General features: G+C 42.6%; 2 protein-coding genes across 12 annotated transcripts; one reads left to right on the top strand and one right to left on the bottom strand.

Moving 5' to 3' along the window:
* Positions 1–28,448: 28,448 nt before the first annotated feature.
* On the bottom strand, positions 28,449–97,062 carry C18H2orf76 (chromosome 18 C2orf76 homolog). Of its 11 annotated transcripts, none has more exons than XM_060178004.1 (8): positions 95,298–95,390; positions 59,448–59,513; positions 57,298–57,423; positions 57,058–57,202; positions 53,330–53,380; positions 44,863–44,900; positions 39,046–39,127; positions 28,449–28,626 (listed from the first exon to the last, which is right to left on the bottom strand). In XM_060178004.1, exons 4-8 carry the CDS (start codon positions 57,188–57,190, stop codon positions 28,550–28,552), a joined length of 381 nt encoding a protein of 126 aa, XP_060033987.1. In that variant the 5' UTR covers positions 57,191–57,202; positions 57,298–57,423; positions 59,448–59,513; positions 95,298–95,390; the 3' UTR covers positions 28,449–28,549. The 11 variants fall into 11 exon arrangements, with proteins under 11 accessions (XP_060033987.1, XP_060033989.1, XP_060033988.1 ...); XM_060178006.1 differs by lacking the exon at positions 95,298–95,390 and adding an exon at positions 91,397–91,412; XM_060178005.1 differs by lacking the exon at positions 95,298–95,390 and adding an exon at positions 88,833–88,935.
* An 80-nt stretch (positions 97,063–97,142) lies between these two features.
* DBI (diazepam binding inhibitor, acyl-CoA binding protein) lies at positions 97,143–104,327 on the top strand. The gene is made up of 4 exons (XM_007524759.3): positions 97,143–97,301; positions 99,013–99,130; positions 102,769–102,831; positions 104,038–104,327. The coding sequence occupies exons 1-4, from the start codon at positions 97,293–97,295 to the stop codon at positions 104,109–104,111; spliced, it is 264 nt and encodes an 87-aa protein (XP_007524821.1). The 5' UTR covers positions 97,143–97,292; the 3' UTR covers positions 104,112–104,327.
* Positions 104,328–130,131: the final 25,804 nt, after the last annotated feature.

Genomic DNA, 130,131 nt, shown 5'->3' with positions numbered 1-130,131 from the left:
ACTCACTTAAATGGCTTTCTATAAACCCACAATCCCTCGTGGGTTTGCATAAGTTCATAGAATGCTGGTCAGGCTGATGTCAGCCATATGCTAATTACGCTCATGTCCCAACACTTAATCTGTGTAAGATTCCCCCAAGGTGCCCCACACATAACCCTGTGCCCATCAGGAAAACAGAAAGTATCTCCAGAGACCACCCACCTAGTGGGCGTCACACGTGCCCATGTGCAGAAGGAGCTGCATAGCTAAAGCTCATCTTGGGAGTGAACCATAAGCAAGAGGAGGCTTTGCCATTTGGAGCCCTGCTATAGTGAGGGTTTTCCAAAGCAAGAACCATGGTCAGAAAACAAATTTGCTACAAGTAATTTTTCAATAGGGAAAAAAGAAATCTTGTGCTTTAAGGTTTTGTTTCCCTACACAAAACACTGGGAAAGTCAAGCTTAGAAAGAAGTGACACAAAGTAGAGGGAAATTATCCATTATTCAGATCCTTCCCAGAAGAACTAAGGAGTAATTAGAGGGTCAACCCTCTATTTGACAAGCTGAATCTTTTCCCAAAGCAAAGAAGGGGGGTCTTGGATGTGCAAGTCTTTTATTCTGAATCACTTTCCTGGTCTCTTTACAAAGAAGCTAACACTAGGGGTCGGGCAGTGGCTCACCCAGTTAAGCACACATTATCATGCATAAGGAGCCAGGTTCAAGGCCCGGTCCCCACATGCAAGGGGGAAGCTTCATAAGCTGTGAAAGAGTGCTGCAGGCATCCCTCTTTCTCTTCCCCTCCTTATTTCTCCCATTCTCTGTCTCTATCCAACAAACAAAATATGCTAATTTAAAAAAGAATTTGGCACTGCTAGAACAGAAACTATCAATTCTACAAGTTCAGCACCAACTTTTTCTAGCAGATATTTAGAAAATCTTTTTACTAATCTAAAATGTAATTAAGAGGTAGTATCACCTACCCATGTATATCGTGGTTTTGATGGATTTATGGTTTTAAATAAAACAAAAAGTAGAACTCAAATAATTCACACTAAAATATAATTATAATAAACAGTATTATAATTAGCCTATCTAAGTAATTCATTATACAATAAGTAATTATATAATAATCATACATTAAACAAGTTGGTTTTAAGAGAAGCAGAGTGATGTTTAACTAAATATTGTTGACCACTTTATATAACTGACATTTTAAAGATAATGATGGGGACCTAGTAGGGGCGAACCTGGTTGAGCACACGGTACAATGCACAAAGGCCAGGGTTCAAGACCCTGGTCCCTACCTGTGGAGGGAAACTTCACAAGTAGTGGAGCAGGGCTATAGGTGTCTCCCTGTCTTTCTCCCTCTCTATCTCTCCCTCTCAGTTTCTCCATATCTCTATCCAATAAATACATATTTTAAAAACAATATAAGGAGTAAAGTTGTATGTGCATGTTTGTGTGTGCACTGTGTTTGGAAAGTGTTGAATGTCGGGGCCAGGTGGTGGTGCACTTGGTTGAGGGCACATGCCACAATGCACAAGGACCCAGGTTCAAGCCCCTGTAGGAGGAAAGTATCACAAGTGGTGAAGCGGTGATGCAGGTATCTTTCCGTCTCTCTCACTCTCCCTCTCCTCTTTCAATTTCTCTCTGTCTCTACTGAAATAAATAAAATATTAAAAGAAAAGCATTGAAAGCCATGAGGAAGTCAAGTAGGGTGGAGAACAGTAAATAGTCATTGAATTTAGAAATATGGAACATCATGGTGAGAATTTCAGTGATCAAGACTTGAAATGAATGAGAAAAAAGTAAAGAAATGGTGACTAGTTCTGGACAACTCCTTTGAGATTTGATTGTGAAGAAGGGGGAAAGAGAAGATTGGTAACTGGGGGTCTTGTGGGATATAAAAAGAGAGGGCTAGTGATCCCCCCCCACACACACGGTTTTGACGTGTCTTTAAACATTTGTGGAAAAGAACAAGATAAATGGGAACAGAAATTCTTGAACAGGTTGAAATGAAAGAGAAGAAGAAAGAAAATCAAAGTCCCAGAGCACAGAGCACAGAGCACAGATGACTCTGGGGACACAATTTTCTTTTAAAAAAAAAAATTATTTACTTCCCCCTTGCCCTTGTTGTTTTATTGTTGTAGTTATTATTGATGTTGTTGTTGTTGGATAGGACAGAGAGAAATGGAGAGAGGAGGGGAAGACGGGGGGGGGGGGAGAAAGATAGACACCTGCAGACCTGCTTCACCACCTGTGAAGTGACTCCCCTGCAGGTGGGGAGCCAGGGGCTCGAACCAGGATCCTTACGTTGGTCCTTGTGCTTTGTGCCACCTGCGCTTAACCCACTCACTGTGCTACCTCCCGACTCCCCACAATTTGCTTTTTAACATAAGAAGACTAAGTGCCAGTGGATGGAGGTCTAGCTTTGGTGATGTGAGGTGTACAAGTCTGCTGATGTTGTCTGTAACTTTGTGAAAAATGTAGCCAGTGCCATCTTCTGAGAGTGGCAGGGAAGGAAGTTTGACTCTAGGAGTCGAAGAGGGAGAAAAAGATTAAGAAGTAATTGTTGGAAAAAGTAAAAGGGGAGATAACTAGAGAAATGAGGTAAGGTTAGCAAAAAACAAAAACAGGTATACATAATATTTTTTGCCTAAGAAGAAACATACAAAATAAATTTCCTGGAACATGCACAAAGGGGATTTGTTGTTTCTGTTGGTGTTCCTCTGAGACTCTAGTTCACTGTACCGATTTCATAAATATTCCAGATAGTTTATCTCAGTTCAGTGTGGTCTCTAATAGTTACTCAAAAATGCTTTGGCTTCATTTTTGCTTTATTCTGCTCAGAAGTAAACAATTACAAATGGAACCTTTGATGCACTTAGCAACCAAATGTCTCCACTGCCAATCCTCCCATAAAGCAAACAATCACCCTTGTTTGATGAGCATTATTGCATTTATTGAACCAGAAACCTAGTTTATTTCTAGCATATGTAGAGCCTACTCTTGAGCATTCAATTTTAACTAACAGCTAAAAAATTTTGCCCCAACAAAAGAACTGAGGTTTTTCACTTCCTGAAGAATCCTCCTAGTACAAAACAATTCATTGCTGAACAAAACACATACTTTTTTCTTTTTACATATATATGACTGAAGTTCAGCTTTAAAATGACCTGTTGTTTCAGAGTAACCACTCATCTCAAGATTGAATCACAACTCCCATAGAATTTGTGGCAATTAGTGGACTGGGTGCTGGCATATCTGATAGAGCGCACACATGTTATCAGGTATACGGGCTGGAATTAAACACCCAGTCCCCACTTGGAGAAGGGAGGTTTCATGAGCAATGGAACAATACTGCAGATATACCCCCCTCCTTATTTCTGTCTCTATTAGAAAGAAAGGGGGAAAATGGCCACTAGGCAAGGCAGAATCATCATAAGACACAATAAATAAATAAATAAATAAATAAATAAATAAATAAATAAATAAATTTGTACGAGCCAGGTGGTGGTACATATGGCTAAGTGTGTGTGTTACCATGCATAAGGACCTGGGTGGGATGCATTGGATCGACCTCCTCGTGGTGCATCCCGTGAGTACCCATTCACTGGGGAAACTGACAATCCTTCCTAGCCGACTGAATCCACATGGATCCCAGTCACTTTCAAAGCCAGCAACAAGCAGCTCCTGACAGCTTTCAACCTGACGCTGTTGACTGGCTACGGAAGAAGGGCAAACGCTAGAAGAAGAAGAAGGACCTGGGTTAAACCTCTGGCCTCCACCTGCAGCAGGAGAAACTCCATGAGTGGTGAGGTAGGGCTATCTGTCTCCCTCTCTACTCCCCCCCCCTCTTAATTTCTCTTTCTTCTATCAAATAATGAATAAATAAAATAAAGAACCGTGGGAACGGAGACAAAATGGTTCCTGGCAGATAATTCTATGTGGACTCAGTTGAGGTCTAGTTCAACAGGATCTGCTACTTCATATAAGGAAATCCTGGAGTAAGATTGACTGGGAAGGATTCTCCTGGCATCAGAATAAGTATCAGACGTTGACCAGGAGCAATTCCTTCAGAGCAGTCATGCTCTGACTAAACTTATTTATATAACAATTTATACTCCAGGGCATTATTAGAAACAATAGAGTAATTTATTAGCCCCTAGTGACATTTAAAGTAGGGCACAGCCATGGAAAAGAGAGAGAGGGACAAAGGGAAAGAGAGAGGGGTGGGAGAGGGAAAGGGAGAGGGCCCTGCCAACACCACTGTCATCGCAGGTTGACTGGGCATCATCAAAGCGGGCCTCCCTGAGGAAAAGAATTCCTGAGTTAATACTACACAGGAGATAGAGGGGGTGTGTATAACTGAAATAAACCAGTTATAAATAAATAAGTCATCACTCACTATGTAATGAGCAAATAAAAATAACAAATTCAAGGGTAGGGAGACTTGAGCAAAATTTGCTATAATACAGTATCTAAAATGTCCAGTTTCCAACAAAAATAATGAAGCATGTACAAAGAACAGAAAATATAATCCATACACCATGATAAAAAATAAAAAAAAAGCAACAGAAACTGCCTGTGGAAACAACTAAATTAAGGGGGCTAGGTGGTGGCGCACCTGGTTGAGTGCACACGTTATAATGTGCAAGGACCTGGGTTTGAGACCCCAGTCCCCACCTGCAGGGATAAGCTTTGCAAGTGGTGAAGTCATGCTGTAGGTGTCTCTCTCCCTCTCTATCACCCCCTTCCCTCCCAATTTCTGGCTGTCTCTATCCAATAAATAAATAAAGATAATACAAAAAAATGTTTTAAAAGAAATAACCAGTTTAACATTTTTGCTTGTTTGTTTATTTATTGGACAGAAACACAGATAAACTGAGATGGAAGGGGGAGGTAAGGAGGGAGAGAGAGAGAGAGAGAGAGAGAGAGAGAGAGATACCTGCAGCACTGTTCACTGCTTGCGACACTCCCCCTGCTGGTAAGATGGAGGCTTGAATCCAGGTCCTTGCACATGGCAGGTGTACGCTCAAGCAATATGCCACCACCCAGCCCCCAGATGAACATGTATTACAAAAAAAAAGTTCTTAAAAATAATTACAATAAATAAGTTTTAAAGTAATGATATTCATAGATAATATATTCGGAGCAGACCTGACCTTCAATATATACTAAAAGAGATACTCAAGATGAATTCTAAGGACATTAAACAGTAAGTCAAATCCCAGGAAGAAGTGATACCAGTAAAAGGATTTTACAGATGTAAATATATAATAGCATTTATATTTGTAACTCTATTGATTTACAAGGTGACACATAAAGCAATAATTGTCTGTGCTAACGGGCACACAATGTACAATGTATGGAAGGACCAAAGTTTTGGATAAAGCTAAAATCCATCAATGAATCACACCATATTGAGAAGTCAAGGGCAGAAAACTTTACAATCATCTCACTAGATGTGAGGGAAAAAATGAACAAACCCAACACCATTTCATGATAAAAGTCAATTAGGAATAAAAGAAAACGTTTTCAACCCAATAAAGGACATCTATAAAACCAATAGCTACCATCGCTGTTGGCAAAGATATGAAGAAATTAGAATCTTCATACACTGCTTGAGATTAAAATGGTCCAGCCACTTTGGAGACTAGTGAGACCTCAAAAAATAAAACACAGAGCTACTCTCAGGCATAGTCAGACATTGCTTAATGACATTTTAGTCAATAAGAAGCCACAAATATGGGTGCAGGGTAGATAGCAATGATGGTTATGCAAAGAGACTCTAATGCCTGAGGCTCCAAAGTCCCAGGTTCGATCTCCCCCACCACCATAAGCCAAAGCTGAGCATTGCAGTCCCACAGACTATACCCTCTAACCTGGGTGTCTGGTATACCACCTACGTTTGTGTAATTACATGCTATAGCATTGGCATACAGATCATATCACCTAATGACACATTTCTCAGAATATATCCTGTCATCAAGGAAACGTGGCGTTCTATACTCAACAGAATCAAAAGCTCAACATCTGTACATGAAAGTTCATAGCATTCTTTATGATAGCAAAAAAAAAAAGTGTAAGTTACCTAAAATGTCTAGTAACTGACAGTTGAATAAACAAAATGTAGCTTACCTATACAATGGGATAATATTATTCATAAAGGTATGAAATACCGACATATTTTACAGCAGAGACAAACATTAAAAACATGCTGAGTGAAAGAATTCAGGCAAAAAAAAAAGGATCACATATTGCATGACTCTGTTTATAAAAAAAAATCCACTAGGTGAAGAAACAGGCAATTCCACAGGCAGAAAGGAGATTAGTGGTCTTCATGGCCTATGGAGAAGGAGAAGAGGAGTGACTAGCAATACATCTGACTTTCCTTCCAAGGTGATGAGGATATTTTATAATTGGATAATAGTGGTGTTCACACAGCACTGTCATGTGCCACTAGATTTTACCCTTTAAGGGATAATTATTAAATCATATCAGAAAAGAATAAGATGACTCAGAAGTAAGTGTGAGCTTTCCTCAAGAGATTAAAAAGAAACCTACCATACGATCCCACCAACTCTTTTCTAAGCAGCTATCCCCAGAAAAACATTTCAAAGAGATTTATGCACATCTGTGTTCACAGTGGCACTACTGGTAAAATCCAAAATGTGGTTAACAACCCCAGTGTCCAGAACAGATAGATGAGTAATTAGGGAACTTGTGGTATACATATACAATGGAATACAACTCAGTTATAAGTAATGATGGGTCCTCTCTTACTACAACATGAATGCTAAGCAAAAGAAACCAGAAGGGGTGTGGGGTGGACATGCAGAGGGCTAAGTGCAGGTGGCACAAAGCGCAAGAACCAGCGTAAGGATCCCAGTTCGAGCCTCCAGCTCCTCACCTGCAGGGGAGTCACTTCACAGGTGGTGAAGCAGATCTGCAGGTATCTATCTTTCTCTCCTATGTCTTCCTCTCCTCTCTACCTTTCTCTCTGTCCTATCCAACAACAACATGAGTAACAACAATAATAACTACAACAACAAAACAACAAGGGCAACAAAAGGGAATAAATAAATAAATAAAATAAAATACACATTTAAAAAAAAAAAAAGAAAGAAACCAGAGGAATGATCTAAGAAACGAAGTAAGAAAATATACAGTGAAATTGTAAAGGACTGTGGTCTATCATAACAGATTCGGGGAGTATTGTGGGGATGGGGGTGGGTTGAAAGGTGAGTTTGTGGGGGCCAGGCAATAGAGCACCAGGTTAAGCGCACATAGTACTAAGCACAAGGACCAGCACAAGTATCCTGGTTTGAGCCCCCAGCTCCCTACCTGTAGGGGGATCACTTCTCAAGTGGTGAAGCAGGTCTGCAGGTGTCTGTCTTTCTCTCCCCCTCTCTGACTTCCCCTCCTTTCTTGATTTCTCTCTGTCCTATCCAAAAACAACAACAATGGAAAAAAAGATGGCCTCCAGGAACAGTGGCTTCATAGTGCAGGCTTCAAGCTCCAGTGATAACCCTGGAGGCAAAAAAAAAAAAAAAAAAAAAAACCAAAAACAGGCAAGTTTGGGATCCAGTGCCTTTTGTTGACACAGGAGGAGGGTTAGTGGAGAGCAAGGTGAGCTGACAGCTGGCTTGGGGCTGTGTGGGCCTGGACCCCTGTGAGTATGCCCCAGTGAACTAACATGTCCTCAGTGAGGTGATCTTAAAATGAAACCGTGAGCTACAAGCACATGTGATTTATCTTGTGGAGATTCACAAGAGTGATATCGAATGAAATGCTTTTCAAATATAAAATAAGCATGTTACATGACTAGAAAGCACTGCATCAGCCTTTAACTGAAAGTAATTTTTCTACTTTTGACTACACCAAAATGATGTTGTATCTTACACCGGTGACATCTTGGAGTAAACGTCATGCGGTGTGCTAAGAGTGATGTTGCAGGTTTCTGAGGGGAAGGAGGTAACCTTCAATAAATGGCACCTGGAATATAATATGTATATACATATAGTGCAAAAATAAGTAATATCTTCAAAACACTCATAAATGGAATTATTTTACAACAAGCAATACCATTCTTGGGAATTTATCCAAAAGAGATGCAAACTCTTTTTTTTTTTTTTTTTTTTTTTTTTATTAATTAACAAAACCATAGGGTAGGAGGGGTACAACTCCACACAATTCCCACCGCCCAATCTCCATATCCCACCCCCTCCCCCGATAGCTTTCCCATTCTCTATCCCTCTGGGAGCATGGACCCAGGGTCATTGAGAAGAGATGCAAACTCTTAACAAGGACATATGTACCTGGACAGTCACAGCTGCATTTTAACAGTGGACAAAGATTGGGAGCAGCCTGAAGCCCATCAGGAGATGACTGGCTAAAGAAGTTATAGGATATATACTCCATGGAATACTACTCTACAATTATGTCTTTGGGGACAAAATGGGTGCAACTGGAGGTGATTATGCTTAACAAGGTAAGTAAAGAGATAAAAGATAACAGGAAAAAATAAAAGTAAGCTAGCTGGTTCTAAGACTTTTGAGAACTCTGGAGGTTCTCTTTGGGAGGCAGGAGGGTGGGGATACAGAACTTTGGTGGTGGGTGTGGTGGGGGACTATACCCAGTAGTCCTATAATCTTGTAACCCAATGCAACCACAAATAAAAAATAGAAAAAGGAAAGGGGGCCGGGCAGTAGTGCAGCAGATTAAATGCACATGGAGCAAAGTGCAAGCATCAGTGTAAGGATCCCAGTTCGAGCCCCTGGCTCCCCACCTGCAGGGGGGGTCGCTGCACAGGCAGTAAAGCAGGTCTGAAGGTATCTGTCTTTCTCTCCCCCTCTCTGTCTTCCCCTCCTCTCTCCATTTCTCTCTGTCCTATCCAGCAACAATGACAGCAATGACAACAACAACAACAATAAACAAAAAGGGAAAAAAAAGAGTTTTTGAAAAAGGAAAAGGAAAAAAAAAACTCAGGTGGTCAGAGAGGTAGTTCAGTGGGTGAGGTGCAAGATATAACTGTGAGAACCAAGTTAGACATCAGTACCTCATGCACATGACAAGGTGATGCTCTGATCTCTCCCCCCCATAAATAAATAAATAAATAAAATATTCTTTTAAAAAAAACTAATAAATTACCAGCTTAGGCTCCCATCCAGGACAAAATCCCTTGACAAGTAACTGTCAGGACAAAATTTCAAATGGTTCAACTAAAAAGCAGAAAAGAAAAGAAGGGAAGGGAAGGGGAGGGGAGGGGAGGGGAGGGGAGGGGAGGGGAGGGGAGGGAAGGGAAGGGAAGAGAAGAGAAGAGAAGAGAAGAGAAGAGAAGAGAAGAGAAGAGAAGAGAAGAGAAGAGAAAAGGAATGGGGAAGGGAGGGAGAGGGACCCAGATTAAAAAAAAAAAAAAACAGAGTCTGAAGATTTCAGGAACTGAAGTCAGTAAAACAAAACAAAAACAGCACGCAAGGTGTTAAAGTTGTGAAATTAGAACCACTTTGAAATTATACCTGCTTCTAAAGGCTCAAGAAATCTAGTTTTATGAAAATATAAACAACAGAAAATAATTGAAGTAAAAGCCTATACTTTTATTCAGAAAAAAATAAGAAGCAACATAACACTTGCACACTATAAACCATGCTAGACAGCCAGAGATGTATGTCAGCGGGCAGGGGGAGTGCCAGGTCCCAGCCCCAACTACACATGGGAGTGTACTCCAATGCCGTGGTCTTCCGTCTCCATCTCTGTCCCTATCTCTCTATCTGAATGAAAAAATCAAGCCTTGGGCAATCAAATCACATATGCACAAGGTCTGGTGCACCAAAAAGAAATAATATAAATAATATAAAAGCATGCCAGATGGTGGAAGTAGTGTTATATCCCTATTATTTCACAGTCTTGTAAATCGCTAACAAAAATAAATTAAAACAAATAAAGACAAAAAAATTTTTAAAGCATGCCAGAGAAACACAGATGAAGCTATACCTCATGTTTCGAAATGTCAGTGGGAGAGTGGGAAGATCAAGTGGGAGGCTACAGATTAAGAGACATTTAAAAAAAAAAGAAAGGAAAAGAAAAGATGAAGGTGCTGGGTGGTAGCCCACTCTGGAAAGGGTATATACTGTGGCAGGAGAGGATCTGGATTCAAGCCTCTGGTCCCCACCTGCAGGCAGGAAGTTTCTCAAGTGGTAGAGCAGGGCTGCAGTTGTCTCTCTTTCTCTTTGTCTCTCCCTCTGTATTTCTCTGTCTCTTACCCTTTGTTTAAAAACAATGGCAGCTAGGAATGGTGGAGTCATACAGGCACTGATCTCCAGCAATAGCAGTGGTGGCAAAGATGAGAGAGAGAGAGAGAGAGAGAGAGGAAGGAAGGAGGAAAAAGAAAAAAGAGGAAACAGACCAACTAAATTAAAGTGCTTAGGAATGTTGACTTTTCAGTAGGGAACAATCAAGAGGTGGCTGGCACGGAAAGCAGGCTGGAGGAGGGAGATTGTGCTTGGGAAAGCCTGTGTGGCAGGCCACTGGGGCCAGAGCCAACCTCCTTTCAATCTAGTGCTTGAAGGTGTTTGCCTTTTAATCCATTAATTTTTCATGTTGTTTCATACTGCAGAAACATATGCAGATGTGTGTAGAGTGTTCTTTTCACAATTGCAGCTTTTAAAGAAAAGAATGTGTTTTCTTAGCAGCATTTTTATTCAGATTTGTCCCAAACTGGAAACAACCCAACTTCCATTAATGAGAATACATGAATAAATTGTCCTCAGATGGTGTCCTGTTATTATACAACAAAAATAAATCAACCATCTATTGCTCCAGTGAAACTTAGAAACGTAATACAGAGTAGGGAAAACCTGAAACAAAAACCTGTAAGCAGCGTAACATTACTTTTTTATGAACTTTAGGAGAAAAGAAAAATGACACAACACATAGGTAAGCATATGTACATTCATGGTTCTATTATCACAAATACTTGCATTCCTACAGAATGTCTTACTAGGGGGGCAGGCGGTGGCGCACCTGGTTAAGCATTCACATTACAGTGCACAAGGACCCAGGTTCAAGTCCTTAGTCCTCACCTGCAGGGGGAAAGCTTCATAAGTGGTGAAGCAGGGCTACAGGTATCTCTGTCTCTTTCCCTATCTCCCCCTCCCTCCCTTCTTGATTTCTCTCTGACCATCCAATCATAGATAAATGAAATAAAGAGATTAAGAAAAAGAAATTTACAAACAAATGTCTTACTACATAATCAACCTGCAATGATTTGATCTGAAGCCCCAGGGCTCCTTGGCAGGGGATGTGCTGTGTCCAAGGTCAAGTGCTTAATCACTGGCCTCTGTCCTGTAGGTAGGGTGGCCATCGTTTCAGTCACCATCACAATTTCTGCCTCTTCCGAATAGCATGTGAACATCATTTTCTTTATATCAATGTTTTCTTCAGCTCATCTCATGTTTCCCCTATTCTAAAACATCTCCCCACCAGAGCACTACTCAGCTTTGCCTTGCGAGGATGCCAGGGACTAAGCAGGGGACTAAGCCTGGGGCCTTGGAGCCGCAGGCATGAAAGTCTTTTGCATCACCTTTTAAACATCACCTTTTAAAGTGCTCCTTATGGAGAGACAGAATAGACCAGAGGTTAAGAACAGAGTCCAGATTCCAGCCTCTGGAGTGGTCATGCTGCCTCTGCTGCCTGCTAACTTCATAACCCCCTGGCTCGTTGGTCTCCTCATCTATAAGATGATTTCAAGTCTCTCCACACAGGTTTATAATCAGGTTATGAGAATCATACATGTCTCTTTCAGTGCTTAAAATATGTTGTCCAGAGTATGTGCTTGCTGATAAGTTCTTCTAATGAAAATGGAAATCCTGTTATATTTACCATAAAATTAGGGAAAACCTTAAAAGTAAATAAAAACATGGTGAAATGTAACTCTGTAACAACAATCCTGTACGTCAGCATTTCATCAATTTAAAAAAATTTTTATTAAAGTCTAACTATATCTTTACCTGCTAAAATGCTTTGGGAAGTGGTCCTGGTCTCTCTTTAAAAACAAACACATATCCATGATGACAGAGGAGGACCTAGTGGGGGTTGTATTGTTACGTGGAAATACTATGCATGTACAAGCTATTTTATTTTACTGTCAATTGTAAACCATTAATCCCTCAATAAAGAAATTTTAAAAAAACATAAACACATGTCCAATGACAGTTTAGTAGTTGAGAAAGTTGCAGTTCAATACACAATGGAATACTACTCAGCTATAACAAATGGTAAGATCATCACCTTTCCTTTTTCTTTTATGGAACTTGAAGGAACAAGAGGTAAGCCAGGAGGTTGAGTATCAGATGAGCTCACTTATAGGTGGAACTTAATCAAAGAAAAAAAGGAAAGAACAGGATGAGACTTAGACTAGTGATGGTCCCTATCAGCAGGATCCAGGGTTCTGAAGGGGAGGTGAGGGGGTGTTGTGAGGGTGTTGGGGACCCAGTGCAAGAGGGTGGAGGAAGACTTCAGTTGGTGGCAGGAATGGTATGCAGACCTATCATTGAGAGAGAAGAAAATGGGGGCCAGACAGTGATGTACCTGGTTAAGCGCACACATCACAGTGTGCAAGGGCCCAGGTTCAAGCCCCTGGTGCCTGCCACCAGCAGGGGGTAAGATTCACAAGTGGTGAAACAGGTTGTCTCTTTGTCTCTTTCCCTATCTTCCCTCCCCTCTCAATTTCTCTGTCTCTATCCAGTAATAAATAATTTCTTTTAAAAAAAGAGATAAGAAAATATATGAATGTGACAACATCTCTTTTGTAAATCACTATGCCCTTGGTAGAGTGATCCGGAAAGATTTATGTGCAGAGAGGAGGGAATGAAGGTGGGGCTCAGCCTCCACTCAGCCAGCAGACAGGCAGGCAGAGGAGCAAAGAAAGTAACTGTCTCCCTGTGCTCCCACCTGAAGTCACTCCGTATGCACTGACAGGACCTGTCCTTTAAAGTTCTGGAAACACCAAGCAGATAAAGGGAAAGGAGAAGTATCCAGAGTGACACACATGTGAGACTGAAACTGGACATTCTCACGTCAGTCGACTCAGTGCAAACACCTCAGAGCTAAGAGTGAAATCTCTCCCGCTCAGCTCATCGGTGGGGCTAAGGCCAGAGGTGCTGTCTCCACCTTGAATAGAAGCTTCCTTATATGAGGTGCTGAGGGTGGGACTGTCACTCCTGGAGCCTCTTCTCTGTCCTCTACCTCTGAATGACAAAGCATTTCCTAGCAAATGATGCCAAGTGACAACCTATTGCCAACTTGCCTTCTCTTCTCATTTGCAGGCAGAGCTGGCTTGATTTTCATGTATTTATTCTTTTAACCACCGGTGTCAGCTGAGACGGATGGCTCAAGAGGTGGGCAACAGCTGCCGATTCTGGCACCTCCATGCATCCTGTCCTGTGAGGCCCAGGTTACAAGCCCTGTTAAGTGTCAGTACCGGCAGGGCCTGACAGACAGGGTGCTCACCTTGGAGCAGTCTCCCTCCGTAAGAGGATTAAGCCGGATGTTTAGAAAGCAGAGCTCTGTCCCTGGAGGGAAGCTGCCACAGAAACATCAATGTGCACTTCTGCATAATCAGTTCAACACCAGAACAGAAAAAAAAAAAATGGGAAAGGAAGATTAAAAAAAATCCAAATTTCATAGCAAGGAGGGTGTGATAACGTGGGGACTAGAGTGCCAGCATTAAGCCCAGGATGACAAATCACTCGCTCTGGTCCTTTTGGTCCTCTTGCCCTGAGGAGAATGCTGAAGTCCTTTTTGAAAGAGTGTCCACTTCTGAGATTCTCTTTGTGGTTGAGCACAGAAGCTGTGACACTGACCACCCAAAATGAGTCACTCACAAGCAAGCCGACACCCTGCTGGGGATCTTTCTCCAATTCCCTGGTGGGGAGGGGGCACAAGGTCCTTGACAGATGCTGAGAAGCCTGTCCCTGAGCGGTCCAGGCTGGGAGCAAGTGGACTGGCTGGGAGCTGTACTGAGTGGCAGCACCAGCAAGCGGAGGCAGGGGTGGCAAGGAGTGAACACTTCCCACGGCCCTCCCTCCTCTGGTTTGCGTAATGTGCTTGGCCAGGGGTGCTTCCAGCCTCACCCCAAAGCTGCAGCCTGGGCTCCTGTCAGCATTGGGCAGTTAGCCCAGAGTTTGCCTGGGTTCTTTCTCCTCCCTCTGTCCTTCTGTCACTCCTCCCTCCTACTCCTATTTCTCCCCCTTTCTCTTCTCCATGACTCATTTCTATTTCACAATATTTAAAGGCAGAACTTGGAGGGGGTTTTCCACTTCTAATTTTTGTTTGTTTGTTTGTTTGTTTCATTTAAAAACATTTTTTAAATTTATTTTGGAAATAGAAAGAAATTGAAAGAGAAGGGGAGAGAGACACCTTCAGCCCTGTTTCACCGCTCATGAAGCTCCCCCCGCCACCACAGGTAGCTTGAACCCAGGTCCTTGAGCACTGTAAAATGTGCTCCTCTAGGTACATCACCATATTTGGGGCAGAGGGGCAAAGAGAAAAGGAAAGAGATTATAGCACCAAAGTTCCCTTCAACTCGGTGGGAGGGAGCCAAGCGCAAACCTAGGTCATGCGCATGCGCAATCCAAGTGATCTATTTCTCCGGCCAAGGCCTTTCCACTCCTGAGCACCAATAGTCAAATCCAAACATCAGCACTTGCACATTGACAGTGGGGCTGGTTCTTAGCAACTGAGACTCCTCATAAAGTCTGGAAAGCTGGCAACTCCCATGTCCAGCAGGGAAGCAATTACAGAAGCCAGACCTTCACCTTCAGCACCCCATAATGACCCTGGGTGCATACTCCCAGAGGGATTATTAATAGGGAAGCTTCCAATAGAGGGAATGGGACACTGAACTCTGGTGGTGGGAACTGTAGCCCTCTTATCCCACAATCTTGTCAATCATTATTAAATAACTAATAAAAAATAATCATAGGGGCCAGGTGGCACACCTGGTTAAGTGCACACATTATAGTACACAAGGACCTGGGTTCAAACTGCTGGTCCCCACCTTCAGGGGGAAAGCTTCACAAGTGGTGAAGCAGGGCTGCAGGTGTCTCTCTGTCTCTTCCCTCTCAATTTCTCTGTCTCTATCCAACAGTAAATAAATAAAATTGATATAAAAATAATCATAATTAAATAATAAAATAAAGTTAATTGTGATTACAAAAAAGGAAAAAAGAAAATCTGGAAAGAAAACTTTATTTGACTGCATGATGAAGTGACCATGTTCAGAGCATTATTAAGACACTCAACGCGACTTCTTGGCAGAACCAGGCTTCTCACCCCACTGCCCCATGACAGGGAACAGGTGGTAGACATTAGGCTCACTGCTCCTCCAAACACTGTGGTTCCCAGAAGCCGGCCATGATGACCAGAGCCCAGAACCCATCACCTAACTTGAGTCTCTCCACATCTTCTCACCCTTTCTAACCAGGAATGCACATAGTCAACAGGTATAAGAGTAGTCACCCCTTTCCTGGGCCTAACAGTGAACAAGCTTTGTGACAAGCCCTTTCTAGACATCCCTGTTTTAATCCTGATTACCAACTGCCCCCACCCATGTAGCAGATATGATGGCCCTGATTTTCCAGACCAGGAAATGGGGTTCCAAGTAAATTGCCCATAGTCCCATCAACTCCAGAGCCTCTTGTCCTTGACCAACATTTCACTGTGCCCACAGAATCCCCAGAAGAGCTCAATGCGTCACAGGGTTTCTATAACCAATGTTGGTTTAGGTATATATCATCTAATTACCGTGACCCTGAAAATAGGTTGCAGGTTATCTCATGCTGTCGCTTTAAGGAAATACAAGGGGCTGGGTGGTGGTGCACCTGGTTGAGTGCACTTTGGCACAGAGCACAAAGACCCAGGTTCAAGCCCCCTGTCCTTACCTGCAGGAGGAAAGCTTTGCAAGTGGTGAAGCAGTGTTGCACTGCCTCTCTCTCTCTCTCACTCTCTTATCACCCCTTCCCTCTATATTTTTGGCTGTCTCTATCCAATAAATAAATAAAGATAACATATACATTTTTATTTTAAAAAAGGAACTACAGATATATACTAGCTTGTAATCATTTTGTATACTATATATCAGATTATTTTTTTTCCAATCTCAACAGCAAACATGTTTCGATGTTTAAAATGCACATAGGGCTGGGCAGTGGTACAGCTGATTGAGCAAACTCACTACTAAGTGCAAGGATCCAGGTTCAAGCACCCAGTTCCCACCTGCAAGGGTAAGCTTCACGAACAGTGAAACAGGGCTGCAGGTGTCTCTCTTTCTCTCTCCCTCTCTATCACCCTCTTCCCCTCTCAATTCCTCTCTGTCTTAGCAACTAAAAAATAAAAATAAAGCAGATAAATAAAATGCTTTTTAAAATGTAAATATGCTACAAGTAAAATACCACAGGTATTTGCCAGCAGAATTTTATGGTTTAGAATTTCCTAAAGATATTGAGCCAGGTACTTTAATGATGACTCTTTAGTCACTATCAGGCCGCCCCATAAGCTGGGGTCCTATTTGGGGAGTCCTGAGATTCCCAAACAGACATGATGGGCCTAGACCTCAGATCAATCCCTCTCTCCATTGTTACCAGTCATCTCTATCAGGAACAACAAAACAGGCCCCTTTGTGGGCCCCCATAGGACCTTGCCCTCAACTTGGATCAACAACAGTAGAGAATGTTCCATCGTCCAAAGGGAGGCTGGACAACACACTCTATGCTGAACCTGAGGAAGATGGGTCCTGATATTGGGGCAGCTTGGAATGTTCCTACTCATGACCACAGAATGTGAGCTCAGATCTACAAGGACGCAGAGGTCACATAGGCTCCTAAGCTGAATATGGGCCCCAGACCAAATCAAATTGATGGGGTTTATAGTCAACAATATCTATACACCTTTCCCATATTAGTGAGCTACTCTCTCCCCTGATCCAGCTTTCTATTCCATTTCCATCCATGACATCATCTCCGCATACAATAACTTGGATCCACCTGCATATCAGATGTCAGGCTCAGGGAAAACAAAACAAACAACAACAGAAAAGCTCGTATAGCCACAGGTCCTTTGGCTATACTAGTATATATAACTAAAATATGCCTATTAGCTATCTACAAAGTGGAGGACTCTTCAGCTGCACTATTCCAGCCATTGGGTTAATGATTGTTCAACCATTTGTTTGGTTTTGTATGTTAACGCTCTTTTCAGCCACCAGGCTCCAGATGCTAGCATGATGCCAACCAGAGTTCCCTGGGCAGACAACTCCACCAATGTGTCCCAAAGCTCCAATTCCCTAGATCCCCACCCTACTAGGGAAACAGAGAGGCAGGCTGGGAGTACGGATCAACCTGTGAACGCCCATGTTCAGCGGAAAGCAGTTACAGGATCCAGACCTTCCACCTTTTACATCCCACAATAACCTTGGGTCCAGACTCCCAGAAAGTTAAAGAATAGGAAAGCTGGGAGTCGGGTGGTAGCACAGTGGGTTAAGCGCACATGGTGCAAAGCACAAGGGCCAGAGTAAGAATCCTGGTTCAAGCCCCTGGCTCCCCACCTGCAGGGGGTCGCTTCACAGGCAGGGAAGCAGGTCTGCAGGTGTCTGTCTTTCTTTCCCCTGTCTGTCTTCCCCTCCTCTCTCCATTTCTCTGTCCTATCCAACAATGACAACATAAATAACAACAAAAATAATAACTATGACAGTAATAGAAAACAAGGGCAACAAAAGGGAAAATAAAATAAATAAATAAATAAATATTAAAAAAATAGGAAAGCTACCAAAGGAGGGGATGGGATACGGAGAACTGGTGGTAGGAACTGTGTGGAGTTGTACCCCTCTTATCCTATGGTTTTGTCAATATTTCCTTTTTATAAATAAAAAAAAGAACTTGAGCCAGGATTTCACATGATTTTAGATTTGAATATGTATAGGTAGCACAATTAAAAAAAAATCAGACTTTTTTTTTTTTTGCCTCTAGGGTTATCACTGGGGCTCAAGCATGACTGCACTACGAATCCACTGCTCCTAGTGGCCATTTTTTTCCATTTTGTTGCCGTTGTTTTTATTGTTGTTGTTGTTGGATAGGACAGAGAGAAATTGAGGGAGGAGGGGAAAAACAGAGGGAGAGAGAAAGATAAACACCTGCAGACTTGCTTTACCACCAGTGAAGCCAACCCCCCTGCAGATAGGGAGCCGGTGGCTCAAACCAGGATCCTTACAATGGTCCTTGAGCTTGCTAAGTATTGAAAAATCAATAACTGAGTTAAGTCCAATTCCTCCACATATTCATATATGTAATAAAATTATCTACTGAGCATGAAATCATCTGAAAAGCATGACACAGTCACTGCTATGTGACATTTCATTCCACATGATAGAATGCCACCGTCTCTGTATAAAGTGACCTTGACTGCTTTGAAATCCCATCCTTATTGTTACTGCAACAAATGATGAAGAAAGACTTTCATCAGGGTCGAGCAACTCAGAAGGGCTTCTCTGGAGAATTGTGTAAGCATCTCTGGGGAAAGTCTCAGTAATTGGTTTTATGGGAATTTCCCCACCACGGGGTCTGCCCTGCGTCCCCTTTTTATTTGTCTGATCCTCAGTGGCACAAACCACATTCTCTCTGTCCTTGGCAGGCCACGCCCCAACACTGAGCAAGCTCAAATCAGCAGATACATTTTATACCACGAGTGCGTATCTAAACTAACTGTGTCAGGGCATGGAGACATTGTGTGGCCCTGGTGGTGAGACACAGACAATCTCATCAAGCAACTCTGACCGAGGTTGAGTTATCTGGATATTATTATATTATTGCTGGTATCTGAATTTCTTCCTTCCTTTTCTTTTCTTTCTTTCTTTCTTCCTTCCTTCCTTTATTTCCTTCTTTCTTTTTTAATAGAACAGAGAGAAATGGAGAGAGGAGGGGAAGACAGAGACGGGGAGAGAAAGATAGACACCTGTAGACCTGCTTTACCGCCTGTGAAACGACTCTCCTGCAGGTGGGGAGCCAGGGGCTCGAAGGTATCTGAATTTCTTAATCTAAGCTCCAGAAATCCTGGTAACTGTCAGAGATATACATGATTCAATAGGGAGAGCAAATCCATTCAGTCATACATACATAGATACATGCAATTTTCAAGTACTGAGATGTACAGGGCAGTAGAGTTCCAAGAGTGAATAAAACCCAGTCCCCAAACTATTTCACCAGCCCACACAGACCTATTCTTCATACCACCACTCCCACTGCCAACTCAGCCCTCTACCCAAAAGGTTTTCTTCTAAGGACTAGATGTGAGTTAAACCATAACAAGGATCCACAGAGGCAATTCTGTGCATGGCTAAAGGTTTCTTGTTCTAATAATTTACAGTGATATCTTAGTTTAAAAAATAATTTAGAAACAAACACAGAATTTTCTGTAAAGAATTCTAAGAGCAAAGTCAACAAGACTGTTTACTTGAACAGTGCACCTAAGCAGAGCTCAGGGTCAAGCCCAGTCCCCACTGCACTGGGGCGGTAGTGGTGGAGGTGGGGCTCAGTGCTGTGGTGTTTCTCCTTGTGTCTCTGTCTTTCAACCTGAAAATGTCAGCTTGGAGCAGTAAAGCCCCAGAAGAGAGTAATAATTCAAAGAGTTCATGACAGGGGGCCACGCACTAGTGCACCCAGTTAAGCACTCACAATACTAAGCATTCAGGTTCAAGCCCCCGACTCCCTACCTGCAGGGGGGACACTTCATAAGTGGTGAAGCAGGTCTGCAGGTGTCTCTCTCTCTCTCTCTATCTTCTTTTCCTCTCTCAATTTCTCTGTCCTATCCAATAAAATGAAAAAAAGAAAGCTGCCAGGAGCAGCGGATTTGTAGTGCAGGTACTAAGTCCCAGCAATAACCCTGGAGGCAAAAAAAAAAAAAAAAGAGCTCATGATGTGGCCTAACCCCATGTGAGAACACCCATCTTCAGAAGATAAGGGAGACATCACATCCCCTCCTGTGTCTCTGAGATCAGACTCACTCTTTGCTCCCAAAATGTGACCACACTTTTTCATAGACAAAAGGATAGTTCCAAGCCCTTCCACTGAGCTGAAGCTTTCTTTTTCTTTCTTTCTTTTTTTAAATGTCATTGGTATAAGAAAGGAATTTGTTTAAGCGTCTCAATTCAGCGAAACAAAGGAAAACAGTATGTCGTACAATGTACTTGGAAGCTTTTAACAGATGATCTATTAACACCTGCTCGCCACCTTTCAGTCCTTAACACAGAAAAAAAATAATAATCCTTTGCAAATAAGCAGGGGCATTTTCCTAAGTGCTAATGTGTTATTGACATTTGTATTGGAGACCAGCGACCTGACCGAAGTTAGGCTTTAAAATAATTAAGCACTGACTTGTGAAATCAATCAAAATGTTTGAACACGAGCATAACATCCCATTCCATTTACAGGCTGAAGGGTCTGACTTCCAGCTAGAGGGCTCCACGGCTGGTTTGACAGGTGGACCAGCCTACCTTCTAAGCACAGTCTTTGACAAACAGCTTGATCCTTTCCATTCTGGAGTCTCCGAGGCCCAGGAAGACTCTGCTGACACCTGGTGGCAGCCAGGGCTAAGTTCAGAGCAGATATTCCTCTATCTGACATGCTGCCTGGACTGTCTATGTGAGGACTGACTAGAGCAGTAGGAAAGGTATTGCTGTGTTGGAGTTTAATAGCCAGGCATTGATCACACCAATAAGGCCACCTGGGTACGTATCAAAAACACTCAGCCTATAAAAACTGCCTTTGCAGGGAGCTGGGCAGTAGTGCAGCAGGTTAAGCACACATGGCGCAAAGCGCAAGGACCAGCTAAGGACCCTGCTTCCAGCTCCTCCCCACTTGCAGCGATGAAGCAGGTCTGCAGGTGTCTATCTTTCTCTGCTCCTCTGTTTTCTCCTCCTCTCTCGATTTCTCTCTGTCCTATCCAACAACAACAACAACAACAGCTATAACAACAATAACAACCACAACAAAATGGGAAAAACAGCCTCCAGGAGTAGTGGATTTGTAGTGCTGGAACAGAGCCCCAGTGATAACCCTGGAGGAATAAAAGAAAAGAAAAAAAAAACTGCCTTTGTAAGGCCTTTCTCCCCAAAGATCACCTTTGTTTCAACAATCTCTGCAGCCCTTCACGTGAATATCCTTCACATGTCTCACTTTCCCCACTCCCCTTTTTTTGACAGTCCCATCTCTCTAACAGAGGCTCATTTTACAGAAACTAAGCCCAAGGGACAAAGGAGATAGCATAATGGTTTTTCAAAGACTTTCATGTCAGAGTTTCTCAAGTCCGAGGTTCACTCCCCAGCACCACTATAAGCCAAAGCAGAGCAGTGCTCTGATTAAAAGAAAAAAATAACTTCCAGTTAAGAAAACTATGCCCAAAGAATAGAAAAAATAAACAGATGCTAGTTTCATGTTTACAGTTTTGGGGATTATTTTGCTGTTGTCAATGAACTCAGTCCTAACTAGCAAAATTCCAACCAGAAGAGGACACACGTATGAAACCTCTGACAGGTAATGTGCCAAGGGGCAGCTGCATCCAAGGGCAAGGTACCTCAGGGAAGGGGAGGCTTTTTGAAAAATGAAAAAAAAAAATCAGTCCTTCCCAGGGTCACTAGAATGCTGCTAGGTTATGTTATCAGAGCTGACAGTTTGAGGAGAGAAAATTGGTAAGCAGGTGGAGATACAGGACTCATCTGGAAAAGGTCTGACTTGTGGGGTAGCCTTTCTTCCTGTGTCTAAGTTTTCTCTCTATATAACAGAATGAATAGTCTTTTTTTTTTTCCACGCAGTAGCATCATGAGAGTTCTCCAAAGAGAGAATGTGTGTGTATGTGTGTATGTGTGTATGTGTATATGTGTGTGTGTGTGTCTGTGTGTATGTGTGTGTGTGTTAAGCACCAAGTTATCATCTTTCTGAAGCCAGAGAACAACTTCCCTGAAGTCAGTGTTATTACCCCCATTTAATGGAAAGGAGAAACTGAGACGCAGAGAGGCAGAGTGGTTTCCCAAGGTCACACCCCCAAACAAGTGACAGCGCATGTCTTTTCCAAGCCAGGGCTGTCTGCTTTCAAAATCAGTGTTCTCTTCTCCTCATCACGCTTGCCTAAAGCAAACACAGAAAGATAAATAATTCCAGTAAATGCAAAAGTGCACCATTTGCCTTTTCCAATTTGTATAATTTAAATGTCACCACAAGTTCACTTCTAGGTCACTTTTATAACAAGCAACTTTGCTTTAAGGCAAATGGGGGGGGGGGAATCCTGCTGCAAATTGTACAGCTGTAGAATCCACTGTTCAGTTCTCTACTTAGCTTTCCAGGGACAATTCAAACAGAAACAGACGACAGCCTAGGACACTTACATGCCTATCGTGAATACAGTCGCAGTGTTTTCCCCAGTGCCTCTCAGAGGGAGCACAAGCTTGCCTGCAGGCACTGACAGGAGCTGCACTGCACTGCAGGCAAGGGCTGCTGGTCACACACATATGCAGGGGTGTCAGCAAAGTATGTGGGCTGGATTCAGACCAGCACAAGCTGCGACAAGACTTTTCCCCTATCCCACTTGAAACCCACTAACATTCAGGGCTGCAAATACTACATCACTTTGTCTATTAAGTTTCTAGAGCCAATCCTACTTACAAGGAGCTTCCTTGAGATGAGCAGGAAGAATTTGTAAAGTTTTGCTTTGAAGGTCAAATACAGGGGCCGGCATCCCCAGGACAATAAACGTTATGACATGTGAGGAGCAGGGTTCAAATCTCAGGTCCCCACTAGCAATCTGGGGAGCTTTGTGAATGGTGGATCAGTGCTGCAGGTGTTTTCTCTTTCCTGTCTCCCAATCTCTGCCAAAAAGTGGCTACCAGGAACGGTGAAGCCATGCAGGCACTGAACCTCAGCAATAAACCTGGTGGCAAAAAAATCAGGAAAGAAGGAAGGAAGGAAGAATAGAAGGAAGAGAGAAAGAAAGAAAGGGGAAGGGGGGGCCGGGTGGTAGCGTAGAGGGTTAAGTGCACATGGCATGAAGTGCAAGGACCGGCATAAGGATTCGAGCCCCCGGCTCCCCACCTACAGGGCGGGGGTCACCTCACAGGTGGTGAAGCAGGTCTGCAGGTGTCTATCTTTCTTTCCCCATCTTCCCCATCTCTCTCGATTTCTCTCTGTCCTACCCAACAACAACGACAGCAGTAACAACAATGATAAACAACAAGGGTAACAAAAAGGAAAAAAATGGCCTCCAAGAGCAGTGGATTTGGAGTGCAGGCACTAAGCCTCCACAATAACCCTGGAGGCAAAAAAAAAAAAAAGAAAGAAAGAAAGAAAGAGAGAAAGAAAGAAAAAAAAAAGGAGAGAAGGAAGGAAGGAAAGAAAGAAGGGGAGAGAGAGAGACAGAGAGAAAGGGAAGGGAAAAAGGAAGAGAAAGGAAAGGAGGGAGGGAAGGGAAGGGTAAGGTAGGGCTAAAAGCAGGGGTGGCAAGTAGTTCACCTGGACAGTGCGCTCACTTTGTCACTTGTGTGACCCAAGTTCAAGCCTGACTGCCAGAGCCCTGGAAGAAGCTCCATTTTGAGTGACTTTCTCCCTCTCTTTGACTATCTGAGGAAAAAAACAAAAAAAGTCAGCTTGGAATGGTGAAGCCCCAGCCCTGACCAAAAGAATGCCAAATACATGTTTAAAATTATTCATTCCCACTATATTTATGCTGGGCTACTAAGTGCCAGGCATAGTCATATATGAGATTAAAAAAAAAAGTCTTGCAGAATCGTAGAGGCCTGAGAGTAGGAGCTGGGAGCCCGTTTAGAAGACAGTTACGGGGCTGGACAGGTCACTGGGCAGTAGGGCTTCTGCCTTGCCATGCGCATGACCCACGTTCAAGCTCTGCGCACCACACGGAATGGCTGCAGCACCACGCACAACACTCTGGTATGCTCAGATCTCCCCCCCGCCCATTGTTTCTATAAATGAAAAAGCTGACTGGAGTGGTGAGTAGGCCACACATGTGTGTGGTCCTGGCACAGATACACACACAGAATCACACACATGGAGCCAGGATCATCTGGTATAGCACAGGGAGCCAGATTCAGATTCCAGTCCCCACCTGCAGGAAGCAGTGCTGCAAGCCTCTCTCCTCTTTAATTCTCTCTCTCCTTACCTCTTTTTGTTTCTCACCTCTATCAGAGAAGAAGGAGGGAAGGACAGAAGGAAGGAAGGAAGGGAGGAAAAACAGGAAAAAAGAATAGAAGAAAAAAAAAGGAAATGAAAGGGAAGAATGAGAGAGCATGAGCTTCCTGCACCCCTAAAGCTCTTTGAGCCACACTCCCAGGGAGATAAAGAATAGGGGGCCTCCCAGTGGGGAGGATGGGATACAGAACCCTGGCGGTGGCAACTGTCTGGAATTGTACCCCCACAATCTTGTCAATCGTTATTAAATTACTAATAAAAAAGAACTAAAGAATACTGTTACCTGGGGCAGCATTTTCCTTATGTATCAGGCTTACTGGGAATGAGGCTAAGACCAAAATCCCCACACAATCTGCCTCCACTTATTCCAAGAGGAATATGACATTCCCCAGGGACCCGAAACAGGTCTTCTCCCTCTTAATTCTTGCTCCCAGTGAGTGTCAGCCTTTGCTGAGTGCCCCTGTGAGGCACCAGCAGCACAGGGCAGATAAGCTCACTGCTCTCTGAATAGCCCACACTGCAGTACTGCATGATACCCCTCCCAGAGATTTCTTTTAAATCATTACACATTGTATGATTCTTTCACTGACTAATGGTTTAAAAATGAGTCTCCGAAGGCCATTATCCAGAGTCGAAGTAGTATTACAACCCAAAATGAACACTTTGGAGATAGGGGAACCAGTCTTGGTTCTGACTCATTGGATAAATATATCTTCTTTGATGGGCAAAATGCCAAAAGCTGAGCTCTCTTCCACCAAGTCCTCACCTGTTTGAAAGTCAGTGGTCTCAGCCACCTGCAAAGGTCATATATGTACGGTTCCACCGGCCATTCACAAGCCACTTGACAAGGGGCTGAGAATCTGACGGTGGATCCAGCAGCTAATACCTTCTAGGCTTGTGTAGTTATGCTCTGTGACATTCATACAATGACAGAATCACCTAACAATATGTTTCTCAGAATGTACCCCTGTTGTTAAGTGGTGCATGACTGCATATGACATTCTAGGAAAAGGCAAACCTATGGAGACTGTGAAAAACATCAGTCGTTGCCAGGGGCTAGGGAGAAAGGAGGAAGCGGTAGGTGGAGCACAGAGGATTGTTAGGACAGTGAAACTACTATGTTGGATGCATGTCACTATCCATTTGTCAAACTCACAGAATGTATAACACAGAGGGTAAAGCTTAGCATGAACTATGGGCTTTGGGTGACAATGATGTGTCTATATACGTTCACTGATTTTAATGAATGTGCCACTCTGGGCTATGCATGTGCGTTGGTGGGGGTGGGGGTTTGCTGAGTTTGGGCAAGGCAGTGTGTGTGTGGGGGGGGGTGGAGATATGGAAACTCTCTGTACCTCCCACTCAATTTTTCTGTGAATTTAAAAATGCTCTAAAAAAATTAAGTGTAAGTAGTAAATATAAAAATGCATACAGTAAGTTAAAAAAAAAGTTCAAATAAAATACTTTTTCTTTTCTTTCTTTTTTCTTTTCTTATAACCAGAGCACCGTTCAGCTCTGGCTTAAGGTAGTGTAGGGGATTAAACCTGGGACTTTGGAGCCTCAGGCTGAGAGTCTCTTTGCTATCTATCCCCGTCCAGTAAAAGACTTTTTTTACTCAGGTTTGTGAGCATAATCAATTTTCTAATAGATGCACCATCTTAAAGTTATTATTATTTTTTCTTTTTTTTCTTTTTTTTTTCCTCCTCCAGGGTTATTGCTGGGCTCGGTGCCTGCACCATGAATCCACCGCTCCTGGAGGCCATTTTTTTCCCCCTTTTGTTGCCCTTGTTGTAGCTTCATTGTGGTTATTATTATTGCCCTTGTTGACGCAATTCGTTGTTGGATAGGACAGAGAGAAATGGAGAGAGGAGGGGAAGACAGAGAAGGGGAGAGAAAGATAGACACCTGCAGACCTGCTTCACCGCCTGTGAAGTGACTCCCCTGCAGGTGGGGAGCCGGGGACTCGAACCGGGATCCTTACGCCGGTCCCTGCGCTTTGCGCCACATGCGCTTAACCCACTGCGCCACCGCCCGACCCCCTTAAAGTTATTTTTTAATGATTCATTAATTAAGAGAGGAAGAAGAGATAACCAGGGCTTCATTTTGGCATATGCAATACTAGGGATTGAACTTGGGACCTCATGTTTAAGATTCCAAAACTTTATCTACTCTAGCTTTTTTTTAATTATTTATTTATTCCCTTTTGTTGCCCTTGCTTTATTGTTGCAGTTACTATTGTTGTTATTGATGTCGTTGTGTTGGACAGGACAGAGAGAAATGGAGAGAGAAGGGGAAGACAGAGAGGGGATAGAAAGACAGACACCTTCAGACCTGCTTCACCACCTGTGAAGAGACCCCCCTGCAGGTGGGGAGCCAGGGGCTCGAACCGGGATCCTAACTCCAGTCCTTGCACTTTGTGCCACCTGAGCTTAACCCACTGTGCTACCACCCAACTTCCCCGATTCTAGCTTTTGGTGGTGATTGAACTTGGACCACAAACCCTCAAGTATAAAAGTCTTTTGCACAAACACTATGCTGTCTCCCCAGTATCACTTTATTTTTGTTATTGAATCTTTCTGAAATTTTATTGAATGGCAACCAGGGTACATAGTCTTTTTAAAAATTACTATTTTTTTAATTTTTTATTTGTTTATTATTGGATAGAGAGAGAAATTGAGAGGAGAGGGAGAGATAGAGAGGGAAAAAGACAGAGAGACACCTGCAGCCCTGCTTCAATACTCTACAGGTGGGGATGCCAAGGGCTTGAACCTGGGTCCTTGCACACTGTAATGTGCATGCTTAGTCAGGTGCACCACCACCTGACCCTGCTAAGTAGAATCTTAAGCTGGACTTTTCAAATATTATAGCCTTTCTAAAGGTAGACTCTCCCACTGAAACCAATTTTCCCCAGTGGCAATTTTAAGAGTCCATAGAGTGGGGCCAGGTGGTGGTGCACCCGGTTGAGCGCATATGTTATAATGCTCAAGGACCCAGGTTCGAGACCCTGGTCCCCACCTGCAGGGGGGAAGCTTCACAAGTGGTGAAGCAGGGCTGTAGGTGTTTCTCTGTCTCTCTTCCTCTCTGTCTCTCCCACCCCTCTCAGTTTCTGGCTCTTTGTTCAATACATAAAGATTTTAAAAAGTTCAGAGTACCTCTAGAGCTTGCTTACTAATCTCTCTAGAGGTATTTATTTATTTTTGAAAAGGATAGGAAGAGAGAGAAAGAGAACCAGACATCACTCTGGTACATGTGTGCTGGGGACTGAACTCAGGACCTCATGCTTGAGAGTCCAAGGCTTGATCCACTGCACCACCTCCCAGGTTGCTCTCTTTAAAAGCTTTTAATTAGATATATGCTGGCTAAGAGACACCACTGAAATTACTACTCTTCAGGTGTTAGAAGTTTACATTGCTGGAGACCCAAAATATTGTTTCAAAAGGAGGGGGAGGAGTCTTCTATGATTTAGACTTGTTCTCAATGAAAATATTTCTTCCAGAAATGTAAAGTTCATCTGCTTTCTCTCTCCGCATAAGTGAGTTTGGGTCTACCATAGACTGCTCCTGAAGCAAACACAACTTAGAAGAGATTTTAAAATTTCAGCTATGTGACTTCTGTAGGTTGAAATATTCAAAGAAGAAACCTTCTTAAATCAGAAAGCCTCTCTAACACACATGTCAGTTTCAAGCATGGTGCTCTATGCCAGCCTGAGGTGTTTTTTTTTTTTTTTTTTAAAAAAAGCAGTGGCATTGATGGCCAGGAGAGATTCATAATTTCTGTCAGTCTAAGATAGTGACTGCTTCCAATTAAAAACTATGAAAAAAGTGGGCAAATAGAAATTTTAAATCCTATGGAAAAAATATCCTCAGCACCACCAGTAGAACTGAAAAGAAAAAAAAAAGGGGGGGGGGGAGAGAAAGAAAAAAGAAGAAAAGAGAAAGAAGGGAAATAACAAACAAATCACCTGTGGGGGGGGGAGGGGGCGGTAAACAGAATGGACTCTGTAGTATGACTTTTGAAAACCTTAACATTCTGCAGGTCATCTAATTCCACAAAACTAAAATGTGCATGCCTAAAAAACAATACTCCATGACAACTTCTGAGTAGCTATTTCATTTTTTTAAAAGTCAGGTGTTTTTCTTAAATAAGTATTTTATAACAATTTAAAATAAAGGAAAAGACTGGCAAAGAGAGAAAAACACCACAAACCTCAGCAGAAACAGCAGGGTTTGGGGTTAACTTTTCAAATTTATTTGTCAATTTAAAAATACTCACTAGTAGAATAAAGAGCTTAATATAGGTATGCAAAAAGGAAGCTCCCGTGAGGTTTTACCAGGATGAAATGGGATTAGCTTTGTAGTTCTTATAATCTTCTTCACAGAAGAATGCAATTTCAGTTTCATTGGCTGAATAAAGAAAAAACAGAAAATGGGAAAAAAATTAATATAAAACTAGATTTTAAATAAGTATGGAAACCCATATTATTTTGATTTAAGCTTTTAACACCACAGGTGAGAAAGAAAATTTCTTTGGTTTCACATTAACCAAATCAACAATAAACATTATTGCAGTTATTATGAATCTAGACTTCAGATAATGCAAAAGTCAATGAAAAAAATTAAAAGAATAAAAAATCCAAGAATCGGGTTTTCAGGAAATAATAAAAATGTCCATTTACAGTCCTCTTTACAGACCTTGAAAATAGCAAACCTCCCTCTTTCTCTCTCTCTCTCTAAATATATATATATTCTTGTTTCCAAATTTGCTAGTTAGGTACTGAAGGAGGATAAGAAACTCTTCTCCCTCACCCCAAAATTAGCCTGTAGATATAATAATTTAATACTTAGAGGATCAGTGGAATATTTTACAGATCACTTTACATTCTCTCTCATGACCCATCAAAATATGTGTCTGAAGAAGTTAATTTTTGCCTGCCTATGATTAATTCATGAGGCTTCAACAATATGCAAAGTGAAAGACACAAATTGGCTTCTCCCGCAATACCTTCAAATACCTCTAATTATTCACAGGGGGATACAGCCCAGCTAAAGGACCCACAAAGGTTCAGAGCAGTCACAATTCTTTCAACCTAGCAGGTCAAGGACTCTGTCTTCTAAAACAATAAGTCAGCAACATTAATTCAGAATGGAGACAAATCTGACGGAAAGCCTTCCAATCACTGAACAGGCAATTCTTTAAGGTGTTGCGCCAACAAGTTCCACACTCGTTTTTTAAATTAAACCAGAAGTTAATACAGTCTGCTTAGCTTTTACAGAAAGAGCAAAAGGGCTTTCAGAATCTCTACAAGAAAACAGACAAGATTATCTGTAATGAATACTGAGCACTCAATTAACATACCCTCTAAAAACAGACAAGTAAAACTCTTCAAGACAAATAAAGAGTAAGAAGGAAGGATGCCAGAGATTAGTCTATCCGTCTACAACTCTCATATCATCACTGGAACCTATCACAAGAAAATGAAATTAAAGCCTCTGGCATGCTATTTCATTAAAATATTTTGACTGGCTCTAGGAATATCGATTTAATGTTACGCAGTCATACATTTTTGTGCTCATTACAAAAATATTGAGAGAAAATGAAATTACTCATAGTTACAAGTCCTACTACATCTTCAAGATTAAAGGAAGATGGACCTTGTTGGAAATAAAATCGCCAATTCTTTTCACAGTGCTTGGGGAGGGTAGTGGCCAAGGCATAGCAGAGAGAAACCTGGAGGGGATGTGAAGTCGTGAGCAACAGTACCTGGAGCTAATGGTGAGTTAATGTACGTTTACATTTGACAGGTAAGCAACTCCACACTCAAGATCAGTAAAATGTCAAAAAAAAAAAAAAGGCAGTTTCAAAAACCTCAATATTCACAGATAAGCTATATTGAGATCTAGCCTCCCGAGGTTTCCCTTTTAAAGGGAAGAAAGCTCAAAGGTAGACCTATATAATTGGCAAATCATTCTCATCATCTTTCTAATAGATAATGAGCCAAAGTGCCCTGTTGTTAATAATCACAGAGTACGGTTATATCTATGACGTGCTATTTACATATAAAACTTTACACAGGGCTTTGCTCACACAGCACTTTGCTGCGCACACGCTCACTGTAATTACAATTTTCACCTCCTGCCGTTGACATTTATCTCATTTATCTGTACTCTTTTTGAGGCTCTAATACACTGTGCAGCTCCTCAGTATAGTAATAACAGGTGCAGAATAAGATGATGGAAAGGAAGGGCTGACAAAGCATTTTTGCTTTCATGCTTAGGGTCTCTTGGGTCTAATTAACTTATAGATTAATCCATTATTTATATAAAGTATTTATGCCATCTCTCATACTACAGGCTCAAAATGAGATGTGTAAGGTAAAGATTTCATTTTTACCTTTCCTGGAAAAAAAAAAAGGACCACCCTTTTGTTTTTTTAAGGAAAATCAGACTGTCAGATGGACTCAAAGACTAAGGCTGGAAAAGTTCTTCATTTTCATCTGAAACTGTAAAATAATGTACAAATTAAAAAAGTAACTAACTCTTCCAGAGTAAAATAATAAAATGTATTTTAAACTTTAGCAACATGATCCTCAAAGAGAAATAAGAATGATTTTTTAAAATCTGTAAAAACTCTGTTGCAAATGTTTGAGAATACGATTGCACATAGGTATGCTGCAGTTAATTGCCAATTAAAGTGGAAACGAATTATGAAAAATTCTCAAGGACCTCTACATAATCGCCCTTTCCACCACTGTCCCTTAAATCCTTACTCCCCAAATTGTATTTAAAATGACTCTGGAAGGACCCTTAGGAAGTCTACCATGTGCCAGTCCCCTAGGGCACCTGGTTTCAAATTAAATGTGCTGCAGGCGGCAGTGCACTCAGCTGCACGGTGTCTTGGCAAGTGAATCCAAAATGAATGTGCAATCTAAAATCCAATAAATACATTGCCGGTTCATCCCTCCGTTCTCACTATCAAATGAAATCAAGTAAGAGCCCTTCAAGTACATTTGTGAATCATTTCAATACTGACTTTCAGGTTTAATGAAATGAACACAAGCCAGGACATTCAAAGTTTGGATATGAAATTCATAATCTTATAAGTTTCTAAGCAGGTCAGAGACACATGAACAAATATACCTTTTGTAGGAAATAATAATAAATGACTTGAGAGATTAAGAAAAACTAATTTTAAGTATAAGATTTCAATAAAATAAATGCAATGTACTTAAATCCCCTCTACTAACTAATGTCAGTAAACTCAGGAGGCTTGATTGCATGGCTTCTAAGTTTTTACCCTTGTACTAGTTGGTCCCGAAGTAGTAACAGGAACAGCAACTGTTTTCTGAGAAAAGAGACCAAGATATGTGCACTGACTCTGTGGTGTAGATAATTAATAAACAGGATGGTGAGGATAGTGCCGTGGGTTAAGCGCACATGGCGCAAAGCACAAAGGCTGGAGTAAGGATCCCGGTTCGAGCCCCTGGCTCCCCACCTGCAGGGGGGTCACTTCACAAGCAGTGAAGCAGGTCTACAGGTGTCTATCTTTCGCCCCCCCCTCTGTCCTCTCCTCCTCTCTACATTTCTCTCTGTCCTATCCAACAATGACAAGCAATAATAACAACAATAATAAACAACAAGGGCAACAAAAGGGAAAAAATAGCCTCCAGGAGCAGTGGATTCATAGTGCAGCCACCATGCCCCAGCAATAACCCTGGAGGCACAATAAATAAATAAATAAATAAATAAAGACTAAAAAAAAAACAGGATGGGCTATAATATGACAATAATTGCAGGTTTTTGGACACACACACACACACACACACACACACACACACACACACACACACACACACGAAGGGTGGGTGTGGTTTCAGCAGTAATTTGAGATCACAAGGTCAGAGTCTCACAGTCTCTCCTGCCCAGGGAATCTTTCCTATTCCTAATCTGCAAGTCATTCAAAACTGTACTCACAGCAGAACTACACTTCTCACTTCCCGTTTACAAATTTATTTTCAAGTAACAGGTTTATAGGTTCCTTTTGTTTGTTGTTTTTTTCTACTGAAGTAACACTAGTTTATAAGACTGTGTGGAAGGGGTGTAATTTCACACCCCTTCAAAAAGTAGACTATCTTACTCCACCCGCCCTCACCCCACCAAAGTGCAGTCTGGTTTTCCCTGGGAGTAAGGGGTGTCAGTGATCCAGGACAGCATTCCCAACTACTGTGCTTTTACTGTATATTTGCTCACATACCTGCTACAAACCAAATACAGTTGGAAGGAAACAGTAAAAAAGAAACTATAACTTTGGTAGAATAAGCACCTAAGAATTCCATAATGGTGACAAGAGGGTAAAAGAAGAATTGTCTCTGTGAAGCTCCTTCCCACCCCCTGCTCTGCAATCCCAAATCCCTGGATCTGGCACCTTCCGAAGACCCAGCTACAGCTGTTCTGATGTTCACATAAAGCACTGCTCCTGAGGCAGGAAAATATCTATGTCCTAAGACATTACTACCCGCCCCCCACCCCACCCCACCCCCCAAAAAAGAAAAAGAGTGGGAAAGGGATCCAAAATCTCAAGGAAATGCAAACTGAATGCAATCCTGATTAAAAAAAAAAAAAGTGAAAGTCAAAGGATGTCATGCTGTTAGCTATACATACAAGATAACCCAGGATGGGTTTCTGTTGGTGGCATGATGACAGACACAGAAAATGAAAACCAAGCCCCAAGGGAGTCTGGGGATGGCTACAGGACCAGGCTTGCCACCAATTCCCCTTGTAAACAAGCACTTATGGTTTGGCCCGTATCTTCTATCTTGCTTCACAATATCTCCAATAAAACAGAACCAGCTTTTTAAAAAAATCTTTATTTATTTATTATTGATTAGAGACAGAAAGAAATGAGAGGGAAGGTGGAGACAGAGAGTGCAAGAGACAGAGACAGACACCTGCAGCTCTACTTTACCACTTGTGAAGCTTTCTCCCTGCAGGTGGGGACCAGAGGCTTGAACCCAGGTCCTTGTGCACTGTAACGTGAGCACTCAACTAGGTGCACAACCACCGGCCCTCTACAACCAGCTTGGAAGAGCCATCTGCCACAGATTTCTTTCCTAAACCAGAGAGGATTCAAAAAGATAAAAGTAATTGAATGTAGCAATGGAAGAGAAGACATCGCCCCCAAAATACTTACATGTTAATGTACTATCCAGGGGGATTAGTCCATGAGACTACACACTTTGTTAACAAAGTAAAAAAAAAAAATCTTGTTTTAAATAATAATTCTAGGTAAATTCTTCTTTGTCATTCCACAAAGCAAATCTTTTTTACTTATGTATTTTAGCACTAAGTCCACAAGCAGAAACTTCCCCTGACATCAGGCAGAGAATATACAATTGAGATCTGCAATGCAGATAAAAGGCCTGAGTAGGAACTGGAGAATTTTCTCTGTGAGGAAAGAAATCTTCAAACAAGTTTGTTCCCTTAATCCCCTCCAACACACACACACACACACACACACACACACACACACACACACACACACACACACACACACAGTCTTTTCTTGTCATGAATTTTGCAGAAAAGGCATAATGATGTATTTGTTACATTGCATTATTCCCACAGCAACCGGCTGTGATAGCCAAATGACAGCTCTAGCAAGATCAAGTAGTGGACATGGAGAGTGATGACTTAGGAGTTTCCTCTTACTTCTCTTAAAAAACCTATCCAGACACAGCCCAAAGGGAGGAAAAATTCCCCAGAAAAAAAAAATCATACATTTCAAGTGTCATTTTTCTAACTCAAGCCCCAATTCAAATGTTCTTCTTGTTCTCTAGAGAACACAGGGGCAGACACTGAACTCATCTGCTTTTGACCAGAGCTGTGAGTTCATCTGGGTGGAAGGGCAGTCTGACACTTCATTGCCATCCTGGAAGTAGTGGGGAACTTGTGAAAAGGATCTGATTCTGATCAAAGACCCATAACCCTAAAAAAAAGAATTGACAGAAGGAAATTTGATTCTCGCCTCTAAAGGTGTTTCCTTACATAAATCTGAAATTAATGGCAAACCAAAAGCTGATTATATTATTATCAATAATAATAATTTGACAGAGACAGAATCAATTGGGAAGGAGGAGACAGAAACAGACACACACACACAGAGATACATACTGCTTCACCACTTGTGAAGATTCACTTCTATTGTTGGGGATCTGGGACTTGAACCCCAGTCCTTGAGCATTATAACACATATACTCTACCAGGTTCACCTCCACCTGGCCCCAAGAGCTGAATATTTTAATAAAGTCAAATCATCTGCCAACTGATTTTCAAAAATAAATAAATAAGATTTGAGTTAAAGTAGTTCTGAGGTTGTTTGTACACATTGCTCCTGATACTTTCAGATATAACCAATTACTCAACCCTTAGGACAACCCTCTGATATACATCCCTTCATTTCTGTTTTGTTTCACAGAAATAAAACTCAAGTTCAGAAAGGTTTAATGGATTCTAAAGAGGTGAATATAGAGCTTTCATTCAAATCAATTCTTTTTTTTTCTCTCTCTCTCTTTCTCTCATTTTATTTTAAACAGAACACTACTCAGTTCTGGTTTATAGTGGTACCAGGGATTGAACCTGGGACAGCAGAGCCACAGGCATAAATGCCTGCTGCTTATACCTGCAGTTCAATCTCCCCACCCCCTATACATTTATTCTTTAAAATTGGCTCACTTTTGGAAGTTGGAGTGGTATGAGACTATACTTTTATTATCTTATATTCTTGTAAATGACTAAACAATAAGTAACATTACTTTATTTTTAAGTAATAAACATAACTTGCAGGGGAAAAATTCTAGAGTATAAGAACACACAGATAATATGGAGAAGCAAAAGGGGGTGTTGGTCACTGGCAGTGCCACCACTCACCTGCAAATCTGGCAAATGATATTTACTCCATGTGGACATACAGACACAGACATACATACATGCTAAGTAAAGAAGATCCCATATACACTATTTTCAGTCAGTGGTGATGTGCACCAATGACTCACAAAGAAGGAAGTGAGAGAGAGCCCTCCAGCCCCTTGAGGATCTGCCACAATCATCAAGGGAGTCAGAGATCGGAGGGAAGCAGGATCCTACTGGCTTAGTTTTGCTTTGTTTTCTGGTTTTTTTTCTCTTGAAAATAGATTTAATCCTATTCAGATTAGAATTGTTCCATGTCTCTTGTCCAAATCACCTCCAAACAAAGCTCACCTCTAGACAAATGAAGCTGTTCATGGGGGAGATTTCTAAAGATACATATGACAGAAAAATACTTTTGAGACAGTTTTACTGGGGGCTGGGCATTGGTGCCCCTGGCTGAGTTGACCCAGGTTCAAGCCCCCAGTTCCCATCTGCAAGCTGTGAAGCAGTACTGCAGGTCTTTCTCTCTTCCCTCCTCTTTCTCTCTGTCTCTTTCCCCACCCCCTTCATTTCTCTGTCTCTATCCAACAAATAATAAATAAACAAATAATTTTAAAAAGAAAATCTTACTGTTCAAGCAGACCTACAAAAAGTTAGAAGGAATAGACAGTAGTGCAACACTGTTTTCTTTCTTTTAAATATTTTTTATTTGCTTTTTTCTTTATTGGCTAGAGACAGCCAGAAATTGAGAGAGAAGAAGCGAGGGAGAGAGAGACACCTGCAGCCCTACTTCACCACTCATGAAGCTTTCCCCCTGCAGGTGAGGAGTGCGATCTTGAACCTGGGTCCTTGGGCACTGTAACTTGTGCGCTCAACCAGGTGCACCACCACCCGGCCCCCCAACACTGTTTTCAACACTCCCTTCCATACAACCATTTGTCTCCATGTCCACTAGTCTCATGTCCACTGCTGGTGCAAAGTCAGCCAGACAGCAAGTGGCAGACTCTAAGTTAGTCTAATTCAGTGGCTTCAGTCTCTAATTCTCTAGATAAGCAAACCACAAGCAAAATAAGACTTCTTTTCGTGTGCATTTTTTTCACTTCTGGCAAGGCTGAACTACTTGTCATATGTTAGCTCTATCTTCTTCTTCTTCTTCTTCTTCTTCTTCTTCTTCTTCTTCTTCTTCTTCTTCTTCTTCTTCTTCTTCTTCTTCTCCTCCTCCTCCTCCTCCTCCTCCTCCTCCTCCTCCTCCTCCTCCTCCTCCTCCTTCTTCTTCTTTTAGGAATTTATTTAACTATTCATGAGAAAGATAGGAGGAGAGAGAAAGAACCAGACATCACTCTGGTACATGTGCTGCCGGGGATTGAACTCAAGACTTCATGCTTGAGATCCCAAAGCTTTATCCACTGCACCACCTCCTAGACCACTTAGTTCTGTCTTCAATTACAGTTTTTTTCCAGTTTCTCTTTTAGGTGCCAGTTCAAAGATCTTTCTACAAAACCAAACTAGTAACTTTGTCACATGTGCTCTAAATAATTTTTCGTATGTATTCGTTGCTCCTCCTTTAATTTTGTTCACATTTTTTAGTTTTTATGTGGTCAAATTGATGAGTTCACCAAACTTCATGGCTTCTGCCTTTAAGGCCACTTAGTAGGACCTTCCTTCTCCTATGAAACAACTGAGCTACACTTTATTTTTAAACACGCTTATATCATAAAATCGAATCCCTCTATAATTGATTTGGGGATAAAGCATGAGATGAGGGTTGAAGTTTCATTTACCTGAACGCTTTGATAAGAGGCCTAACATTATTTCCCAACTAGTTCACACTTTCCCCCACCTCTTTAAGATATTGAAACTCAAAATTGTGAAATCTTACATTTCTTTTTAATTTGTTTTTGTATTTTCCAGTCTTTTCTTCATGAATCTGTCTTTTTAATTCCTACAGCAATACCAGTACTTTATTTGTTTATTGCCTCCAGAGTTATCACTGGGGCTAAGAGAGGAAGGGAAGGTAAAGAGGGGTAGAGAAAGATAGACACCTGTGAAGTCAGGTGAAGATAGACATGCTTGTGAAGCAACCCCCCTGCAGGTGGGGAACCAGGGGCTCGAACTGGGATCCTTGCACCTGTCCTTGAGCTTTGTACTATGTGTGCTTAACCCAATGCACTATTGCCCACCCCCTCAAGTATTTTATATTCACTATAACTTTATGTTTTAACAACCAGCAGGGCTAAAGTCTTTTTTAAAATATTTATTTATTTATTCCCTTTTGTTGCCATTGTTGTTTTATTGTTGTAGTTATTATTGTTGTCATTGTTGGATAGGACAGAGAGAAATGGAGAAAGGAGGGGAAAACAGAGAGGAGGAGAGAAAGATAGACACCTTCAGATCTGCTTCACTGCCTGTGAAGAGACTCCCCTGCAAGTGGGGAGCCTGGGGCTTGAACCAGGATCCTTATGCCCATTTTTGCATTTTGCACCATGTGCGTTTAACCCACTGCACTATCACTCGACTCCCAGTAGGGCTAAATTCTTTAAAAAAAAAAAAAACTTTAAAAAAATATTTATTTATTTATTCCCTTTTTGTTGCCCTTGTTGTTTTATTGTTGTAGTTATTATTGTTATTGTTGTTGTTGTTGGATAGGACAGAGAAATGGAGAGAGAAGTGGAAGATGGGGGGGGCTAGAAAGAAAGACTCTTGTAGACCTGCTTCACCACCTGTGAAGCGACTCCCCTGCAGGTGGGGGAGCCAAGGGCTCGAACCAGGATCCTTCTGCTGGACCTTGCACTTTGCGCCACATGCACTTAACCCACTGCACTACTGCCTGACTCCCTAAGGCTAAATTCTTAATGTCATGTGCATTAATAACTCAGGTGCCATCAGCCTTAAGATTAGAATGGCATCTGAAGAAAAAAATACCAAATCAAAAATTGTTTTTTCAAACAGTTACAGTCAAACTTATGTATTCACCATATAGAAGACAATTCAGCAAATAGCGCAGACACAGAAAACATTTCTAAAATCTCATAGTGTCCTATTTAAATTCTGACTTAAACTGGAAGATCTGCCTAAGAACTCACTTTAGTCATGGGTGCCATTCAAAAGTCATTGCTGAATGTGACTAAAATAAGTCAATAAAACAGCTGCCCCCTCAAAAAAAAAGACAGCTTCCTTTTTATAGTTCTCCTTCCCTAGTATATATAATCATAAATAACAGTGTCCTATGTCACTGGAGTCACTTAGCACAAAGGTGTGTCAGAGGCATGATATGATGCCTTCACCTCTCCAAGTCTTCCCCCTATAGGCAGATGACCAACCTTTGGCTGCACAGATAGGTAGAATTAGAGCGACATCTAATGGTCACAAAACATAGTCACATAGTACTTCTTTAAAGAAGTACATGCGTTGTTCACGTTGGAAAGCTAAACTGGGCACATTTTCAACGGCACATGCTAAACTCCGATTTGAAATTCCATGACTGAAGTCACTCTTGAGTGATTCAGAGGATGACCAGAAATCATGTTGCATGTTTGACAAACAGCACCTCGCTTCATTATTCCACATTACTTCTACCAGGTGCACTTCTCTGAAGCCGTCGGTTCAAATGACGCTGAGAAAAGTAGGTTATTAAGTAAGTAATAATCTGTCAGTTACTTAAGACATCCCTCAGCAGAATTCTGAGCATGTCTCCTGGAGAGATCTATCTGCATTCTGAACATTTGGAGAGCAGATATCTGCTGCCCTCAGTAGACTGAAAGGAATGTACATCACTTTCATCCTCCTGCTCTGAATAATTATCAGGCAGGAGAAAAAGTATCAATAGCAGGATCTACTTTGCAGTGAATTATCTCAGTGTCATCAGCCCAGTGTCATAACAGAAGGGCCAGAAGACCAAGAGCTCATTAGCTTCTGCCTTACCAATTCCAGCTGCTTTCAGGGTGCTGTCTTCTCTTAACATGAGTGTGTCATCGTCCTCCAAACTCAATACAAGTTCATTTGTCTAGTTAGAAAGGAAAAAAAAAAACACATGCATTTTATCAGCACATACATGTGATTTTTATTTAGTAAGATTCTCACAGACACAGAACTGCTAGTTTGGGTCAGAGCAATTATCTAAATCACATTCTACTCCCTTTGTTATAAGGAGGAAAGAGAACAGTGCCAAGCCCACACACAATAGAAAAACGGTGGAAAGCCAGGAGCTTTGAGTCTGGATCTGGGTTAAAAGTCAGACTTGGGGGTAAAGCGCACATATGCTACAGTGCACAAGGACCCAGTCTCAAACCCACAGTCCCCTCCTGCAGCGGAAGCTTCACAAGCAGTGAAGCAAGGCTGCAGGTGCTTCTCTTTTTCCCTCTTGATCCCCCTTTCACTTCTCAATTTCTTTTTGTCTCTATCAGAAATGCAAAATAATAATAAAACATTAATTAAAAATCAGGCTTTATCAAGACCCCGATGTGTTTTCAACAAATTGCATGACCTACTTTAGATGTATTATCTGTGAAAAATAGGCAGAAAAGATAAATCTTCTCTAGTTGAAACACACCAGTTTGAAAAACAAACAAAAGTAAACAAACGGTTTCTTCTAAGACTTTGTGAGAACTGTTGTGGTTATCCTTAGGAGGGTGGGGACACAGAATTTTGGTAGTGGGTGTGGTGTGGCCCTATGCCCTATCTTATGATCTTGAAAATCACTATTACTCACGAATTGAATACAGCGAATGCATCTTCTCTGTTGTCTTATGGTAAGGATGGAATGAGATGGAGCAGATCAAATCCTAAGCAAGTGCAAATTCAGCCACACAGCAAGTGCTTTGTATGTTAACTAGTACTTTTTTTTATTATTCTGAATTCTTTTGACCAGAACACTACTCAGTTCTGGCTTATGGTATTGCCAGGTATTGAACCTGCAACTTCCCAGCCTGGAGGCCTGTCGTGTAACTGCTATTCTATTTCTCTGGCCCAACTACCACATTTTCTGTTGTTATCATCATTCTCAGCATCATCTACTCCACTCATTCTCACAATAAGCCAGGGTAAATGTCTCTGGATGTTGGGACAAAGGTCCATGGTACATGGAAGTGAGGGTGGACTCTGGCCAGTCTGACCTCTGAGAGAAGCAGTTTACTTCAACTGTTCAAAAGTTCACATATCTAAAAGACCTGGTTCCATATCATACTAGCTGTAATATTTCTGTGAGGTTTAAGTAGACGTAGAAGAATCTGTTCTCCAATGACATTTACAAATCCCATTATATATCATAGAGTTGATATCTGAACTGATAACTGTCCCTAAATAGCACATGGCAGTGACCACTGGATGGACATTCAGTACCACTTGTCAACTGGAATGAAGCTATTTACAAAGTGTCCCGTCTCCTATTTCTAGAATATGACTGAGGGAAAGTCAATAGATGGAACTCTGGATGGCAAAAACAGATGCCACAGGTAACATGTCGCATCCCCAAAGAGGATGTGTGTGTGTGCATATATAAACATACTTTATATACATAAATGTATGCAGACACATGTGATCGTTGGAAAAACCATGACACATTTTTACACAGACAAAACAGAAAATGCACATCATGATTTTTCCAACAACCAAGTATATGTTCTGTATTTCACTAGAATTGTTATGGCTTAGGTGAAAGTTTATAAAATCAGACCCCAGAGACATTCCAAGTGACTTATTATTATTATTATTATTATTATTATTATATTTAACCAGAACACTGCTCAACTCTGACTTATGGTGGTGCTGAGTATTGGAAGTCTTTTTGCATTATGCTGTCTCCTCTATGATCCCTAATTTTAAACCTCTAAATGCCTGGACTAAATAGATGTTTTAAATCTATAAGACAATTCTGCATTTCCAATTGTAGGAGATATTTTTCCTGACAAAATTTATTATGGGCATGTTCCTAGGTGTTGTAGATATGAAGAATAAGATGGGGGCCAGATGACGAAGCACCTGGTTGAGTATATGTCACAGTGTATAAGGACCAGAGTTCAAGCCCCTGGTCCCCACCTGCAAAGGGAAGGCTTTGTGCATGGTGAGGCAGGGCTGCAGGTGTCTCTCTATCGCTCTATCTCTATACCTCGCCCTTCCTCTCGATTTCTGGGTATCTCTATCTAATAGGTAAAAGATCAAAATTTTTATAAATTTTAAAAAAGAATAAGATGCAGTTCTCTGTCTCTGAGTAATCTTTGCAGTGGAATACAATTTCTCCTTTGACAAGGGATCTGTACAAGGTCACTGGGACTCAAGAAAAAGGCTCACAGGAGATAGATGTAGCTTACAGGTTATACAAAGACATTCTCATGCCTGAGGCTCCAAGGTCCCATGTTCAATCCCCCCACCATCATAAGCCAGAGCTGAGCAGTGCTCTCATAAAAATTTTAAAAAAGAAGGAAATGAAAGAATGAATGAATGAATGAATGAATGAAAGAAAGAAAAAGGCTCACACGAGTCTGTAGAAGTGGGCTTTAGGGGCAGGAGACAGTCACCCAGTGCAACACATATTTCTGCCCTGCATCAGAGCCAGTGTCCGAGTTCCAGGCACCACAGGGAAGCGACACGCATAGCTGATACTGTGGCCTCTCTCCTATTCCGTCTTTCTCTCTGCCTGTCTCTTCCCCTGTCCCCATCTCTCTCTTAAAATTTTTCTTTTTTAAAGGGAATAAAAGAGTCCACTGGGAAGAGTGGAACTGCATAGGTACACCAATGTGGCACCAGTGTGGCAAAAGCAACCATTTAACTGTGAGTTCATGAAAACATTATCCTAAGAAAGTGAGAAATCAGAAGTGTAAGCACATAATAACCAAATAAATAAGCAGTTCTCTTTGGGGCCAGTTGGTATTAAAATGGCAGGCCGTGCTGGGTGGTCTCTGCGGAACTAGATTTTCTCCCAAGAGCCACAGTCCTGACGTCTTTTTTTTAAGTTTTTTTTTCCATGTATTTATTCCTTTTTATTGCCCTTGTTGTTTTATTGTTGTAGTTATTATTGTTGTTGTTATTGATGTCATCATTATTGGATAGGACAGAGAGAAATGGAGAGAGGAGGGGAAGACAGAGGGGGGGAGAGAAAGACAAACACTTGCAGACCTGCTTCACTGCTTGTGAAGCAACTCCCCTACAGGTGGGGAGCCAGGGGCTCAAACCAGGATCCTTACACCGGTCCTTGTGCTTTGTCCCACACGCGCTTAACCCGCTGCACTACCACTCGACTCCCAGTCCCGACTTCTTTTACACATAAAGTCAAGTCATAAGAAGACACAGTATTTTTATCTATTGGGTACCCCCCTTGGTACAGAACTACGAAAGTAAGGAGCTTAAATTGCCAAATAATAAAACTGATTTTCTGTTGTTTTTTTTTTGATTTTTTAAAATTTATTTATTCATGAGAAAGATAGGAGGAGAGAAAGAACCAGCCATCAGTCTGGTACATGTGCTGCCGGGGATCAAACTCAGGACCTCATGCTTGAGTCTAGTGCCTTAGCCGTAGCCACTGTGCCACTTCCTGGACCACCCCCTCCTTTTTTTTTTTAATTTCTTTATTGGGGAATTAATGTTTTACATTCAACAGTAAGTACAATAGTTTGTACATGCATAACATTCCCCAGTTTCCCATATAACAATACAACCCCCACTAGGTCCTCTGAATCCTTCTTGGACCTGTATTCTCCCCACCCACCCCAGAGTCTTTTACTTTGGTGCGATATGCCAATTCCATTTCAGGTTCTACTTGTGTTTTCTTTTCTGATCTTGTTTTTCAACTTCTGCCTGAAAGTGAGATCATCCCATATTCATCCTTCTGTTCCTGACTTATTTCACTTTACATGAATTTTTCAAGGTCCATCCAAGATCAGCTGAAAACAGTGAAGTCACCATTTTTTACAGCTGAGTAGTATTCCATTGTGTATATATATCACAACTTGCTCAGCCACTCATCTGTTGTTGGACACCTGAGTTGCTAATAAAACTGATTTTCTCTAATCTACCTGAATTTAGCTTATTAAGTTTCATGTTTACATTAGTCAAGTACTTGTCTTAGATAAATTAAGTGTATTAATTAATTCATTTATTCATTCATTCATTAATGCTGAGGATCAAACCCAAGGTATTGAGCATGCAAAGCACACATTCTACAACTAAGCTATGTAGAATACTCCTAGGGCTGGGAAGACAGCATAATGGTTATGCTGATAACTCTCCTGCCTGAGGCTCTGAGGCCATAGGTTCAATCCCCAGGGCCACCATAACCCAGAGCTGAGCAGGGATCTGGTCTCCCAGAGTCTCTCTCTGTATATCTTTCATTAAATAATTAAAATTTTTTAAAGAATATACTACTAAGGGAGTCAGGCGGTAGCGCAGTGGTAAAGTACACATGGGACGAAGCGCAAGGACCGGCTTAAGCATCCCGGTTCAAGTCCCGGCTCCCCACCTGCAGGGGAGTCACTTCACAGGCGGTGAAGCAGGTCTACAGGTGTCTGTCTTTCTCTTCCCCTCTCTGTCTTCCCCTCCTTTCTCCATTTCTCTCTGTCCTACCCACCAACGACGACATCAATAACTACAACAAGAAAACAACAAGGGCAACAAAAGGGAATAAATAAATATATTTTTAAAAAAGAATATACTACCAATAAGAATATGACAAAGATTTTAGTGGAAAAAGCTATAGAAAGAGCACCTGGGGGCCAGCTAAGCACACAGTACTAAATGCAAGGACTGCTCAAGGATCCAGGTTCAAGCTCCCAGCTCCCCACCTATATGAGAGATGCTTCACAAGCAGTGAAGCAGGTCTGCAGGTGTCATTCTCTCCCCCTCTGTCTCCCCCTCCTCTCTCAATTTTTCTCTGTCCTGTCCAATAAAATGGGGGAAATGGCTGCCAGGAGCAGTAGATTTGTAGTACAGGTGCTGAGCCCCAGTGATAACCTTGGAGGTGAAAGAAAAGGAAGGAAGGAAGGAAGGAAGGAAGGAAGGAAGGAAGGAAGGAAGGAAGGAAGAGGCAGGCAGGCATAAAGGATGAAAGACTACCTGACATTTCTGTATAGTCATGAATCCTTTGGAATATAACTAAAATAGGCCTACTAGTTATCTACAAAACAGAGACCCCAAATCTTCATCTGCAATATTCCAGCCTTTAGGTTCATGATTGTTCAACAATTTGTTTGGCTTTATGTTAACTCTTTTTTCAGCCACCAGGTTCCAGATGCTACCATGATGCCAACCAGACTTCCCTGGGCAGACAACCCCACCATGTGTCCTAGAGCACGGCTTCCCTACAGCTCTGCCCCACTAGGAAAAGAAAGAGATAGGCTGGGAGTATGGATCGACCTGCCAATGCCCATGTTCAGTGGGGAAACAATTACAGAAGCCAGACCTTCTACCTTCTGCACCCCAAAATGACCCTGGGTCCATACTTCCAGAGAGATAAAGAATAGGAAAACTATCAGGGAGGGGATGGGATACAGAGCTCTGGTGGTAGCAACAGTGTGGAATTGTCCCCCTCTTAACCTATGGTTTTTTGTGTTTCCTTTTTATTAATAAAAATTTAAAAAACAAAACAAAAGAAAGAGTACCTATAAGAAGTCATATAGAAGAGATATCTACATTTTTAAAATTCTATTATGACAGACAATACTGTAGAAGCAGGTGGGATTATTTTTTCACAAAGTCAACCAACACAGGCTGCTGCCGTGCTAGCATGAGTACTGTGTACATGAAACATACCTTTGATTTATGTGCTTGATGAATAATCTTTAGTTTATCTGAAAGAGAAACAGTAAGTTGTTTTTTTTTACAAAGATTATTTTAAAACTTCATTTTAAACTATGAGAGTTGAGGGGCGTGACTATGAAATTGAAAATTTTTAGTTCTTCCTTTATGATCATGTTCACTTAAAAATCTCATATATATACCAAAAGAAAATTTACTGAGAATTATTAAATTTAAAGACTACTGTATAAAGACATTGCAAGACCCTGGCCCCTGGCACACGCAAGAGGAGAGGAGAGGAGAGGAGAGGAGAGGAGAGGAGAGGAGAGGAGAGGAGAGGAGAGGAGAGGAGAGGAGAGGAGAGGAGAGGGAAAATAAATGGCCATACTTATTTTCCTCAGTACATCCATAGAGAGAGAACATTGAGGTAGGAAACATACTGCCTAGTTATCATTATGTTGAAGAATTCCTAAAATATTTGTTGTAACCTCCCCTTGTATATACAGTGTATAAAGTCTCCACGCTAGGAGTTAGAATCTTTGAGTTCTCAGAGCCATCTGGGGGCAGCTGCTAGGTTTGAGTTCTCAGTTAGTCTTTAATAAAATAATCTAAAATTTAAATGTGTCTGTTTTTTCAGTTAACACAACTCATCTCTCAGAACAGATACAGTATCGGAGTTCAGATGATCATGCTTGGAAGTGATGCCACAGTTAAAATACAAAATTCATCTGAGTAAATTTGAAAATCTACCTGATAGATTGTATTAAGTTATTTGTAAATACAAAAACATACCATACTCTGGCAAGTAGAAGATGCTCCAAAAAGTTGTTCAAAAAAGAAAAGTAAGAATTTTACAGGCAAAAAGAGAGCAGGACAAGGTTACTAGCAAAAGAAAAGATCGGGGTTGGGAGAATGAGTACCTGGGTTCAAGAGCTCGTTGCTACCTGCAGGAGAGGTGTCATAAGCAGTGCTGTAGATATCTTCCTCTCTGTCTCCCTTTCTCTTCCCTCTACCTCTTTCTGTCTCTCGCCTTCTATTAAAAAAAATTTTTTTTAAGGCCCCAAGGACAGTGGGGTAATACAGGTATAAAGCTTCAGTGAGAACCTTGATGGCAATAAATATACAAACAATAAAAATAATTTTAAAAAGATGAGTGAGATTATTTTAAGCAAGGTTACCTTCCCTAAAGGCATTTGGGGTAGGGTGGGGGTTGTCCTTAGGGTAGATTATCTCAACCGTGGTGACCAGGGAGTTCCAGACTGTTTAATTTAAATACCACTTCTGGGGAAGGTTGAAACTACAGTTAAGTGAGGTACTAAGTCTTGGTTCAAAGGCATGGGCTCAAGTGACTCCATTTGGGGACTACTCTCTCTTTTTAATTCCACTCTTAGAAGTCACACAATATCACTATTAATTTGAGCAAAGCTTCTAATGTCCAAAGATAACCAGTGTCTGCCTCCTTCTTAGATGCTACCAAAGACAGTGCTCTTTAATCTGTGCTTTATCAAACCCCTACTCCACTCCTTAACTGTTTATCTGGAAGTCAGGACACATTCTGCTTTTCCAGCTAGTAATTACTCCACATTGGGTAAAATTCTTGTTTCTTTGAGACAGAAGCAAGAGAGGCAGAAAGAGAGTGAAAGAGAACACAGAGTGAAGTTTCTTTCAAATGTGGTGGGGGCCAGCCTTGAAGCTGGGTCGCACAAGCACATGACAAAGCAGCACAAAGTGAGCTAGTTCACCAGCCCCGGGGAATATGCCAACTCTGCAATAGTCCACTCTTAGTGACGTGATACACAGCATCCATATTCAGAGTCATACATGTTCCCAGTTCCCCACTTCGTTTTATTCAACCATGTGCTACGACTACATGTTTTGTTCTGAGTATGTTCTTACACATCTGCTAAAATTTATTTCTATCCGGCGTGAGTTTTGATTCAACGAGGAATGAAAGGATCTACATTAAATGAAAGAGTCTCTATTAAAATAAACCCTTGATTTAACTATGTTCTCAAAATACAAAGACTGGGATACCTAGCTTAGTTAAAGATTAGCACTGTGAATTGCCCAATATTTTAAATTGTTAACTTTCAACTAGCCATTCTTTTTAGTACAAGGTCAGCCTAATCCAAGAAATGCAAGTGTGTACTGTTAAGTAATAAAGAATTAACCTAAGGGAGCCAGGCAGGTTAAGTGCATATGGCGGAAAGTGCACAGACTTGGCATCAGGATCCCGGTTCGAGCTCCTGGCTCCCCACCTGCAGGTGGTTCGCTTCACAGGTGAAGCAGGTCTACAGGTGTCTATCTTTCTCTCCTCCTCTCTGTCTTCTCCTCCTCTCTCCATTTCTCTCTGTCCTATCCAACAATGACAGCAATAACAACAATAATAACAGTAATGACGATGATAAACAACAAGGGCAACAAAAAGGAAAAATAAAAAAATTTAAAAAAAAGAATTGACCTAAGTGAAACCTGCACATTGGAAAAGTAAATATGCCACAACTGCTCTTAAGAAAGTATCAATCTACAGTGTATTCAGGAATATAAATGCATGTGACTTTCAGACTGTCATTCTGAGTTTATAACCAGAGACAAGTTAAAGAAGCCTAACTTGTAGCTGTTTTGTTTTATTTTAAATAAGAAGACCTTTTCTAAATTCTGTTACGTGCAAAACTATAGTTTAAAATATTACCAAATACTTGCATGTTCTATATACTTCATTAATGGGCCTTTAAATTATAAACATCTTTGCTTTAATAGGGTGTACAAACCCACAATAAGAAAGTCAGCATTTTTTTTCTTTACTTGGGGGGATTAATGGTTTACAGTCGACAGTAAAATACAGTAGTTGGTACATGTGTAACATTTCTCAGTTTTCCATATAAAAATTTAACCCCCCCACCTAGATCCTCCTCTGCCATCATGTCCTAGGACCTGAACAAGTCCCACCGCCCCAGAGTCTTTTACTTTTACCAAGATGTATATGTATACGTATATGTATATGTATATGTATGAAGAAAAAAGTTATTGGAACAGAAATTTATAGCAGAATTTATTTTATTTTATTTTTTATTTTTTATTTATAAAAGGAAACACTGACCAAAAACGTCCAACAGAAGTTGGTAAGAATCTGGAAGACAGTAAGACAAAAGAACTGAAGAATTAACAAAAGATATTGTATTGATTAATGTTTCCCATTTTGGGGGGGTGAGTAATCTCTTTCACTCTCTTTACTTCATTAGAAAAAAAAAATCTTCCTTATCAACAGAAACACCACCTGTGGACACCGTTTCCTTAGGAAAGGAAGCTAGCAAATAAAAATAGATTTGTGGAGCCCTTGGTGTGTTCACATGTGCACAATCTAATCTCATGGCTTTATGAAACAAACAGGATTAGCAGTCACAATAACCAACATTTCCAGTGGGCATGTATAGGGGAAGAAAATTAGGAACTCCAAACACAGGTCTCTATGGCACAGGAATCAGTTCATGAGAGGGGCTCTGACTGTTAGGCAGAGGACACCCTTTTCTAAGAAAAATATTCCTTTTGAGGGGGCCAGTGGTGGCACACCTGGTTGCGCATACATACATGTTACAATGAGCAAAGACCCAGGTTCAAGCCCCCCCAGCCCCTACCTGCAGGGGGAAAGCTTTGCAAGTGGTGAAGCAGGATAGCAGGTGTCTCTCTGTCTCTCTCCCTTTCTATTTCCCCTTCCCTCCTGATTTCTGGCTGCCTCTATCTAATAAGTGAGTTTAGATAATAAATAAATAAATAAATAAATAAATAAATAAATAAATAAATAGAAAAATCTCCATTTCTACAAGTGTCTCCCTTACTACACAGGAAAGATCTAACCTCTCAGGCTCTCATCAGTGGGAAAAAGAATCACTGAAGCTTCCTGTTGCTGTGCCTCTCCTGGCAAGCTCCTTTTTCAGACCTTTCTCCCTTCCCAACATCCCTTTGTCTTAGCTGAAGTTATTTAAAATGGTGACTGAAGCCATTTTGGTGAGTTAATTCATTTGACCAATTCTCCCAAGCATACAGGAAGTATGTATGCTACAATTAAACTCCTTTTTGGTTTTTTCTCTTGTCCATATGTCCAGAAAACCTAGAGGGATATGGAAAATTTTTCTCCTCTGTCACTATGTGTGTGCAAATTATAGGCAATATGATTTTAAAAAATAAATAAGACAGGCTCCCCTATGCTTAAGGAACACATAGTCTAGTGAGGGTCAATCAACAGGAGAGGCGGTATCAATTAAAAAACCAGGAGGGGATCTCAGAAATCCCAGCCTCTCAGAGAGAGTTACCAAGATACAACACAAAGAAAGACAAGAGATAGCAGCTAGCAAGACTGAAATCTGACGCTGAGAGCTTCCCACTGTCCAGTGCCCAGTGTATTCTGTTCTCTCTAAGGCCAATATCAACACTGGAAGAAGATGCCCTGTGAAAAAGTAACACTTTGACATTTCTTAAGGAACACAAAACAGCAGATTGTTAAGGAGAGGAACACAGACAGCCTATCTAAGCCCTAGTGGCTCTCTGATTTCCTAGCAGATAAATATATTCATTTCTCCGAACTCATTTGAAAAAGAAAGAAATACTAGGACAGAAAAAAAAAGTTGATATGGGGTAATAATATAAAGGGACTATTTTCTGCCACGATAACAAAATCAGATACGTTGATGCCTCTGTTAGTTGAATTTATTTATTTATTTATTTATTTATTTTGTGAACGATGTTTTATTTAGTCATTTTTTGTTTACAACTGGAACTCTGGAAACTCAAAATTGATTTTTCACAGTAAACTACATAAACATGTTTGTATACATGTATATGTTTGCATAAACACACATGCTAAAAGGGTCACCAGATACAGTTATTCCAGTTTGAAATGGCACCTGGGGTTGTTTAGCGTAGCGGTTATGCAAAAGTCTTTCCACACCTAAGGCTCTGAGATCCTAGCTTCAATCCCCGATATTGCCATAAGCCAAAGTTGAGCAGTGCTCTGGCAATACATAAAGTAAAACCCACTTCAGAGAAAAAAGAAGGAAGGAAGGAGGGAAGGGAGAGAGGGAAGAAAGGAAAAAGAAAAGAGAAGGGAGGGGAGGGGAGGGGAGGGAAGGGGAGGGGAGAGGAATGAAGGGGAGGGGAGAGGAGAGGGGAAAGGAAGGGGGAGGGGAGGAGAGGGGAGAAGGGAGGGGAAGGTAGGAGAGGGGAGGAGAGGGGAGAGGAGAGGCAAAGGGGAGGGGAGGGAAAGGGAGGGGAGAGGAGAGGGTAGGGGAAGGGAGAGAGGAGAGAGGAAAAAAGGTGAGAAAGGGGAGGGGAAAAGAGGAGGGGAGGGAGAAGGGGAAGAGAGGGGAGAAGAGGAGGGAAGGGGAGAAGAGGCGGGGTAGTGAGAGGAGAGGGTTGGGAGGAACAGGAGGGGAGGAGAAGGGGAAGTTAGAGGAGAGGAGAGGTAAGGGGAGAGGAGGGGAAGGGGGGAGGAGAGGAGAGGAGGGGAGGGGAGGGGAGGGGAGGGGAGGGGAGGGGAAGGGGGGAGGAGAGGAGAGGAGAGGAGAGGAGAGGAGAGGAGAGGAGAGGAGAGGAGAGGAGAGGAGAGGAGAGGAGAGGAGAGGAGAGGAGAGGAGAGGAGAGGAGAGGAGAGGAGAGGAGAGGAGGAAGAAAGAAGCAAATAGGGGGAGGAGCTAGGTGGTGGCACACCTGGTGATGAGGATAAAGACCTGGGTTTAAGCTCCTGCTCCCTGCCTACATGGGGAAATCTTCACAAGCAATGAAGCAGTACTGCAGTTGTCTCTCTGTCTCTGTCTGTCTGTCTCTCTCCCCTATCCCTCTCAATTTCTCCCTGTCCTATCAAATTAAATAAAGTAAAAAGAATTTTTTTAAAAAAGAAAATTAGCACTTGTGGATTTATTCAAGTTTTAGGTTACATTTCAAGCATTATAGTTTGAAAGTGATAAAAATCAGAATTGAGAAATTTCAAATCAGATTTATTTAATCATGATTTAAACCTTCCACTCAGTCAACATTTAGTATGTCAATTTGTTAAGTCCAAGATAAATCTAAGTAATTCCCGCCCAGTGCCTCCAACTCCTGCTTGACTCTCCTATGGCCTCACAATTAGTCACCGGATATTAAAATGCAGACACACGGAAAGATTGGGATTTCAAAGTATTCTGGGTCATTAAGTTGCCCTACCAAATGAGAACAGAATTAAGAGCCACTCCAAAAAAAATGATCTAAGGTAATAAAAAATTTATGCTTTTAAAATCTCCATACCAATTAACAGAATATTAAGTATATCATGATTTTCAAGTCTCAAATTCAAGGGTTGGTGTCACAATGTTGAAGGTTAATCACTACCTCATCTCTATACTGAATAACAAAGCCCAGCTTGCTTACTACTCTATTTTTAAGTCAATAATTACCACATGTAAAAGTATTTTATAACATGCTCAGATTGTTGACACTTAAAGTTTTAAATCTCTTCTTTTAATTCCATTTTTTTCCCTTTTCTGATTATTCACCAAAGAAATATATTACTTTTCCCCCACCTGCAGGGGGAGAGCTTTGCAAGTGGTGAAGCTATGTTGTTGGTGTCTCTCTGCCTCTCTCCCTATCTCCCCCTTCCCTCCCGATTTCTGGCCATCTCTCCAAATAAATAGATAAAGATTAAAAACAAATTTAAAAAGAAATGTATTACTTTAACAATAACTAGTACTTTGATATTTCTAAACAAACAGGCCTTGGTTAAAATTCGACAGAAAAAGAAGACAATCTTATTTAAATGAGAGAAAGATCTAAGAAGACCTACAGATGGCCAGCAGGTCCATGAGTAACGTCCATCATCTCTTATCAGGTAAATGCAAGTCAAGTGGAAAATGAGCACCTGGAGAATGGCTATTATCCAAAAGACAAAAAGCAACAAACTGGAGAAGATGTAGAGAGAAGGGGGCCTCTGTGGGTTATTGGTGGGAATGTAACTTGGTACAGTCTTTAAGGAAAGCAGTGTGGAGATTCCTCAAAACAATTAAAAATAGAAATTCTATACAATCTAGTTACCTCATGTCTGTGTATTAATACCCAAATGCAAAACAATAATTTAAAAAAGATATACAGTATCCCTACCTTCATTTTGGCATGGTTCCCAACAGTCAGACCACACTTCAATAAACTGTTAGATTATAAGGCCAACTGGTGGTGACCAGAGGAAAACGAGAGGGACAGTTGGCTAAATCAAGACAATAAATAAAGTCTGAAGAAGGAGAGAACCAGACTCTTGATAGTGAACTTACTGTAATATAGCATATGCTGATTTCCAATGATGCACATCTAAAATAGAATGTTCTAACACAACATTATTTTAACAAAATAGACAAATAGAAGAAAATCAAAATTTATGTGGATAAAAATATTATGAAGACCTAGACCTCAAATAAATCCCTCTCCATTGTTACCGGTCATCTCTATCAGGAACAACAAAACAGACCCCTTTGTGGACCCCCATATGACCTTGCCCTCAACTTGGATCAACAACGGTAGAGAATGTTCCATCCTCCGAAGGGAGGCTGGACAACATACTCTATGCTACACCTGAGGAAGATGGGTCCTGATATTGGGGCAGCTTGGAATATCTCTACTGATGACCACAGAATCTGAGGTCGGATCTACAGGGATGCAAAGGTCACATAGGCTCCTAAGCTGAATATGGGCCCAAAATCAAATCAAATCGATGGGGTTACAGTTAATAATATTTATACACCTTTCCCAAATTTGGGAGCTACTCTCTTCCCTGATTCAGCTTTCTGGTCTTTTTCCAGCCATGACATCATCTCCCCAGACAGTAACTTGGATCCACCTACATATCAGATTTCAGGCTCAGGGAAGAAAAAAAAAAAACTAGTCTAGCCACAGACCCTTTGGAATATAACTAAAATATGCCTACTAGCTATCTACAAAACAGAAACAACCCCCCCTCCAACTCTTCATCTGCACTACTCCAGCCTTTAGGTTCATGATTAGTCAACAAGTTGTTTGGCTTTATATGTCAACTCTCTTTTCAGCCACCAGGTTCCAGATGCTAGCATGATGACAACTAGACTTCCCTAGACAGACAACCCACCAATGTGTCCTGGAGCTCTGATTCCCCAGAGCCCTGCCCCACTAGGGAAAGAGAGAGGCAAGCTGAGAGTATGGATCGACCTGTCAATGCCCATGTTCAGTGGAAAAGCAATTACAGAATCCAGACCTTCCACCTTCTGCATCCCACAATGACCTTGGGTCCATACTCTCAGAGGGATAAAGAATTGGAAATCTATCAAAGGAAGGGATGGGATACAGAGTGGTGGGAATTGTGTGGAGTTGTACCCCTCTTATCCCATGGTTTTGCCAGTGTTTCCTTTTTATAAATACATAAAAAATTTTAAAAAAACATTACGAAATTATGCTATTATACTTTAAAGGAATCAGAAAAACTGGTTACCATATTTATAATTTCTGAATGGTGGTGGCAGGCTGGTCCTTACAGGGATATCTACAAGAGAAACATTATTTTTATTATAAAATGTATAAAAACATTCAGACTACATGCTTAATCTTTTGAGTCTGTCCTACACATCCAAACTAGTTACTTTGAAAACAACCAACAGGACACAAAGAGAAGCAAGCATGCCATCAAAATCCAAAGGTCCCCTGGGACAACACAGCCCATGATAAGACGCTGTTATTGGCTAAACTGAGAACTCAGTGACACTGTTCAACTGGCAGTTTATTCAGTAAAACAGAATCGCGTGCATTTGAAATACACAGTGTCCAGGTGTGAGACACTATTTTCTATATAGTTTATGTTCATTGAGCAGATTAATCTCTGAGATGCTACCAAGGGCCTTTTGTTAATCAAAGAAACCAGTCATCTAGAATGATCTTCCAACTCTCGTCAAAATTCAAGTAACTGACAATAGAACTCAGAAAAAAACAAACAAAAAAAAAAACGGAATATTATTAAAAAAAAAAAAAGTGCTACAAACTGGCTCTGAAGACTCCATGAACTGTGGTGGTATCAAAAGGAACAGGGCTGAAGAGGGGAGAAGTGAAAGGTTCCAGCTGGCTTGATAGCACAGGTCAGAGCTCTGTATATACATACACAGATTTAGATGCAGAGATACCTCGATGTACATAGAAGTACACAGGAACATATACATATCTATAGGTGTGAACCTATGCTCCTAAAGTCTTCTTATTTTATTTATTCAGTTTTCAGATAGAGACAGAGAGAACTGATAGGGAAGGGAGAAACAGAAAGGGAGAGACAGAGAGACACTTGCAGCACTGTCTCAACACTCATGAAGCTTCCCCAATGTAGATGGGGACTAGGACCTTGAACCCTGGCCTTCATGCATAGTAATGTGTGAGCTCTACCAGGCGGGCCACCTCTCAGCCCCCCTAAAATCTTAGAATACTGTAAATCAGTGTCCTCACTAGGGAAAGATAGAAACAGGCTGGGAGTATGGATCTACCTGTCAACACCCATGTTCCGCGGAGAAGCAATTACAGAAGCCAGACCTTCTGCACCCCATAAAGATCTTTTGGTCTATACTCCCAGAGAGGGATAAAGACTAGGGAAGTTTCCAACGGAGGAGATGGGATACAGAACTCTGGTGGTGGGAATTGTATTGAATTGTACCCTCTTAGACCACAATCTTGTCAACGATTATTAAATCACTAATAAACATTTAAAAGCTAAAAAAAACCAGTGTTGAAACAATAAAAAAGATAATGAATACATAAAACAATAGTTCAACGCTGGGGAAATATCACAGTGAACTGGCAACTTGCAGGCCAGAAATCGCAGGTGAAATCCCTAGCACCACCAACTAATACAGCTGAGCCTTGTTCTGGTAAATCAATCAATTACTTAATTAAACAGTGTTCCAAACATGTTAGTTTTTACTTGCTGTTTGTTTTTAAATATTTTTATTTATTTTCCTTAATGAGAGAGATACAGAGAGAAACATCAGAGCACACTACACAGCTATGGCTTAATGTTGGTGCTGAGGACTGAACCCAGGAGCTCAAGCATGACAGTCTTTTACAGAATGCCATCTCCCCAGCCGAAGTGTAAGTTTTAATTAACAGCATATGAAGCTACACATCCTACTTCAGAGGCCAAGTTATGAAATGTCAAAATTACATATACATATATCCTCTGATCCAGCCATTTCACTTTGAGACTTTATCACAAGTGATTATGCAAAAGACCTTCATACCTGAGCCTCTGAAGTTACAGATTTGATCTCTTACAACACCACAAACCAGAGCTGTGTACTGCTTTGGTAGTAAATAAAAATAAAATAAAATAAAATAACTACCATAGAGACCAGGCAGTAGTGCAACCAGTAAGTGCACATTACCGTGAGCAAAGACTGGCCCTGGGTTCAAGTCCTCACTCCCAGTCCCTACTTGCAGGGGAGAAACTCCACAGACATTAGAATAGGGTGCAGATGTCTCTTTCTCTCTGTATTATAAATTTTAAAAAATAGTAAAAATAAATAAAAAGGAAAAATTACTGCCAGGGGGAGTCAAGCGGTAGCACAGCAGGTTAATCGCAGGTGGTGCAAAATGCAAGGACAGGCATAAGGATCCTGGCTCAAGCCCCAGGCTCCCCACCTGCAGGGAAGTCTATTCGCAGGCGGTGAAGCAGGTCTGCAGGTGTCTATCTTTCTCTCCCCCTCTCTGTCTTCCCCTCCTCTCTCCATTTCTCTCTGTCCTATCCAATAATGATGACATCAATAACAACAGCAATAATAACTACAAGAACAATAAAAAAGGGCAAAAAAAGGGAAAATAAATAAAATTTAAAAATTTTTTTTAAAAAAATGGCCACCAGGAGCATCAAAGCCTACTGTTCTATCTTCTCAGCCCTTAAACCAATTTATTTGAAAACTTTTTTTGTTCATACCAGAGCAATTTGAATATTTTATTGAATAGAAATATTAAATAACTATAAAAATATGTGAGAAAACTTAAGCCCAAAAATAAGACATATGAACAACAGCAAAATAAAATAAAATAAAAAACCTTAAGCCAAGCATCGCTATCAAAAAATTCACTTGGATTGTGTCCTTTTCTTAGAAAAAGTGATATTTAACTTTTTACCCTGTCTTTACAAAGCATTAATCTGAGTAAATATTATGGGCTTATATTACTGTCAGAGTATTACACTTACGATTTATGGGCCTAAAAGCAAAATATATTCTTTCAACTGCTGGAATGTGGCGCTTAATTTTCACCATGCCGAAAGGTAACTTTTCCCCATTATCTCATGTAGAAAAATTTTTTCAGGTTCTTGCATTTGTGTGTGTGTGTGTATGTGTGTGTGTGTGCGTGTTTTCAGAGTTGGGACCTTGTGTATACATGATTTCACCATTCTGGGACTAACTTTTGTGTTTTGTTTCAGATACACAGATAGAGATCGAGGGAGGGATATCATAGTACCAGTTGTCCCTGCAACCAAGGCTCCCCTGTGCAGTACCAGGACTTGACTCTGGGCCACACACATGGACATGGCATGCCTGGGCCACAGAGAGTCCTCCTACTAGTCTTCAATAGTAATGGAAGAGAGCTTTAAAAAGCTCAGCAGGAAGGCCCATGAAATAGCTCTCTGGGCTAGTGCACCTGCTTTGCCATGCATGCAGTCTAGGGTCAAGGCTGGCCCCCACAATGAAGGAAGCTTTGGTGGTGTGTCTTTCCTTCTCTGTCTTCTATCTGAAAAATCAGCCCAGAGTGGTGAAGCTCAAGTGACAACAACATGTAGTTCAATAGATTTTTTTCATGCACGATCTTAATACAAAATATGAATTATTAATTATGTTTTGTACTGCTTTAACATTGCTTTACAATATTATAAGATTTAAAGAGCATAGATTCCCGTGTGTGTGTGTGTGTGTGTGTATGCAACTCAAACATAAGCTTATACCTGAAAATATATAAATCTAAAGATTTGCTCACTTATTTTAGGAGAGAAAGAGCTTATCAGAGCACTGCTGCACTCCAGCAATATGATGTCAAGGATCAAATCCAGACTCCCAGGCATCTAAGTCCTGAGACTACCAACTCCCCAGCTGCCCAAAGGATTTTTTTTTTAGTTACCTTTAGGGAAATAGTCAAAAACTTTTTTGAAACTACTAATAAGATGGCAAAAGACATACATACCTTGCTTTAAAAATACTATAAAATCCTTTACAGTTTGGTCCAAATCAACTCCATGGTAGACTATAGGTTTGAAATTGTGATGCACAAATGAACGAATGAGGCGAACTGTAACAGTCGCGTCTTCAGAAGCCATGGGAAGCAGTTCCTAAGACGGGGGACATGACTTAGTCTAAACATCGTCAACTCACAATGTTCTACAAGTCTGACTTTCCACCCTCAGCAATATGGTAGCCAATCCACCTCTCCCACACTGTGTGCTACCAGCAGGACCCCTGCCAGACTTCTAGGTACTCGCTACCCAGTGCCAAGGTTCCTGTTTCCTCTGTGACTCTGGCAGCTTTGTTACAATCACCGACTGACTGGAAGCTGTCAGGACAGAAGATGAACGTGAGTTGTTTTCGGCTTGTGCTGCAAGAAGCAGGGTCGCCAGTACAGAAGCAGGACATCCACGTGGCTGCTTTGTGCTGACATGCTAGTGGTCTCCTCACTGGACCCTAACACAAAGTACAACTCTTACACGTCACATTTTGATCTCACAGGTGCTGCCAGATCTCAGGGTTGATTTAGGTATATGCCCCTGGATTGTCTACCTTCTCCACTGTTGTTTAACTTGACTGCTTAGCTCACCATAAAGCTATGTGGTAGTCCTGCACAACAGGTGTTAGTGTGTCTCTCATTTCATCTTTCCAGCCATGAGATGGAACAGCTGCTTTAAAGAAGAGGAAGCAGGGCCAGTGAAATAGCTCACTGGGGTAGTGCAACCCAGGAACAAGCCCAAGCCCCAACACATCAGAGGAGGCTTCCATGACAGGGTTTCTGTCACTCTTTCTCTCTCTCTCTGCCTCTCTGGCTCTATCTAAAATAATGATAATGATAATAATAATAAATTCTTAACAGTAAGTAAAGATGAGTAAACGAACTCAGACTGTGCACATTGGCCCAGGTAATAAAGCTAATCAACAATGAATCCAAGATCCAGTTGTCAGTTTAATCCTACAGTTCACACTCTGCCTAACGCACTATCTCCTAAGTTTCCTAAATTATTTTCTCCAAAGCATCTGCAAAGTTGACAATTTATTATATTTATGACATACCCGCATCTAGTCTAGCTAGATCATACTGCTTTTAACTTTGTACTCAACTTTCAGACAAATGTACAATTAAAGACTAAGGAAAAATATCTGTAATAAAACTAAACATAAGAAGATATGCTCAGGGCCGGGTGGTAGCGCAGCAGGTTAAGAGCACATGGCTCGAACCACAAGGACCAGTGTAAGGATTCCAGTTCAAGCCCCTGCTCCCCACCTTCAGGGGGGCTGCTTCACTGGTGGTGAAGCAGGTCTGCAGGTATCTGTCTTTCTCTCCCCCTCTGTCTTCTCCTCCTCTCTCCATTTCTCTCTGTCCTATCCAGCAACAACAATAACATTTATATACCTTTCCCATATTTGGGAGCTACTCTCTACCCTGATTCAGCTTTCTGGTCTTTTTCCAGTTATGACATCATCTCCCCAGGTAATAACTTAGATCCACCTGCATATCAGATTTCAGGCTCAGGGGGAAAAAAACAAACTAGTATAGCCACAGACCCTTTGGAATATAACTAAAATATGCCTACTAGCTATCTACAAAACAGAGACACCCTCCACCCCCCCCCCCCCCTTGCAGCTCTTCAACTGCACTACTTCAGCCTTTAGGTTCATTAGTCAACAACTTGTTTGGCTTTATATGTTAACTCTCTTTTGAGCTACCAGGTTCCAGATACTAGCATGATGCCAACCAGATTTCCCTGGACAGACAACCTTACCAATGTGTCCTGGAGCTCTGATTCCCCAGAACCCCGCCCCACTAGGGAAAAAGAGAGGTAGGCTAGAGTATGTATCGACCTGTCAATGCCCATGTTCAGTGGGGAAGCAATTACAGAAGCCAGACCTTCCATCTTCTGCATCCCACAATGACCTTGGGTCCATACTCTCATAGGGATAAAGAACAGGAAATCTATCAGGGGAGGGGATGGGATACAGAGTTCTGATGGTGAGAATTATGTGGCGTTGTACCCCTCTTATCCTATGGTTTTGTCAGTGTTTCCTTTTTATAAATAAATAAATAACAACAACAAGGGCAACAAAAATGGAAAAAATAGCCTCCAGGAGCAGTGGGCTCCTAGTGCAGGCACTGAGCCCCAACAATCACCCTGGAGGCAAAAAAAAAAAAAAAAAAGAAGATATGCTCAATTTACTAGTAATCAGAGAAATTCAACAATATCTACACATCACTCATCACATTAGCAAGGGCACAGGATCACGGGAATTGAATTCATGATGGTAGCCTCCAAGTGAGCACTATTTTTGGAGAACATTTAACAATAATTAGTGAAGCTCAAGATATCATACCTTTCCACGCAGAAATTCCACAAGTAGGTTCCCCAAGAACTCCTTCACACAGGTGCACAGAGAGAACTGTAAAAGTGCAATGTTAGCTAGTTAGCTGTGACATCTCTAAACAACTCAATATCCATCAACAGCAAAAGCGAGAAGTCAATCATGGCAGGTTCACATGGTGAAATATTATAGGCAGTAAAAAAAATAGTTAGACCAGGCCTATACATGTCAATAAATTATTAAAAATTAAAAAAATACAAGTTGCAGAAAAATCAGTCTCTTAGCACTTACAGAAAGTTGGGGGAAAATAACATTTTTAAAGAAGATTAATTTTTATCTAACATAAAAGGAGTTAGGGAAAAGTACACAAGTACTTCAATTACACTGGTAGTATTTTGTGTCTTACACAGGATGCCCTACATGTGTGTAGTCTATTGGTTTTTATGTCCTTTGGTGTGCTTGGAATATTTCATACACAAACAAGTCAGAGGCCTAGAAAGTCCCTGTGAGCCACAGAATGCTTATACAAGTATTTCACCAATTTTCTGAGAATGTATAGCACATTATGTATGTAGGGCAAAGATTCAAATTATTTGAATGCATAAAGTGATTTTTTAATGATTTGGTTTTTTAAAATGTACTTATTTGGGGCTGGGTGGTGGTACACCGGGTCGAGCACACATGCTACCTTGCACAAGGACCCGAATTTGAGCCCTGGCCCCACACCTGCATGGGGGGATGCTTCACAAGTGGTGAAGCAGGTCTGCAGGTGTGATCTCTCCCTCCCCACTTAATTCCTCTCTGTCCTATCAAATAGAAGTGAAAGAAAAGAAAAAAGAAGAAAAAGAAATGGCCACCAGGAGAGGTGAACTCAGAGTATCTGACAACAGAGCCCCAGTGCTAAACTGGCAGCAAAAATAAATAAATAAATAAATAAATATTTACTTTTTTCCACAAAAGAGGAGACCAGAACACTGCTCCAGATCTGATGTGCTGGAGATTGAACCCTTGGCCTCACACATGTGAATTCTGTGTTCTACCCATGGAATACCTCCCCTGGAGCCATAATATCACTTTTAAGTATAAATAGTATAGTGTCTATAGTTAAAGAAAGATTCTAAGTTACTGAAAGCAGCCCCCCTCCCTTAAGTAAAAAGGATTTACCTTATAACCTTATTTAGCAGCTAATGAGTATAATTTAAATCTTCTGCCAAATCCCAGCATTCTCTCCTTAGCTATTTCTATCAAACCTGGTTTATGGTGTTTCTGTCTCTACAATTCCAATAACATAGCTCAGTAGACATACAGGAAATTATAATTCAGCAGCACAGGAAGTTTTGCAGCCAGTAGAGTGTAAGTTACATTCCAGGTTTGATCCTCTGGTGCCACATGCGCCAGAGTGAGGCTCTGGTTCTCTCTCTCCTTCTCCTTAAAGAATAAATCTTGACTTCCTAACTTCTTCCCACACAATGACCACTAGTTTCATTTGTTCTACTGCCCCCATTGGGTTCCTCTTTATTGAACAATTTGCTTTAGATCTTACCACTTTTCAGTCACGAAGTTAACCCCATCCTGACCTCTCCAGGCAGACAACCTCACCAGTGTCCTGGACCCCCATCTCTCCAGAGCCCTACTCCACCAGGGAAAAAAACAAAAAGGCTGGGGGTATAGATCCACCTGCCAAAGTCCCTGTCCAGCAGAAAGGCAATTACAGAAGCCAGAACTCCCACCTTCTGTATCCCATAAAGAATGTTGGTCCATACTCCCAGAGAGGGATAAAGAATAGGGAAGCTTCCACTGGAGGGGATGGGACACACAGACACATGGAGGGGAATTGTATGAAATTGTGCCCTTGTTATCTGTCTCTTTAATTACTATTAAATCACCAATAAAAATCATCATTTTTAGAAGTAAATTACAACTTAAATTTTACTTAGGTATTCTACAAATAATACATCTTAAGGGGTAATCTGTGGTGGCACACCTGGTAAAGCACAAACATACTGTACAAGGACCACGGTTCAAGCCCCAGCCCGCAGGTCCCAGACCCCCCCTGCAGGGGAGGGGGTGCTTCACAGGCGGTGACACAGTACTTCAGGGGCTTCTTTCTCTCTCCCTATCTCTCCTTCCCCTTTCAACTTCTCTTTGTCTTATCAAATAAAGTAAATACTTTTTAAAAAAGAATATCTCTTTAGATATCTCTGTATCAAAGAAACAATATTAACAGGATTTTAAAAAATATATATGTTCATGTTTTCCTCCTCCCACCTACCCCACAAAGTGAAAAAAGAAGTTCTCAGAAACACAGCCACTGGCATACCCACAAGTGCTGAGAAGACCTGTAAGATAATTCAAGTTCCCGAAGAATATAGACCTGAACAGACCCAACTTAACTACCAGCGTGCTCTTAGCTACACCACATATTTGGATCTAACACAGTAAGATTCCGACAAGTAATACCTGCTTTTATTAATTGTTTAATTGCAGTGAAACAGGTCATAAAAACAACTTACCAGATAAGCAGCAGATCCAAATACTTAGTTCCCAGAACAATGGCATAAATCACATACATGGTCTAATCAAGGCAGGCCGGCACATGCATGAAGAACAGGTACATAATTGGAGACTTTATTTTTTTTTTCAGTTCATAAAAATCTACTCAGCTTTCATACTCAAATAGTTGGAAATTTCCATCTAAAACTCCAAATTTGTACACATATCTAATTTTAGCTAATACACTGTCATGTTTCCAAATTTGTCTTAATTTCTACTCAGCAACTAAATAGTAATAGCCATAATCAGAAGGAAATTATTACTTAATTTGCTTTATGACTAGAAATATAGAAAACTCTCGTGGCTGAGGTTCAATTCCCCATACCAAGAGCCAGAGTTGAGCAGTACTGTAGAAAAAAGAAAACATCAGGGAGCTGGGTGGTAGCACAGCTCCTTAAGTGCATGTGGTGCGAAGCACAAGGATTGGCCGGAGGATCCAGGCTCCCCACCTGCAGGGGGGTCACTTCACAGGCGGTAAAGCAGGTCTGCAGGTGTCTTTCTCTCCCCTCTCCATCTTCCCCTCCTCTCTCCATTTCTCTGTCCTATCCAACAACAACAACATCAATAACAACAACAATAATAACTACAACAATAATAAAAAAAACATCAGGATTCTCATATAAACATGTTAAAGGTAAATAGTGGGCAATTTGTTCATTTTTTAAAATTTTTATTAATGATTTAATATTGACTTACAAAAGTATGAGATAATAGGGGTTAAATACCGTACTATTCCCACCATCAGAGTTCTGAGTCCCCATTCCCTCCACTGGAAGCTACTGTAGTTCTCCCAGATGAATGGTTTGACTTATTAGTTTTGTAACTATCTATATTTATATATATTCCCCCTTTTTTTCCTATCATCCTGCCTTCCCATCCTTTCTAAGTCACATCTACACCTATAACTACTTCCGAGTGTCCTTCCCTTATTCCTCTTTTCTCTGAGTCTTGATGATTCAAAATGGAGTTCAGAGACCTCTGATCATCTTCCCTTAACATTTCTCTCCCTCTGGGAGTATGGTGGTCCATTCTTTATGGGATAGAGAAGGTGGATGTTCTGGTTTCTGTAACTGTACAACTGACTAATTTTTTAAGTCAATAATTGAAAAGATTATCAACATTACTAGTAGTGGAAGAACTTCAAAGAGAAAATGAGATATCAACTTTGCCATAAAAAAGACATGCTCCAGAGGCCAGGCAATGGCACACCTGGCTAAGTGCACACATTACAGTCCACAAAGACCCAGGTTCTAGCCCCTGGCCCCCCACCTGCAGGGGAAAAGCTTCATGAGTGGTAAAGCAGGTCTGCAGGTGTCTCTCTGTCTCTCTCCCTCTCTATCTCTCCCCTCTCTTCTCTCAATTTCTCTCTGTTTCTATCCAATAAAAAAATTTTAAAAAGTATTTTTTAAAAAAGACATGTTCTAGGCCAGAGAGAATAAACCAGATATGATGTGTACCTTGCATATGTGTGGTCCAGGTTTGAGCATGGGAGGTGCTGTTGCACCAAAGGAAGATCTGGAGCCAAGGTCTCTGTGTGTGTGTGTGTGTGTGTGTGTGTGTGTGTGTGTGTGTGTGTGTGTCTCTGTGTGTGTATCTCCATCTGTATCTGAATGAAAAAGCAGCCAAGGCAATAAATTGTACATACAGTAGGCCTTGAGATTAATAAATAATAATAATGATGATAATAATAATAATAACAATAATAATATACAAGTAGAACATTGACTAAATGTGGATAGCTAGTATTTTCGATGCTAGAAACCAATAGACATGTTTTTATGTACGTATTTGAATTGCTTGATGTTTTGACATTGACCATGTGTTTTTTTAAGTAAGCTATTTCTTTGTCTACTTAAAATTCTACTTTTGGGTTCTATTTGCTATGCATCAGGTTTGTTTGTTTTTTTTTAGAAAAACTCAGGTATTTCCATTTATTTTATCAAAGAGGTAAGGTAACTGAACAAAAGCTAATAATGTACAATTTCTCAAATACTGTAAAGGAAAACAAGGATTAAAAAAATAATTATACTGCTTATCTGTATCAAGGGATACTAAATAAATTTTATAAAGCACTCAGCAGTCAGAGGCACCAGAAAAAGGTCTTGTGGCCACAATGAGTCGAAACCTGTCCTACTTCACACAAAAGGCTTCCACACCAGGCCCCTCAGTGCCCCTTAGCAGCTGCTTGTTCATCACCATCACAACACATTTTGCACAAACCGTTCTGGTTACAGCTGCAGCGACAGCCCATCATCCCACCACACCCCCCCCTGCAACATACACACACACACACACACACACACACACACACACTATGCTGTCTACAGGTGTCGGCCTCATTCCTTCACTCCTGGCTTGCCTCCAAACTCCCTTGGCCTCCTTGTCCCCTAGGTTAACATGTGAGCCTGGTTACAGCCCAGCCCAGGACAATCTGCTCCAGCACTAACCTAACGCTTCTCCTCTGTCCTAGGCTCAGCTGAGGTTCTGTCTACCCACAGTGCCTCAACACCAGACTGAAGTCACCTATCTAAGGGGAAGGAACACTGAGTGGCTCCTCTCTGTAAACCAGACAACGTGTGTGGCCTGAGTAGCACTGAAACCTCACCAGGGTCTGTGGAACTGAAAAGCACTGAAGAGCAGAGGAATGCCTGAGGGTCTCCCATCCTGTCAGGCCCACTGGCAGGTCCTGCTCTGCAGCCATAGCATCTAGGGTCTGTGAGAATGTTGAGAAGACAGAGAAAAGTTCTTATTGCTCCAGAATATAAAAATTTTAAGGGAGTCAGGAAGTAGTGCAACGGGTTAAGTGCACATGGTGTGAAGCGCAAGGACCAGCCTAAGAATCCCGTTTGGAGACCCCAGCTCCCCACCTGCAAGGGAGTCACTTCACAGGTGGTGAAGCAGGTCAACAGGTGTCTATCTTCTCCCCCTCTCTGTCTTCCCCTCCTCTGCCCTACCTAACAACAAGGATGACATCAATAACAATAACTACAACAATAAAAAACAAGGGCAACAAAAGGGAAAATAAATAAATATCAAAAAAGCAAAAATTTTAACATTCTTTTAAAATCAAAAGAAGTCTTGATTTAGATTATCTATAGCGCCGGATATTTCAGTGATTCAGCTCTAGTCACAATTTACACGTTCAGTTTAATATAAGATATGGACAGATGACATAGAAAAGGGGTTTGAAAACTAACAGCGCCTAGGAGTCAGGAAGGTCCTCAAGCCTCCTTGCCAATAATAATAATAATAGTAATAATAATAACACAAATAATAATAATAATAAATAAAACAACTCTTCTAGCTGGCACATTACCCAAGGTGGTTTGGGGATAATGAAAAAGAAGTTCTAGCCAAAGGGGAAAAAAAAAGGCAGAGCAAGCATACGATCCTGCAGGGATGCCCTTGCACGTCCCAGAGGCCACAGGTAACCAGGGTGCCCTGAAGTCTGAGATGGATGCAGGTCAGCATCTGCTTTCCTGGACCAGAGTCCTGTGTTCCTCACAGGCAAAGTTAGGATGGCCTTTGATGGCTCTGCTAGCAAGAGAAAAAAGCTCAAAGCCTCCCTGATCTATTCAGGTGCTCTCATTGGCCAGCCGGCTCCTAAAAGAGCTCCAAGTCAACCGGGTTGGGCTCCCTGAAAAGAAACTTAAGCACAGTATGTTAACAGTGCAGAACTTGGCATTACAATAGGACAAAACTTACATGCTCACAAACTGATCACTGACTTTTGATTCCTCGCTGTTAGCTCAAAAAGAAAGTCAACTGTGGTTGACTCACAGTAGGTGTGGCATAGGCAGGGCCCAAGAACACTGATTTATTGGGCACCAAACCACAGCTTCTGGGGAAGCACAGTGCTAGGGTCTTGTGAGAACTCTGGTGCCTTTTCTCAGAACCTGTCCTCAAGTGGCCAACACTTCTATGTGTGTGTTTTGTGTAAAGACATGTTATTAAACAAACACGCAGATATACACAACACATTAGCAACTCACAATCAACAGTGCTATCATGAATGCATGCCTGAACACAGCTTACCTAATCTCACACATCTTCTTAAAGCACATCATACACTGTGGCCTGGAAGTGTCGTGCGGTGGCTAAAGGATCAGACTTTCAAGCAAGAGGTCCCTGGCATCATATTTTGCAGACTGACGCTTTTGTTCTCTCCCTCCACACTTTTATTAATTAAAAAAAAATTTTTTTTTAAATCCCACATCACAGCCTTCCAGTACCTGAGAACACTAGACAATAAGTACTTCAACCCTATACGGGGAAGGGGCACTTTAACCAGTGAGATTACCAACAAAAAGTGTGCAACTCTGAAATGCATGAACACCAAACAGTACAAAAAGGGTCATGTGTTTACAGTCTAAGGGCGAGAAAAGGAACGCAGCAATTCACCGGGACTTCAGCTGGGTTTCATCACGAAGCCCTGTTTTAAACCACTCTGTCCTTATCAGGGAGTCACCAAGAAAATAACTCCATTATACTTTTGGAGTTACTCATAAATTTTAGTTCGTGAATTTGTTCACATAGGCTCTCCAAATAACAAGGATTTATTTTATTTTTTATTTATTACTGAACAGAGATCAAAAGATAATCAGAGGAGAGGAGGATATAGAGAGAAAAAGAGACAGACACCTTGCAGCCCTGCTTCGTCACTTGTGAAGCTTTCCCCCTGCAGGTGGGGACCAGGGGCTTGAACCTGGGTCCTTGCGTACTGTAATGTGAATGCTCAACCACCTGGCTCCCATGAGGATTGAATTATAGTACTCCAAAAAAGTACTTGTGCTTTCCTAATGAACTCTTGCCCATTTTCTAAGAGAGTGGAATCCAAAAGGAACTAACCACTACTGGCACCGACTGTAGGCAAGCTGTCACGGGGAAGACTGTAACCCAGGCAGGGCAGGGGACGCTGTTCTTCCTTCCTGCCCCAGCCGCTTCCAAAAAGTGGTGCTTGACTGGAATTTCAACAGACTGCTACAGTGCATCCCTCTGAAAAACTTAAATACTCTGTAAAGTTTTATGTACTCCCCGTTTTTAAACTGAAGTACAAAATTGAAATAGTTAAAACATCAAGTTAGTTCTCTATCAGGTTAGTTCTAAAGCTTGCTTTGCCCTGATGAAGAGGATACAAGCTTGAAAAGAGTAATGTTCTAGCACTCAAAACATCTATGTCTTTACACAGCCCAGTCGCTAAGTATCTGTATTCACAAAGGGAAGACAAACTTCTGCTTTTATTGGTGTGTCCCAAGGACTGTGTGTCTGCTCCTGAGCTCTGCTTTAAGTATTTGTATCCTTTGCTTCTATCTTGTATTAAAAATACAAAAAAAACAATGCTGTATTATGGAGCGTGTTGGCACTGTCCTTCCCTCCCTCAGCCCCCTTTCTGGAACATTGGAAGCAACTTACATTTGGGGGGGATACATTTTTTTAAACATTGTTTTTAAAATGGCTATATTAGACAGCTTTTATAACCAAAGAAGGTATAAATTACACACTATACACTAAATTTTATACAGATTTAGGGACTACAAGGCAGTTTTTTAAAATTATTTATTCCCTTTTGTTGCCCTTGTTGCTTTATTGTTGTAGTTGTTGTTGTTGTTGGATAGGACAGAGAGAAATGGAGAGCGGATGGGAAAACAGAGAGGGAGAGAGAAAGACAGACATCTGCAGACCTGCTTCACCACTTGTGAAGCAATTTCTCTGCAGGTGGGGAGCCAGGGGCTCGAACCAGGATCCTTACACAGGTCCTTATGCTTTGTGCCACATGTGCTTAACCCACTGCGCTACTGCACAACTCACCCCCTCCCTTTTTTTTCTTCCCTCTAGAGCACTGCTCAGCTCTGGCTTACAATGGTACAGGGGTATTGAACCTGGGGCCTCAGAGCCTCAGGCATGAGAGTCTTTTTTGTCTAACCATTATGCTGTCTTCCCTGGCCCTCATTCACCTTGTATTAATGTTTTCATTGATATGCTGCTTTACAGTATTGTGTTTTTTGGTTTTTGGTTTTTTTTGTCTCCAGAGTTATTGCTGGGACTTGGTGCCTGCACTAGGAATCCACTGCTCCTGGAGGCCATTTTTCCCATTTTGTTGCCTTTATTGTTGTAGTTATTATTGTTACTATTCCCATTGATGTTGTTGTTGGATAGAACAGAGAGAAATCAAGAGATGAGGAGAAGACAGGGGGAGAGAAAGATAGACACCTGCAGACGTGCTTCACTACTTGTGAAGCGACCCCTGCCCCCTGCAGGTGGGGAGCTGGGGCTCAAACCGGGATCCTTACGCTAGTTCTTGCACTTTACGCCATGTGTGCTTAACCCGCTGCACTACCACCCGACCCCCACAGTATTGTAAGATTTTAAGAGGCTAGTCACACACAATACACAGGCATTTGATTTTTATTTTCAAAGGAAAGTATGGTTTATTTTTTTATCTTTTTATATCTATTTTATTAATAGTAGTTTATAATATTATAAAAATTTAGGATGTTTTCACACCTAAATGCATGTGTACACAACTAACCATACCCACCACCAATACTTTCATCTGCTCCCCTTGCCCCACCCCCTCTGATAACAACCTGAATTTTCAGAAAGTCTAAGAGTATATTTGACTGCTACTATTCTTTTTGCAAGCTTTGTAATTCATCTGCCAGGGAAATCATCCAGTAGTTGTCTTTCAACTCTTATTTCACTTAGCATAATCATCTCCAGTTCCATCCATTTTTTTGTTCCATCCATTTTGACCTGAATGACAGTGTCATCTTTTCTAGTGGGTGAGTAGCAGTCTATTGAGCATGTATCCCATTCCATTTATCTATCTATCTATCTATTTATTTATTTATTTATTGCCTTCAGAGTTATTGCTGGGGCTCTATAAATCTACTCCTCCTATGACCAATTTTTTAAATATATTTTTGAAAGGATAGAGAGAAATTGAGAGGGGAGGGAGAGAGAGAAATACAGACACCTGCAGACATGCTTTACTGCTTGTGGAGTGTCCCTCCTGCAGGTGGGGAGCCGGGGGCTCGAAGCAGGATCCTTGCGCAGGTTCTTATGCTTCGTACTATGTGCACTTAACCCAGTGTGCTACCACTGGGCCCCGACCACAGCACCCTTATCCAGTCATTGATTAATAGGCATTTCGGTTGACTTCACATTTTGACTATTGTGAATAGTGCAGCTATAAGCATAGGAGTACAGGGTGCCGGGTATCAAGTCCTTTTCATGCCACATCGTCACTACATTTGGTTCCAATCTCACCGGTGTGATAGTGATAGCTCATTACGACTGTAACTTGCATTGCTCTCTAGTTAGCTTGGTGGAGCTGAAGTCACATCTGCTGCCAGACAAAGTCTGAGCAGCCTGGAACCAACTGCAAAGCGGGAAGTTCTAGACTAAACTGAAGCTCTTTGTTTTTAATTACATTGGTAATTTGAGGACTTATTGGCTATATTGAAAACACACAAATATTACCTGAGAACAATAAAAATAGACCCCTAGGGGAAGTACACAGTAACAACAATTACGGCAGTGGGTGTAACAAGACCGAAAATGGCCTAGGAGCAGAAACTGCTGCAGCCAAAGGCTTTCAGAAAAACAGCTATTTGTCACCACTACGGCTTCTCTATTAGCTGAACTCAGACCAAACGCCAGAACTGTGGGTGGCTTATAGTATGAGGACAGACTGTGATCGCCATCTAATTACAGTGTGTGCGTTTAACCAGGTTTGCCACCACCTGGCCCCCTCCACCTAATTATAAAGAGGCTCCATCGCTTAACTTCACCCACAGACCCCTTGCTTCCACTTACAGGTATCTATGATATATATATATATATATATATATATATATATATATATATATATATATATATTGTGTAGTTAAATAACTAATGTAAGAGTTAATGGGTAGAAGTTAGTAAACTTTCATATAGGTAAGAGGTAGTGCACTCTCATATATACAAAGGTTAGCCAGTAGAGAGCCCCCATGGTATGTGCTTACTTTTCAGCAGAAGATTTCTTTTTTTAAATTTTCATTAATGATTTTTTACTATCTTTATTTATTTACTGGATAGAGGCAGCCAGAAATTGAGAGGGAAGGGTTAGATAGAGAGGAAGAGAGACAGGAAGACACCTGCAGCCGTGCTTCACCACTCCTGAAGCTTTCCCCCAGCAGGTGGAGACTAGGGATTCGAACCTGGGTCTTTGCGCACTGTAACATGTACGTTCAACCAGTTGTGCCAGCAGATTTCTTTAGGTAGACAGTTTACTAGATATTAGAAAAGTGTTACTTGGTTAGATCCATACAAGAATGGGTTAAGAAGAAAACCTATTAGATTGAGCTCCAAAAAAGACATCCTAACCCGACACAGATGGCCGAAACAAAGAGAGTGATGTCTGAAGCTATTTTGGCCACACCAAGGCCACACAGACGGTCAAAACCTACGGGAGGGCAGACTGTCTCAGACCAAGGGAAGTTTCAAGGAGAACATGTCTATAATGATAATAATGTCTAGAGTTATTTTTAATGTTAATAAAGATAAGTCTTACATGATGTCAACTATGAAAAGTGTTTAAATAGGGAGTCCAGCGGTAGTGCAGTGGGTTAAGTGCACATGGCGCAAAGTGCAAGGACTGGCGAAAGGATCTGGTTCGAGCCCCCGGTTCCCCACCTGCAGGGGAGTTGCTTCACAGGCAGTGAAGCAGGTCTGCAGGTGTCTATCTTTCTCTCCCCCTGACTCCCCCTCCCCTCTCCATTTCTCTCTGTCCTATCCAACAACAACATCAATAACAACAACAATAACTAAAAATAAAAACAAGGGTAACAACAGGGAAAATAAATAAATATAAAATTTTTTTTTTAATTGTTTAAATAATAAACCTCTGCAGACAGAGGACAGAGGTGCCTCTCTCCTGCACGTGAAGCAGCTGGCATGTCTATCATGTCATTTAATCACACCGACTCCCCTTTTCCTTCTGGGATCCTAATAACTGTGGCTGGGGCTGGCCCCCGGCATCAGCTGGTGTGGAGTTCTCTCTCTTGGACCATCTGCAGAAGTGTCTGTTCATATCTTTTGCCCACTATTTTATTAATTTGTTTGTATTTTCATTGTTCAGCTGTATGATTTCTTTTTTTTTTTAAGATTTTATTTATTTAGGAGAAAGATAGGAGGAGAGAGAAAGAACCAGACATCACTCTGGCACATGTGCAGCCGGGGATCGAACTCAGGACCTCATGCTTAAGAGTCCAAAGCTTTACCACTGTACCACCTCCTGGACCATGTATGATTTCTTTTTATATCAAGTCCTGATCGGATAAGGTGTGCAAACATCTTTTCCCAATTTTTGTATTTGTGGAAGACTTCTTTTGATGTGTAAATGCTTTCTTTTTTTTTTAATTTGTTGGAGAGAGGGAGAAATCAAGAGGCAAATGGAGAGGGAAAGAAAGGGAGAGACACCCACAACACTGCTTCTCTACCCGTGAAGCTTTCCTCCTGCAGCTGTGGGACCTAGGACTTGTGCAGTGTGCTGTGTGCACTCAGCTAGGTACACAATTACATGGCCCCTGTGTTCATGCTCTTTAATCTGATGTAGTCCCATTTCTTGATTCTGGCGTTAGTTTCTCTTGCCTATGAGGTTGAGTTTTCAGACACATCTCTGATGTTAAGATCCTCACATGTTTTGCCTGCAATGTCTTCTATATATTTTCTATACAGTTTCAGTTCTAATATGTGTAAGTCTGAGTTAATTTTTGTGTATGGTATTAAATGATGGTCCAGTATAATTTTTTTTTTTTTTACCGGTGGCTGTCCATTTTTCACAACACTGTCAGTTGAAGAGGCATTCTATACCCTTTATAACGTATGTGCTCTACCATGCGTGAAGGCCTGAGTTTGAGTCCTAGCACTACAAGGGGGCATGTTGGAAGGCGCCAGGCAGCTCCATGGCTGGTGGAGCACTGCTGTGTTGTCTCTACTATTCTCTCCTCTCTCTTTCCCCCTTTTACTAAATAATAATGACGGTGATGATAAAAAAAAAATAAAAAAAGAAATGCATTGGGATAAAAAGAAACAAGTGGGAAAGGCAATGACAATATAAAACAACCAGAAAACAAAACAGGGTATCTATAAGGTGCATGTGTCAATTACTATAAATGTGAATGATAGGTAGGATTCACTGGTCAAAAGACAGAATGAGAAGAGAAGACAATGACTGGACAGATCAACACAAAAACCAAAACCTACACCCAACAGTGTGTTTACAAGAATCTGACATCTGCTGAAAAAACAGTCAGGATGAAAGGCTAGAACAAGTTGTTCCAAGCCAGTAGTACAGAAGAAAGGACAGAAATTGTTATCCTTCTATCAGAGAAGACAGACTTCCAGTCAAAGAAAGCCGCAAAGGACAGAGATGTAGTATATGTACATACATACTTAAATCCTTAATATCTTTTACTTTGTAAGTGGCAGGTTGATGGTTTCCAGTCAAGTTGTTGGCACATGGGTACAGTTTCTCATCTCAGCAAGATAGGTGTCTGTAAAACTCTCTCTCTCACCCTCGGTTAGATTCACCGCCATGTGCCAGCAACCGAAAGCCACTTTCCCTGCCCTCCTTCTCCAGAGTCCTTTACTTTAGTACAATACACCAAACCCAAGTTCTGCTTTGTGTTTCCCTTTCTGTTCTTTTTCTTTCTTTCCTTTTAAATGTATTTATTGGGTGGTTAATAGTTTACAGTCAATAGTAAAATACACTAGTCTGAACATGGGTAACATTTCTCAGTTTTTTTTTCTTTTTTTAAATGTTATAATCTTTATTTATTAGATAGAGACAACCAGAAATCAAGAGGAAGGGGGAGATAGAGAGGGAGAGAGACAGAGAGACACCTACATCCCTGCTTTACCACTTGTGAAGCTTTCCCCCTGTAGTTGGGAACTGGGGGCTCAAACCCCAGGTCCTTGCATACTGTAATGTGTGCGCTTAACCTGGTGTACCACCGTCTGGCTTTCCACATAACAATTCAACCCCCTCTAGGTCCTCCTCTGCCATCCATCATGTTCCAGGACCTGAACCTTCCCCTACCCCAGAGTCTTTTACTTCGGTGCAATACACCAACTCCAAGCCAAGTTCTGCTTTGTGTTTTCCCTTCTGTTCTTCTTTTTCAACTTCTGTCTACAAGTAAGATCATCCCATATTTATCCTTCCCTTTCTGGCTGATCTCACTTAACAGGATTCCTTCAAGATCCATCCAAGATGAGGTGAAGAAGGTGAATTCATCATTCTTAACAGCTGAGTAGTACTCCATTGTGTGTATAGACCACAGCTTTCTCAGCCAGTCATCTGTTACTAACACCAAGGTTGCTCTGCTCAGCAATACCTGGGGGTGAACTTTGGACCTCAAGCTTGCAAGTTACTATAGTCTTCTCTAGAAAATAATGAGCATCTACTACTTTAAGTACATAAATAATAAATATTCACATTTTTACATTTATTAGTTAGAAAAAGAGAGGAGAGGAGAAAGAGGAGGAGGAGGGAGAGGAGGGAGAAGAGGAGGAATAAAGAAGCAAAGAGAACCAGAGTATTACTCTGGCATATGGGATGGTGCTGGGGGTTAGACTTGGGGCCTCATGATTCTAATACAGGGACTCCCTCCACTCGGCCACTTCCTGGGTCACAAATTTTCAACTTCTAAAAATAACTCAACCTTGCCAAACTAATAACTTTATATAAAATTTCAACTCAATCAAGTTCATAAAGAACGACAAACTGCAGCAAGGAAGGAGGCTCCACAGGTAGAGTGCAGGCTGGCATGGCTGAGGCTCCGGCCTTGATTCCCACCAGCACACATGATAACATCCAGACTGTGATCTCACGAAATCAGTAAGTCTTCCCTGGGCAGATGACCTCACCAATGCATCCTGGAACCTTGCCTCTCCAGAGCCCTGTCCCACTAGGGAAAGACAGAAACAGGCTGGGGGTATGGATCTACCTGCCAACGTCTATGTTCAGCGGAGAAGCAATTACAGAAGTCAGACCTCTCACCTTCTGCACCCCATAATGATCCTGAGTCCATACTCCCAGAGGGATAAAGAATAGGGAAGCTTCCAATGGAGGGGATGGGACATAGAGCTCTGTTGGTAGAACTGTGTGGAATTGTACTCCTCTTATGCCACCATCTTGTCAATCATTATTAAATCACTAATAAAAAAATAAGTAACTTTTTTAAAAAAAAAAAAGAATGACAGATTATAACCAAGTTACATTCTGAACTATTTTCACTCAGAGTAAAGTGCTAATTCCATCTTATTCTTCTCTGGCCTACTTCAAAAACATGTTGATTTGGGGAGGTTTTCCTAGCTCTTAGTTTTAAAGTTTTATTCTATTACAGCTAAGTAACAATAAATTACCAAAAGCCAGTCACTATAGTAAAAAAAAAAAAATATACAGATTTGCCTCAAAGTATTTCAGAGGCCCAATTTCTAAAATATGAAGCTAGACCTATGTAAAGGCCAGCACCGTGTGAAGATCAGATAAGTATTTGATAATCAGCCTTTTGTCCCACAAGTACTAGTAGTATGATTCATATTAAAGCACTACTATATTAGAAAAAAATCAGTTTATTCATCTTTCACTGATAAAATTTTTCACTAAGACAGTTTTAATGTATTAGCCTATGAATGATAATGACCATACCTTGCTTCTACACAGTTTTTTTTTAAGTCTTTCACTTCAGATGTCTAGAAAAATGTAAGAACAGGCTAAGAGAGGCAGCATGTGGTTATTCCAAAAAAAAAAAAAAAAAAAGACTTTCCTGACTGAGGCTCTGAGTACCCAGATTCAATCTCCAGCACCACAAGCCAGAGTAAAGCAGTGCTGTGTATAAACACCACAGGTGTTGCAAAAGAAATATTATCTGAATCTGGCAGCTTCGCAAATGTTTCTCCAGGACTGAATGATATTATTGTATATGCATAACCATTGGTCTTTCCTCAGAAGAGTCATACTTTGATAAACTGTTGATTCATCCTGAGTACAACACCCACTGGCAAATCAACAGCAACAATTTCACAGACCTGTATCTGTCACCGTCAATTCAGAATAAATAAACAGAATCCCATTCTTGTTTTCTCTGCTTAAGGGTGGTAAGACTCTCAGAGGACTAAACAGTTGAGTTTTCCAAAGGGTTACATTAACTCTTTGGAAAGAATATTTCATACAGTTTCCTTCTCAAATAAAGTATACTTCATTTGGAACAGTGGAACAGAAGGTGATTATGCTAAGTAAAATAAGAGGTGAGACTTCTTGGAGGCATGATCATGGAGTAGCAACAGAGGCTCTCCCAAGGATCGACAACTATAGAATTTAGCAAACCTCATCAAACTACAGCTGAGACACCAGCAGAAACACTGTAGCTCTCATGCCTGAGGCTCCAAAGTCCCAGATTCAATCCCCCCACCACCACCATAAACCAGAGCTGAACAGTGCTCTGGTAAAAAAAAAAAAAAGAAAGAAAGAAAGAAAGAAAGAAAGAAAGAAAGAAAGAAAGAAAGAAAGAAAGAAAGAAAGAAAGAAAGAAAGAAACACTGTTGCTTCAGCTGCCACATTCCAGATGCTATTATGGATTCCATTCCGACCTCCCTGGCCGACTGCCTCTCCAACGTGTCCCAGAAACTCACCTCTCCAGAGCCCTGCCCCACTAGGGAATGAGACAGGCTAGGAGGATGGACTGACCAGCCAACACCCAAGTCCAGCAGAGAAGCAATTATAGAAGCCAGAACTCAATCCTTCCGCACCCCAAAAAAGAATTTTGGTCCCTATTCCCAGAAAGGAGAAATGTCAGCGGAAGATGACCAGAGGGCTCTGAACCACAGTTCCACTGGGACTTGAAAGTTTTTGTGACATGGAACCTTTGTTTTTTATCATCACCTAGAGGGAAGAGATTCTGGTGAACACCAGAGGAAGTCAAGCACTGTTACACTTATCTGACAGGGAAGTGGAAAAAAGAGAATTGAAACAAATGAACTTGAAAAGGGGTGGGGGGGGGACTTGAACTTGAAAAGGGGTGGGGGGGGACTATATATATATTTTTATAGAGAGAAGCAATTACAGAAGCCAAATATCCCACCTTCTGCACCCCATAAAGAATTTTGGTCCATACTCCCAGAGGGATAAAGACTAGAGAAGCTTCCAATGGAGGAACTGGGATATGAAACTCTGGTGGTGGGAATTGTGTGGAATTACACCTTTCTTATTCCACAATCTTGTCAATTATCATTAAATCACTAATAATAAACAAGTAAAACCTTTTTTTTAAAAAAAGAATAACAAATTATAATCAAGCTACACATACATAATTACGATCTTGGGAGAACTATGGTGGTTACTATGGGGGGGTGGAGAATACAGAATTTTGATGGTGGGAGTGGTATGAAATTATTCCCCTATTATCTTATAATCTTTTAAATCACAAAAAAAAGCTGGTGACTGGAACACTAAACATCAAATAAAATATGAAGAACAACTACAGGATAATTTTGCTAAGAGGTGGCAAACAGATGACTAAAGCAAATGAACTTGCAGAAACAGTGGGAACTAAACTGTCTTGAACTTTGGGAGAACTCCGGTGATTGTGAGTGGTATGTGTGAGCACAGAACTCTGGTGGAAGTGGAGTGACATTCACAGACCATGTATAGTTATAAAATTATACTCTGGAAATCTTATAACTTTATAGAATTCTGTTAAATTACTAATAAAAAGAAGGAATTTTTAAAGGAAAAAATATCCTCTAATTTAAAAAAGAAGTATACTAAATACAAATTCTATTTTCTCTGCTTTAAAATCACCCATGAGAATATTAATCCTTATAGAGTGTGCTGGGAGACAATTCTCAGGAGGTGCCTCTCTGTCTCTCTCTCTCTCTCTCTCTCTCTCTCTCTCTCTCTCTCCTGCTTGTCTCCTGAGTAGAGGCACTGGGTGCTTTAAGTCTGAAATAGCTTCTCAAGGATATATGTATAGTAAACATCCCAGGAAGGAGAGATGCTATCTCTCTCCTGGCTTGTCATGTGTAACAAAACCAATGTCTCCCTCTGGAGTAAAGTTGAGCAGGTTTGTTCTTTATGAAATATTTTCATTACCTAATTCAGGACTCTATAGCTATGGACCTGTGAGGCAAGAGAACTGACACAGATACACATCTTCTGCCCTTGGCTCTGCTCTAACACCACTGTTGGCCTCTGACCCAGCATAAGGCTTGGATTATCTAAACTCAAGGCTCTTCAGCTGTGACACAAATTCACTGGGCTGTTTCTACCTGAGCCAGTCTGCATGGATTCAGTGGGACATATAGAGCAAGAAGCAAGGGCATAAACATGAAGCTCATGCTGTGCTCAGGACAGTCTTCTGCCTCTGACCCAGGAGTCCAATTCTTCTGCCAGTGTCCAATGACCTTCTAGAAGTGACAGACTGACTTAATAGCTTCCAAACAGCATCAGATCTCAGACTCTTCTCAGTTCTTGGAAGTCGTTGGTGACAAGGATGGAGTGCTAAGAAAGACATGGCTTTTTGGAATAGAAAAAATAGAGGTCCCAATGGGGAACAAAACAGGCAGATACATACAAATATAGATAGATAGGTGTAGAAATAATAGTTAAGGGGGCAAGTGGTAGTGCAGCAGGTTAAGTGCACATATGGCGCAAAGCACAAGGACCACTGTAAGGATCCCAGTTCGAGCACCCTGCTCCCCACCTGCAGGGGGTGGGGAGGTCACTTCACAAGTGGTGAAGCAGGACTGTAGGTGTCTATCTTTCTCTCCCCTCTCCATCTTTCTCTCCCCTCTCCATCTTTCTCTCCCCTCTCCATCTTCTCCTCTCTCAATTCCTCTCTGTCCTGTCCAACAACAAGGGCAACAAAATGGGAAAAAATGGCCTCCAAGAGTAATGGATTCGTAGTGCTAGCACTGAGCCCCAGCAATAACCCTGGAGGCTAAAAAGGAAAGAAAGAATAGTTGACCTGTATCTGCAACCTTAGGAGAACTGTTATAGCTTCCAATGGAGGGAATGGGGATACTAAACTCTGGTGGTGGAAATGGTGCAGAGTTATACCAGTTATCTTGTAATTTTATAAACCAATATTAAATCACTAACAAATTTTTTAAAAATAAGAAAGATAAATGTCCCAAAAAGGTTTGTTATGTAAGTGGTGGGTATAAGGACATAAGGATTGTTTTTAAGCTTATTAAAATGGGGAGGGGGAATTCCTAAGCTCTGGCATAAACAGAATAAGGGGATCACATCTGGAACCTCACATCTGGGACCTTTGCTCTACCGCTGAGCTATCTCCCTAGGAGTAAGGATTAGTAAACCTTTAGAGGACAAATAGCAAAAGTGGAATGAAAACAATCTGACCAGTAATGTCTGGGTTGCTGCTCACTTTCTTTGGGCTGAGAGGGGAAAAAAATGGGGGAGGGGTATTATTATGACAATGAGGTAACAAGTTCCATGACCCTAGATAAGAGGCAGTATGGCAAACAGAGCAAAAACAATGAGAGATGAGGATCCAAAGCTCTGGCTCTGCATGTCTAGCTGACAAAGCCCTCACCTGAATGTTATGCTTGAGCCATTATGCTGGGGAAGCCACAAATCAGCATCCTGAGTGGGGCCTTGATGACCTGGCTGCTTCAAAAGCTGTCCAGCTTGTGACAATTCTTAGCCTGCAGGGCCCCAACTCTAGTGACCCCTATGAAGTTACCAATTTCTATGCCAACTGGAGTTTCTAGCTGTGACGGAAACAGCTTTCAACCTAAGGGCCCCAGTAGTTTGGGACTTCTGGCCCCTCTACATAGCTTGTGACTCTCCAACCTAATACTCCCATTTATAAGTCAACTCCAACTCCCTGGACTGAAAAGGTAGGTTCCAGATGCCACCATGATGCCAACCGGACTTCCTTGGAAGACGACCCCACCAATGTGTCCTGGAGAGACAGGCTGGGAGTATGGATCGACCTGCCAACGCCCATGTTCAGTGGAGAAGTAATTATAGAAGCCAGACCTTCCACCTTCTGCACCCCATAATGACTTTAGGTCCATAATCCCAGAGGGATAAAGAATAGGAAAGCTTCTTCCTCAGCTATTTCTTATTATAATTCCCTCACTCACTCCCAAGCTATCCTTATCAAAATAAGGATTGTAAAAGCTGAATAAGGGCAAGAGACTGGCATACTTTAACAATGACTCTTTAGACACTATCAGGCCACCCCATCAGCTGGGGCCCTATTTGAGGAGTCCTGAGATTTCTAAACAGACATGATGGGCCTAGACCTCAAATCAATCCCTCTCTCCATTGTTACCGGTTATCTCTATCAGAACAACAAAACAGAGCCCTCTGTGGACCCCCATACGACCTTGCCCTCAACTTGGATCAACAATGGTAGAGAATGTTCCATCCTCCGAAGGGAGGATGCTCTATGCTACACCTGAGGAAGATGGGTCCTGATACTGGGGCAGTTTGGAACGTTCCTACTGATGACCACAGAATGTGAGCTCAGATCTATAGGGATGCAAAACTCACATAGATTCCTAAGCTGAATTTGGGCCCAAAATCAAATCAAATCGATGGGGTTTACAGTCAACAATATTTATACCCCTTTCCCATATTTGGGAGCTACTCTCTTCCCTGATCCAGCTTTCTGGTACTTTTTCCAGCCATGACATCATCTTCCCAGACAATAACTTGGATCCACCTGCATATCAGATTTCAGGCTCAGAGGAAAAAAAAAAAAACTAGTATAGCCACAGACCCTTTGGAATATAACTAAAATATGCCTACTAGCTATCTACAAAATGGAGAGCCCCCCCCACCTCAACTCTTCATCTGCACTACTCCAGCCTTTAGGTTCATGATTAGTCAACAACTTATATATTATAATATTCTTTTCAGCCACCAGGTTCCAGATTGATGCCAACCAGATTTCCCTGGACAGACAACCCCACCAATGTGTCTTGGAGCTCTGATTCCCCAGAACCCTGCCCCACTAGGGAAAGAGAGAGGCAGGCTGGGAGTATTGATCGACCTGTCAATGCCCATGTTCAGTGGGGAAGCAGTTACAGAAGCCAGACCTTCTACCCTCTGCATCCCACAATGACCTTGGGTCCATAATCCCAGAGGGCTAAAGAATAGGAAAGCTATCAAGGGAAGGGATGGGATATGGAGTTCTGGTGGTGGGAATTATGTGGAGCTGTACTTCTCTTATCCTATGCTTTTGTCAGTGTTTCCCTTTTATAAATAAATTAATTAATTAATTAGTTAAAAAAAAAAAAGAATAGGAAAGCCGTCAGGGGAGGGATACGGAGTTCTGGTGGTGAGAACTGTGTGGAGTTGTACCCTTTTGCCAGTGTTTCTTTTTTATAAATAAAAGTTAAAAAAAGAAAAGAAACAAAAGGTAGGAAAGGTCAAATAAGCAGATTTGGCAAAAGGAAATACTATTGAAGTAGAAAATAGATGAATATAAGCTTATGCTTCCATTGTGTCTGATGTGCCCTAGCTCCTATCTCTGTATTTCTAAACAGGACAGCTAGGGAGGAACCCAGCCTAACCGGAAGAGATAAGACCCCCGTAACTAAGTAGCACCAGGGCCACAGATCATGTGCCTGCACTGTGCTATGTCTGCATTCCCTTTGTAACTGAGATGTAAAACTCTACAAACCTGTGCTGTTCCTTTGTCTGGTGCAGAGAATTTCCTGGAATTATCCAGTTCTCCCACCCGCAGGTGAAGTAAACTCCTCTCTTTTCCACCACATCAGGCTCTGGTCTGTTTGGGGGTGAATTCTGCAACACTGTTATTTTCAAGTGAGGCTCCAAAAGCAAGTTAGATTGATATGGACATGGGGTGGCTTTTCACTTGGGGGAAACCTTGATTCTACTACTGAGAGCAAATCTTCTTTGTCAAGGGAACCCTTGGTTCACCAAAGCTGCCCTGAATGCATGGCCTGGCTCACAGGTGAGTTGGCAATCTGAATCATCCCTGGAATGTGGACACCAGCTGTGGGTGTTCAGCTGCAGCTCCAACTGTGATAGACCAAAAATGGACACGGCCACTCTGGTCAGCTGATAGAACTCCATGTCACTGCCACAGCTATGGCAAACATACCCTTGGGTGACATTATGTCAATAGCTAGGTAGATACTAGACACATTTCTCTACAGATCTGTAAACAGCAGAAGTAATTCTCACCTGCTGACTGACTCATCTGGGTGAGAAAGGGGCTGTTCTCTACTGAGACTGGGCTGGACTCAAGCTGCTGTTGGTGCCCACACCTCCCAGAATGCCACCACCACCATAGCCTGGGCCCACCATCATGCACAGACACAAGCTAAAGGAAACTGCTTCTCTATGAGAGGCGACCACCACATGCTGGACTTGTGAATCTGGTCAGAAGCTGCCAGACCTGTGGTGAGGAAGCCCTTAACACGGAAGCTGTGGCCTCACATTCTCCGGGTAGATTTGATAAGAAAGCAGCAAAGGGGGAGAGGGGCAGTAGCGCAGCGGGTCAAGTGCATGTGGTGCAAAGCGCAAGAACCAGCGTAAGGACCCCGGTTCGAGCCCCCGGTTCCCCACCTGCAGGGGAGTCACTTCACAGGCAGTGAAGCAGGTCAGCAGGTGTCTATCTTTCTCTCCCCGTCTTCCCCCCCTCTCTCCATTTCTCTCTGTACTATCCAACAATGACGACATCAACAATAAAAACAAGGTCAACAAAAATGAAATAAGTAAATATTTTTTTAAAATTTTAAAAAAAGGAGAAAAAGAAAGCAGCAAAGGTAAGAGTAGGAAGCCTCCTAGCCTCCAGGAACCAGCCTGAAGAGGTTGGGTATAAGATGGTGACATCTATAACTTAGCATTAACCTCAGATTTCATCAACATACTCTCATGCCATGTGCCATGACAGTGTACAACTTTCACGGTGATGGTAGAAAGTGACCATATTGGTCACAGGGGGGAAAAAAATGGTACTAGGGTTCCAGAAGTCACCGCCACCACTTTCCCAGAAGAGTCAGAGATTTCCTCCCTTATGGAGCACAAAGAGCCAGCAGCCCATGAGAGCCAGGTAGCAACACAGCATGAGGCTACTTTGTCTGCGGAGTAGACTGCTCTCTGGCTTGTTTTCCCTCCTTACAATTATGCTCAATAAAAGAGCAGTTGTGCTAGATAAACTTGTTTCATTTTCTACTGCGACATCTGATCTGTACCTCTCACCAAATTCAAAAGCCCTCCTGACCAGACACTCTTTTTTTTTTTCTGTCGGAATTGTGGGGAACCCCTCCCCCATATCAGACTATATTCATTCTTCCACTTCCTCTCAGAACTTCACACTGATATTTTTTTATAAGTTACAGTGATGATGTTACTTTTTTAAATTATATTTTTATTTATTTACTATTGGATAGAGATGGAGAAATTGAGAGGGTAGGAGGAGGTAGAGAGAGAAAGAGACAAAAGAGACACCTGCAGCCCTGCTTCACCACTTGTGAAGCTTTCCCCCTGCAGGAGAGGACCAGGGGCTTGAACCCGGGTCCTGGTGTACTGTAACATGTATGCACTTCACCAGATGCGCCACAGCCTGACTGTGACACTTGAATATGTGGTACAGGCATTGTTTTCCATCCTACTGCAGTCTGAGGGTGATACAACTTTTCTCACAAAAGCTAAAATCCAATGTATAGGTCCTGGAACATGAAGGCAGAGGACCTAGTGGGGTTTGTATTGTTATGTGCAAAACTGAGAAATGTTATGCATGTACAAAACTATTGTATTTACTGTTGACTGTGAAACATTAACCCCCAATAAAGAAATTTTAAAAATAAAATAAAATAAAATCCAAGGTACCTCCCACACGTCCCTATGTCTATCCACACATACATGTGTATTAGGAAGCATTTGGAACTGCCTCCTAAAAAAACCCAAAAACTCCAAAAGATTTCTTTCTTTCTTTTTTTCCTTTTGTATTATTGAATAGAGATAGCCAGAAATCAAGAGGGAAGAGGGTGATAGAGAAACAGAAACACGGGGGGGGGGGGTTTGAAGTCTCAGGTTCAATCCCCTGCACCACCGTAAGCCAGAGCTGAGCAGTGCTCTGGCTGTTTCTCTCTGTGTCTTTCTCTCTCTGCATCTCTCTCAAAAATAAATAAATAAAATGAGAGAGAGAAACAGAGAGAGAGAGAAACAGAGACACTTGCAGCCCTGATTCACCACTCGCAAAGCTTTCCCCTTGCAGGTAAGGGCTGGGGGCTCAAATCTGGGTCCTTGTGCTCTGTAACATGCACTCAACCAGGTGCACTATTACTTGGCCCTCCAAAAGATTTCTTACTCTCCCTCCCTCAACTCTTCCTAGTAAGGTTGTTCCTACCCCTGAAAAGATCACTCCCTCTCAGCCAGTTCCTATAAAATGAGCTAGAAAACGGGGTGTTGGAGTGCTGGTATGTAAACATCAGTGTCACGTCTGAGATCTCACTTTGGCATTTCTGTGCCTCACACTCTTTTCTTTCCACTATACAACCCTGACAGCCCCAGTTAAAATGTCCTCCATGTGACAAGAGGGTATAATAAACATGGGGGTTTACCCTTACTTCAGCTGACCCTTTGGACCACTGATACCAAGCACTAGAGTTTTCACTTGAGCTCACATCGTCAGTCTGCCCTTGTTTCTGCAGGAACTACCAGTCCAGTCTGTCTTGTTTGTCCTTACTGCCTGCTGAGTGCTATTTGTCCTACCTCGTGGAAGTCATGACCGAGGGAAGGGGATGAAAACATTAAAGACATCTGGAGTGTTGACAGCTGTTTTATGTGGGAAGCACCAGGCCGGGAGAGTTGTCTGACTGATAGATTTGTGTTTAATGTACTTAATGGTTTATGTTTCTGATAGACTTGAGGTTCCCTCCCCAGCACTGTTCAGTCCTGGCTTATGGTAGTACCTGGGACCTTGGAGGCTCAGGCATGAAAGACAGACAGACATACAACATACCACAGGCTTCTTTCTCTCCAGCCCTCTGACAGCTCTGACAGACTTGATTTTGGAGTGGTCAGGGGTTGGCAAATTCAGGACTCATTTAAATTTAAGGTGATTGGGAGTCGGGCAGTAGCGCAGTGGGTTAAGCGCTCATGGAGCAAAGCACAAGGACCAAGCTTAAGGATTTCAGTTCAAGTGAACCCTGGCTCCCCACCTGCAGGGGAGTCCACTTCACAAGTGGTGAAGCAGATCTGCAGGTGTCTATCTTTCTCTTCCCCTCTCTGTCTTTCCCTCCTCTCTCCATTTCTCTCTGTCCTATCCAACAACATCAATAACTACAACAAAACAAGGACAACAAATAAATATTTTTTTAAAAAATTAAGGTGATCTTAACAGTTTGAGAGGTCCCAGACAGGATGCTTTGCTTTATGAAGGTTTTGTCGGGGAGTAGTTCAAGAAGTCAAGATCTTTACTGAGTGATCACACTCACTCGAATCTCCAGCTGGGGAGGGGGGCCAGAGTCAAGGGTGGGGGTGGTATAAGTTGCTCTTTCCCTAGATGCTGAGGTTAGCCCCCACCACCACCACAAAAATGTGCATGTCCCATTCTTGTAGCTCTAACTTCACCCTTTTATAAGTCAAACTTTTATCCCCAAAGGGAAATTTTATCCAACCCACACAGGACCACTGTGTTCTCCCTTTTGGAATGCAGTGTACTTGTCTAATCATTATCTTTGTGAAGTCAGATCTTAACGGCCAGATCAGCTTAATGGCCTCTGAACCACTTAGGTTCCTATTTTCATTCTACCAATAGATGTCTTGCCAGTTTCTTTCCCCTTGAATCCCAGGTCTGTGGTTGCTTTGTGGAAGCCAGAACTAACTTCCCAAAAAATACTGTTATTTGTATCTCAAACATAATTTGTTTCAGAGAACACATGCTAGTCCACAGTCAAAGGCGCCAATCTCTCCAAAATGATACTTGGCTAGATCCTATCCTGTATAGTCAATTCAATCTTAAGTGCATCCTATGGACAACATTCCCTATGGCGATTCATCAGACCAGAAAAGGTGGCATGAACTCTGCTCCCAACATTAGCTCAAGTGATCCTTCAACTGTGAACTACAAAAGTGATCTGGAGGGAGTCGGGCGGTAGCGCAGTAGGTTAAGCGCACGTGGCGCAAAGCACAAGGACCAGCATAAGGATCCCAGTTCGAGCCCCAGGCTCCCCACCTGCAGGGGCGTTGCTTCACAGGTGGTGAAGCAGGTCTGCAGGTGTCTTATCTTTCTCTCCCCCTCTGTCTTCCCCTCCTCTCTCCATTTCTCTCTGTCCTATCTAGCAATGACATCATCAATAACAATAACTACAACAACAATAACAAGGGCAATACAAGGGGAAATAAATAAGTAAATAATTTTTTTAAATGAAGTGCTCTAGACTTCCTCCTTGTGCACTGAGGTGGAGTCTGTGCAATGGCTAACACACATTGCTTGACTGCAGAAGAAAGGCCCCTGAAAGGGGTGTTCCTGGGACATACTCATTGGGCTGGGATTCAGACTGGAGGGGAGGCCAGGAGAGCAAGTTGAGGTCAACACGACAGTCTTAGTCTAGTCCTCGCCCTGCTGCTTGAAGTCTTTAGGTAATCAGGCCTTGATTCAAGGATATGGGGAATTCAGGCACATGCCAAAGGATGAAACTCATGTAAGACACTGCCCCACAGAATCCTCTGCCCCTAAGCTTTAGCCTTGTTTCATCTCACCCCAGACTCACCCATGTTGGCTGAGCAGAAGCAGGACAGGGAGAAACGAAAATCGTGCAGAGATATGATACACACACTCGCCTCCTGCCGAACTCACTGCAGTGCCTCTGAAGAGCAACACCCAGAGAATGACAGAGGCCCAGGCTGGTTAAGACATCCACCTGCCAGTCCTTCCCTCACCAGGGAAACAAAGAGACAAAGGCATAAAAAAGAAGGAAAAGGGTGGAGGGAAATTGAAAGTCGAAGCATCCTCATCCCACCTCCCTCAGTCTTCAGCAGACAAAGGCCTACAACTCTGGGTCCCTCTCCCACTTCAATCTCAGTCTGATTCCCTTCAAAATACACACATCCTGGGTGGAAGGTGGCTCATTGGTACAGTGGGCATTGTGCCCACATGAGGCTCAGGCACAGGAGCAAACAACAAAAATTAGTAGGACCCCATGGATGGTAAAATGATAACCTGGTCTCTCTTTCTCTCATAAGCAAAATAAAAATTTTGCCAGGCACCCATCTCAGAAGTAGAGCACATGCCATGTATGTATGAAGCCTATGAGTCTGATCCTTGACTCCCTATAAAAATAAAAAGATAAAGGCTGGGGAAGATAGCATATGGATATGCAAAAGACTTCCACGTTTGAGGCACAAAAAGTCCCATGTTCACTCCCCGGCAGCCAGAACTGAGCAATGCTCTGATAGGATAAATAAATAAATGTGAAAATATAAAAATAGAAAGATAAATAAAACACACTAGTCTCCTCCCAGCTTTGCTGAAATCACTCCATACCAGTCACATTTCAAGATAAACTGTCAACACTGAATGAACACAATTCACCATTTGTAAAACACTCTGATCTTTGCCCCCAGCCAAGCTTTACTGTAGCTGAAGTCTGCTTTTAAAAGATTAGGTTACTCTAAGAAATTAGAGGTTTGGTGTCTACAAAGAAATCTAATATTAAACTACTATTCATGCTCACTAGGCAAAAACTGCTTTCACCTCAGGTAATGTGTCTTGCCCGTCTGGTTTTACACTGATACTCAGCAAGCGGAGCCTGTGAGTACTCAAAATGGGCCTGGCGAGGTTCTGAAGGCAAGATGCAGTCCTGGGAATGGCCGACTGACTGCCAGGCTGCTAGCTGGGCTCACTGGTCACCCATCCTAACATTCACATGTTGCCTGCAAGCCTAGGAGTGGGACAAAGCGGTTACGTGCTCCTTGTCCCAGATTTCATCTACTTGGGACTCAAACCCACACATTTCACGGTCAGTCTTAACCAACTTCCTTTCCAGGTTCATGGTAAACCCTTAGAAACACCTTTCACAGAGAGAAAAGCTACTCCGTTCATGCAGAGAGTGCCTGAGAAGAGTCAGGCACCACCCTCTTGGTGATGTGTGGGAGGGGCCTCCAAATGTTGATGGTTAATTTTTTTTTAACTTGTCAATTAAACGATTATAATGAGTGATCATGAAGAGTGGAGAAACTTGCACTTTTTCAGTTGTTGAGAGCAATTTCCTTTCTGAGACTGTGGAAACACAGAATACAAAATTCAGTTTCCAAGCTGTGAGGAGCTTCCTGCAAAAGCATGCTTCTAGTTGCCTTCACCCTTCCCCAGAAGAGGAAGTGCAGGGAGCAGCACTTGGCACTGAGCCCCAAGTGCTCTGTGTTACAAATGTGGAAGGCTCCTGCTGCCTCCAGCCACTAGCAGTTCTGTGTTGGCTGCTCCACGCTCCTCTGCCAACCTAAGAGAGGAAGAAAAGCACGGCCGGCTGAACGAGGCTCCTCTATACTGAAAGCCCGAGTCACAAAGAATGGGAAACCGTCACAAGAAAACATACTTCAGATTGTTTTTAAAATTCATGTAATTTGGGGACCAGGGACCAGAGTAAGGATCCTGGTCTGAGCCCCCAACTTCCCACCTGCAGGGGGGTCGCTTCAAAGGTGGTGAAGCAGGTCTGCAGGTGTCTATCTTTCTCTCCCTCTCTGTCTTCCCCTCCTCTCTCAATTTCTCTATGTCCTATCCAACAGTAACAACAGCAGCTACAACAATGGAAAAATTGGCCACCAGGAGCAGTGCATTTGTATTGCAAGCACCAAGCCTCCACTTTTTTTACCTAGAGGTAAAAAAATGATAAAAAAATTAAAAATCCTAATAATTTATTGGCCCCTAATAGATTCTAAAATTCACTTCAAAAGCAGAGCTGAGAGGTGGGGGTAGATAATATAATGGTTATGCAAAGAGACTCTCATACCTGATTCTCCAAAGTCTTAGGTTCAATCCACAGCACCACCATAAACCAGAGCTGAGCGGTGCTCTGGTATAAATAAACAAACAAACAACAACAAAAAGCAGAGCTGAGATGCTGGCTGCTTATCACCTCTTTATGTTAAAAGTCGAGTGTTATTTCAATTCCCTGAGCTAAAATAGTTAAGTGGAGTGTCGTTTCCACTGCTGGATGTTACTCACACAGGATACTGAAAAGTGAGGCAAACAGCAGGTACACCATGCTGTCAGCTCATTTGAGACTTGGCCTGGGTTGGCTTGTGCACTAAGGGAAAAGTTTATTCTTCTCCTTAGCGAGATCAGTTAGTATCATAGCCCATGAGACTAACTGCTTAAAACAACATTTGTAGGTTTACCTCAGCACAGAGTCACTAGGTAGAAATATTTTTTTAACATTTATTTATTTAATAATGAAGGGGAGAGGGAAGTAGAGAGAGAGAGAGACAGAGAGAGACACCTGCAGCCCTGCTGCAGCACTATAGTAATTAAAAAATCTAAAACTTTGTGTGGCTTTGTCTGGAGTTTCAAAAAACGGGAGATTTATTTCACTGTGGTTATTTAGGTCAGCAAAATTGGCCAAGGGGCAAACCAGCACGGGGCTATGTGTTCAGGTCCCAAGGGGAGTAGCACTGCAGGTCTGGGGAAGAAGGGAAGCAGGAACGGAGAGCTCAGGAACAACTTGAACAGGAACAGTGCATGAGTAACTTCTGTCAGACTTAAATCACGTCCTACAAACCCATGATGCCTTGTGAGTCTGCATAAATCTGTGGTCTGTTCATCAGCCTTATGTCAGCCGTGTGCTACTTACCCTCAAGTCCCAACACACCACTCATGAAGCTTTCCCCCTGTAGGTGGGGACCAGGGGCTGGAACCTGGGTCCTTCACACTGTAATGTGTGCGCTCAACCAGGTGTACCACCACCTGGCCCCGGAAGAAATATTTTTTAAGGAAATGGGATATATAGCAAACAAGCAACGCTCACCAGAGGCTGCCAAGTTAATTCCAAATACTAACCTTACTGTCTCCAGTGTTTAACTCCAGTCAAGGGGCCAGGAGATAGCTTGCCTGGCATACTGTGCCCTACTGTACATGAGGCCCTGGGTTCAAACCCTGGCACTCTGTGGGAGCACTGTGAATGGAGGAGTGTTGGATAACTGTGAAAGCATAGTAAGAGCATAAGGGAACTCCCATCATAAAGATGGAGGTCTGAAAAGACACCCCACCTGTCAGCCTCTCCCTTTCAGGGGTCGAGCATGGAGGGAAAAGCTTTCCTGACTCAGTTTCTTCTTGTCAGTCTCCCAAGCTTCACAAAGGCCTACACCTCCTAACACTTAACTCATTCCCTTCTTACAAACCAAATGGTTGCCTGCTTAAAGTTCACTATAAGTTCACCATCTTTGATCACATGCAAACTATACTCCATCATCCTACCCTGTCAGTAGTATAATAGTAAGGTCCACACTCTATTTCCTCATTCTTTGATCACTACTCCATGTATCAATATTCTGCCTTTCTCTGTTTACCTCTCCCTTGCTGGTATAATTAACATGTTTTTCTAAATACCTTCAGTTAATTGACTCTCTTACCTAACAGCCACTAATCATCCTGAACTCTCCTCTACCCCTATCAATTTTCTTCATTCCTTAAATCCTTCACTATGAGGGTTCTGACCTTTAGAAGCCCACAATTATTGTCACATGTGAAAAATGTCCTTTGTTCACTTTTGCTATTTAAACCCTGCCTTATGTACAATAAATTGGATTTGTTCGTAGCTGAATCATCCCCTGGTTTCATTCTGTTTGTGAAGTCTCTAGTGCTAGCATGGAAAACCAGTTGGCTTACTTTGCTGCGAGGCCACCCACGCGAGTGCCAGCAGAGGAGAGGTACTGTGGAGCCTCGCCTCTCTTTCTTAAAACAAGGACAGGCCAAAAGTATTGTCTGTGGAGATGGTGACGGGGTTGGAAATAGGACTAGAAAGCTGGATCAGGGAAGAGAGTAGCTCCCAAATCTGGGAAAAGTATATAAATACAGTTAACTGAAAAATCCCATGGATTTGATCTGGGGTCCATATTCAGTGCAGGAGCCTGTGTAACCTCTGCATCCCTGTAGGTCTGAATTCGCATTCTGTGGTCATAGCTAGGGACATTCTAGGCTACATCCATTGCTGGACACATCCTCCTCAAGTGGTATTTTGTCCCAACCTCCCTTCAGAGAATGGGGCAGTCCCTACCATTGTTGATCCATATTGAGGTCAAGGTCCTGTTGGTCCATTATGTTGTTCCTGATGGAAAGGACCAGGGATAGTGGAGAGAGGGGTCTCCTTTGGCCTATCTGCATGTTAGCTGTCAGGCTTAGGCAAAAATCAGTAAAATCATGGCCCCCCTGGAATATACCTAAAATAGACCTACTAGCTTTTTCCAAAATGGAGACCCCAAAACTCATCTGCTAAACTTCTGCCTTTAGTTTCCTGATTATTAAATAATTTGTTCTGCTTTATATCTTAATGCTTTTTCAGCCAGCAAGTTGCAGATACTACTATAATGTCCACCTGATATCACCAATGTACTGGAACTCCACTTCCCCAGAGCCCTACTCCACTAGGAAAAAATAGGGACAGGCTAGGAGTATGGATCGACCTGCCAACACCCATGTCCAGCGGAGTAGCAATCACAGAAGCCAGACCTTCTACCTTCTGCACCCCATAATGATCCTGGGTCCATGCTCCCAGAGGGATAAAGAACAGGAAAGCTTTCAAGGGAGGGGAGGGGATACAGAACTCTGGTAATGGAAGTTGTGTGGAAATGTACCCCTCTTATCCTATGGTCTTGTCAATATTTTTTATTTCATGAATAATTTTTTTTAATTTAAAAAATAAAAAAACAAGAATAGAAAATTGGGTCAACAGCTACCACCAATGTCCAGCAAAGAGACAATTACAGAGTCCAGCCCTCTCACCTTCTACACCAAGAGAGTTTGGTCTATACTCCCAGTAAGGGAGAAGTGATAGCGGAAGGGCTCTGAACTCCAACTCCATCAGGACCCAGAGAGAGAAGAGGAAATAGGAATAGACATTCAGATGTAGTAATAGGTATATGTGTAGGACTTGGAAAGGAAGAGAAGACGTTACCATGGGAAAAAAATGGGCAAATATATACAAATATAGACAGATAGTTGGAGAAATAATAGTTGACCCATATCTGCAACCTTGGGAGAACTGTTGTAGCTTCCAATGGAGGGAATAGGGATACAGAACTCTGGTGGAGGGAACAGTGTGGAATTATATCCATTATCTTATAATTTTGTAAATATTAAATCACTAGTATAATTTAAAAAAAAAAAAAAAAGAAAATTGGGTCAAGAAAGGATACTCACAACACTAATTAGAAGATATGCACCCCTATGTTCACAGCTGCAATATTCACAACAGCCAAAGTGTGGAAGGAGTCAAAATGCCCATCATAAGATGACTGGCTGGAGAAGTTATGGGATATATATTCTGTGAGGTATTACTCAGCAGTAAAAGGGGTGATATTGTGTCCTTTGAGACACAATGGATGGAGATGGAAGTGATTATGCTTAGCAAAATAAGTATAGAGATGAAAGACAACTACCAGTTGGTTTCACACCTATCTGCAGTCAGAGAGCTGATACACATGAACTTGCCAAAAAAAGAAAAACAAACAAAAAACAGAAACAAGCAAAGTTCTTGTGAGAACTCTGGTGGTTATCTTTGGGAGGTGGGAGGGTGAGGACACAGAACTCTGGTGGTGGGAGTGGTGTGGGACTACATACACTGTGATCTTACAATCTTATAACCCACTATTAATCACAAGTAAAAAATAGGAGGAAGAAATAGAGAGAGAATTGGGTCAAGGGGGCTAACCAGTGAGAAGGCCCTATGTTCACTCCCTCGACCGCATTTTTAAAAAGCAGCACAGGAGGTGGCACTGTGGATAAAGCATGAGGTCCCAAGTTCAGTCCCCAACACTGCATGTCCCAGTGTGATGCTATGGTTCTCTCTCCCTTCCTCTGGGCAGTGGCACATAGTACAAAGCACAAGAACCAGTACAAGGATCCCGGTTCAAGCTCCCAGCTCCCCACATACGGGGGGGATGCTTCATAATCAGTGTCTGCAGGTGTCTCTCTTCCTTCCCCCCTCCTCTCTCTCTCCCCCCTCCCTTCACCTTCCCTCCCCTCTCAAATTCTCTGTATCCTATCCAATAAAATGGAAAAAAATAGCCACCAGAAGCAGTGGATTCATAATGTCTGCGCCAAGACCCAGTGATAGCCCTGGAGGCAAAAAATAAAATAAAATAAACACCTTTATTTAAAACTCAACTACAGAGCACAGAAAATAGCATAATAGTTATGCAAACAGACTCTCAGGCCTGAGGCCCTGATTTTCCAAGTTCAATCCCTTGTACCACAATAACCCAGAGCTGAACAGTGCTCCAGTAACAGCAATAATAACAATATAATAACAATAATAATAAAGTTACATTTTCAGTACATTATTTTCAAATGTACCAAATACAATAATCTAATGTTAAAATCTACTGAGATATATTTCACTACAAATCTGCTTCCTGACATTCCCAGGACCTTGGCCACACCATAAAGAAGCAATGGTAGGCTAGGACTGGCCCAATGTCTGAAGGCAGGCTGAGGTATCCCGCCCCGCCACGTGAGGAAGAAGACTGGTCCTGAAATGAGTGCAGCCTACAATGTTCCCAGCTGTGACCAGGAGTTGAGCTCAGACCAATAGAGACTCAGAGGTTACACAGGCTCTGGTGCTAAATATAAACATATATAAGGATGGATAGAGATAGTTAATTCTATCCACAGAATTTTTTCAATAATGGGAGCTACTCTCTGCCCTAATCCAACTTTCCAGGCCTTTTCTCTACTCTGACACCATTCTCTTAGACAATACTTTATCCAACTTCATCCTAGTTATCAAACTCAAGCAAAAACCACCATAGTCATGGGCTCCTAAAAGCATGCCTAAAATGACTTCCTGGCTTTCTTCCACCCTAAGGTCCCTAATCTCATTTGCTCTGTTCCTACTTTTTGGTTCCTGTTCATTAACCATTTTGTCTCACTATGTCCTGCCACCTTCCAGACACCAAACTGCAGACGCTACCAGGATTCCATCCTGACCTCTCTGGGCAGATAACCTCACCAATGTGTCCTGGAGTCTCCTCTCCAGAGTGCTAGCCCACTGGGGAAAGACAAAAACAGTCTGGGAGTATGGATCCACCTGCCAACACTCATTTCCAGTGGAGAGGCAGTTACAGAAACCATAACTCTTACCTTCTGCACCCCAAAAACCATTTTGATCCATACTCCCAGTGAGGGAGAAGTGATAGGAGGGAGAAGATAAGAGGGCTCTGAACTCCAGCTCCATCAGGACCTACAGAGAGGGCAGGAAAAAGGGAGGGGCATCTGGATGTAGTAACAAGGTCATGTGTGACTTGGAGGGGAAGAAAGGCCTGAGCCTGGAAGAAAAAGGGGGCAATTATGTACAAATGCAGACAGATAGCTGTAAAGATGATAGTTTACCCATGTCTATAACCTTGGATTGGGGATTCAGAACACTAGTGGTGGGAATGATATGGAATTATACCCCCACTGACATGTAATTTTGTAAATCAATATTGAATCAGTAATAGAAAGAATTTTTGAAAATCTGCTCCACACCTGCAATTAACTGAATGTCCATTACAAGACTGAAAGCCATCAAGTGTTAAAGCAAAATCAAATCAGATTTCACTGGGGCTTTGGAGGGAAAACAACAGCTCTGAACTGTCATTTCAGAAGAAAAACAAATCCCATTTTTTACAATTCAAGTGTAAGTCTCCCCAAATTTAACTCCAAGTTTTGTTTGCCATTGCTTTCTCAATCAAAATTACTGAAGACTCTAGATTTATCCCGAAATACCTGACCCAAACCGACCCATGTTATAAGTTAAATCCCAAAGCCCGCTCCTTCTTTCCAAGCACCTTCAAGTGTAAACTGCATCTGAGCACTACAGGTAGGGAAGGAGAGATTTACAGTCCAGGCCTCTTGTCCCAAATTAGAAACAGAAGGAAATTATCTATTTTTGTGGTCTCCAGAAATTTTTTTTCCCATCGACTCCCTGACTTCACCCAATTCCTTTGTGGCCACTGCCAGAAATGTCTCCCTTTAGCCTCTTAGGAATCATGACTAGCCTCTTCCATCCACCCCATGCTGGGCTTGTCTTTCTGCAGAGAACATCAGCCTCTAGAACATGCAAGCAAAGAACCAGCCCCTTCAGTCTTATCCTCAGCTCAAAACACTGATGACTTCCGACCTAGAAACTAAGTCCAAAGAGCTAACAGGGAGGACAAATCCTGCATCATCTAATCATACTGACATTCTTTTTTTTTTTAAAAAGATTTTATTTATTTATTAATGAGAAAGACAGAAGAAGAGAAAGAACCAGACATCACTCTGGTACATGTGCTACCAGGGATTGAATTCAGGACCTCATGCTTGAGAGTCCGACACTTTATCCACTGGGCCACCTCCCGGACCATGATCCTGACACATTCTTAACTCATCGGCTTCATCTCTCTTTATCTCTTTTTATCCTTTTCCTCACTCTGGTGTTACATCTGCATGCTGATTTTCTGCTTAGAATGTTCCCTCATTTATCTGAAGGGCTCAAATGTTACCTTTCCTTAATCTTTCAGTCCACCCCACCTACAAATGTGTTAACTCCCAATTTCATACCCATCCAAACAAACTTTCTACTTAACTTAATCTACTTTAACTATTATTCCCACTATAAGTTCCAAGACTTCAAGAACTATCTGTTCTGTCCATGGCAGTAATCCCCAAAGTTCAGAAAACTCCAGTCAGCTGATAAGATTTCAGCAGATCTGTGCAAAGGAGGTAGGTGTTCCTTCGTAGGAGCAGAAACCCTCAGGCCCTCAGAGAATCACTTGGTCAGGCCCTGACAAAGCCACTGGACTTTTGCTTCATAGCAACATCAAGTGCTAATGTTTAAGCTAGTAAGTTTGCATGGCCCTTGAATGGTGTTATAAATATCTAAACTGGGGGAGGAGAGTGGTGAAATAGCTCACTTGGTGTGCTGCTCTGCCATGAGCACCTCAGTTTATTAAGGAAAATGTTGGTGCTGTGGGGGTCTCTCTCTCTCTCTCTGTCTCTATCTAAAAATTTAACCCCGCCTCTCCAAAGCCCTGCCCCACTCAGGAAAGACAGAAACAGGCTAGGGGTATGGATTCACCTATCAATGTCCATGTCCAGAGGAGAAGCAATTACAGAAGCCAGACCTTCCACCTTCTGCATGCCATAGGAGTTTTGGTCCATACTCTCAGAGACATAAAGAATATGAAAATGGGCCTCAGATCAGATCAAATTGATGGGGTTTGCAGTCAACAATATTTATACACCTTTCCCATATTTGGGAGCTACTCTCTTCCCTGATTCAGCTTTCTAGTCCTTTTCCCAGCCATGACATCATCTCCCCAGGCAATAACTTAGATCCACCTGCATATCAGATGTCAGGCTCAGGAAGAAAAAAAATAAACTAGTCATGGGCTCTTTGGAATATAACTAAAGTAAGACTATTATCTACAAAATGGAGACCCCCCCCCAACTCTTCATATGAACTTTCCCAGCCTTTAGATTCATAATTAGTCAACAGTTTTTTTGGCTCTATGTTAACTCATTTTTCAGCTACCAGGTTCCAGATGCTAACATGATGCAAACGGGACTTCCCTAGCAAGATGACCCCACCAATGTGTCCTGGAGAGACAGGCTGGGAGTATGGATCGACCTGCCAATGCCCATGTTCAGCCGGGAAGCAATTACAGAAGCCAGGCCTTCCATCTTCTGTATCCCATAATGACCCTGGGTCCATACTCCCAGAGGGCTAAAGAACAGGAAAGCAATTAGGGGAGGGAATGGGATACGGAGTTCTGGTGGTGGGAATTGTGTGGAGTTGTACCCCTCTTATCCTATGGCTTTTGTCAGTGTTTCCTTTTTATAAATAAAAATTTTTAAAAAGAAAAAATAGGGAACTTTCTAACGGAAGGGATGGGACACGGAACTCTGGTGGGAATTGTATAGAATTGTACCCCTCTTATCCCACATTCTCGTCGGTCATTATCAAATCACTAATAAAAAATTTAAATGGGTGCACCTGGTTGAGTGCACATGCTACAATGCACAAGGACACAGGTTCAAGCCTCCGGTGCCCACCTGCAGAGGGAAGGCTTTGAGAGTGGTGACCTGAGGCTGTAGATGGTCTGTCTGTCTCTCTCCCTACCACCCCCTTCCCTATCGATCTCTCTTTTATTATTATTATTTATTCTTGGATAGAGACAGAAATTGAGAGAAGGAGGAGTTAGAGGATAGAGACAGACACCTACAGCCCTACTTCACCACTCATGAAGCTTTTCCCCAGCAGTTGGGGACCAGGGGTTTGAACCTTGGTCTTTGTGCACTGCAATGTGTGCGCTTAACCAGGTGTGCCACCACCCACCCCCATCTCTATCCATAAATAAATAAAGATAAAAAAATTAAATCATATAGATAGATATCCATCCCCAATGACCCTTGGCTGGAAAGGTTCCCCACCCGTGATGTGTGGATGGTCAAAATTATGACAAGACAAGACACTTTTCCTGCCTTTAGTGCATCAGATGGAGACTGGCGGGTCCCAGAACGTGTCAAAAGCCGAGAAGACCCGGAAGAAGGTCTTCATTTCGGGGTCCATCCAGCTTCCCGGCGCTGCCCGGGGTGCACCCACTAAACCCGTGGGGGACCCGCCATTCCACTGCGGGGGCCTAAGAGATCACCCAATGCAAAGGGGGAATTTCCCACCTCCATCCCCGGCCCACACTTGCAGGCTGCCCTCCAGCCCCACCCCCACCCCACCTCTAGCACAGGCGCTCCCCGCCGGGCCGCACGACCCACCACACCCGCTCGCCCAGCCCCACCTGCTCCCGGCGTCCCCTTCGGCGGCTCCAGGCGCCTGCGCGAGCGGAGTCACGTGAGCGTGGAAGAGCCTGGCAACTCCCCCGCTCCCTGGGGGTATGGACACGCCCCCAGCGCTGCCCCGGATTTTGATTGGCTGCCACTTGCTCGCCTGAGCGAGATCGGCGTGGCCCGCGCTGCGCTTGTAAAAGTGCTGCCAGTTGGCTCCGGAGTAGCCACAGCTCATTGCGCCCCGCCGCCTTCGCAGTCTCCGTGCAAACCTCGCTGCATCCCGGGCGGCATGTCTCAGGTATCATGCACGACCGAACTCGCCAAGTGGGTGCTTGGAGGCGGGCAGGCGGGCGGCGGATTATCCCGAGGGCCAATCGATCCCCGGCGAGGCAGCTTGTGGGCATCGTGTTCCTTGCTTCCTCCTGCCCCCCTGCGCCGCCCTGCGCTTTGGACGGAGCCTGGAGAGCAGAACTTTCCGCGCTCAAACTCTTGTCGCTGCAAAGTTGTGCAGCGAGTGGGCCTCGGTGGAAAGCAGCAAGAGGGGTCGGGGCTGGGTGGCAGCAGGGAGCCGAGACCCCCCCCCCCCCCAATCCGGGAAGGCAGAGTAGAGCTAGGAACTCCATGCCCAGCGGGGGCAGCAGTCCGAGCACCGTGCACAGCGGGGGCAGCCAGAGGTCCTAGCACCCAGCTCAGCGGGGGCAGCCAGGGGCCCGAGGTGGTCAGGACAAATAGGGCCGAGAGCCCCGCGTGCGGCCAGGATGGAGCTGGAGAGAAAGTTCCAGGACCTTCCCCTCGCCTGGAGCGCAGCTGCTTTTCTGGGGCCAGAATGCACAGAGTCGATCTCTGGCACCTCTCTCTAGTGCAGCCACTGGGACAGAGGTCACCGCTAGTCCAGCCCGGGGCCGGCGGGCTCTGGCCATTGACCCGACTGCGCTCATGTCTTGTCCCCTGTGCCAGCCCCACCCGCAGCTCAGGGTTTAACCAGAACCCTGGTCTGGACCGGTGGTGGTCAGACTGTGGGCTCTACTGCTTTCTCCCCACAAAGCACGTGCCCCAGCCTTCTTCCCGCTGTACTTCCAAGCATTCAGCCTATTGTCAGTGCCCCAAGCCCAGCTCTCCAACCAGTAACTAAGCGGAAGTGCTTCCCCTCCCTATTTTGCCGATTTAAATTAAAAAAAAAAAACGTTTATCTATTTACCGGATAGAGACAAAGAAACTAAGAGGGGAGGATGTATAGATAGAAAGAGAGGACCAGGTGATGGCGTACCCAGTTAAGTGCACAAGGATCCGGGTTCAAACCCCCGACCCCCACCTGCAAAGGAGATACTAATACTATACAAGCTGTAAAGTAGGTCTGCTGGTATCCATTTTTCTCTCTATCTCCCCCTTCTCAATTTCTCTCTGTCCTATTCAATAAAAATAAATGGAAAAAAATGACTATCAGGACCAGTGTATTCGTAGTGCTAGCACCAAGCCCCAGCAATAACCCTGGAAAGAAAAAAGGGAAAGAGCAGAGAGACACCTGCAGCCCTGCTTCACCACTCATGAAGCTTCCCCCCCTGCAGATGGGGACCAGGGGCTTGAAGCCGGGTCCTTGTGTACAGTAGTGCATGCACTTAGCCAGGTGCCCCACCACCTGACCGTCGTTTTGCTGCATTTTTGATATATATTAGAGACAGAGAAACTGGTAGTGAAAGGAAAGATAGGGAGAGAAAAAGAGAGGCACATGCATCACTGTTTCACATTTTATGAAGCTTTCCCCCTGCAGGTGAGAACCAGGGCCTTGTACCCCTGGTCCTTGTGCATTAGAATGTGCTTGCTCTACCAGGTGCAGTACCAGGAGACCCCTTTTGCTGCATGTAACTCGTTGCCCTGTTGGGGAGACAGGAGGAGATAAGCTTGAGAAGGGGACTGGTTTCCTCACCTGCATTGCTACAGGAAGTATTACCTTTCCAGCTCTCGGCCCCACTGCTGAACTCTAACCAGGCCTCTCTTCTGCTTACATGTAGGCTGACTTTGAAAAAGCTGCTGAGGAGGTAAAGAACCTCAAGACCAAACCCACCGATGAGGAGATGCTGTTCATCTACAGCCGCTACAAACAAGCAACTGTAGGTGATGTGAATACAGGTACGCTGGGACTGCGGGCAGAGGGCCCTGCTTTGGGGGGAATGGCCTGAACCGCCGCCTTCATTGTTCAAGACCTGGAACTCTTAAACTGTGACAGCCTCACTCCACACCTCCAAAGTCCTCCTCTTCAGGCAAAGTCTCATGGTACCGTGTTCTTGGGACTGAAACTGAGGGGAGTTTCCTGATGAGTTTAACTCTTGGTGGCTCAGGTAGCAAAATTTCAAATCTGAGTCTTGAAAGGACGTCACTGTCAGCAGCAGTTCCTATCCACGGCTTGAAAGAATCTTGCTCCAAACTCTCAGCTCAGTAATAGCTTTATTGACCGAGCCCATTGCTGCGTGCCCAGATGGGCAGGATAGAAGCAAGAACACTTGGCAGAAGGGCCAGGCCCAGTTTCAGAGCAGAGAAGCGAAGCAGCTGGCTTCCTGGAGCAGGTCAGAAGGGCCCTTGCTCACAGCACTTCCTGGTGACCATTTTTTTTCTATGGGGCACTCTTTTTTTTTTTTTTAATATAACTAGTCAGAATGCATTTTTAAATTATTTTTGTTTTTTTCCAATTTGATAGGACAGAGAAAAATTGAAAGGGTGGGGGGGAGAGAAAGAGAGGCCCCTGCACCACCACTTTACCACTTGTGAATCTTCTTCCTGCAGGTAGGAAGGTGGGGGCCAGGAGCTTGAACCTAGGTCCTTGTGCATGGTAACGTGTGCTCAGTTAGGTGTGCCACCATGCAGGCCCTTGGAAAAGTCTTGGTACTGATTTCGAGACTGCAGTTTGAACTGCCAGAACTTATAATACCATCTTTCCTACCTCGAACCGTTCTTCATTCTGCCCCTGTGTCTTGGGAACTTGGTGTGTACTGCTGAGTCCATGCAGGGACTTAGACAGTGGCTATGATGACACAGGAGGAGGACACAGTCCCCAATGCCACTGTAGTTGGTGTGGAGCAGTTAGGCTGGCAGGAAGCAGGAGAAGCAGGAGAGGGTGCCCAGAGCTCAGGATCAATGAGAAATGGCTTACAGGGAGGGCTTAGTCAGGAAAGGCCTGCGGTGAAGGTGAGTCTTCTAGCTTGTTTATAAGTGGTAGCCTCTCTGGGAGGAGGAGAAGGTGTGCATGCGGTGAGCCTTCTTAGAAGGCCTGAGATGCTGTTGTGACACACCGTGTCTTCAGAGATTGACCTGCTTTTACTAGGTATCAACAGACTTCCGTGTCAGTTCACTCACCCCCTCGAGGACTGTACTCTGCAGGCGATATCCACTGGTCCTGTGTGGTGTCTAAATTTAACTTGAAAATACTTTCAGTGAGGTGGTCCAGGAGGTGGCACAGTGGATAAAGCATTGGATTCTCAAGCTAGAGGTCCTGAGTTCAATCCCCAGCAGCACATGTACCAGAGTGATGTCTGGTTCTTTCTCTTTCGTCCTATTTTTCTCATTAATAAATAAATTCATATATATAGAGTCAGTGAACAGTTGGGGAGATACCAGTCATCAGCAGGTAGACTAAGACTTGTGCACATGAGGCCCCAAGTTTTAGCCTCTGCTTGCTCACTCTCTCAGAAAGAAGTCTTTTTGTTTGTTTGTTTTTCCTTTAATGAAAGTGAAGTAAAATCAAAAGTTGAGTCCTCTCAGGTCACATCCAGGTATTCAGTTTCACAGGCGGCAGAGAGGTGTCCACCATGTCCACAGTCACAACAGGGGGAGCTGAGGTGCTCCGAGCCCACCTGTTTCTCTCGGGTGGCCCTGGGGAAGCTCCCCTGAGAGTGCTGGGACACTGAGGTTTCTCAGACACAGGGGTGTGGGCTGTAGGCGCTTGAGTAGCTGCCCTGGGCTTGTTATCAGCATGGCACTGAAGTCAGTCAAAAAGAAGTAGGGATTAAAAAAAAAAAAATGGGGCAAGGACATAGACAGTTCTCAGAAACTGATGGCAACAATGTCTGAGGAAAAGAAGTGAGGTTGCTGAGCGGAGGGGTCCCAGGAAGACTTTATAGTTTTTCCCTGTATTGCATCTAGATTTTAAATCATGTAAATGGATGTGGTCCTTGCAGTTTGCAGTTTTATGAGCTTCTTAAGTATATCCGTAGTTTCATGAGAGAGAAAGCTCCAAGCACTGCTCAGCTCTGGCATATGGAGGTGTGCCAGAGAGTGAACCTGGGACTTTGGGGCGTACAAGTCCAGTGCTCCAACACTGAGCTGTCTCTGTGACTCAAGACTTCTTTCTCTAGCTCTCTTTAGAGAAACCAGAACATATGCAGTGCAGAGTTCAAGCCTAAGGTCTCAGGCATGTAAGTTCTTCACTCTGTCTGTTGAGCCAACTCCTCACAGGCTTAAAAAGAGATTGTAATTTTAAGGCACCAAGCGGTGGTGTACTTGGAAGACACAGATGTTACTATAACCATAGTTGAGGACGAAGGTTCAAGCCACTGGTCCCCACCTGCAGAGGGAAAGCCTCACAAGTGGTGAAGCCGTGTTGCAGCCATCTCTTTAGCTCTCTTCCTCTTTATTTCTTTCAGTCTCTACCAGAAAAAAAGAAAGGACCCCAAGGAACAATGGAGTCATTGTACAGACACCAACCCTGGTGCGGGGGAAAAAGATTTTTTTTTTTTGTTTATTGGGGGATTAATGTTTTACAGTCAACAGTAAATACAATAGTTTGTACATGCATAATGTTTCTGTTGTCCACATAACAATACAACCTCCACTAAAATACAGCATGTTGAAAAATGTGTTTTTTAACCTGTTGCGCTACCGCCCAGCTTGAAAAATGTGTTTTTTAAAGGAAAAGATGTCAGTATTTTTAAATGTCTAACAATAAGAACAGTTGTCCTAGTTTCTAGCTGTTAAGCTTGGGTCTCTTTAAAGGCAGGTTTCTGAAGGCGCCTACCACTATACTAGCCACATTTAACTTCATGACAGAGCCCAGAAGAATACATGTCAAGGGGCCAGATAGTGGCACACCCAGTTAAGCACACATAGTACTAAGCACAAGGACCCAGGTTCAAGCCCTTGGCTCCTCACCTACGGTGAGGACACTTCACAAGCAGCGAAGCTGGTCTGCAGGTGTCTGTCTTTCTCCCTTTCTACCTCCCCCTCCTCTTTCAATTTCTCTCTGTCCTATTGAATTAAAAGAAAAATGGAAAAAGTAGTCACCAGGAGCAGTGGATTCATAATACTGGCCCCAAGCCCCAGTGATAACCCTGGAGGCAATAAATGAATAAAGAAATAAAGGAATAGATGCCATAACTAGTGACTTTCATAGCAAGAAAGTTGATGAAGTCCTTCATTAGAATTTGAAACAGCTCTTATGACATCTTTTTTTTTTAAGATTTTATTTCTTCATCATTAATAAGATAGACAGGAGGAGAGAGAAAGAACCAGCCATCACTCTAGTACATGTGCTGCCAGGGATCGTACTCTGGACCACCTGCTGGAGAGTCCAATGCTTTATCCACTGTGCCATCTCCCGGACCACAAAAGGAAGTTTGAGGAAATTTTGTTTGTTCGGTTTGGTTATTTGCAGGAGCACTGCACAGCTCTGGCTTATGGTGGTGCCAGGATTGAACCTGGGACTTTAGAGCCGCAGGCAAGGGAGTCTTTGCATAACCGTTGTGCTATTTACACCCATATCTTTCTTCTTGTTTAAGAACGACCCGGGATGTTGGACTTTAAAGGCAAGGCCAAGTGGGATTCCTGGAATGAGATAAAAGGTAACCTGTAATAAATTTCCCTTGTTTGTGAAGCCCTGGGGTGGAATCGTCTTCACTCACAAGTGTAAGAAATGAGGAGGGCAAACTGGGTGAAGCACATCCTGGGAACCAGCATGACCTGTGCCAGGATGGAAGAAAACTAGGCCACTTGCTTTGTCTCTTAAGGCTGTTTTTGCCCATTTTTAGACTGTCCAGTCTCTGCATGGGGGGATTGTCTGCAGAGGAAGGGCTGGGGACCAGGCCACTGAAAGACAGACGGGGAGCTGATAATAAGGGGGTGGTTTCCTGTCCTCACCTCCCTCCCCCACCAGGCCAGGCAGTGACCCCTTAGACCAGGCAGCCTTGCCAGTTCCTCTCCAGCTAGAAAGCCACATAAAAGAAAGGAATGAGCTAATGCATGGCAAGCTGCTGCCATCGTAAGCCCATGAATGGAGTGATTATATGCTCAGCCACAGAGGCCAAAAAGGAGCCCGGTGCTGGCTTCATCACGTGCCACCTGCGGCAGCAAGATCCGAAAGTTGGCACCAAAGCACCTGCCAGCTTTTGTGTCCTTGCTGCTGAGTTTCTGAATAAACCCTCTGTCCTTCTGCAAATGAGAAACCCTTGAATTCAGAAAGGGCCAGAATGCAATCAGTATGCTCCCAGCATTGCAAGATAACTGGAACAGGAGTTCACTTCTGCCTCTCTGTTTCCTCTGTGCATTTCCACACCGTTCTCAGACCCCATGCACACACTCAGTGCTTCAGAACACCACTCCAGCGCCCGGAGCTTCTTGCTTTCACTGCAGGAACCAGGGGACTCTGTGGCTGTTTTTGAGGTGTGTAGTCAGTCCTCAGTGTTGCAGCAAATGCAGAGATGACATCCTCTTCTCAGGTCAGCTGTGTTCACTCAGAGTTCTTGGAACTGTTTCTGAAGTTCCTCTTTGGGGAGAAGAGGCTGCCTGGCTTTCATGTGCGTGGCCTGCTTCACAGCCCAGGCAGCTGGGAGGTCTGCAGAGAAGCCCATGACGGGCCAGGGCCACGTCCAGCTGTGAAAGGCAGCGGCCCCAGCAAAGCCACGGAGGCTTCCTGGGCCAGACCACCCTTCCCAGAGAAGCCAGATTCTCACTCCCAGTGTGTGGGGATTCACATAGCCAACAAGCCTTATTCACTCCTCCTCTCCACTGTGCTGCCCCTACACCAAATAATCCTTTCCATTTCTTTCCAGGGACTTCCAAGGAAGATGCCATGAAAGCTTACATTGACAAAGTCGAAGAGCTAAAGAAAAAATACGGAGTATAAGGGAGTGGATCAGCTGCCAGCCACGCATCTCACCTAAACTTTTATAATGCCTTGTTCTGTTTTTTTCTAATGCGGTGACTCAAGTGAAGTCATGAAAATAACCAGTTAACCCGGTTGCCAAGGGTGCAGAGTACAGTTCTGACAGGAGAAAGTAAACTGGCCTTTGCTAAGTAGTTTTTATCTGGAGATCAATTAAACGTACATTTGTTACTATAAGCCGCTGAGGTTCTGGAATATCTCTCTTCTCTAAGTTCTCTTCCTCACTTCCATTTTCTAAAGATCTCACCAAGAAATATTTGCACTTAACCCCTCCTCTTTACTGGACTGCAAGACAAGCACTCCCCTCCCATTTCTAGCCTGGAATGTACTTCCCCCTGTGGGAGGGAAGAGATTTAAAAGTAGCCTTTCCCATTGCCGCCTCCCAATTCCAGCCGTCCTCCTCAGGCAGGCTGGCCTAGACTTCTTCCAAACCACATCAGTGATTAGCCAGCCTCACACCCTCAGGAGGGCAGGGCTGGCAAGCACTGGAGATCTGTCTGACTGCCAGCCAACCTGTGGGTCCAAAGCAAATGAACCAAGATGAAAGCACAGACAGGTGTAAAACCTGCATTTGCCATAGGGCGTACTCAGAGTCCTGCGGAACCACGGCCAACCTGCCAACAGGAATGAGCTGAGGACGAGAATGTGCAGCAGAGATAAGGTGTGTCAGTTTAGGGCTTGGCGAAGTGCAGAAAGAAAAGCCATGAGGCCAGGCCATGGTGCGCCTGTTAGAGTGCACATGTCACCGTGCACAAGCCCCGATCCCCAGCTGAGGGGGAAGCAGTGAAGCAATGTAGGTGTCTCTCTTCCTATGTCCCCCTTCTCTAAATTTCTCTGTCTCTATCAGAACAAAAATGGCCACCAAGAGTGGTGCATCTATCATGAAGGCACCGAGTCTCAGTGATAACCCTGGTAGCAATTAAAAAAAAAAAAAGCCACAACTTCAGTGGTTAGAGTGTTGGACTTAGAAGCATGAGTTCTTGGGTTCTACCTCTGGCACTACATTTGGTGTTCTCTCTCTCTCTCTCCCCCCCCTTTCTCCCTCTGCTCTCTTACATTAATTTAAATTTATTTTATTTAATTTATTTATTCCCTTTTGTTGCCATTGTTGTTTTATTGTTGTAGTTATTATTGATGTCGTTGTTGTTGGATAGGACAGAGAGAAATGGAGAGAGGAGGGGAAGAGAGAGAGGGGGAGAGAAAGACAGACACCTGCAGACCTGCTTCACCCACCGCCTGTGAAGGGACCTGCCTGCAGGTGGGGAGCTGGGGGCTCAAACCGGGATCCTGACACTGGTCCTTGAGCTTAGCGCCACCTGCGCTTAACCCGCTGTGCTACAGCCCAACTCCCGGGTCTGTAGGTGTCTTATCCTATCTCCCTCTCCCCTCAATTTCTCTCCTATCCAATAAAATAGAAAGGAAAAAATAGAAAAGATGGCTACCGAGAGCAGTGGATTCCTAGTGCCTATAGTAAGCCCTATGAAGAGCCTCATCAGTTGTCCCCCAGGATCCTGCCAGGGAGGTGGCCACTTTCTCATCCTGCAGGTAAGGATGCTGAGGCTGGAAGGAGTTAAAGGAAACCCCTTAGAAACTGGGCAGCTACCAGCCCTTACCTCCAAAGCCTTGCCCCAGAAGGACAGTGGAGGCTGAGAATTGCATGAATTCAGATCTCTCTTCACATGGCCATGGCACCCAGAGTGACTGGCGCAGGTTAAAGGGTGGGGAGGGCACATGTAGTGTGGCATGTAGTCTACATATGAAGTGGGATGGCATAGTGGACAGTCTAGACCACAAAGTGTGGAGAAGGATGGAACTTGGTTCATGGTGAACCCTGGGCGGGTAAATGTGGTCAAAAGCATTCAGGGGTAGCGCAGTGGGTTAAGCGCAGGTGGCGCAAAGCGCAAGGACCGGCGGAAGGATCCCAGTTCAAGCCACTGGCTCCCCACATGCAAGGGAGTCGCTTCACAGGTGGTGAAGCAGGTCTGCAGGTTTCTATTCTCTCCCCCTCTCTGTCTTCCCCTCCTCCATTTCTCTGTCCTATCCAACAACGACATCAATAACTACAACAATAAAACAAGGACAACAAAAGGGAATAAATAGATTTTTTTTTAAAAAAAGTATTCAGTCATCAGTCTGACTAAATGAACCGTGAGGGCACCCCCACCCCTCAAGTTCCAGCCCAGTGAATCCTTGGAAACCAGGGTATAAGGCCCATGTGCCGGAACCATGTCTGGTTCAGTTTTTCTCGTATGTTCATAAACAGTTTTAAAAGAAGAAAGAATGATCGGGGCCAGCTTGCGGTGCACTTGGTGGAGTGCATACATTACCATGCAGCAAGGATCCAGGTTCAAGCCCTGCTTCCCCACCTGCAATGGGGAAACTTCAACAGTGAAGCAGGTCTACAGGTGTCTCCCTCTGTACTTCTTCCCAGTTTTTCTCTGCCCAAGGAAAGGAAAAAATGGCCACCAGGAATGGTGGCAATAAAAAGTAAAAAGACCTTAAATGGGAACTAAGGCCTGACATGATTGTTGTACACCTGCCCAGAATGTGTTGGTGCTCATTACATGAGATGCCCTGACACAGTGGCTGCAAAGTGTATGGGACTTCAGGACTTTCCCTCCTGACTAATTTATTTACACTCATTTTATTAGTTATTTAATATTCATTTACAAAATTATAAGATGGGGGCTGGGCGATAGTGCAGCGGGTTCAGTGTACATGGTGCAAAGTGCAAGGACCAGCATAAGGATCCTGGTTTGAGCTCCCAGCTCCTCACCGGCAGGAGGGTCCCTTCACAGGCTGTGAAACAGGTCTGCAGGTGTCTCTCCTCTCTGTCTCCCCTCCTCTCTCCATTTTTCTCTGTCCTATCCAACAATGACAACATTAACAACCACAACAAGGGCAACAAAATGGGAAAAATGGCCTCCAGGAGCAGTGGATTCATAGTGCAGGCACCGAGCCTCAGCAATAACCCTGGAGGGAAAAAAATATATACAAAATTATAAGATGATAGGTGTATCATTCCACACCATTCCCACCACCAGAGAGTTCTCTGTCCTCATTTCTTCCACTGGAAACTGCAGTAGTTCTCCCAAGGTCACAGATACGGGTTGACTTTATAACTAGATATCTTTTTTAAAAATATATTTCTTTATTATTGGGTAAACACAAATAGAGAGGGGAAGGGAAATAGGGAGAGAGACATACCTGCAGCCCTGCTTCACTCATGAAGCTTTTCCCCTGCAGGTGGGGGCCAGGCAGTATTATACCTGGTTAAGCGCACACATTACAGTGTGTAAGGACCCAGGTTCAAGCCCCTAATCCCCAGCTACAGGGGGAAAGTTTCACAAGTGGTGAAGTAGGGTTGCAGGTGGCTCTCTGTCTCCTTTTCTCTCCCTCCCTTCTCAATTTCTGTCTGTATCCAATAATCAATAAAAATTTTTTAAAAACTATCTGGTTACTTCTAGTGCTTTCCAGATTTGTGTCCCTTTCAGTGATGGTATAAAAACAGGATTCTTGATGACAAATACTTTAGGTCCTGATAAAATTGGGGTTCAGAGTCCTCTGGTCATCCCCTATCATTTACACTTCTGGGAGTATGGTCCAAAATTCTTTTTTTTTCTTTTATTCCCTTTTTGTTGCCGATGTTGTTGGATAGGACAGAGAAAAATGGAGAGAGGAAGGGAAGACAAAAAGGGAGAAAGAAAGATAGACACGTGCAGACCTGTTTCACCACCTGTGAAGTGACTCCTCTGCAGGTGGGGAGCCGGAGGCTCAAACCAGGATCCTTATGCTAGTCCTTGCACCTTGCGCCACCTGCACTCTATCCGCTGCGCTACCACCCGACTCCCAGTCCAAAATTCTTTATGGGGAGCAGAAGGTGGAGGGTCTGTCTTCTGTAATTGCTTCTCTCCTGGGCATGGGCATTGGCAGGTCAATGTACAACCCCAGCCTACTTCTATCTTTCCCTAATGGGGCAGGGCTCTGAAGAGGTGGGGTTCCAGGACACATTGGTGAGGTCATCTGCCCAGGGGAGTCCCTTCTGACTACCTTCAAATCCGACTTTGTCCCCAGCAACATTTTTCTCATATCAAAGTCAAGATGCAGTTCAGACACAAATGATGACTCTTTGGTGATACTGGAGAGGAAAGAGAAAAGAAGCTTCTATCATCTTCTGTCCTGTTCCTACCTTATAAAAGTCAGCTGTGACCTCACAGGGAATCTCAGGCACCAGGCCCTGCTTTGCTGCTGGCCAGAGTAAAAAAAAAAAAAACAAAAAAAAAAAAAAACACAAAAACCAACTAATAACCAGATTACTCTCTGGCTGTCTGCAGTTATACTGCTAGGACTAGAACTACTCAATATGTTTTTGTGGATATAGATTGAAGAAAGATACTACACAGGGAGGAAAGACTTAGCTCTATAATCCAAGTATACCAGTGTTGATTAATACCTGGCGTTTGCCAAAAATCAACAGGGCCAAACTCCCACTCAGTGCCTCCGCTTCCACTGTTGCGTTTAATCCCTTAGTGTTTGCAGGCAGGGACTACACCTCACTACTGTGTGATGGGAATTACTGTGCCCATTATTCCGACTGTTGTTGAGACCCTGGCTTTACCTAGATATAAAATTCCTCTATAGGAAGGAAGAGAAGGGGGCGGGTGGTGGTGCACCTGGTTGAGCGCACATGTTACAATGTGCAAGGACCTGGGTTCAAGCCCTTGGTCCCCACCTGCAGGGGGAAAACTTTGTGAGTGGTTAAGCAGGGTTGCAGGTGTCTCTCTGTCTCTCTTCCTCTTTGTCACCCCCTTCCCTCTTGATTTCTGGCTGTGTTTGCTCAGTAAATAAAGGTAATACAAAAAAGAGAGATAATTTTTAAAAAAAGAGGAAAAAAGAGAGTAGAAGCAATCAATGATCTAGAAGAGTGAGTGAAAGCAGTCAGTACAAACCAGGAGCTCTTAAACTCACCTCTTCCATCTTATTTCCATGATGGGTCACTGGCTGCAACTTCACTCTGCATCTTCATTGTCTGTGAGGCACCCAGGGTGACTTGTCTGTCTGTCTGTCTGTCTGTCTGTCTGGGCTCATGTACGATGCCATGAAACCCCCACCCATGTGCAACTCCTTGAAAAATGACTTCAGGGGGGCGGGCAGTAGCATAGTGGGTTAAGCTCAGGTGGCACAAAGCGCAAGGACCAGCATAAGGATCCCGGTTCGAGCCCCCAGCTCCCCACGTGCAGGGGGGTCACTTCACAAGCGGTGAAGCAGGTTTGCAGGTGTCTATCTTTCTCTCCCCCTCTCTGTTTTCCCCTCCTCTCTCAATTTCTCTCTGTCCTATCCAACAACGACAATAATAACAACAACAATGATAGACAACAAGGGCAACAAAAATGGGAAAAATAGCCTCCAGGAGCAGTGGATTTGTAGTGCAGGCACCTAGCCCCAGCAATAGCCCTGGAGGAAATAAATAAACAAATAAAATAAAAATAACAAATCTCTAGCACTGCTATCACCCAGTGATGAGCAGAGAGTTGGCAAATAAATAAGAATAAAAATGACTTCAAGGGATCAGGCAGTGGCACACCTGGTTGAGTACACACATTACAGTGTGCAAGGACCCAGGTTCAAGCCCCTGGTCCCCACCTGCAGGGGGAAATCTTTACTAGTGGTCAAATAGGGCTGCAGGTGTCTCTCTCTTTCCCTTTCTATCTCCCCTCCCCTTTCAATTTCTCTCTGTCTCTATACAGTAATAAATAAAAATTTTAAAAAGAAAAGAAAACTGTCTTCAAGAAGTAGATCCCATCTCCTAAGTTAGACTGAGGCCCAGAAGAACTGCTAATGTTTTAATCACATCAGGTGATTCTGGGGTTCAGCCAGGCTTGGGAGGAACCCCTCATTATAAAGCAGAGGTACTGGTTTCTCAGTAGTGTAGATGTGGTGGTCACTAGCACCTGAGGAGGGCAGATAGCCTGGGGGACAAGGACAGGCCACTGGTGGTCTTTAACTCAGTCATTGTCCCTAGACAGTGGACAAGTGATCTCACCTGTGTGACATCAACAAATGGGTCGGGCAGCTGGTCCTGTGCCCAGTGTACTCAGGAGTGAAAGCCTGAGGACAGGAAGGGAGGCTGTGGGTGGTCACAAGATTGGCAGGCATTAGACTGAGAAGCTGTGAGGGGGTGGCTGATGGGAGATACTGAAAGTTAAATCATAGATGTTTGGAAGATGAATCAAGAGAAATAACCAGCAGAAGCAGGCTTTGGTGGAAGTGTGTGTGTTGTTCCTGAGTCAGGGAAACGGCCTCAGCCCTGAGCAGCTCCCGGAAGTCAGAACCTGCCTTCCTGGGTTCTCTAGTTCGGAACATCTCTTCCCCTATCTATATACTCACTTAACTTCTTATAACCTCTATTTTTTTCTTATTAATAGCCTCTTTTTCTAAAAAGCTTGGGGTAGGGAAGAACAGACATAACAATAAGTGAAGTTCTGTGTGGGAATGAACCTGGGGGATGAAGATAGTTCAGAAGTCAGCCTTACCCTGAGAAGCTGCAAGCCCCACAATGCAGCGCCTGTAGGAGAGCCCTGGCCACGCCCTCTGCTCTCCTCCAAGAGGAGAACCCTCTTCCAGGACACATCCCACAGACAACCAGGAACTGCTTGGTCAACAGTTTTTTATTCTTTATTTTTTAAAAATTTATTTATTTATTTAAGAAAGGAGACATTAACAAAATCATAGGATGGGGTGATACAACTCCACGCAGTTCCCGCCACCCAGTCTCCATATCCCATCCCCTCCCCAATGGCTTTCCCATTCTCTATCCCTCTGGTAGCATGGGCCCAGGGTCTTTGTGGGTTGCAGAAGGTGGGAGGTCTGGCTTCTGTAATTGCTTCCCCACTGAACATGGGCGTTGACTAGTCGATCCATACCCCCAGTCTGCCTCTCTCTTTCTCTAGAAGGGTGTGTCTCTGGGGAAGCTGAGCTCCAGGACACATTGGTGGGGTCTTCAGTCCAGGGAAGCCTGGTTGGCATCCTGATGGCATCTGGAAACTGGTGGCTGAAAAGAGAGTTAACATACAAAGCCAAACAAATTGTTGAAGAATCATGGACCCAAAGGTGGAGTCATGGAAGCATCTGCAGCCTAGTATCTGGAAGGTGGCATAACCTAAGTTGAGACAAGTGGGTTAATGGACAGGAACCAGAAAGTAGGATCAGATTAGGGATTTTAGGGTAGAAGAAAGATACAGAAACCATTTTAGGCACGTTCCTGGGGGCATACAGCTCTAATAGGTAACTTACCTCGAGGTTGGATGAGAATGTTGTCTGACTGAATGTTGTCAGAGTGGAGCACCAGATTTGAAGAGTTTCCAGGTTGACTTCTCAGGCTGGTATCTCAGGTTACAGTCCACAGTAGGATTTCAATAGCAGCATATTGTGGGGTGGCAGCACCAGTAGCGATTTGGCTAAAGTTGACAGGGTTGGTATGGCAGTAAGGAATCATAGAAAAGGAATTTCAAGAAGTATGGGCATATCCTAGAGGGGCCAGGACTAGGAGAAATATGTTAGAGGCAGTAACTCTAGCATAGTTTTAAGTATAGTTGCTTTTTGCCCTCCTGCCCAGTGAGGTGGAAAAATTCCTTGCCCTTTTCCCCTTGACAAACAGGACCTAAACAGTGAAGGCCATCAGTTATTTTGCAAGCTGCTCGAAAGACCCTGCATCTGGCAAGCCTTATCAGGGCCTTTGCATAGGGTTTGAGAAATGCTGTTACGGAATAGTTACAACAGATGGCCAGATAAATTGCAAACAGATGGCCGGGTGGTCCCAGCAGATAGCAAAAGAATGTGGTGACCCCCACTTTGGCCGGGTCCTATTGGATTAGTTCATGGTGTGGTGTTTAGAACTAGCTCATGCTTTGCTCTGAATGGATCATGCTTTTGCTGAGTTTGAAATGATTGGATTTTGCGTTTTCTATAGCATGTTATTGGATATAGGCTGGTAAGGTGATGTGTTCCCCCTCCCTGAGTGTAGTCTGAATTCCTATAAATTGTGTGGTTTGAGCCTTGTTCAGGGTCGAGCTGGTGGACTGCTGCCAGTTGCCACTCGGCCCGGATTCGAATTCGTTAATAAAATTTTTTGCTTCCTTGCAGTGGATGGTGGTTTGATTGTGCTCGCTAACAAAATACAGGTCTTAAAGAAGATGCAAGGGGTTTATTAAAGTCTTAGAGAAAGTTAAAATATCAATAATTAAGTATTTAATAATTAATTAATTAGCCAGGTTAGTTGGGAGCTAAGTATCTGTGTTATTATACTTAACTTCACTATGATCTAAACGCTTCTAGTGGTATCCAAACCTCCTTGTATTTTAACTACTTACAAGGTCAAAAGATCTTGACCTGTCTAGTCCAAAGCTGTAATTGATTTAGATGTTGGCAGAGCTTTATTTTTCTGATATATTTTTAGAGATCCATAATCAGTTAATCCCCTTACCAGAGTATGATCATTTTGCAAATCTAAGATAAATATTAGTAAGAGCTAGTATTTGTGCTTAGGGCTATAGTTTAGGCAGTTGGGGAACTTGAGATATTAAATATATCCACCCCTCCCACATGTCATATTGTTATTGATAGGACTAAATAGTGTTAAGCCTAGAGTTTCACATCTTCCCTGCCACTGAAAGTCTGTGCCCACTCCTCTACCCCCTAGGTAACCACAGTAGTTTTCCCACTTTAAATATGGATTGTGTTGTGTCTGGTTGTTTATTTTGGAGCCTCAGGCATGAGAGTCTGTTTGCATAACCATTATGCTATCTACCCTCCACCCTGGTTGTTTATTTTATGTATGTGTGTTCAGTTCTCTAAATTCCATATATGAGTGAGACCATCCCATAGTTTTTCTTTAACTTCTTGCTTATTTCACTAAGCATAATGTTCTCAAGTTTCATCCATTTTATCCCAAAGGATGTAAAAATCATCTTTTTTATTGCTGAGTAATATTCCATTGAGTATATGTTCCATAACTTCTTTAACCAATTATCTGTGGAGGGACATTTTGGCTGTTTCCAAATTTTTGCTATTGTAGATAATGCAGCTATGAACATGGGGGAGCATATATCCCTTTGAATTAGTGATATTATCACTTTTGGATAAATGCCTAGGAGTGGGATTTCTGGGTTGTAAGGTTTTTCCATCTGTATTTGCTTAAGGATTCTCCATACTGTTCTCCATAATGGTTGTAGCAGTTTGCATTCCTACCAGCAGTGTATTAGAGTTCTTTTCTCTCTCCACATCCTTTCCAACATTTATCTTCTCTTTTGTTGATGAAGGCCATTCTTACAGGTGTGAGGTGATATCTCAGTGTGGTTTTAGTTTGTATATCCCTGGTGATGAGTGAATTAGAGCATTTCTGCATATGTCTATGCATGTCCTCTGCCCAATTTTTTATTGAGTTCTTTTTCTTTTTGTTAAGCCAAATGAGTTCTATATAGATGTTTAATATCAAATGTCTATCTGAAGTATGAGGTTCAAATAGGTTCTCCCATTTGCTGGGTTTCCTGTTTATCTTTATGGGGTTTATCTTTATCTGTATGGAAGCTTTTTAATTTGATATAGTCCCACTTGTTCAATCTTGCTCTTGTTTCCTTTGCCCATGTGGTGAAGTCTCCAAATATGTCTTTAGTGTTTCATGGGTTAGCGTGGGGGTGCCTCTTCCCGGGTGCATGCTCTCTGGGTTGGAGAGAACTCGACCGGAGCCAGCCTGGGCTGCTACTCACTCAGTGATGCAGGAGGGAGAGTCTTGAACTCGTGGCAGAGTGGTAATGCAATGTCTTTATTGATCAGAGAGGCAACACTTTTATAGGATAGACCTGGAAGTGGCAAGTCGGAAATGGAAATGGCTATGAAGGGGGTGGAGAAAGGCTGGAAAGGTAGGAACTTCCTTAGTAACTGTTGTGAGGGTTTTAACTGGTGGGATTAATATTACCCTGCAGGCAGGGAGGGTCTCAAGGTAGAAAGAAGACAGATCAAAGGAACGGAATGAGTGGGGATCTTTCAGGCAAAACAATGATTATGTAAATAGGCCATAGTATCAGGAATGCAGGGTGGATCAGGGGGAGTTAGCTTAATGACCGACAAGCGTTAATGTCATGAAATGTTTCACCAATATATTCTTCTATGTATTTTATAATTTCAGGTCTGATATCCAGATCTTTGATCCATTTTGAGTTAATTTTGGTTATGGTGTTAATTGGTGATCTACTTTCATTTTTTACATGTGGCTGTCCAATTCTGCCAACACCATTTGTTAAAGAGAGTTTCTTTTCCCCAGTGGGCATATTTGGCCCCTTTGCCATATATAAGGTATCTGTGTATGTATGAATTGAGTTCTGGGCTCTCTATCCTATTCCATTGATCCATATGACCATTTTTGTTCCAGTACCACACTGTTTTGATTACTGCTGCTTTGTAGTATAGCCTAAAGTCAGGTATTGTGATGCCTCCATTTTTCTTCTTTTTCCTTAGGAGTGTTTTTGCTATTCGAGGCTTTTTAGAGTTACACACAAATTTTTGAATGATCTGTTCAATTTCCTTGAAATATATCATTGGGATTTTAACAGGGATTACATTGAATCTATAGATTGCTTTTGGCAAAATTGCCATTTTAATGATATTTATTCTTCCAATCCATGAACAGGGGATGTTCTTCCATTTCTTTGTGTCATCCTCTATTTCTTTTAGCAGTGTCTTATAGTTTTCCTTAAAAAGATTCTTTACATCCTTTGTTAGATTTATTCCTAGATATTTGATCTTCTTGGGTTCCATTGTGAATGGTATTGCTTCCTTCAGTTTCATTTCTTCTGATCTATTTTTTGCATAAAGAAATACCATGGATTTATGGGTGGTGGTTTTGTAGCCTGCTACTTTACTGAATTTATTGATGATTTCCAGTAGTTTCTTGGCAGAGTTTCTGGGGTCTTCTAGGTATACCAACACATTATCTGCAAATAATGAGAGTTTAACTTCATCCTTTCCAATTTGTATTCCATTGATATCTCTTTCTTGTCTGAATGCTATGGCAAGGATTTCTAGGACTATGTTGAATAAAAATGGTGAGAATGGGTACCTTTGTCTAGTTCCTGAGTTTAGGGGAAAAGCTTTCAATTTTTCCCCATTGACTATGACGAGGGTTTATCATATATAGCCTTTATTATGTTAAGGAGTTTTCCTCCCACTCTCAGTTTCTCGAGGGCCTTTATCATAAATGGGTGTTGTACCTTGTTGAATGCTTTTTCTGCATCGATTGAATCATGTGATTTTTATCTTTCCTTTTGTTGACATAGTGGATTACGTTTATTGACTTATGGATATTAAACCATCCCTGTTTCCCAAGGATGAATCCCACTTGATCTTGGTGGATTATTCTCTTAATATATTGTTGTATTAAATTAGCCAAGATTTTGTTGAGGATCTTTGCATCAATATTCGTCAGGGATATAGGTCTATAGTTTTCTTTTTTGTTGGGGTCCTTCACTGCTTTGGGGATCAGGGTGATGTTAGCCTCATAGAATGTATTTGGGAGTGTTTCCTCTTCTATTTTCTGGAAGAGTTTGAGGGGGATGGGTGCTAGTTCTTCTTTGAATGTTTTGTAAAATTCATTAGGATAGCAATCAGGACCTGGGCTTTTGTTCTTGAGTAGGCTTTTGATTACTGTTTCAATTTCTTTACTAGTGACTGGCCTGTTAAGTTTTTCTACTTCCTCTTGTGTCAAGGCTGGTAGTGGGTATGACTCTAGGAATGTATCCATTTCTTCTATGTTGTCAAATTTGGTTCCATATAGGTGTCCCTAATATTCTTGCATAATCTTTTGAATCTCTACCTCATCTGTTGTAATATCTCCTCTTTCATTTTTGAGTGATTTTACCATAGCGTTCTCTCTTTTTCTTTTGGTGAATGTAGCTAGTGACTTATCTATTTTATTTATCCTTTCAAAGAACTAACTCTTGGTTTCATTAATCTCCCTAATGGTCTTCTTGTTTTCTATTTCATTGATTTCTGCTCTGATTTGACTATTTCCTGTCTCCTGCTGACTGTTGGTTCTTTTTGTTGCTCCACTACTAGTTGATTGAGGTGGGTGTTAGATGGTTTACTAGTGATTTCTCCTGTTTATTAATGTGGGCCTGTATGGCTATGAACTTGCCTCTCAGTACTGCTTTTGCTGCATCCCATAGGGTCTGGTAACTGGTTTCTTTATTTACATTGGTATCAAGATAATTCTTAATTTCTTTTTTGATCTTTTCAATGACCCATTTATTGTTCAGCAGCATATTGTTTAATGTCCAGGCTTTGGGGAAATTTCTTTTCCTTTTTTTGGTTGATTTCTAATTTCATGCCTTCATTGTCTGAGAAGATGCATTTTATAATTTTAATATTTACATATCTGTTTAGACTGTCTTTGTGGCCCAGCATATGGCCAATCCTTGTAAATGTTCCATGTGTACTTGAGAAGGATGTGTATTTATTACTTATGGGATGGAAAGTTCTGTATACACCTATTAGGTCCATTTCATTTATGGTTTCATTTATTTCTCTATTGATTTTTTTTGTCCAGATATCTGTCTCTTGCTGTGAGTGGTGTGTTGAAATATCCCATTATTATTGTGTTGTTATCAATGTCTCCCTTGAATTCAGTGTTTGTTTTATATATTTGGGTGGTCCTAAGTTGTGGGGGATATATATTAATGATGGTTATATCTTCTTGTTAGATTGAACCTTTAACCATATGTAATGTGTTTCTCTATCTTTAATTACTTTCTTTGCCTGAAAGTCTATTTTATCAGAGAATACAATAGCTGTTCTTACCCTTTTGTGTGAGTTATCAGCTTAGAACATCTTGCTCCAACCTCTTATATTCAGTTTCCGTTTGTCTTTTCTTTGGATGTGTGTTTCCTGAAGACACATAATGGATGGATCCTGTTCTTTAATCCATTTAGCTATTGTGAATCTTTTGACAGGTCAATTTAGGCCATTCACATTTAAGGTGATTATTGATATATGTGGTTTACTTATGTCCATTCTAATTTTTGTTTTAAGTTTATTATAAATTGTTGAGTTTTTGCCTGTTTGTTTGTATCTAATCTATTGTGTGGATGAGTTTCTGTAGTGAATTCTTCACTAATTTTTCTTGTGTTCTCTGCAAATCTCTGTTCCCTGTTTTGTGGTTACCCTGTGTGTAATAACTAGCATTGTGTATCTAGAAAAGTCTTTTTTTTTTTTACTTAAGAAAGGATTAATTAAAAAAACCATAAGGTAGGAGGGGTACAACTCCACACAATTCCCACCACCCAATCTCCATATCCCACCCCCTCCCCTGATAGCTTTCCTGTTCTCTATCCCTCTGGGAGCATGGACCCAGGGTCATTGTGGGTTGCAGAAGGTAGAAGGTCTGGCTTCTGTAATTGCTTCCCCGCTGAACATGGGCGTTGATTGGTCGGTCCATTCTCCCAGTCTGCCTCTCTCTTTCCCTAGTAAGGTGTGTCTCTGGGGAAGCTGAGCTCCAGGACACATTGGTGGGGTCTTCAATCCAGGGAAGCCTGGCCAGCATCCTGGTGGCATCTGGAACCTGGTGATTGAAAAGAGAGTTAACATACGAAGCCAAACAAATTGTTGAGTTAGAAATGTCTTTTTTAAGTTGATCTTGATTAACAAACATTTGATAAGGCTTCTTTGTCTTTTAATTCCCTCACCTATTTTCTTGCTGTTCTTTCCTATTTATTGTGTTTTTGGTTCTAGTCTACTGCTGTTCACCTTGCTGAGAATATGTGTTCCTTTGTTTCCTCCTTTCCTGTAAGATTCCATTCAGTATTTCTTGTAAAGTGGGGTTGATTGTGGCAAATTCCTTTAGTTTTTGAGTATTTGGGAATATCTTTATTTTCTCCCTCATACTTGAAGGATAATTTTGCAGGATACAAAATTTGTGGCTGAAATTCCCTCTCCTTTAGTGCCTTGAATATGTCATTCCACTCTCTCCTTGTCTCTAGAATTTGTAAAGAAAAGTCTGGTGAAAATTGGATATTTCTCCCTTTATATGTAACTTCTTTCTTTTCCCTAGAAGCCTAAAAATTTTCTCCTTGTCATTGAGTTTTAATAATTTGGTGTTGGTCGTTTTGGATTTGTGAACCTGGGTGATTGATCTGCCTCCAAAATAGGTATGTTCTGACGATTACCTAGGTAAGGGAAATTTTCATCTCAAATTTCTCTGAAAATTACTTCTAGACCTTGGACCCAGTCTACTTCCTCAGGTATCCCTATAACTCGTATATTCAACCTTTTAATGGAGTCAGCAATTTGACAGAGAGTAGCTTCATTCTTTCTAAACCTTTCCTCTCCCTCATCTTTGAATTGAAAGAGTGGGGCTAATTGTGTCTTCTAGATTGGAAATTCTTCCTTCTGCATGTGTGAGTCTATTACCTGAGCTTTCTACCTGCGATTGAACTGCACTAAAGATGTCTTTCAGTCCTTGCAGTTGTTTGAAATTTTTCCTCCAAGCTGTTTAACTGCTTAGTGAGCTCTGCTTTGAGTTCTTCTTTCACACTTTGTAGCTTCTTATCAAATTCCAAAGAAAAATGCTCTTTCAACTCTTGCTTATATTCTTGTAAAGTTCTCATAAGATTTCTATAGTCTGTCTCTGATAGACTGTATCTGTGGAATTTCTTGGATTTTGTCTGATTTACTCTTCAGTTTCTGACATGCTATTTAACTTTCTGCCTCTTTGCTTTCAAAGTTAAGGTGTTGGTTATGTTGGCCAGCAGGTGGTGTTGTTGTGGTCTTCGCTTTCCACTTATTTGAATCTGCGGCAGTGGGTGGGGGTAGGGGTGTTTTAGGCTACTTTTTGGGCTGAGTTTTTCTTTGTTTTAAACTCAGACTGAGAACAAACAAAAGTGAACAGAAACCCACGTCAAAGACTGAGAGGTTTTAAGCTCCAATTTCTTTTCTTTAGGGGAGTCTGCTAACCGCATTACTGTCCTAGATGGCGTGGGTTTGTGCAGAGCACCGTCAGCCCAGAGCTCTCGTTTTGACGGACCGTGTCTTCCAACCCACTCCTGTTTTCTCGTTTCCACCGACCTTGTCTTCCAGCCCACTCCTGTTTCCCCAACCACGAGTGCCGGTACCCACCTGAGTTTGTGGATTTTTTTCAACTGTAGATTATGTGTCCAATTCAGTCTCTTGTTGTGTTTAATAGTTGTATGGGGAGGGAGAGTGAAGGCCTGATTGTAGTTACTCCATAAACCACGCCTCCTGGAAGTTGAGAAACTCTAAATTAATTCATTTTAATGAGCAAGATACCTGGCTCATGGTGGGGCCTTCGGTGCCTCAGGCATGAAAGCCTTCTTGTGTGATCATTATGTTATCGTCCTGGCCTTGTGTTTTCAAGCCATTTTTCATTTGTGATTAATTGTGATTTACAAGATTGTAAGATTACAGGGTATGTTTCACACTGCCCCCACCACCAGAATGTTGTGTCCCCGCCAAAGAGAACCACCACAGTCCTCACAAAATCTTAGAGACAGTTTGCTTATGTTTTCGTTTATTTTTTTTTTTGAAAGGTCACGTTTCAGGTTCTCTAGTTTCCACTCATTAGTGAATTTTTTAATTCTTTCATCTCTTACATCTCTTACTTAGCTCAACAACAACAACAAAAAAAGATTTTTCCTGCTTTTCAGACTTAAAAGTGTCACAACAGAAAAAATTAAGTGACTGAAGATCATTTTTCCTTCTTTTTCTTTATTGGGGGATTAATGGTTCACAGTTGACAGTAAAATACAATAGTCTGCACATGCATAACATTTCCCAGTTTTCCACATAACAATTCAACCCCCACTAGGTCCTCCTCTGCCATCATGTTCCAGGACCTGAGCCCTCAAGCCAGAGTCTTTTACTTTGGTGCAATACACCAAACCCAGTCCAAGTTCTTCTTTTTGTTTTCTTATTTTTCAACTTCTTTTAAAAATTATTGGTGACTAAATAATGATTTACAAGACTGTGGGATAAGAAGAGTACAATTCCACACAATTCCCACCACCCGAATTCCATATCCCATCCCCTCCATTGGAAGCTTGCCTATTCTTTATCCCTCTGGGATTATGGAACAAAGATCTTTATGGGGCACAGAAGGTGGGAGGTCTGGCTTCTGTGATTGCTTCTCCACTGGACATGGGTGTTGGCAGGTATATCCATACCCCAGGCCTTTCCCTAGTAGAGCAGGGCTCTGGGGAAATATCATCTTATTGATTGCACAGTAATATTCCATGGAATATATATCCCATAACTTCTTTATCCAGTCATCTATTGCTGGGGATTTTGGCTGCTTCCACTTGTTGGCTATGGTGAATAATACAGCTATGAACAGAGAGGTCCATATATCTCTTTGAATTAATGTTTTCATGTCCTTTGTATAAATGTCTAAGAACAGTGTTTCTGAATAAGGAAATTTCATTTCTATTTGTTTAAGGACTGTTGTTGTAGTGGTCAGGTGTCGGGCTGCACCGCGGAGAAGAGAGTGGACGTCCAGAGCAAAGGGGTACACAAATCTTTATTATAGCATGGGGGGGGGTGGCTCAGGCCAAGTGGAGTCAGCAGACAATGGCCGTCCCCACTACCTGACCACGGGGCAAGAGAAGGGAGCGAGATCTGAGAGAGGGGGAGCTGAGGGGGGGGGTGAGGGGGCTTTTTATTGGGCCACAACCAGGGGTGACTTGTGGGGCCAGGATTGGTTGAAGGGGGCACTGTTAGGATTTTGCGGGGCGTGGTAAAACCTGGGGGCAGAGACTGCATCAGAATAATTCCTCGGCAACAAAGGACTCTCCATGTAGTCTTCAAAAGGGGCTGCACCGGTTTTCCCTAGCCCTAATTTTATATTTCATGACTTTGGATAACTGCCCACACTAATTAATGATTAAATCAAGCTTAGACTGCCAATATTTTCATTTTGTGGAGCTATAAAGACATCCCCCTCCCATGAAGTTTTCCAAGAGAACTTAGTGAGATATTAAAGATAGGTCAGACTTCTGCACTTAGGAAAATAATACTCAGTAGCCTTAAGGTGTGATTTGCAAAGACCCAAACACCCTGTTTTGGGAGACTGAAATAGGTTTCTACCCCCGGCCCCAACAGAGAGATGTTTTAAGTCCTGACCTTCCATTCACTCCTGTGGATCTGGTAACTGGATTTTTGCAGATGTTGTTAACACGAGTATCTCAGTATAGAGCCATCTTGGATTTAGTGTGGGTGCTGATCCAAAGATAAATGTCCTTATAAAAGAAAAGAAGTAGGCTAGAAACAGATACAGAAAAAAAGATGGGTGGTTGAGCGCACATGTCACAGTGCAAAAGGACCCAGGTTCGAGCCTCCGGTTCCCACCTGCAGGGGGAAAAGCTTCAAGAGTGGTGAGGCAGAGCTGCAGGTGTGTCTCTTTCCCTTTCTATCACCCCCGTCCCTCTCAATTTCTTGCTGTTTCTATGCAATAAATAAAGATAATAATTAAAAAAAAAAAAAGATGATGTGAATATGGAGAGCAGGCTGGAATCAAGCACCCACAAGCCAAGGAAGGCCAGGGGTTGCCAACACCAGCTCAGAGAGAGCCAACATGACAGCACACTGGCTGCCCCAGTCTCCTTTTGTTTAGGTGACAGCAGTACCAATTACAAGCCCAAAGGTTCTATCATCAAATCCCCATAACATGTATGCACATCTGTCGGGTTACTGCAAGGAGTCGATGGCTGTCTTGGGGCCGGCGGAGCGTGCACTTGGTTAAGCACGTAGTACTCAGCGCAAGGACCCGCGCAAGGATCTGGGTTTGACATACCCCCCTCCCCCTGCCACCTTCCACTCCCCACCTACAAGGGGGACGCTTCACAAGGGGCCAAGCAGGCCTGCAGTTAGTTCTCTCTCTGTCTTTCTTCCTATTTCCCTATCCTTTCTCAATTTCTCTGTCCTATCCAGTAAAATGGGGAAAAAATGGCTGCCAGGAGCAACGGATTGGTAGTGTAGGCACCAAACCTCAGAGATAACCGTGGAGGAAAAAAAGGAAAAGAAAAAAAATAGTAGATGGCTGGCAAAAGTCACAGCACAGAGCTGAGGATCTAGCTCAAGTAGTTATGCAAAAAGCCTGATGAGGGGCTGGGTGGTGGCGGCACCTGGTTGAGTGAACACGTTACAATACGCAAGGACCCAGGTTCAAGCCCCCGTTCCCACCTGCAGGGGGAAAGCTTTGCGAGTGGTAAAGCAGGGTCTCTCTGTCTTTCTCACTTCTATCTCCCCCTTCCTTCTCAATTTCTAACTGTCTCTATCCAATAAATAAAGATAATAAAAATATTGAAAAATCCTGAGGCACCAAAGGTTCCAGGTTCAATCCTCAGTACCACCATAAGCCAGAGCTGAGCACATAAATAAATATCCCATCACATTGCAAGCAGTAGGAACGCCATAAGCAGAAAGTCCCTTCCCTGCTCCCTCTCCCCAGGGGCGCTTCAGTTTCCCTGTGGATGGTAGAATGTGTAGTCGTCACCATTTATGATGCAAGACAGCAGAGGTAACGGATTTGACCACTATGGACACTTGATGCCCTTCGCCTGCTGCCAGACTAGCTTCTCGGGCGGAGTCAGACAACCAGGGACTCATGGCTGAGCTGTATGCAGTTATCTCTTTATTCATGCAGAACGCAGCACAATCTAAACTAAGCTAAACTAAAACTAATATACTTGCCAAGTAGGGTGTAAGCAGGATGTGATGTAGAGAGGGTGGAGAGAAAAGTGACTAGTGAAAATCAGGGTGTGACAAGGAGAAGGGGCGGAGCAGTCGAGAATTCTACCACTGAACCACCAATGCCCTGGAGGGAGGGTGGTGCTTAGTTAACAATGGTTATGTAAATAGAATACAGTGTTAAGCAAGGGGGATTAAACCAAATGAATCAGAAGGGGTTTTTAGAAGCAGAATTAGAAGCATACCAACAGCCTGCAGTCAGACTCTTGGGGAGTGTTGTGACACACTTGCTCCTGCACACAGAGGCCCTCTCTTCAGCAGTTCTCTGTACTCTTTGCCCCTCCACCAACAAGATTCCAAATGGGCACCTTACTCTCTTCATCTTACAGGTAAACCATTTTGCAAAGTGTTTTTGAAGAGATCTTTTTTTATTTTTAATTTTAATTTTTATTAATTTTTTCACCCCTCCTGACACAAAAGGTCTGTGTCCCTATCCCTACCCCCCATAGATAAACACTATAGTTCTCCCACAGTCTTAGATACAGGTTGACATTTTGTTGTTTCACCTTTGTAATTCTCAATTCTCTGTATTCCACATATGAGTGAAATCAGTCTGTAGTTGTCTTTCACCTCCTTACTTGCTTCACTAATCATAATCTTCTCAATTCCATCCACTTCATCCCAAAACACATGATATCTTTTTTATTGTTGAGTAATACTCTGTTGAATATATGCCCCATAACTTTTTTATCCAGTCATTTGTTGAAGGGCATTTTGGTTGTTTCCAAGCCTTTTCCATTGTGAATAAAGCCACTATGGACATGAGGGTGCATATATCCCTTTGAACTAGTGCTATTATATCTCTTGGGTATATGCCTAGTAGTGGAATTGCTTGGCCATATGGCATTTGCATTTGAATTTGTTTAAGGACTCTCCATATTGTTCTCCATAGTGATTGCACCAGTTTTCATCCCCATGTTCTTCTCTCTCCATATCCTCTCCGACACTTATCTTCTCTTGTTTTATTGATGGAGCCCATTTTCACAGGTGTGAGGTGGAATTTTAATGTGATTTTTTATTTGCATTTCTCTAACAATGAGTGAATTGGAGCGTTTTCCACATATGTCTATGATCCGTGTGTATCTTGTCTTTACAGAGTCATCTTTTGAAGAGGTCTTTTTAACTGAAGGTAGTTTCTTTGAATCCATCCTATCCCAAATCAATACTTTATGTCCCAGGTCCCCAGAAAAGACCTCTCATATCCTGCTTCCAGACTTCTGCAACTCCAAAATATTTTTCTAACAGGACATAGAAAATAATTCCATATGCATTGCAGGAAATTTGAGGAACATGGGAATAAGCAAGTGAGAATGCAGAATCTTTTAACATGTAATGGGAGTCACATTGTGTATAAAATCCTATAACCTAATACTTCACCCCTAAAAGTCAGCCACAAAAAAAAAATGTCTGCATAGGTGGCACGACCAGAAGAGCACACATGTTACGGTGTGAAAGGACCCAGGTTCAAGTCCCTGTTCACCACCTGCAGGAGGGGAGGGGGTCTTCACCAGTAGTGAAGCAGTACTGTATGTCTCTCTCTCTCTCTCTCCTCTATATCTCTCTTCCATCTTGATTCCTCTCTGTTCCTACCCAATAAATAAATAAACAGAAAAATGTCCACACATGTACATCACATTGTTTATATTTCAGCCAGTACCCTTCTAGGCAATATCCAACTTTTTTGCTATTACTATAACCTACTTCATATCCTTATAGGAATACCTTTGAAAATGTTCTCATTTTTTTAAAACTTAGTATAGACCTACGCTTGGATATAACATACTGATTTTTTTTTTTTTGGCAAAGTTAGGTCTTCACTCATGCACTGTTTCACTGCTTGGGCTGCTGTTTCATTCAGTTAGAGACAGGAGACACCACAGTTCCAGAAGTTCCTCCAGTGCCACAGCATTTTCCATATGGTGCCTGGGCATGTGTCCTACCTGGAGAGCTATTTCTGCAGCCCCAACGCTCACACGCATGCAGGCACGCACGCAGACACACACACACACACACACACACACACACACACACACACTCTTGCTTACAATGTATCAAGTGTCCTTCCATCACTACTTTCTTGCCAGCACTGAATACGATCATTTAAAAACTCATTTTGCTTTAAGAATTTGCCAGGAAACAGCAGGTGCGCTCCAGTTCAACATCTCCTTGTAGGTCTGAGGGAAGGTGTGAGGGCTGCTTTCTCCAGGGTTGATGTTCAGTGACCTTCACAGGTGTCCCTTTCTCCTCCCTCCCCCTCTCCTGCTCTGCCAACTCCTACAGTCCATGATTTCTAAGTTTTTTTTTTTCCTGCTGAACTTTGGAGTTCTTAAAAACAATCGTCCCAGCTTGATTTTGGAGATTTTCTCACTCCTTTCCCTACTTTTCAGTTCTAGCTTTGTTCCCAAATATTTTCTTGAGCTCATTGCTTGTGCTTCACTGCTCCAGACTGGATTTTTTTTTTTTCCAGGTTGAAAGAGAGGCTCTTAGCCTGAGGCAGGTTCTCATTTTAGGCCGCTAAGACACAACCACTCACAAAGGCACCAGATATCATGCACGGACAGAGGGAACTGTGTTAGGATTTGAGGCAGGGAGCTACTTCCTTTTTTTTTTTTAATATTTTATCTAATTTATTCCATTTTGTTGCCCTTGTTTTATTGTTGTAGTTATTATTGTTGTCATCGTTGTTAGATAGGACAAAGAGAAATAGAGAGAAGAGGGGAAGACAGAAGGGGGAGAGAAAGATAGACACCTGCAGACCTGCTTCACTGCTTGTGAAGCACCACCCCCCTGCAGGTGGGGAGCCAGGGGCTCGAACTGGGATCCTTACTCCAGTCCTTGCGCTTTGCGCCACCTGCGCTTAACCTGCTTTGCTACAGCCTGACTCCCAGGGAGCTACTTCTTAGCACAGACAGACATTAGATGGAAGAGAATGACACAGGTGGAGCAAGGATCTGTAGCAGCAGAGAGAGAAAGAAGCTGGCCATTTTAGCTTTATTACATTTTAAAGGACTCTAAAAACTTTCAATGTTTTTCTTTATTTCTGTACCTTTTATTATGAAACTCTTCAAAAATATATAGGGCAGGAAGTCACATCATGGTTATGCAAAAAGATTTTCATGCTCTGAGGTCCTAGGTTCAATTCCTGACACCACCATTGTGGGTCTGATGTGTGCTTGAGCATGGATGGCTAACCCCCCACCCCCCGAAGTCTGTCTATCAGTCTCCCCTTGGCATGCCAGCCTTGTGGTCGAGCGAGATGTGGCAAGAGTACGCAGGGGAATTCCAACCTTCCTATCATCCTGGGCGCATCACCCACCCCTCTCCCTTTTCTGGTGGGCTTCGCCTTCCTTATATTTCTCTTTCCCTGTTCCTGCATCACCATCCATACCCTCTCATTGCCTTGCTCTCTTTTCGCTTATAAGGAGATATTGACCTCATTGGCCAGCTGGCTACTGCCCCTGCACAGCTACCCCATTATAAATTTGTAACTGCGTCAATAAAGTTGTTCCATTCCCCGCAACGGGACCCTAAAGAGGTTTGTGTATCGTCCACTGCCAGGATATGCTGTAAGACCCCTTTAGCGAGCTCACTCCTGCCTCATCCCCCCCGAGAAACCCCGACACACCATAAGCCAGAGCTGAGCAGCATGCTGGTGGGTTTGTGTGTGTGTGTGTGTGTGTGTGTTTGTTTGTTTGTATTTGTTTTGTTGTTATTGTTGTTTCACCAGAACCCTGGTCAGCTCTGGTTCATGGTGGTACAGGGATTGAACCTGGGACCTTTGGAGCCTCAGGCATGGAAATTTTTTTTTTTATGATTAACAAGTCCATTGGATAAGAGGGGTACAATTCCACACAATTCCTGCCAGAGTTCCACATCTCATCCCCTCCATTGGAAGCTCCCTTATTCTCTTTTTCTTAATAATTAATTAATTAACTAGTTAATTAGCTAATTTCTGGATAGAAACAGAAACTGAGAGAAGTGGGGAGGCAGAGATAGAAAGAGACAGAGCGACACCTGCAACCCTGCTCCACTGCTTGTGAAGTTTTCCCCCTGCAGAAGGGGACTATGCTCACTGTAATGTGTGTGCTTAACCAGGTGCACCCTGCCTAGCTCCAAAGCTTTCCTACTCTTTATCCCTCTGGAAGCATGGAGCCAAGATCATTATGGGGTGCAGAAGGTAAAAGGTCTGGTTTCTGTAATTGCTTCCCCACTGAACATGGGCATTGGCAGGTGCGTCCATACTCCCAGCCTGTCTCTATCGTTCCCTAGTGGGGCAGGGCTCTGAGGAGGTGGGGTTCCAGGACACATTGGTGAGGTTGTCTGCCCAGGGAAGTCAGGCTGGCATCATGGTGGCATTTGCAACTTGGTGGCTGAAAAGCAGTCAGATATAAAGCAGAACAGATGGTACAATAACCAGGAACCGAAAGGTAAGAGTGGAGCAGATGCCATTTGGAGTCTTCATGCCGGAAGGAGCTAAGAAATCTATTTTAGGTCTATTCCAAGGGGCTGTAACTTTACTAATTTTTGTCTGAGCCCAACAGCTAACATGCAGGTGGGCTAAAGGTATTGTCTGGGGAGATGGTGTCATAGTTGGAAATAAGTTAGAAAGCTGGATCAGGGAAGAGAGTAGCTCCCAAATATGGGAAAAGCATATTTATATAAATACCATTAAATGTAAGCTCCATTGAGCTGATCTGGGGGCCTATATTAAACACAGGAGCCGGTATAATCTCTGCATCGTTGTAGGTCTGAGCTTGCATTCTGTGGTCACAACTAGGAACATTCTAGGCTGCACTCAGTGCAGGACCAGTCTTCCTTGAGTGGCAGAGTATGATGGTCCAGCCTCCCTTTGGAGAATGCGGAAATCCCTACCACTGTTGCTCCAATTTGAGAGCCAGGTCCTGTAGAGGTCCACAAGTGGGTACATGATGCTGATCTTGATGGAGATGACCAGTGAAGGTGGAGAGAGGGATCTGTTAGAGGTCTAGTCCCATCATATCTATGTAGGAATCCCAGGATTCCCTGACTAGGGCCTCAGATGATGGGGTGGCCTGGTAATGAGCAAGAGAGCCATCTCTGAAGTAAGGCATGGAAGTCTTTTTGCATCATCATTATGCTATCTTCCCAGCTCTCTAAATTTCTATTCCTTTGATTTTTGACAACATCTCAAACTTCAAGAAGGTGAGAAGTTCCTACCTACCACTGATTTCTGAGTTCACAATGAATTAATTAACTACATGTATGGGATCTAAAAGGCTTTGTGTGTGTTTCTATGATACCAGTGCCTACTGAAAAGATACTGGTGTGGTCCAGAAAGTGGCAACATGGATAAAGCACTGGACTCTAAAGCATGAGGTCCCAAGTTCAATCCCCAGCAGCACATGTACCTACCTGAGTGATGTCTGGTTACTTCCCCTTCTCTCTCTCTCTCTCTCTCTCTCTCTCTCTCTCTCTCATGAATACATAAATAAAATCTTTGAAATATTGGAGGAGTGCTTGATACACAGCAGGCAGGTATGGAAGGAACGAGCCTTAGTTATAGGAAGCACTGGAGCTCCCTCTGGAGGTTCAAAGGAGAATTAGTCTCTGTGGCTCCCTGATTCTCTGAGAAGCCTGATTCTAATCTAAACAGTCATTCTTTCACCACACTGGACAGTAGCGAGGCCAGATTGATGGGCCCCACCTCACTGAATGAAGCTATGGTGCTATGATCTACCCCCCCCAACTCTCTCTCTCTTTCTCTCTGTCTCTCTCTCATCTCTGCTTCTCCATCTCTATAAGAGAGAAAGATGACTTTTCAAGGCAGTAAGCAAAACATTCTAAACTGAAGATGCCTTTCCCATAACTCTCCTTTTGTTAAAATTAGAGAGAGAAAGAGAGTTGGCAGACACACACACACACACACACACACACACACACACACACACCCCATAGCAGTGCAGTGCCTAAGTGAGCTATTTTGCTGGCCCCCATAACTCTCCGTTAGTAGCAACAGATTAAGAATTGAACAAAAGAGCAGGGGAAGATAGCATACTGGTTATGTAAAAAGACTCATGCCTGAGGCTCCAAAGCCCCAGGTTCAATCTCCTGCACCACCATAAGTCACTCCTTTCTGTCTCTCTTCCCCCTCAAAACACACACACACACACACACACACACACACACACACACACACACACACACACACACACACTCAGGCTTGCCCTTTATAGAACAAAGGTGTATAATTTGAGATTGCTGGGGGTTAGGCGGTAGCACAGTGGGCTAAGTGCACATGGCACCAAATACAAGGACCAGAGTAAAGATCCTGGTTCAAGCCCCCAGATCCCCACCAGGGGAGTTGCTTCACAGGCAGTGAAGCAGGTCTGCAGGTATCTCTCTTTCTCTTCCCCTCTCTGTCTTCCCCTCCTCTCTCCATTTCTCTCTGTCCTATCCAACAACGACATCATCAACAACAATAATAACTACAACAACAATAAAAAATGGCAACAAAAGGGAAAATTTTAAAAAATTAAGAGATTGCTTGGTTTCCTGAGCTCCTCCCCCATATACTTATTTCATTATTTAAAATGAGGGGTCTGGGTGGTGGCATACCAGGTTGAGTGCACACATTATAGTGTGCAAGGATCCAGGTTCAAGCCCCCAGCCCCTACCAGAAAGGGGGAAGTTACCCAAGTGATGAAGCAGTGCTGCAGGTGTCTCTCTCTCTCTCTCTCTTCCTTTCCCCCTTTCCTGTTTCTGTCTCTATTCAATAAGTAAATTAATAAAACATTTAAAATGAAAGTGGAGAAATAAATACAAATGAAGAGGATTGAAAGAGCAACAAAAATATAATATTAATAGAAACTTGATGGTTGCTCATTTGGTAACTTGTTTTCCTGTACAGAGTTCATAGGTCCAGACCCTCACATCTACCCACCTATATATTTATTCTACACAGCCATATTTTCTTTTTTTAAAAGAAAATTATTATCAGGTGGGGGTAGATAGCATAGTGGTTATGCAAAGAAACTGTCATGCCTGAGGCTCTGAAGTCCCAGGTTCAGTCCCTGGCACCACCATAAGCCAGAGATGAGCAGTGCTCTGGTGTTTCTCTATGTCTTTCTCTCTCTGTATCTCTCTCAAAAAGTAAATAAATAAATAAATAAAATACTTTAATAAATAAATAAAGATA

Source organism: Erinaceus europaeus, chromosome 18 (genome assembly GCF_950295315.1).
Source record: "Erinaceus europaeus chromosome 18, mEriEur2.1, whole genome shotgun sequence".
In the NCBI taxonomy this organism is placed as follows: Eukaryota; Metazoa; Chordata; class Mammalia; order Eulipotyphla; family Erinaceidae; genus Erinaceus; species Erinaceus europaeus.
The sequence above is the reverse complement of the archived record's forward strand: the minus strand, read 5'-3'. Positions and strand labels throughout refer to the sequence as shown.

What these genes read in the sequence shown, in the direction of transcription:
- C18H2orf76 (XM_060177998.1), bottom strand. Translation starts at nt 64,689, where the DNA reads ATGGCTGCAGAGCAGGACCTGCCAGTGGGCCTGACAGGATGGGAGACC. An exon ending in TTTCAGTTCCACAGACCCTG is followed by an intron (nt 59,514 to 64,593) that starts GTGAGGTTTCAG and finishes GCACTTTTACAG; the next exon opens with TTCTCTCTGTGCACCTGTGT. An exon ending in ATTCAGAAATTATAAATATG is followed by an intron (nt 44,901 to 53,329) that starts GTAACCAGTTTT and finishes TTTCTCTTTCAG; the next exon opens with ATAAACTAAAGATTATTCAT.
- DBI (XM_007524759.3), top strand. An exon ending in TGTAGGTGATGTGAATACAG is followed by an intron (nt 99,131 to 102,768) that starts GTACGCTGGGAC and finishes TTCTTGTTTAAG; the next exon opens with AACGACCCGGGATGTTGGAC. An exon ending in TTCCTGGAATGAGATAAAAG is followed by an intron (nt 102,832 to 104,037) that starts GTAACCTGTAAT and finishes ATTTCTTTCCAG; the next exon opens with GGACTTCCAAGGAAGATGCC.